Below are 126600 nucleotides of genomic sequence, written 5' to 3'. Positions count from 1 at the left end.
CCACCCTGTCTATACTACCTGCCTATCAAGCAGATCCACCCTGTCTATACTACCTGCCCATCCAGCAGGTCCACCCTGTCTACACTACCTCCCTGCCCAGTAGATCCAACTTGTCTACACTACCTGCCTGGACAGTAGATCCACGCTATCTACACTACCTGCCCTGCCAGCAGATCCACCCTCTCCACACTACCTGCTTGTCCAGCAGGTCCACCCTGTATACACTACATGCCTGCCCAGCAGATCCACCCTGTCTACACTACCTGCATGGCCAGTAGTTCCACGCTATATCCACTACCTGCCTGTCCAGCAAACCCGTCCTGTCTACACTACTTGCATATCCAGCAGATCCACCCTGTGTACACTACCTGCCTGCCCAGCAGATCCGCCCTGTCTACACTACCTGCTTGTACAGCAGATCCACCCTGTCTACACTACCTGCCTGCCCAGCAGATCCACCCTGTCTATACTACCTGCCAGGCCAATAGATCCACGCTATCTCCACTACCTGCCTGTCCAGCAGACCCGCCCTCTCTATACTACTTACCTGTCGAGCAGATCCACTCTGTCTACACTACCTGCCTGTCCAGCAGATCCGCCCTGTCTATACTACCTGCCTGTCCAGCAGATCTGTCCTCTCTACACTACCTGCCTGGCCAGTAGATCCACCCTATCTACACTACATGCCTGGCCAGCAGGTCCACCATATCTACACTACCTGCCCGTCCAGCAAATCTACCCTGTCTACACTACCTGCCTGCCCCACAGATCCACCCTGTCTATTCTACCTGCCTGGCCAGTAGATCCACGCTATCTACACTACGTGCTGGCCAGCAGATCCACCTTGTCTACACTACCTGCTTGTCCAGCAGGTCCACCCTCTATACACTACATGCCTATCCAGCAGATCCGCCATGTTTATACTACCTCCCTGGCCAGCAGATCCGCCCTGTCCATACTACCTGCCTGTCCTGCAGATCCACCCTGTCTACACCACCTGCCTGCCCAGCAGATCCAACCTTTCTACACTACCTGCCTGCCTAGCAGATGCACCATGTCTACACTACTTGCTTGGCCATTAGCTCCACGCTATCTACACTAACTGCCTGGCCAGCAGATACACCCTGTCTATACTACCTGCCTGTCCAGCAGATCCACCCTGTCTATACTGCCTCACTGGCCAGCAGATCCAACCTGTCTATCCTACCTGCCTGGCCAGCAGATCCACCGTGTCTATGCTACATGCCTGTCCAGCAGACCACCCTGTCTACACTACCTGCCTACCCAGCACATCCGCCCTGTCTATACTACCTGCCTACACAGCAGATCCGCCCTGTCTACACAACCTGCTTATCCAGCAGATCCACCCTGTCTACACTACCTGCCTGCTCAGCAGATCCACCTTGTCTCTACTACCTGCCTGGCCAGTAGATCCACGCAATCTGCATTACCTGCTGGGCCAGCAGATCCGCACTCTCTACCCTACTTGCTTGTCCACCAGGTCCACCCTGTCTACACTACCTGCCTGCCCAGCAGATCCACCCTCTCTACACTACCTGCTTGTCCAGCTGCTCCACCATATATACGCTACCTGCCTTCCCAGCAGATCCACCCTCTCTAAACTACCAGCCTGGGCAGTAGTTCCACGCTATCTCCCCTACCTGCCTGTCGAGCAGACCCGCCCTGTCTATACTACTTGCCCCTCCAGCAGATCCACTCTGTCTACACTACGTGCCTGCAAAGCAGATCCACCCTGTCTACACTACCTGGCTGGCCAGTAGACCCACGCTATCTACACTACCTTCCTGTCCAGCAGATCCAACCTGTCTATACTACCTCCCTGTCGAGCAGATCCACCCTGTCTATACTACCTGCCTGTCCCGCAGGTTCACCCTGTCTACACTACATGCTTGTCCGGCACGTCCACCCTGTCTACACTACCTGCCTGTCCAGCAGGTGCACCCTAACTACACTACCTGCCTGTCCAGCAGATGCACCCTGTCTACACTACCTGCCTGCCCAGCAGATCCAACCTGTCTTCACTACCTACCTGGCGAGCAGATCCACTATGTCCACTGTACCTGCTTGTCCAGCAGGTCCACCCTCTCTACACTACCTGCCTGTCCAGCAGATCCACCCTGTCTATACTACCTGCCGATCCAGCAGGTATACCCTGTCTACACTACCTGCCTGCCCAGTAGATCCACCCTGTCTACACTACCTGCTTGGCCAGTAGATCCACGCTATCTACACTACCTGCCTGGCCAGCAGATCCACCCTGTCTACACTACCTGCTTGTCCAGCAGGTCCACCCTGTATACACTACATGCCTGCCCAGCAGATCCACCCTGTCTACACTACCTGCATGGCCAGTAGTTCCATGCTATCTCCACTACCTGCCTGTCCAGCAGACCCGCCCTGTCTACACTACTTGCCTGTCCAGCAGATCCACCCTGTCTACACTACCTGGCTGGCCAGCAGATCCGCCCTGTCTACACTACCTGCTTGTACAGCAGATCCACCCTGTCTACACTACCTACCTGCCCAGCAGATCCACCCTGTCTATACTACCTGCAAGTCCAATAGATCCACACTATCTCCACTACCTGCCTGTCCAGCAGACCCGCCCTCTCTATACTACTTACCTGTCCAGCAGATTCACTCTGTCTACACTACCTGCCTGTCCAGCAGATCCGCCCTGTCTATACTACCTGCCTCTCCAGCACATCCACCGTGTCTATACTACCTGCCTCTCCAGCAGATCCGTCCTGTCTACTCTACCTGCCTGGGCAGTAGATCCACCCTATCAACACTACATGCCTGGTCAGCAGATCCGCCCTGTCTACACTACCTACCTGACTAGCAGATCCGCCCTGTCTACACTACCTGCCTGGCCAATAGATCCACCCTGTCTACACTACCTGCCTGTGCAGCAGATCCACCCTGTCTACACTACCTGCCTATCCAGCAGATCCATCCTGTCTACACTACCTGCTTGTCCAGCAGGTCCACCCTGTCTATACTACCTGCCTGGCCAGTAGATCCACGCTATCTACACTGCCTGCCTGGCCAGCAGATCCACCCTGTCTACACTACCTGCTTGTCCAGCAGCTCCAACCTGTTTACACTACCCGCCTGCAAAGCAGATCCATTCTGTCTATACTACATGGCTGGCCAGTAGACCCACGCTATCTACACTACCTTCCTGTCCAGCAGATCCAACCTGTCTATACTACCTGCCTGTCGAGCAGATCCACCCTGTCTACACTACCTGCCTCTCCAGCAGGTCCACCCTGTATACACTACCTGCCTGCCCAGCAGGTCCGCCCAGTCTACACTACCTGCTTGTCCAGCAGATCCGCCCTGTCTACACTACCTGCCTGCCCGGCAGATATGCCCTGTCTATACTCCCTACCTGGCCAGTAGATCCACGCTATCTACACAACCTGCCAGTCCAGCAGATCCACACTGTCTACACTACTTACTTGTCCTGCAGGTCCACCCTGTCTACACTACCTGCCTGCCCAGCAGATCCACCCTGTCTATACTACCTGCCTGGCCAGTAGATTCACGCTATCTACATTCCCTTCCTGTCCAGCAGAGTCACCCTATCTATACTACCTGCCTTTCGAGCCGATCCACCCAGTCTATACTACCAGCCTATCCAGCATTCCACCCTATCTACACTACCTGCATGCCCAGAAGATCCACGCTGCCTACACTACCTGCCTAGCCAGTAGATCCACGGTATCCACACTACCTCCCTGGCCAGCAGATCCACCCAGTCTACACTACCTGCTTGTCCAGCAGGTCCACCCTGTCTACACTACGTGCCTGCCAGCAGATCCAAGCTGTCTACACTACCTGCTTGTCCAGCAGGTCCACCCTATCTACACTACCTGCCTGTCCAGCAGGTGCACCCTAACTACACTATCTGCCTGTCCAGCAGATCCACCCTGTCTACACTACCTGCCTGTCCAGCAGATCCACCCTCTCTTTAGTACCTTCCGGTCCAGCAGATTGACCCTCTCTACACTACCTGCCTGACTAGCAGATCCACGCTATCTACACTACCTGCCTTACCAGAAGAACCACCCTGTCTACACTACATGCTTGTCCAGCACGTCCACCCTGTCTACACTACCTGCCTGTCCAGCAGGTGCATCCTACCTACACTATCTGCCTGTCCAGCAGATTCACCCTGTCTACACTACCTGCCTGTCCAGCAGATCCACCCTGTCTATACTACCTTCCTATCCAGCATATCCACCCTGTCTACACTACCTGCCTGCTCAGCAAATCCACCCTGTCTTCACTACCTACCTGGCGAGCAGATCCACCCTGTCTACTCTACCTGCCTGTCCAGCAGGTCCACCCTGTCTACACTACCTGCCTGTCCAGCAGATCCACTCTGTCTACACTACCTGGCAGGCCAGCAGATCCACGCTATCTACACTACCTGCCTGTCCAGCAGATCCACCCTGTCTATACTACCTGCCTGTCGAGCAGATCCACCCTGTCTATATTACCTGCCCATCCAGCAGGTCCACCCTGTCTACACTACCTGCCTGGCCAGTAGATCCACGCTATCTACACTACCTGCCTGGCCAGCAGATCCACCCTGTCTACACTACCTGCCTGCCCAGCAGATCCACCTTTTCTACACTACCTGCCTGCCCAGTAGATCCACGCTATCTCCCCTACCTGCCTGTCCAGCAGAACTGCCCTGTCTATACTACTTGCCTGTCCAGCAGATCCACTCTGTCTAAACTACCTGCCTGGCCAGCAGATCCACCCTGTCTACACTACCTGCCTGGCCAGCAGATCCACCCTGTCTACACTACCTTCCTTGCCAGTAGATGCATGCTATCTACACTACCTGCCTGGCTAGCAGATCCACGCTGTCTATACTACCTCCCTGTCCAGTAGAACCACCTTGTCTATATTTCCTCCTTGGCCAGCAGATCCACCCTGTCTACACTACCTGCCTGCCCAGAAGATCTGCCATGTCTACACTACCTGTTTGTCCAGCAGATCCACCCTGTCTATACTAGCTGCCTCTCCAGCATGTCCACCCTATCTACACTACCTGCCTGTCCAGCAGATCCACCCTGTCTCTAATACCTGCATGTCCAGCTGATCCACCCTGTCTATACTACCTGCCTATCCAGCAGATCTACCCTGTCTACACTACCTGCCTGCTGAGCAGTTCCACCCTGTCTATACTACCTGCCTGGCCAGCAGATCCACGCAATCTACACTACCTGCCTGGCCAGCAGATCCACCCTCTCTACACTACCTTCTTGTCCAGGAGGTCCACCCTGTCTACACTACCTACCTGCCCAGGAGATCCACCGTGTCTACACTACCTGCCTGGCCAGTAGATCCACGCTATCTACACTAACTGCGTGGACAGCAGATCCACCCTGTCTACACTACCTGCTTGTTCAGCAGTTTCACCCTGTCTAAACTACCTGCCTGCCCAGAAGATCCACCCTGTCTACACTACCTACCTGGCCAGTAGATCCATGCTATCTACACTACCTGCCTGTCCAGCAGATCCACCCTGTCTGTACTACCTGCCTGTCCAGCATATCCACCCTGTCTACAGTATCTGCCTGCCCAGCAGAACCAACCTCTCTACACTACCTGCCTGGCCAGCAGATCCACCCTGTCTACACTACCTTCCTTGCCAGTAGATGCACGCTATCTACACTACCTGCCTGGCTAGCAGATCCACGCTGTCTATACTACCTCCCTGTCCAGTAGACCGACCCTGTCGATACTACCTCCCTGGCCAGCAGATCCACCCTCTCTATACTACCTGCCTGCCCAGAAGATCCGCCATGTCTATACTACCTGCTTGTCCAGCAGATCCACCCTGTCTACACTAGCTGCCTGTCCAGCATGTCCACCCTATCTACACTGCCTGCCTGTCCAGCAGATCCACCCTGTCTCTAATACCTGCCTGTCCAGCAGATCCACCCTGTCTATATTACCTGCCTATCCAGCAGATCTACCCTGTCTACACTACCTTCCCTGCTCAGCAGGTCCACCGTATCTACACTACCTGCCTGCCCAGTAGATCCGCCCTGTCTGTACAACCTGCCTGGCCAGCAGATCCACCCTGTCTACACTACCTGCCTGCCCAGCAGATGCACCCTGTCTACACTACCTGCCTGGCCAGCAGATCCGCCCTGTCTACACTACCTGCCTGGCCAGCACATCCGCCCTGTCTATACTACCGGCCTATCCAGCAGATCCACTCTGTCTATACTACCTGCCTGGCCAGCAGATCCACCCTGTCTACACTACCTGCTTGTCCAGCAGGTCCACCCTGTATACACTACCTACCTGCCCAGCAGATCCACCCTCTCTACACTACCTCCCTGGCCAGTAGATCCACGCTATCTACACTACCTGCCTGTCCAGCAGATCCACCCTGTCTACACTACCTGCTTGTCCAGCAGGTCCACCCTGTATACACTACCTACCTGCCCAGCAGATCCACCCTGTCTACACTACCTCCCTGGCCAGTAGATCCACGCTGTCTACACTACCTGCCTGTCCAGCAGATCCACCCTGTCTACAGTACCTGCCTGCCCAGCAGATCCACCCTCTCTACACTACCTGCCTGGCCAGCAGATCCACCCTGTCTTCACTACCTGCTTGTCCAGCAGGTCCACCCTGTATACACTACCTACCTGCCCAGCAGATCCACCCCGTCTATGCTACCTGCCTCTCCAGCACATCCACCCTGTCTATACTACCTCCCTGGCCAGCAGATCCACCCTGTCTGTACTACCTGCCTGGCCAGCAGATCCACCCTGTCTACACTACCTCCCTGCCCAGAAGATCCGCCCTGTCTACACTACCTGCTTGTCCAGCAGATCCACCCTGCCTACACTACCTGCCTGTCCAGCAGGTCCACCCTATCTACGCTACCTGCCTGTCCAGCAGATCCATCCTGTCTACACTACCTGCCTGGCCAGTAGATCCACGCTATCTACACTACCTGCCTGTCCAGCGGATCCACCCTGTCTATACTACCTGCCTGGTCAGCAGATCCACCCTGTCTATACTACCTGCCTGTCGAGCAGATCCACCCTGTCTATACTACCTGCCTGTCCAGCAGGTCCACCCTGTCTACACTACCTGCCTGGCCAGCAGATCCACCCTGTCTACACTACCTGCCTGGCCAGTAGATCCACCCTGTCTGCACTACCTGCCTGTCCAGCAGATCCACCCTGTCTACATTACCTGCCTTTCCAGCAGGTCCACCCTGTCTACACTACCTGCCTGTCCAGCAGGTCCACCCTGTCTACACTACCTGCCTGTCCAGCAGATCCGCCCTGTCTACACTACCTGCCTGGCCAGCAGGTCCGCCCTTTCTATACTACCTCCCTGGCCAGCACATCCGCCCTGTCTATACTACTGGCCTGTCCAGCAGATCCATCCTGTCTACACTACCTGCCTACCCAGCAGATCCACCCTGTCTACACTACCTGCCTGGCCAGTAGATCCACGCTATCTACACTATCTGCCTGGCTGGCAGATCCACCCTGTCTACACTGCCTGCTTGTCCAGCAGGTCCACCCTGTCTACGCTACCTGTCTGGCCAGTAGATCCACGCTATCTACACTACCTGCCTGGCCGGCAGATCCACCCTGTCTACACTGCCTGCTTGTCCAGCAGGTCCACCCTGTCTACACTACCTGCCTGCCCAGCAGATCCACCCTGTCTACAGTACCTGCCTCCCCAGAAGATCCACCCTGTCTATACTACCTGCCTGGCCAGTAGATCCATGCTATCTACACTACCTACCTGGCCAGCAGATCCACGGTGTCTATACTACCTGCCTGTCCAGCAGATCCACCCTGTCTCTAATACCTGCCTGTCCAGCAACATTAGTCCTTAAAAAAAGCAAACACACAAAATCCGTGTCTATTTACAACAGCCAAATATTATGACTACGATTTGAAATAAATTTGTAGACCCATGTAAATAAATTTTAAAACTTAATGAGGATATAAAAATGACATGAATAAAGCCTGAAAATCATATTATTAGAACGGAGGACATAGTGACATAAAACCTCCGTGACTGTAGACTCAGGGCAACCTAGACTTAAAAGTCCCATGTGGTCTTTTACATGTAAAAAATGAGAATTAGTCTAAAAGTCAATTTTGTCTAAATTTTGATTTTTGGTGAGTATACAGTCAAAATAGTTGTGAAAAGAAAAAAATAAAGTTGTCAAATTTCATGTAACCTATGTTATTTGGAAATTTAAAATAAGTTATATAAATATTTATAACAATATTAAACAATTTCATAAGTGGACTGAATAAAACATAATATTTTATCATATACAATAGCTCCTGCCTTCCTGAGGAAAACATAAAATCAAAGGGCGTGAAGGAAGGATTTTGGTTTCACTGCAGAAACATAATAAGACACCGAAGTGTGTGTTTGTGTGTGCGTACATATAATTAAACTACAGAATATAAAATAGCATCTAATATACATCAAAAATGAGTTTCATAGAAAAATTCATTTTACATATATGTCTATAAAATAATAAAATTTATTCAGCCTCACAATTACTTTGTGAACTGGAAATAACAATGAGTTGTCATTTTATCCAAATCTAAAAAAAAACATACATACAGTATCAAGTTCTGGTTAAAGTAGTAGATGAACTTTACGTGGTACATAAGAGTATCTATACAGTTTGTGGGCTGCATCTTGCTAGAATATATTACATTATAAAATGCACCATTTATTTACTCTGCGATCAAACCCCCAACTTGCCCCAAGTGGAGGAACCCTCAGACATTTGCAGAGGAGTCAGTGTGCTAGTAAGCAGCATTCTTTACAAATCTATGAACATCAAGGCCTCCTTGGAACAGATGCTCTGTGAACAATTTATAAAACTCCCTCCTGTTAGACACTTAGGTTGATTCCATTTTTAAATCAATTACTGAATAAAACACACTCCATCGTGTGGATGAAATGCTACCTTAATTTGTCAAAGCTATCATTTTCTAAACTTTTCTTTTTAATTCAAATCATTAATATTTTGTGACCAGATCAATACTGATTCATTGTTTTAAGCTTCAAATGCATTATACAGTTGGGCAGAACACATTTCCTCTCATCAATCTTCTTTTCCAGGATTTGTCAGGTATTCCTGACATTAATTCACTACTAATATGCACAGTTTCTCTAATCATGGTCAACAAAGATCTGACAGTGCATTGTCCCTAAACGATCCATACTTGCCTCACTGACACCATGTGGCCCACTTCCCATCTATAATCTATGTCTGGGTGTGAAGCCCTTCCCATATGACCCCCCGAATGGAACTTCGCAAGTTCGAATTCACTGGGTCACAGTGTGATAGTGTGAAGATGGGAGGACGTTAAGGGAAGGCTATGGGTGAGTTGGGAAATGTGTTAGGCAGGGTCAGAGATGACCACATCCTAAAAACAACACTTAAGGAGGGAGATGACAAAACAATCAATGAATAACATGACTTTTTCCAGTGAAAGTGCCATATCTAATCCTTTTCCATGTTTGTTCTCTGAGCTTCTTTCTTAGGGAAGATCCTTCTTGAGAAGCCCCTGCTGAGTATTAGGAAAATGCATTTCAGGACCTCTCATCAACACACCCTCTTTCTTTACCACAACCACATATATGGGGGCATAACTCAACATGTGTAAAAGACAATCTTCTGCTTTTCACTGAACCTCCAGGAATTCAGGACAATAAACGTCTACATGGAGACCAACAGGTGAGTTTTTCTGCCCCTTCTTTCATAACACCGTTCTTCCCTAGTGAAGTCCACACACATCCTTACATGGCAGCTGTGGGTATATCAACTGGTCTGACCCTTTTTAGTCACAGAGCCTGAAGTCTCTGCTAGTACCTGCTGAGCACAGCGTCATGGGTGAGAATGGGCAAGTCTTTTTCTTTCTCTGGTTCCTGAACTTCCCAGGCTCTCTCACTTCTGGATCCTGAATACCCAAATCCCAAGCTTCCTTCCCAGAACCAACACCTCCTCCTCATTAGAAAGATACCTTTGTTCTGCGCTTACTTTATCAAGTCTTGCTCTTTCCCTATCCACTGCCTTGTGTCACTATGTGTGTGTCTTGGGGCCGGTGGAAAGGTGAACAGAAGCCAGTAGAGAGTAACCAGCACCAGCTTCACAGGAGTGGCATGACCTTGATACGATAGCGGCAGTTTTCCCTTAACATCCCTGCCGCCTAAAGATTTCAGATCATATGTCACACTCTTAAGTAACAGCGATTTGTCTTTCACGGTTTTAATCATATTGATTAAAAGCATTTGTCTTCTCCAGAACATCACATTAAGTCATCAAAAAATATAAACCTTAAAAAGATGTAATTATTGGAACTGAAAAACATAAAAGGTGAGCTTTGGAAATATCTTTGAGCAATTTATTCATTATGAACACATGTAATCTGTTGGAACAAAGTTCTAGGACAATCCAGGTCATCCTTCAATATTTGCAGAAAACAGCACAAAGAAAACTTGATACTTATACTTAGTTGGAAACTTTATGCCACAGCCATTAAATACAGAGATCATATAAAGGAATAGAGGAAGCTGTTGAATACTAAACTAACTCAAATCATCAATATCCTTACGAAGTGCACGCTGAATTAATGTAAAAAGTATTTAGTAAACAAAAAGTATTTTCAGTATACAATTAAGACTGAAAAGTATTGAGGCCTCATAAGCTGAACCTGACACAATAAATTTAAAAGGGAAACTAATTTGGAAATCAGAAAACCATCTAAGGAATTTGGGAATTAGGCTTCTGCTGCCCTCTCTGCTACTGACGCTCAAGGCCTCCTCATTGTATTCTGTCCTCCATATCTCTGCTGATTCCCATTTTGTCTATTTCCATTTACCCCACTACTACTTGCTCAGGTCACTCTCCTTCATTGTCAGTGTTTGTTCAAATTCCTCAGACCCATCCACTTCCCATCTAAACTTCCCTCCCCTTTTCCCGCTCGTTGGCTCTACCTCCCTCCTCTCTGTTTTCTCCTCACTCTCCTGCCCCACCTCGACATCCACAGCGAGGCAATGAAGAAGCCCCCGCCAAGGAAGAGCCCGCTTCTCAGTGGGACACCGGGAAGGTAAACACCCAACACTCACCGCTAGTGGGAGGCGATTGTGCAGAAGCACGAGGGTTGTTACAGGATCGGGCAGGTCCCCTACCCCAGTCTCGGACTCAGGGTCCTGTCTGAGGCGGCCACCCCGAAGCGTGGGGTTTGCGGAGACGTAGGGCCTGGCGGAGGGAAGGATGGGGAAGCATCTCAGGGAGGACTGGCGTCTGCCGAATCCCAGGGCTGCCCTGAGGGGCCAAGAGGGGCGAGGGTGGGGACGACGGAAGACAAGCCACATGCCGAATGGGGACCTGACGCGGCGCGCGACACGATGGGCGGACGGTGAAGAGACCTAGGGAGGAAGGGCCGGACAGGGGCGACCTCAGTGACGGAACCGGACACAGACGCAGATCTGGCAGCTGAGCGACAGGCTCCGGAGCATTTCCGGGCGTCGCGGGACTCCCCGCCGACAGGAGGGCGGTTGCCGAGCCTGTGACATCCGCGGAGACCAGCAGGCCCCGGGTGTGGAGGATGCCGCAGGAAGGGGACTGCGTGGCTGGGTTTGGCCACAAAAAGCGGAGGGCACTCACCCGAGCGGACCTTGGCTCCGGAGAACCCGTTTCCCGGTCAACAAAACACGTCGCGCGAGGGGCGGGGCCCGTACGTGCAGGGAGGGGAGGCAGAGAAAAAGGCGGGGCCGGGGCGGGGTCTCGGGCAGGGGCGGGGTCTCGGGCAGGGGCGGGGTCGGGCCGGGGCGGGGCCGGGCCGGGGCGGGGCGCTTACCGACCTCCCGCCCCAGCTGCGCGCGTTTCTGGCCCTGCCGGTGTCTCCGCCGGTTGAAAGCGCGTGTCTGCGTCGGGTTCTGTTGGAGTGCGTTCGGTGCGCCGTGGGTCCGCGCTGCTTCCACCCAACTTCCTGTTAGGTAAGAGGCGCGTGAGGCTCCTGTGCCGGAGGCGGTGCTGCTCCCGAGTCGGCGCGCGGCGGGGACGCGAGTCCGTTGGTGCTGGCGGGAGCGAGAGTGGGGCGGGGACCCTCGCGAGCCCGCACTCCGCCTCTGGGTAGCAGCCTCTTCGGCCCCACACGGCGTGACGCGCGCTCGGGCTCCGCGTTCGCGTCGAGGCAGAGGCGTAGTAGGGGTCGGGCCCAGGGCTGGAGGGGCCGGGACCGGGCGGGGTGCTGCCCTGGACACCGCGCCGGCAGCTGTTCCGCGCGGGTTCATGTCATCCCTATTTTCAACCTGTCCTGCTCCGCACCTGAGATGATTTATAAATTCGGTACCTTTGGGACAGGCGTGGATGACATCCCATAATTTACTTCGTTATTAATTTCTAAATGTAATACATACCACTCTCTAAAAGTATTTTTAATTTGAAATATATTTGTATATATGTACCTATATATTTATTTATTTCTGAATTTTGTCTCCAGTACATATAATGAGGCTTGTAAAGTGGATAGTGTTCAGGACATAGGTGGATTTTGCTTTTAAGTAGTAAAGACTTAATTGGTGACTTACTGGGGCTATTTGAGAAGGATTTTTTTTTTTTTAATGAACATTAAAAACAGTGAAATTGTATTTCCGGATTTCATTAGCTTCATTTATATCTTAATTGGTGAAAACTGTAAGTTAATAACTCATTTTTATTTCCTTTGGAGATTCTTAAGTTTGTGCTACCAATGATTATTTCCAAAAAAGGCACACTTCTGGTTTTCCCAGAACTAATGCTAGCTTCTCAATCTTTTGAGTTTACTTGATATTAATGTTTGACCTCAAATCATGTCACATTTTTGAAGAAAACTTTCTCCTAGCCAGTGGAACATAAACCACCCTGGAGTTCATATAGAGGAGGGGTTCAAATGCCTCTGATAGTGTCGTGTTAAAACTCATGGCCAAACCCAAGGTCACATAGCTTTCTTTCCATGTTTTCCTCTAGAATTTGTATAGTTTTGTCATTATAAAATGGGTCTTGTCCTAGACCCCAAGAACAGGTTTTTGGATTTCACATGGGAAATACCTTTTGGCAAGTCACAGAGTATAGTGAAGTTAAGATAGTTTATTAGCGACTACTCAGCTACATAGCAGGGCGTCCTCAGAAAGCAAGAGGAGGAATGCACCTGTTGTAAACATATAATTTTTTTTTGAGACAGAGTTTCTCTCCTGTCACAATGGCATGATCTCGGCTCACTGCGACCTCTGCTTCCTGGGTTCAAGGATTCTCCTGCCTCAGCCTCCCAAGTAGCTGGGATTACAGGTGCGTGCCAATATACCCGGCTAATTTTTTGTATTTTTGGTAGAGACTGGGCTTCACCATGTTGGTCAGGCTGGTCTGGAACTCCTGGCCTCAAGTGATCTGCCTGCCTCGGCTTCCCAAAGTGCTGGGATAACAGGCATGAGCCACCCGGCGCCCGGGCTTAATGTTTGTTTATATAGGTTATTAAGAATCAGTTTGTGGCAGGCTATTAGTATTGTTACTTCTCTTTGTTACTGTCGATTTTAACAACAATTTATGTGTGTACTATTACCTTTAAAGTAAAACTTATTTTTAAACTAAGAATGCTGAGTGGTGTGCTGTGTGGGTGTACTGTGCTGGTGTTCTATGCAGGTGTATTATGCATGTGTGCTGTGAAAGTGTATTGTGGGGGTATATTATGTAGGTGTGCCATGCAGGTGTATTGTACAGGTGTGCTGTATAGGGGTGGTATGCAGGTATATTGTGCAGGTGTGCTGTGTAGGTGTATTAGATGGGCATGCAGTACAGGTGTGCAGCATCTGAGCTCCGTCTTCACCTTAATCCTGAACACTCTTTTCACCTCTCACCTGCACTGTAGTGCTGTTTCCTGGATCACACTTTTTTGTTTGTTTGTTTAATTCCTCCAGGAGAATGAGTGTATAGGAAATAAGGATTTCTCTTCACATTTTACTTGACTAACAGTTTCTCTGGTTATAGAATATATTTTGGATTTAAAGCTCTCTCTGAATTTTGAAAACACTGTTTCATTTTCCGCTTGCCTCCTATGTTGTTCTAGAGAAGCTCAATCGCAATCTTGTCCCCCATCCTCAAGCGATACACTTCTTTTTTCTTTATTATCTTGAAGCATTGAGGGTCTTTTCTTCATTTTTGGCTTTCTGAAATTGCAGGACAATATGATGTAGGTTCATTTTTATCTCTGTGCTAGCTCTTTTCATTTGGAAACCCGTGTTGCGTTCTGAATGCTATGGTCTGAAAGTGTACCTTCAAATTCATATGTTCACACTTAATGGCCAAGGTGATAGTATTGAGAGGTGGGGCCTGAAGGACGTGGTTAAGTCACAAGGGCAGAGCCTTCACAGTGGGATCAGTGCCCCTAAGGAAGGGCTGAGGGCCTGGGTTTGCCTTTTTACCTTTTCACCTCCTGCCGCATGAGGGCCCAGCCACAAGCTACCATCTGGGAAGCAGAGTCCCAACCCTTGCCAGACACTGAGCCCACTGGTGCTTTATCTTGGACTCCCAGCCTCCAGAACTGTGAGAGATAAATTTCTGTTTTTTGTAAAGTACTCAGTCTCCTGTATTTTGTTGGAGCAGTACAAATGGAGTAAAACACTAAGACATTTTCTGGAATTCTTTGATTGATAATTTTTTCTTCTCAGTCTTTTATCTTGTCTCTTCCTTGAACACATTATTTCTGGTGTTGAACGTTCCAGACCACTTCTCCAATTTTCTTATACTTTTTTCTCCTATTTTTCACCTTTTAGATCTCTTTTTGTTGTTGATTTACTTTCTGTGAGGTTTACCAACTTTATCTAGTACAAGTTTTATGGAATTTAAAAATTGTTTCAGAGTTTAAGTTCCCAGATCCTCTTTTTTTAACTGTTCATTTTTCATGACTTCCAGTTCTTTAGTGGTGACGTATCTTTTCTCTCTGAAGACAGTATTTACAGTTACTGGAATTCCTTCCTGCTCTCCACCTGTCTTTGGTCTGTTTTCCTTTTCCCGTTTTGATCTCTGTCCTTCATGGTGCATCCTCCTGTTGACTCCTGACCATCTGTTCACATGGGGCTGCTGTGGGGTGACCGGGCCGCGCAGTCTCCCTTGGCAGCTGTCAGCTCTCTGTATCCGTCAGCATTTTCTCTTGGTCTGGTCAGGTTTTCCCAAAGGGGACAGTCCGTTCTCCAGCCTGGGACAGAGGTCAGGGACACATGTGCTCCCTCCCTGGGTTGGCTCTTTATATGGTGAGTGGCAACTGGTTTTGGACCTCTCTCTTGCAGGCTGGGTCTGTGCGATGTAATTAGAAAGCAACTTTATTTCTATTCACTTACATTTATTCATTGGAGGAGGAGTTTCTCTTTCCTAGGGTACACGTGGACATGCCTATGACTTTTCTGCTTTGTCTTATGTTTAAAAATGTCCTTCAGTCATTGCAGGTCACAAGCAGGCTATCAGCTCAGTAATTAAAATAATTCGGTTCTTCATAGTGAATGTAATTCTAAATTAGATTTTAAGTTGTAACTCCCTGCTTCAGCAATGGTGATGGGGCCTAGAAACCAGAGCACCTGAGCTCCATCCTACAGGGGGCCATACCGGGATCTTTCCATTTTCAGAGGCTTCTCTCTGACAGTGAAGTGTGATGACAGACTTGGGGGCAGGGCAATGGCTAGCTTCTAAAAGCCGCTGGCACTTTAGTGATAAATTTAAATTAAGTGATGGGTAGTGAGGTGTTTGTCAAGGAAAGTGCCGTCCAAATGCTAAATACTGATTATTTCTGCAGCAGTGACTGCAATACCTCAATCTCTGTCTTTCTTGAAGAAGTCATAAATAAACACGATGAATCTATGTAGAAGCGGTAAGTCAGAAAAATCTGTGTGTTTCATTACATAAACAGCGGTTTATCATTAATTGACAGGCTTGGATTGGGAGTCGTTACTGAAACTGATGAGATGTTGGGCAGATGAGCTCCCTCCTATTTCGAAGAGCTTATCTAGGGCTGAGTCATGGGACCTGATAGCGTCTTGTGGTGCTGTCTTCTTGTAGATATATCTGTGTTTTAGAGGATTTCGTTTTTTAAAATTTCTCTTAGAATGTGAATTTTACAAAAAAGGACTTCCCAAATGGATGATTATTTGAAAAATGAATTGTCAGACAAAACTGACACATCAGTTATGGAGAAAACCCTTCAAGAACTGGCTTTAAATGTGTTTTAGTGGGAGCCACAGTGTGGAGAGAAACAGAAGAGGGAGGAGAGGGCGCCCCTTGTTTCTTCTCTCCACAGCCAGGCCTTCGCCACCTTTCTCAGTGTCTTCAAGAATAAAATGCCTCCGTTGGTTTTAGCTGCTTTTCTCCCTCGGGGTAGGTAAAGTGGTTCAAAACGACAAGCATCCTGTAAAGTCGGAAGGGCTGTGTCCACATTAAGCTGCGTGACTTTGGCTATGAGGGAAAAAAGGCTGGTGAGTGCAGAGAAGACAGAGCTGCGGCAGGGCTCCTCCCGCCAAGTCGCCGTGGAGAGGGGCTGTGAGGTGTCCTTAAACGGCCTGGTCTCCAGGGTGACTCAGGAAGGGCTGAGAATGGTCAGCTCCCTCACCTGCTAAACCCGCGCCGCCCCCCTCAGCACACTCCCTCCACTCTCCAACCTTGCCCAAGTGCTGGTCCGTCACGGCACCAGGACAGGGCATGGAGACTTGGGCTGATTCTTTTCTCTCCCTTCCTCCCTCATTTTTTTCTTCTCTCACTCCTCCTTTTCCTTTCCTGCTGTTTCCTGCTCTCCTGTTTCTGTCCTGCAGTGTCTGGGGCTCCGGAGAGGCTGGCCCTGGGGTGGGGTCCACATGGACATGGGCGTAAGCAGGTTTGATGGTCATGGGCATAGGCAGGTTCGATGGCCAGAGTTCTTTCAGCTCACAGTAAGTTTTGTTTTGTTTAGTTTTGTTTTGTTTTAGATGGAGTCTTGCTTTGTCGCCCAGGCTGTAGTGCAGTGGCGTGATCTCGGCTCACTGCAACCTCCACCTTAGAGCAATCCTCTTGCCTCATCCCCCCGGGTAGTTGGGACTACGTGTGCACGCCACATGCCTGGCTAATTTTTGTATTTTTAGTAGAGACACGGTTTCACCATGTTGGCCAGGCTGGTCTCCAACTCCTGACCTCAGGTGATCCATCCGCCTCAGCCTCCCAAAGTGCCGGGATTACAGGTATGAGCCACTGCACCTGGCCTCAGCTGACAGTAGGTTTTAGAGCCAGATATTTACACACTAACTTGCCAGAAACATATATGACTTTATTATTCTAATTGATTTTAAGAGATATTATGAACTCAAATCCAAAGTTAGGTCCCACCTATCATGACAATTTCATTAAGGAAAAAGTCAAACCATTTTGGAAACGATTCAAGTGAGCAACTTGGAAAAATTTTCTACATTCCTAACTTACTTTCCGGGGGATTGTTCCTGACTTAACATCTATCAGGTGTCTTAGCTTAGCTCTCTTTTTACTTCAGGTTTTTCTTGCCTCCTCAGTGTGCTGGGAGTCCCACGCCACTCAAATGCCCTCAGGTCTAATAATTAACTTCATTGCAGGCTCCTGGCAGGCCTGGGTGGGCGGCAGCTGCATTGTGCTCCTGAAGAAGATTTAAGTTGGGTTTGGTGAACTGGTAGAATTTGCATTTTGCTGTTTCTTTCCCTCTCCCAGAATTTGTACCTTTAAATAGGTTTTTTAGTGTCATTAAGTATATCAAAAGGAAACCCAGTGGGGCAAATTGGCCAGGCCCCATAGAGGTGGCCTTGTCTAAGCCTTTCATCTTATCGATAAGGAAAGACAGGACCAGAGAAGTCACCGACTGTCCCTGGTCCCACTGCTTGGTTTGGGGCAATTTCCTGAAAATAATATCCAAGATGCAAAGCATATGGCTCTGGTGAGACATGTGTGAGGAGCTGAGAATGAGACGGCTGAGTGTCGGGGGCAGATCACGAAGGGCTGCGCTCACCATCAGGAGGTCTGGACTTTGCTGTGAAAGACACAGGCCCTCATGTACGTCCAGGATGCGGTGACAGCGAGGCTTGCAGGAGACAGGTCCCTGCTGTGTGGGGGTGAAGCTGGAGGCAAGATGATGCCTGGAGCTAAGAGATGGTCACAGGAAATCCGGCAAGAATTAACGAGGACTGGACAGTGACAGGCACGCCAAAGAGTGAGAGGAACTTCACTGGCAAGAGCCAACAGGGCTTGTTGATTTAGGAGAGGAGACAAAGGACTGAGGGGTTTCTGGGCTGGGGGGCTGGGGCCTGGGAGGGTGGAGAAGCCACTGTCTGCATTATGGGATGCAGGAGGAGAAGCATTCAGTTCTCCACACAATGAGTTCCCTGAGAGGTGTCTCAGTGGGATCGTGGTGCAGTTGGAAATGTTCATGAGAAAGATGAGAAGCGGCACCAGCAGCAAACATCCAGGAACCCAGAAACCATCAGCACAGGTGCCTGCTGAGTCCCATAGACCCACCAGGGCCCACCAGGACCAACCAGGAAGCAAGTGTGGAGCTGGGAGTGAGGGAGCTGGGTGTGGAGATCAGGGGGAAGACTGTCATCTAAAGGGCGAGAGTGGGAAGGATGGAGTCATCTGTAGCTAAAGGGAACCACCATTAGTCAGTCCTTGTGATGAAGGTGCAGGATGTTCCTGCTTCCGTGCACGTCGCTCCTGGGCTGTGGGCAAGTTTGGAACTGCTCTTGTTCCCCAGCATAGTCTCAAGCGAGTGGAATGACGGTTTCCTATAGAAGCACAGTTCCTACAGGAAAGAAGGCGTGGTTAAGAGCATGAGGGCCAAGGAAAAGGAGGGGATTAGAGATAGCCAGCAGTGAGGGAGACGGTTCCAGATACAAGCCGAGTGGGCAAAGCAGGGAATTCAAGAGAGAGAGGAACATATATTACGCAAATTTTAAATTTTTTGGTAGCAAGCAACCTAGCAAAACTAGCTGAATCCAAAGGGGATTTATTGGCTCACATCATAAAAATCTAGTGAAAGATTCTAGCTGAAGTCATAACTAGATATACAAGTTTAAATAATTTTGTCAGAAACTGTTTCTTTGCTGCTCATCCACCTATCCATCCACCCACCTATCTATCCAACCCTCCCTCCCTCCCTCCATCCACCCATCCACCCACCTACCCACTCACCCATGTCTTTATCCATTGATCCATGTGCACATCCATCCTTTCATCTCTACTTTCCTCCATCCCTCTCCCTTGCCTCCCTCCCCATCCATCTGCCCATCCCTCCATCCACCTCTTCATCTCTCCTTTCCTCCCTCCCCCATCCCTCCACCCCCTGTTCACCCACCCATTCATCCATCCCTGCATCTTTCCGTCCACTTCTCTGTCTTCTTGTCTCTGCTTCTCTTTGTATTTTGTTCTCACTATTCTCTATTTCATAAGGCTTCCTGAAAGCGGCATCCATTTATTCCTTGTAGAAAGATCCCTAGAGAAAGACTCATAATTTATCTCTCAGTGTTCATAAACTCGCAGGGCAAATTTTATTTGGCCTGACTTGGATCACCTGCCAATATCTGAACGGATTGCATACCCAGGTAATGGAGTATTTTAATCACTGCAGACCCCCCACCCTCACCTGACCAGTGCCCCACAGCAGGACCACGAGCAGGGCCAAGGTGTCTCCAAGGTGCTGAGGAGCTGAGCGCTCAGCCAGCCCACGGCCACGATGGTGTGCCGCCGAAGCCACGCGGCTGACTTCACAGCCAGGATCCGGGATCAGGCTATGTCCCATGCAGCCTGATGAAGGGTAAAAAAGAGCCCAATGCAGAGTGCTGGGGAAGCATAGAGAGAGCCGGGGCACCTGACCCAGCCTGGGACGGTCAAGGGTGACTGCCGTGCAGGAGGTGGCATCTGAGCTGTTCCTTAATTAGAAAGCCCGGCACAGAATGAAGAATGCATTCCTCAGACTGAGTCGGGGTGCAGGGATCCACATGACCGTGCTCCTCTTAGGAAGGGACAAGACACTTCCATCCTTCTGCCGTGCAGGAGGTGGCATCTGAGCTGTTCCTTAATTAGGAAGCCTGGCACAGAATGAAGAATGCATTCCTCAGACTGAGGCAGGGTGCAGGGATCCACATGACCGTGCTCCTCTTATCCTTAGGAAGGGACAAGAGACTCCATCCTTTGGCCTGCAGCTGCTGAAATGACCCTTGCAAGTACTGAATCATCTTTAATGAAAAAATACACTGATATGCTGCAAATGTGGAGCTTATCCTTTCAGCCCAATCCATGGGGAAGGTGTGAATTAAAGACCCTGTGCGTGTGCTGGAGGCATCGTGGACTTTTGTTCACGATTTCCTTTCCTTTTGATGCTTCAGTTATGGTGGTTGCAGCTCTGTAAGCTGTGTGATACGGGCAATTCCTCACCTTTTGACCACTATTTTTCTTACTAATGAAATGAATACATACAAGAATACTTGGAGTTTAAATAATGAAACATCTGATACTCACAGGCACTACAGTATTGGCTGAATTCTTAAGTGACTATAGGACACCTTTAAGCATGTTCTAGGGCAGGATAACCAAGGACACCGTCTCACGTGCCAGGAAATGAGGGGCCTGTGTCCAATAAGTCCCTGACTCCACGTGGCTCTGCTGTTGCCCACTTCTCTTGGACCCTGGTTGTGGTCTTCCCTTGCCACGGGGCCTTTGCTGGTGATACTCCCTCTGCCTGGAGTACCTCCATAATGTCCACTGCTGGGGCCTTGCCCATATTCTCTACACGTGGCACTGCAGTGCCCCCCCAGCCAGCTCCCAGGGGCCAGTGCCCCCAGTTCCTTGTCCAAGGTCTTTGTCCCGCAGCTAAAACCCAATCTGCTGCCACCGGCTCCATCCACAGGCAAAAGTTCCGGGGAATAAATGCGTCAGGGCACAGCCCTCAGGAGACCTTGGTTACGGACATCTATCCGTCTCCTCGCCCTCTGGGGTGAATACATCTCAGGTGCACTCTTTTGGGTGTTTGTTTTTGCTTTTGTTGTTTGCATTGGCTCCCAGAGTCTGACAGTGGCAGAAGGCTCCAGCTGCCCACAGTGGTGACTGGTTTTAAGCGTACCCTTTGTTGGCCATCTTCCTCGCTCTTGGAAATAAACAGCCTGCACTCCAATCCTTGTCACAGGGTCAGCTCCTGAGGGATCTTCTTGGCCTTGCTAATGCTGGCTTATCCTTCAGAATTTAGCTTCCATTTTCACTTCTTCATGGGAGTCTTCTTGAGTATAGTCTCCTCGTCATGTCTGCCGCGTCTTCCTGAGTCAGGGAATATCTCTTAGGCCATATCTATTATAGTCGTGGTCTGACTTATATTTGTGGTCAATTTTTTTTTTCTTAATTTTTCGTAGAGACGGGGTCTCACTATGTTGCCCAGGCTGGTCTCAAACTCTAAGTGATCCTCCTGCCTCAGCCTCCCAAACTGCTGGGATTACAGGCTTGAGCCACCAAGCCTGGCCTATGTTTGTGGTCTCTTTGACTAAAAATGATCTTTTCTTCTAACCTGAAATCTCCTGAGGGATGGAACTTTGTGTCTCTTTGGTTTATCCCAGCATATAAATAGTTACACATTTTTGAATTAACAAATAAGCACAAATTTGTATCAAATTATTATCTAGGACAAGCAGTGGAAAAAAATTCTGTAAAGGGCCGGATAACTGTTTTAAGCTTTATGGGCCATGCAGTTTCTGTTGCAATTACCAACTCTGCTGTTGAAGGGTGAAGACGTGGGTAGGTAATATATAAAGGAATGAGCATGTCTGGATGTTCCAATAAAATTTTATTTTCAAAAATAAGCAGCAGAGGAGAGCTTCTGGAATGGTGGTGTGAGGAGCTTGGCAGGCTCTCTATCCAAGGAAATAACCATTTAACCGCCGAACATTCATTTTTTTAAAACTAGAAATTATCCTAAAGGCATACAGCAGGTGGATAAATATTTACTCAAATAAATAATCAAATCTCAGTAAGAACGGTAAGGATCAGTGGTATCAGAGCCACAATCCACCGCTCCCCACCCTCAAAGCGCATTGTGATGAAAGCTCTGCTCCAGGAAGGTCCAGCTAACAAGATGCTGTGGTCTGTCTTCCCGGCTCCTGGTCTAGGGCTGTGGTTTCACCCCAGGAAGGCAGGCCACCAGCATCTCTCATCCCTCTCAGTTTGCACTGCAGAAGCACCATTCCAGGAAGTTGCAACTGAGAGGACTAGGGCTCCCCTGCTTCAGCCTGTGCTTGTCCTCAGAGGGTGGGAGCCCCATCCCAGGTGTGGCAGACTGAGCACATCTGCCTGGATTGCCCCACACCAAGTCACTCACAGTGTGGAGGTTCCATGTCTGGAGGGGCAAGCTAGGAAGACAAGAGGCTACCATGCCCACCCAGCTACTAGCTCATGCAGCAAGGGTGTCGCTCTGGTGGAACAGGATCACGGTCCCCAGGAGCAGAGGAGACCTAAGAGCAGAGCATGTCCCTGAGGTGACAGACTTTACTTGGAGAACAGCATGCGGAAGTTCAAGCCCAAGGAAGTTGGCAAAAATAGTGGAGATTTTGTTGATGAACAATTAAGAGTGGGTGAAATGGTAGACTAGATAGAACTTAAACAGAGGGAACAAGGAAGAGAGATTGTTGAGAAGAGCTCCAGGAGTCTGAGCAGACTTGAAAAGCTGGCAACACTCTGCCCCTGCAAAAGGGCCTGATGTTCACTGGATGAGTCTATGGAGCAATTTGTGCCCCAGGCATCATAAAAAATGATAGAGCACTTGCATTTAGTGGATGTTAACAGCTGTGTGTGACACCAAAGAGAGACAGACCAGCAGAAGCTTAACAGAGAGCCCAGAAAAAAACATAGATACCACAGGTGGTCGGAGAGACTGTGTGCTAGTCCAAGGCTGTGCCCTCTGAGGAGCAATATCAGAGCTACGTCCCTAATCAAATAAGCAAGCAATCAAACAGAAATAGCAGCCCCTGGGGGTCGGGGTCAGAATCCAGATTTGCTATGATATATTACCTAAAATGCCAGTTTCCACAAAAATGCAAGAAAACAGGAAAGTGCGACCCATGCTCAGGAAAACAGAAGGCAACAGAAACTATGACAAATTCCAGACATCGGATTAACAGACAAAGACAGCCAGTGTCAAAACAGCCACAGAAACATATTCAAGTTACTAAAGGAGACCATGTTAAAAGAATTAAAAGAAATTATGATGACAATGTCCCATCTAATAAGGAATATCAATAAAGAAATAAAAATTATTTTTAAAAAAAAATTGTGGAGTTGAAAAGAACAATAACTGAAATGAAAAGTTCACTCAGGGGCCCAGCAGTAAATTGGAGCAGTCAGAAGAAAGAACCAGCAGACTTGAAGTTATGTCAATAGAGATTATACAACCTGAAAAACAGAGAGGGAAAAATAATTAAGAAAAATGAATAGAAGCTTGGGACACCCTTAATGAGAGTACCAGAGGAGATGTGAGAGAGAAAGAAGCAGAAAAAAAGTTCCAAGCAGAAAAAATGTCCAAGAAATAATAGCTGAAAAGCTCCCAAATTTGCTGAAAAATGTTAACCTACACATTCAAGAAGCCCAAAAAACTCTACACAAAGAGACACACCTAGACACACACACCTGGACACAAACACCTAGACACACACACCTGGACACACACACCTGGACACACACACCTAGACACACACACCTGGATGCACACACCTAGACACACACACCTAGACACACACTCCTGGACACACACACCTAGACACACACACGTGGACACACACACCTAGACACACACACCTAGACACACACACCTGGACACACACACCTAGACACACACACCTGGACACACACTCCTGGACACACACACCTAGACACACACACCTGGACACACACACCTAGACACACACACCTGGACACACACACCTGGACACACACACCTGGACGCACACACCTGGACACACATACCTAGACGCACCAGAATCAAAATGTTCAAGACAAAGACAAGGAGAAACCTTGAAAGGAACAGAATAAAATGACTCACCACAAAGGAGGGAACCCAGTAGGATTAATACTAGATCTCTCTGTAAAATGATGGAGGCCAGAAGGCAGTGGGATAACATATTCAAAGTGCTCAGAGGAAGAAACTATTAATCCACAATCCTATATCCAGCAAGGCCATCTGTCAGACATGAAGGTGAAATAAAGAAATTTCAAGATAAGCAAAAACGGAGAGAATTTCTTGCTAGCTGAACTGCTTTATGAGATATGAAAGGAATTCTTCAGGCTGAAAACAAGTGAACTCATATGATTTTCAAATCCACACACACAAAAAAGGGCAGTAGTAAAGGTAATTATGTACTTTTTAAAAAAAGTATAAATGCATATATTTTCTCCTGTTTTCAAAAGCAACTGCATAGAACAATAAGTATGGAATTGTATTATTGGACGCATAACATACAGAAATGTAATATACTTGACAATAACAGTACAAAGGAGGCAAATGGGAAAAACTGTACTGGATTAAGGAAATGACCACATATTGTATAATCCCATTTATATGAAATGTCCAGAATAGGCAAATCCGTAGAAGTAGAAAGTAGATTCATGGTTGCCTGGGCTTGCGATGTGGGTGCAAGAAAGAAGGAAATGAGTACTAATGAGCATGTTTCCCTTAGGGAATGACAAAAATGTGATGATTTCACAGCTCTATGAACGTACTAAAAACCATCGTAGTATTAAAAAAAAAAGAACAAAAGAAAAGAAGAGTAGAATTTTGGGTACATAATTGTAAAATCAATCTTTAGTGGAAAGCTCTGTTATCCAGAAACTCAAAATTAGCTACATAACTTCCCCAGAAATATTCAACCGCAGCAAATATTCATCAGAGACAGAATCCAAACCCAGGTCTGTGTGAATCTAAAGTTTATTTTCCTCCACCTGCCTTAACAACAAATTATTGAATAACTCAAGGATGCAATACCTCGAAAGACTCTGAAACATTTCTGTGATGAATTTACTTATGAATCCCAATACTCTTGATTCTAGATGATGTGTTTTGTTCAGCATCTGTTTCAGTCATATCAAGTAAAACCACTTCCCCCAGGTAATATAGTTTTCCTTTTTACTTTTTCCCTTGGCCTCAGCATTTACAGCCCCGTGAAGACTGTTTTAACAAACGCGTTGGTGAGGTGTGGTAGAATCACAGGCAAAGGCATGCTTTGCTGTGCTGTGTAGGTACATATCAAACGCTCACCAAGAAATTATAAAATATTATTCATAGCAGTTTTTTTCTTCAGTATTTTATGGGCTAAGTGCAATCTGGCTTTTGATAACAACGGCTGAATAATATTTGAGTTTGCCAGCTGAAATGTCCTAAATATCTTATTGATTCATTTATTGCCTCTTCAAATAACAAGGCAACAAGACAGTGTCAGAATGCTCAGTGTTTTTACTTTTTTGTCTATCATGGGATGGTGTCAGTTTCAGGAAAAAGGATGCCTCTTGTTTTGGTCCACATTATAGGAATCTCACCAGTGACACGCATTTGTGAAAAGCTGTGAATATTCAGTGCCACAGGGTTAAACCTCGGTACAGAAGCGAGATCCTGCTGGGCAGAGAAAGGGTAACCTGGAAGGTGTGTGAGGGCCCCGCCCATGGGCCCCTGTGATGGTCATGGCCTCAAGAATCACAGTCCAGGTGAGGCCCTGAATCTCCACAGCCAGGACCAGTTCCCTCTGCTCTTGGGTGCCGAGGCCAGCGTCAGCCAGGAGAGGCCTGCAGAATCAGCCTGTGCACCTCTCTGACGATAAGCAGAGATGCTGGTTTAGAGACGTGCTACTCACGGGGCAGTCCTCGGGCCTCCTGTACTCACATTACCTGGAACTTCTTGGAAATTCAGAATCTCAAGCCCCAACCCAGACGGACTGAATCAAAATCTTCATTGTGGTAAGACCCTCGGTGACACACAGGCCTGGGAAGCACAGGTTAGCGTGTCACCTTGGGCAAAGCTCTCAGCATTGTGAGCCTCTGTTTTCTACTCTGTAAAGGAGGCATCAATATCTACATCATCAGTTTGCCATGAGTATTGAAAAATAATGTCTTAGAAGCACAGGGCAGAGCCTGGCATGTAGTTTGTGCTCAGTGCACAGCAGACAAGAAGCCACATGCACCAGACCCGGGCAGCCGTCGGCAGCCCACGCTGAGCAACCATGGGTGGCCCTCTTGTCTCTCGGGACAAGAAATGCTTCTTTAGAAATGCTTCTTTCCTTTCTAAAATGAAAGTTTTGGACAGTATTTCCTTTCACTTAAAAATTTCATCTGTGTATTTGATGGCCTCTGTCGTTTCTTTCCTGAAACTCCTGCTAACATACTGGGAGCTGAAGAAGGGCTCCGTGAAGGCGAGTAGGGGTGCCTGTCCCTCCCAGGGAGGAGCTTCCCTCCTCTCACCTGCTGCACGAGCCCTAGTGCTTCACCATCTCCAGCCTCAGTGCCCTGACACTGGGGGAGGGAAAGGAAGCGCACGCACCAGCCGTTCCACCCACTGAAGTTGTTTGGTCCCAATCTGCAAAATCAGTTAAACGTCTTCCTGCCTGGCAGCAGATCAAAGGGTGAGGGGTCTGGGACAGACAGAGATGGCTAGAGAATGGATGGTGAAGTGCTCAGAGGCCCTGTGGGCTATCCCACACTCGGCGGAAGACAGCAACACCATCAAATCTCCACCCTTTGTTATCCATGACTTAAAGAAAAGTGAACAGGGAGGTGGACAACTGTGCAAAGACTGGCTGGAGTCAAATCCTGGGCATAGGTGAAGCATGGAGAATGCTTGTCACACGTTTGAATGTGCAGGGGGACTCTGACTGGAAGCTCCTAGCAGAGGCTGAAGACACTGGTTAGGTCCTGGTGCGTGCCTTGGGATGCATCCCAGACAACGGGCCCAGGAGCTTGAGCTCATGTGCACCTGGCTCACCAGGGAGTCCTGCACCATTCTTCAAACCTAACTGGAAGAGACACTGATCCTTCCTCCCACCTAAGGGCTCCCAGAGCCACAGGTCTCCGCCTCTCCTGCAACACCTCCTGCTGCCTGTTCCCACCGCCCATGATTCGCTCAGTCACCATCCTCAGCAGCACCCGACAGCCTCTGTGTGTCTGTGTCACTCACCATTACCAGCCCCCTGGGTGCCCAATGCATGTATGTTAGACAGAACAAATGCACGGCGGCCTTCAGCAGCACCGACCGCGTCGACCCCTCTCTGTGCTCACACCAGGAGTGATCAGCGCACACACCCTCCCACAGGATGGGAGAAGGTGATAACACAGCTGAGCTGGGTGTCCAAAAGCCAGCCCCACCCCACAGCCACTACTGAGAGGTTATGAGATCATGGCCTTATCCCGAGTAATGCTGCTGCAGTGAACTGGGACTTTTTTCCTCTGAATTCAAAGGTGGGGCAGTCTAGGCACCTGGATGCACCATCTGCTCTGTCCTGGCCCGGTGGCTGCTCACTGTGGGATGCTGTGTGATTAGACAGTTACTATCTTTCCCTGGTTGACGGATTAGAGTTTCCCTTTTCTGAGTATCTTGTTTTGAAGTGATCCGAAGTGTTTAGGGTTAAAGAGCGTGATTTTCCCAAACTGTCCAAAGAAATAGAAGCAGGTCTGCAAGAGGGGGGTGCCCAGAGCCTTGAGATGGAAGCGAGATGGGGTGATACCTGGGGAGCTCTCCAGGCCGCCGGGAAGCTGCACGTCATCCTCTGGACCTCTTTGCTGACTGTGTGCTGTCACCACAGCAGCCGCCTTCTCTCATCTGTAAACAGGATTTTACATAATTTTCCATACACTTGGTTGTTGACAATTAAGTAGATTGTTTTTAAAGATACTTGAAATGATATCAGAATTTCCTAAATATATCATTAAAACAGGAAACTTAGTTACCTATGCACTCGAATCACTAGAGAATACCAAATAGGAATAGGAAAATAACACACTGGTAAGAAAAATGTCCAAGGCCAATCACAGGAGTCAAAGCTCGTGATCAAATCAGCTCTGCCTGGGGAGGCTGTGCTCATGGCACCATTTAGTGACAAGTGGGTGACTCTGGGGCGAGTTCCAGGGGTGTCACCCCCAAGGCAGCAGCTCAGGTGCAGCCACCATGGAGGCAGTTTCACTGAGGGGCCCTCTGAGGCCCCTACTCTGAGATTCTAAGACAGGGTTTGAAGAATGTTCCAGCATTTGAACAAATGAACCCTATGATGTCCTGCTGTGAGAGAGAACAATGTCCCAGTTTTGCCCAGGTGATTTGAACATCTCGGTATGGATCTGTTATGGGTTGAATTTTCTCCTGCCCAAATTCTTATGTTGAAGTCCTTACCCCTGATGGGACTAGATTTGGAGACAGGGCCTTTAGGGAGGTGATTAGTGTAAAGTGAGGTCACCAGGTGGGCCCTGATGCAATCTGGCATCCTCCTAAGAGGACATGAGGACACAGACACATACAGAGGGACGATCATGTGAGGACACAGGGAGAGGATGGCATCTGCACGCCAAGGAGAGAGGCCTCAGGAGGAACCAGCCCTGCCCACACCTTGATCTGGGACTTCCAGCCTCCAGGGTTGTGAGAGAGAAATGTCTGTTGTTTAAGCCATGCAGTCTATGGTGCTTTGTTATGGCAGCTCCAGCAAGCTAACCTGGGATCTAAAATGATACTTAAACTGGTTCAGTCTGAGTCTAGGATCCTTCCACCAAGAAAGTACCCTAAAAACTGTCCTAACATCCAGGAGTTGAAATCCCACTGGCGGTTGGTCCAGCCCTACATAGATAAATATGTCACAAAGTGTTAACTTCTCTGCTTTTCAGCCTCTGGTTGTTTATCTACTTACAGTCTATGTATATTTATGGTTGTATAAATATAGGATGCAGCACCTATGTTTATATTTTCAGATATTGTCTGCATGTGATATATAGCGTATACCTTATGCATTAAGTTTATAATCTGCTCTCTATCTACAATGGTTACTGTGTCCTTGTATCTCCCTCCCATCACAGCGTAGGTGGGCTTCCCTGGGGCCTGTTCCTGGGGAATGCCACCTTCTCTGTCCCCATGGCCCTGTGGCCCCATTGCCTAGATGCTTTGTCTCACCTCCTGCCTTTGTCCTAAGCACCTGCCCCTCTCCTGGCCTCCCTCATCTCCTTTGCCTTCAAAGTTTCCCGTTTTTCAGACCGGCTGCATGTGACCTCCAGAGATCCCACCTGTCCAGCCCTCCTGTCACCTGTGGTGGCTGGTGTGTGAAGCCTGAGGACAGGGACAGCTCAGCGTCCACCTGCAGCCACAGCCCCAGGGTGTCTAGTGCTGGAGGTGTGTGTGCAGATGAGTGCACCACGGCCCCTCTGCAAACTCCAAGTGTTTCTTTAACTGTAGATGGAAACCTGGGGCCTCCCAGCAGGTGAACCCTAAAACACTTTTCCTCTCTCAGCAGTTCAGGGCTCCCTCAGTGTCTGTACCAGTGGATTTAGGCCAGGCTCCCTCACTCTGAGCAGATGTTGGTCCCTTTGCAGCCCTGCTGTGTGTGATGATTGCTAACCAGGTTATGACAGTGATCTTTAAGTAATTGGGAATCTTGTGAGTTTTGAGGTTTTTTTTTTTTTTAATGGAATCTACATGGGATGTTTCAAAGAGAAATAGCAGCCTCTGTATACATTTGTCAAGCAGGAAGCTGGGACTGTGGGGAGTAGGGTGGGGATGGTTCTCCCACACTCTTGCCCCTTTCAGGCCCTTGCCTTGCATGGGCTGCGGTGGTTCTGCCAGTGTGGATTCGAACTGATGTGTTTCGCTGTACCTTGATCAGCATCCTGCTGCCGAGAAAGCCAAAAAGGCCTGGAGCAACCCTCCCGTGTGCCATGTGAGCCTGTTTCCTTTCTGCAGTCACCAGTTCACGCAGCAAGTGTCAGAGCATTCCCGTAAGGCCAGGTGGGACCGGCAGGCCAGCATGAGTTCCTGAACACTTGGTTCTCAATACTGGCCACAGCCACACTGTAAGGGGAAACAAGAGGGCACTGTATGCAAACATCTCTTGAACTCTGGAGTCTGCTCACCTTCCTGCCTCAAGCCCCTCTCCCACGTGGTCCAGTCACCATTCTCCACAGAGACTACCCTAAAACCCAGCGACTCTCGTGTGCCTGCAGAATGGCACAGCCCTTTCTCATAGCAGCACTCCTGTTTAATCAGAGGGATGTTAACGACCAAGTCATATTTGCTCGATTTGTGTTCAATATGTTTCATTTCTACCGATAAAACTTAAAAATATCCCCACACATGCATTGCCTATTAAAGAGTATCTTCCAGGTACACCTCCCTTACACATCAGTTAACTTGATAATTTCTTCCCATTCTTGTGCAATAAATTTCCTTCCTGATCAGCTCTGTCCAGCAGCAACAATAATCCACGTAGAGACATGCAAACTAAAAGTCCGTTAGTGGAGGCACGAAGCTGATGAGGCTTGGAAAAAAATGACCGATTTGATTAAAATTAGGACCCACGGGAGTGGAGCTCTGCCTATTTTAGAGGCAAAGTAAATGCCTGGGAGTCCAAAGACCGACATTCTGTTTGAGATTTCTAATCACAAGGAAGATGGAGAAAATGCAGAACAAGTGGTCAAGAACAGGGAGATAATAAATAGAATATTTATGGGCTGAGGAAAACAATTACCAGGGGAAAGCCCAAGAAGCAAAGATGAACAGAGAACATGCTGACTGCGCTCGTTTGGAAGAGCCTAATGACCAAAGGAGGAGAGGCATTATGAGGAGCAGTGACCCAGTGGGCAGGACCCACGGGGATCAGGAAAGGTGCACGGGGGTAAATGAGAGGCCTGAGCAGCTTCCCAGCGAAGGTTTTTGAAGCACGGTTTGATTTTCTCTCTCCCCCTCACCATCCCCAAATTTTAGTTGTGACTATCTCCAGGTACATGGCTTGCGACAGGCAGTGTATAAAAACTAATGTGAGTTTAATTTTAAAACCTTAGCCATTTTCTGGAACTTAAATATCAAAGAGAAAATGTCCACATATGATGTTAATTGAGGTTTGTCTCACTGGTGATTTGTGCTAATTCAATTCCTTTTCCTTTTTTTTTTTTTTTTTCTTAAGGGGTCAGTTTTAGAATTGGGAGATAGGTGTATAACATGACTATACGGCGCAGGTTGATTTTTTAACATATAGAAATATCTGCCTTTAAATGAGAACTGAAAACGGAGCTTCTTGGAGGCCACCTACTGGTGGCAGTGATCTGACCGCTGTTTAAGCTTTCTTTGAACTCCTTTTTTTAAAACAGCCTCCATAATCAATGGTGTACGATCTACTCTCTCGTGGTAAAACTTACTCAGTGAAGAGTGTGTTTTATTTTCTGAGGAGCTGAACTGTTCCAATCTGAGTATTCTGAATGAGGACAGTGGTCGAGCATGAGTGATGTCATCTGGGCTTAAAAATAAGTGGGCCTAAAATCTGATTGTTTTCATACATTGTTCAGATATTGACTTAAATAGCAATTTATTTTTTAAAAAATGATTGGTATCCGGAACTTGCAACAGCTGTGTGTGGCTTGAAGGGAGAAGAAGTGGTGAAGGCCTGGTTTCCACCGAAGCGCTCACAGCCCAGCCTTTCACTGTGTGGCCGGGGGAAGGGTGCTCCGGGTGGGGGACGGGAATGGTGGGACTGGGGATGCCACGCGACAAGGCTGCTGGCCTGGAAGGTGGTCACGTGGAGAACCGCAGGAGATGAGATTGGAAAGTAGTAATAAGTCATGTGGATAAGAACAGAGGAGTGAGTTTTAAGGGGGACGTCCTGAAATGCCGCTCATGTCGTTTCAGTTCCATAGACCACAGGAAACGCAGGCGAGAGGGCAGCCCGGCGGGAAGGAAGGAAGAGGGTGGTGTTGAGCCAGGTGAGTGTGGAGCCGCCCAGGGCACCGTGCTGTGCTATAGCTCAGGCATCGGGTGCTTCTGCCAAACCCTTCAGCACCTGGTTTGGGGCCAAACGTCCTTCCTGTGTGAGAGAAGGCAGAGCCTAGGCAGCATTCCAAACCCCATCCAGATGGGTGGCTGAGTGCAGAGCAAACGGAGCCCAGCACTCCAGAGCCGTGTCCCTTCACTGCCATGATCACGTCACAAACAGCGAGGCTTGGAGAGGACTTGAGAGCTCCTTCAATGCCATCTTCCATCCACTGCGTGAGCCAGAATAGAAAAAAAGGAATAAGAAGAGGTCGGTTAAGCTCTCTATTAAGTTGAGAAAATGGGAACTTCAGGTGATCATGTGAGATATTCAAGTTAAAAAAATTATTTAAAAAGCACATTCTTATTATTAAATTTTAGAAAGTACAGAGAAGGAAATTTTAATAACCTACACCTAGAACACTAAGATACTGGTAACGCAGAAAAATGTGTAGTTAATGCCTTGATGGATTCTTTTCTATTTTTTTCTCTAGCAATATTTATGTCTATCCACAGAAAGCATACACTCATGTATTTGCATGGCTAATATATTTTATGTAAAGTTCTATATATTTCTCAACATTTCACTTAATATTTCTTTATAAACATTTTTCTAGTGGGTAAAAATTTTTCAAAACAGTAATTTTAATGACTATATAACATTTCATTGCATTTATATATCATTTGTTATTTAACTACTTCATCATTTTGGATTCACATATTTTCAATAATTTCCATTATAATAATACTGTCATGATATCTTTGTACAAGAATATTTATATTTCTAATTATTTCCTTAGTCTAGTATCCTAAAAACTAAAATTCCTACATCGAAAGGTCAATGTGTATCACGGCTCTTGATTGACATATTGATTTCCATGAAGCTTTCATCAATTAACCCATGAATAGTGTCTGCAAGTGCCCCTTGCCCCGTACCTTCCACAATGTGGACTCTTATGGGAAGTATCTAAATTTCACTTCAGAATTGCAGCCCTAAGTTATTAAACACACTTCTGCCAGTGCCCCTTACCCCGTACCTTCAACAATGTGGACTCTCATGGGAAGTATCTAAATCTCACTTCATAATTGCAGCCCTGAGTTATTAAACACACCTCTGCCAGTGCCCCTCGCCCCGTACCTTCCACAATGTGGACTCTCATGGGAAGTATCTAAATCTCACTTCAGAACTGCAGCCCTGAGTTATTAAACACACCTCTGCCAGTGCCCCTCGCCCCGTACCTTCAACAATGTGGACTCTTATGGGAAGTATCTAAATCTCACTTCAGAATTGCAGCCCTGAGTTATTAAACACACCTCTGCCAGTGCCCCTCGCCCCATACCTTCCACAGTGTGGACTCTTATGGGAAGTATCTAAATCTCACTTCAGAATTGCAGCCCTGAGTTATTAAACACACCTCTGCAAGTGCCCCTCGCCCCATACCTTCCACAGTGTGGACTCTTATGGGAAGTATCTAAATCTCACTTCAGAACTGCAGCCCTGAGTTATTAAACACACCTCTGCAAGTGCCCCTCGCCCCGTACCTTCCACAATGTGGACTCTCATGGGAAGTATCTAAATCTCACTTCAGAATTGCAGCCCTGAGTTATTAAACACACCTCTACTACACCTATGAAATTGTCTACAAATTGTCTTAGTTTCTTTTCAGCTTTGATTTCTAGAATTGCATGACATTGAAGACAAATGATATAATACCCATAAAGAAGGTTTTATGACCTCTTTCATTATCTCCAGCAATCAGAAAGGCAAATTCACAGTAGAGGGCTGAGAAATCTTGTCTGAAAATTAACTAAAATGCTGCTTTTGTCAACAGAATAACTTGGGCTTCATTTCATTCCACAATTTCCTGTGTACTGTTTATTACAAGAAGAAAAAATTTCCTGCCATACAAAATGCTCCATGCAGGTAGAACCAGGAAGCTAAAGAAACCTGAGGAAGGTGCTAGAATCATCACTACCATCTTTTTTTTTTTTTTTTTTTTTTTTTTTTATGGAGACAGGGTCTTGCTCTTCGCCCAGGCTGCAGTGCAGTGGTACAATCTTGGCTCACTACAACCTCCACCTCCAGCGGCTCAAGCGATCCTCCCACCTCAGCTTCCTGAGTAGCTGGGACCACAGGCAAACGCCACTGTGCCCAGCTAATTTTTAAACTTTTTTGTAGCAAAAAGGTCTCACTACGTTGCCCAGGCTGGTCTTGGACTCCTGGGCTCAAACAATCCTCCCGCCTTGGCCTCCCAAAATGCTGGCATTCCAGGCAGGAGCCACTGTACCTGGCCCCACCTTCTTTTTGCTGTAGGCTGAGCACAGGAGAAGTTCAATTTATCAGGGAACCTAAAGACATGCCCTTCTTTGAAGGCAGAAGTCCTGTCCACGTCAAATGCCCTCCCTCCATCCCTCCCAGCTCCCCAGTCATCCTTCCTATTCTAGGCTCCAGGAGCGAGACCTCCTCCCTGTGCCTGCTAACGTCAGTGCCACGGGCCCTCTTTGGTTCTCCTGCCCATCTTCTCTGACTCTGCCCAACACCCACGGGCCAGAGGCCCTTTTCCTTCTTGGCACTTCTCGATGGTGTAGCAGGATGAGCCATGGACAAAACCCCTCAGACGCCGGGTTAAGGAATGATTTGGTTTTATTCGGCCAGGACCTTCCGCGGACTCAAGTCTCAAGAACCGAACTCTCTGAAGACAGAGTTCCTGGCCCTTTTAAGGGTTTACAACTCTAAAGGGTTCCACGTGAAAGGGTCGTGATAGATTGAGAGCACATGCGTTTAGAGTGGGGTGGGGGGATTAATCTTTTCACCTCAGGCCAGATCATCAGTGGCACCAGCTAGTCTTGTAGATTGAGAGCACATGCGTTTAGAGTGGGGTGGGGGGGTTAATCTTTTCACCTCAGGCCTGATCATCGGTGGCACCAGCTGGTCTTGTAGATTGAGAGCACATGTGTTTAGAGTGGGGTGCGGGGGTTAATCTTTTAACCCCAGGCGTGATCATCGGTGGCACCAGCTGGTCTTGTAGATTGAGAGCACATGCGTTTAGAGTGGGATGGGGGGATTAATCTTTTCACCTCAGGCCTGATCATCGGTGGCACCAGCTGGTCTTGTAGATTGAGAGCACATGTGTTTAGAGTGGGGTGCGGGGGTTAATCTTTTAACCCCAGGCGTGATCATCGGTGGCACCAGCTGGTCTTGTAGATTGAGAGCACATGCGTTTAGAGTGGGGTGGGGGGTTAATCTTTTCACCTCAGGCCTGATCATCGGTGGCACCAGCTGGTCTTGTAGATTGAGAGCACATGCGTTTAGAGTGGGGTGGGGGTTAATCTTTTCACCTCAGGCCTGATCATCAGTGGCACCAGCTGGTCTTCTAGATTGAGAGCACATGTGTTTAGAATGGGGTGGGGGGTTAATCTTTTCACCTCAGGCCTGATCATCAGTGGCACCAGCTGGTCTTGTAGATTGAGAGCACATGCGTTTAGAGTGGGGTGGGGGGTTAATCTTTTCACCTCAGGCCTGATCATCGGTGGCACCAGCTGGTCTTGTAGATTGAGAGCACATGCGTTTAGAGTGGGGTGGGGGGTTAATCTTTTCACCTCAGGCCTGATCATCAGTGGCACCAGCTGGTCTTGTACATTGAGAGCACATGTGTTTAGAGTGGGGCGGGGGGGTTAATCTTTTCACCTCAGGCCGGGTCATCAGTGGCACCAGCTGGTCTTGTAGATTGAGAGCACATGCGTTTAGAGTGGGGTGGGGGGTTAATCTTTTTACTTCAGGCCTGATCATCGGTGGCACCAGGTGGTCTTGTAGATTGAGAGCACATGCGTTTAGAGTGGGGTGCGGGGGTTAATCTTTTAACCCCAGGCCTGATCATCGGTGGCACCAGCTGGTCTTGTAGATTGAGAGCACATGCGTTTAGAGTGGGGTGGGGGGTTAATCTTTTCACCTCAGGCCTGATCATCGGTGGCACCAGCTGGTCTTGTAGATTGAGAGCACATGCGTTTAGAGTGGGGTGGGGGTTAATCTTTTCACCTCAGGCCTGATCATCAGTGGCACCAGCTGGTCTTGTAGATTGAGAGCACATGTGTTTAGAGTGGGGTGGGGGGGTTAATCTTTTCACCTCAGGCCTGATCATCGGTGGCACCAGCTGGTCTTGTAGATTGAGAGCACATGTGTTTAGAGTGGGGTGGGGGGGTTAATCTTTTCACCTCGGGCCCGATCATCGGTGGCACCAGCTGGTCTTGTAGATTGAGAGCACATGCGTTTAGAGAGGGGTGGGGGTTAATCTTTTCACCTCAGGCCTGATCATCGGTGGCACCAGCTGGTCTTGTAGATTGAGAGCACATGTGTTTAGAGTGGGGTGGGGTTAATCTTTTCACCTTAGGCCTGATCATCAGTGGCACCAGCTGGTCTTGTACATTGAGAGCACATGTGTTTAGAGTGGGGCGGAGGGGTTAATTTTTTCACCTCAGGCCTGATCATCGGTGGCACCAGCTGGTCTTGTAGATTGAGAGCACATGCGTTTAGAGTGGGGTGGGGGGTTAATCTTTTCACCTCAGGCCTGATCATCAGTGGCACCAGCTGGTCTTGTAGATTGAGAGCACATGCGTTTAGAGTGGGGTGCAGGGGTTAATCTTTTCACCTCAGGCCGGGTCATCAGTGGCACCAGCTGGTCTTGTAGATTGAGAGCACATGCGTTTAGAGTGGGGTGGGGGGTTAATCTTTTTACCTCAGGCCTGATCATCGGTGGCACCAGCTGGTCTTGTAGATTGAGAGCACATGCGTTTAGAGTGGGGTGCGGGGGTTAATCTTTTAACCCGAGGCCTGATCATCGGTGGCACCAGGTGGTCTTGTAGATTGAGAGCACATGCGTTTAGAGTGGTGTGGGGGGTTAATCTTTTCACCTCAGGCCTGATCATCGGTGGCACCAGCTGGTCTTGTAGATTGAGAGCACATGCGTTTAGAGTGGGGTTGGGGTTAATCTTTTCACCTCAGGCCTGATCATCAGTGGCACCAGCTGGTCTTGTAGATTGAGAGCACATGCGTTTAGAGTGTGGTGGGGGGATTAATATTTTCACCTCGGGCCTGATCATCGGTGGCACCAGCTGGTCTTGTAGATTGAGAGCACATGCGTTTAGAGTCGGGTGGGGGTTAATCTTTTCACCTCAGGCCTGATCATCGGTGGCACCAGCTGGTCTTGTAGATTGAGAGCACATGCGTTTAGAGTGGGGTGGGGGTTAATCTTTTCACCTCAGGCCTGATCATCGGTGGCACCAGCTGGTCTTGTAGATTGAGAGCACATGCGTTTAGAGTGGGGTGGGGAGTTAATCTTTTCACCTCAGGCCTGATCATCGGTGGCACCAGCTGACCTTGTAGATTGAGAGCACATGCGTTTAGAATGGGGTGGGGGGTTAATCTTTTCACCTCAGGCCTGATCATCGGTGGCACCAGCTGATCTTGTAGATTGAGAGCACATGTGTTTAGAATGGGGTGGGGGGTTAATCTTTTCACCTCAGGCCTGATCATCAGTGGCACCAGCTAGTCTTGTAGATTGAGAGCACATGCGTTTAGAGTGGGGTGGGGGGTTAATCTTTTGACCTCAGGCCTGATCATCGGTGGCAGCAGCTGGTCTTGTAGATTGAGAGCACATGCGTTTAGAGTGGGGTGGGGGTGTTAATCTTTACACCTCAGGCCTGATCATCAGTGACACCAGCTAGTCTTGTAGATTGAGAGCACATGTGTTTAGAGTGGGGTGGGGGGTTAATCTTTTCACCTCAGGCCTGATCATCGGTGGCACCAGCTGGTCTTGTAGATTGAGAGCACATGCGTTTAGAGTGGGGTGGGGGGTTAATCTTTTCACCTCAGTCCTGATCATCGGTGGCACCAGCTGGTCTTGTAGATTGAGAGCACATGTGTTTAGAGTGGGGTGGGGGTTAATCTTTTCACCTCAGGCCTGATCATCGGTGGCACCAGCTGGTCTTGTAGATTGAGAGCACATGCGTTTAGAGTGGGGTGGGGGGTTAATCTTTTCACCTTAGGCCTGATCATCGGTGGCACCAGCTGGTCTTGTAGATTGAGAGCACATGCGTTTAGAGTGGGGTGGGGGGTTAGTCTTTTCACCTCAGGCCCGATCATCGGTGGCACCAGCTGGTCTTGTAGATTGAGAGCACATGTGTTTAGAGTGGGGTGGGGGGTTAATCTTTTCACCTCAGGCCCGATCATCGGTGGCACCAGCTGGTCTTGTAGATTGAGAGCACATGCGTTTAGAGTGGGGTGGGGGGTTAATCTTTTCACCTCAGGCCTGATCCTCGGTGGCACCAGCTGGTCTTGTAGATTGAGAGCACATGCGTTTAGAGTGGGGTGGGGGTTAATCTTTTCACCTCAGGCCTGATCATCAGTGGCACCAGCTGGTCTTGTAGATTGAGAGCACATGCGTTTAGAGTGGGGTGGGGGGTTAATCTTTTTACCTCAGGCCTGATCATCGGTGGCACCAGCTGGTCTTGTAGATTGAGAGCACATGCGTTTAGAGTGGGGTGCGGGGGTTAATCTTTTAACCCGAGGCCTGATCATCGGTGGCACCAGGTGGTCTTGTAGATTGAGAGCACATGCGTTTAGAGTGGTGTGGGGGGTTAATCTTTTCACCTCGGGCCTGATCATCGGTGGCACCAGCTGGTCTTGTAGATTGAGAGCACATGCGTTTAGAGTGGGGTTGGGGTTAATCTTTTCACCTCAGGCCTGATCATCAGTGGCACCAGCTGGTCTTGTAGATTGAGAGCACATGCGTTTAGAGTGTGGTGGGGGGATTAATCTTTTCACCTCGGGCCTGATCATCGGTGGCACCAGCTGGTCTTCTAGATTGAGAGCACATGCGTTTAGAGTGGGGTGGGGGTTAATCTTTTCACCTCAGGCCTGATCATCGGTGGGACCAGCTGGTCTTGTAGATTGAGAGCACATGCGTTTAGAGTGGGGTGGGGGTTAATCTTTTCACCTCAGGCCTGATCATCGGTGGCACCAGCTGGTCTTGTAGATTGAGAGCACATGCGTTTAGAGTGGGGTGGGGAGTTAATCTTTTCACCTCAGGCCTGATCATCGGTGGCACCAGCTGACCTTGTAGATTGAGAGCACATGCGTTTAGAGTGGGGTGGGGGGTTAATCTTTTCACCTCAGGCCTGATCATCGGTGGCACCAGCTGATCTTGTATATTGAGAGCACATGTGTTTAGAATGGGGTGGGGGGTTAATCTTTTCACCTCAGGCCTGATCATCAGTGGCACCAGCTGGTTTTGTAGATTGAGAGCACATGCGTTTAGAGTCGCGTGGGGGGTTAATCTTTTGACCTCAGACCTGATCATCGGTGGCACCAGCTGGTCTTGTAGATTGAGAGCACATGCGTTTAGAGTGGGGTGGGGGTGTTAATCTTTACAACTCAGGCCTGATCATCAGTGACACCAGCTAGTCTTGTAGATTGAGAGCACATGTGTTTAGAGTGGGGTGGAGGGTTAATCTTTTCACCTCAGGCCTGATCATCGGTGGCACCAGCTGGTCTTGTAGATTGAGAGCACATGCGTTTAGAGTGGGGTGGGGGGTTAATGTTTTCACCTCAGGCCTGATCATCGGTGGCACCAGCTGGTCTTGTAGATTGAGAGCACATGTGTTTAGAGTGGGGTGGGGGTTAATCTTTTCACCTCAGGCCTGATCATCGGTGGCACCAGCTGGTCTTGTAGATTGAGACCACATGCGTTTAGAGTGGGGTGGGGGGTTAATCTTTTCACCTCAGGCCTGATCATCGGTGGCACCAGCTGGTCTTGTAGATTGAGAGCACATGTGTTTACAGTGGGGTGGGGGGTTAATCTTTTCACCTCAGGCCTCATCATCGGTGGCACCAGCTGGTCTTGTAGATTGAGAGCACATGCGTTTAGAGTGGGGTGGGGTGTTAATCTTTTCACCTCAGGCCTGATCATCAGTGGCACCAGCTGGTCTTGTAGATTGGGAGCACATGTGTTTAGAGTGGGGTGCGCGGGTTAATCTTTTAACCCCAGGCCTGATCATCGGTGGCACCAGCTGGTCTTGTAGATTAAGAGCACATGCGTTTAGAGTGGGGTGGGGGGTTAATCTTTTTACCTCAGGCCTGATCATCGGTGGCACCAGCTGGTCTTGTAGATTGAGAGCACATGTGTTTAGAGTGGGGTGGGGGGTTAATCTTTTCACCTCAGGCCTGATCATCGGTGGCACCAGCTGGTCTTGTAGATTGAGAGCACATGCGTTTAGAGTGGGGTGGGGGGTTAATCTTTTCACCTCGGGCCTGATCATCGGTGGCACCAGCTGGTCTTGTAGATTGAGAGCACATGCGTTTAGAGTGGGGTGGGGGTTAATCTTTTCACCTCAGGCCCGATCATCGGTGCCACCAGCTGGTCTTGTAGATTGAGAGCACATGTGTTTAGAGTGGGGTGGGGGGGGTTAATCTTTTCACCTCGGGCCCGATCATCGGTGGCACCAGCTGGTCTTGTAGATTGAGAGCGCATGTGTTTAGAGTGGGGTGGGGGGGTTAATCTTTTCACCTCGGGCGCGATCATCGGTGGCACCAGCTGGTCTTGTAGATTGAGAGCACATGCGTTTAGAGTGGGGTGGGGGTTAATCTTTTCACCTCAGGCCTGATCATCGGTGGCACCAGCTGGTCTTGTAGATTGAGAGCACATGTGTTTAGAGTGGGGTGGGTGTTAATCTTTTCACCTCAGGCCTGATCATCGGTGGCACCAGCTGGTCTTGTAGATTGAAAGCACATGCGTTTAGATTGGGGTGGAGGTTAATCTTTTCACCTCAGGCCTGATCATCGGTGGCACCAGCTGGTCTTGTAGATTGAGAGCACATGCGTTTAGAGTGGGGTGGAGGTTAATCTTTTCACCTCAGGCCTGATCATCGGTGGCACCAGCTGGTCTTGTAGATTGAGAGCACATGCGTTTAGAGTGGGGTGGAGATTAATCTTTTCACCTCAGGCCTGATCATCAGTGGCACCAGCTGGTCTTGTAGATTGAGAGCACATGCGTTTAGAGTGGGGTTGGGGGGTTAATCTGTTCACCTCGGGCCCGATCATCGGTGGCACCAGCTGGTCTTGTAGATTGAGAGCACATGCGTTTAGAGTGTGGTGGGGGTTAATCTTTTCACCTCAGGCCTGATCATCGGTGGCACCAGCTGGTCTTGTAGATTGAGAGCACATGCGTTTAGAGTGGGGTGGGGGTTAATCTTTTCACCTCAGGCCTGATCATCGGTGGCACCAGCTGGTCTTGTAGATTGAGAGCACATGCGTTTAGAGTAGGGTGGGGGGTTAATCTTTTCACCTCAGGCCTGATCATCGGTGGCACCAGCTGGTCTTGTAGATTGAGAGCACATGCGTTTAGAGTGGGGTGGGGGGGTTAATCTTTTCACCTCAGGCCTGATCATCAGTGGCACCAGCTGGTCTTGTAGATTGAGAGCACATGCGTTTAGAGTGGGGTGGGGGGTTAATCTTTTCACCTCAGGCCTGATCATCGGTGGCACCAGCTGATCTTGTAGATTGAGAGCACATGTGTTTAGAGTGGGGTGGGGGGGTTAATCTTTTCACCTCAGGCCTGATCATCGGTGGCACCAGCTGGTCTTGTAGATTGAGAGCACATGCGTTTGGAGTGGGGTGGGGGGTTAATCTTTTCACCTCAGGCCTCATCATCGGTGGCACCAGCTGGTCTTGTAGATTGAGAGCACATGCGTTTAGAGTGGGGTGGGGGGTTAATCTTTTCACCTCAGGCCTGATCATCGGTGGCACCAGCTGATCTTGTAGATTGAGAGCACATGTGTTTAGAGTGGGGTGGGGGGGTTAATCTTTTCACCTCAGGCCTGATCATCGGTGGCACCAGCTGGTCTTGTAGATTGAGAGCACATGCGTTTGGAGTGGGGTGGGGGGTTAATCTTTTCACCTCAGGCCTCATCATCGGTGGCACCAGCTGGTCTTGCCACTGACTTCATTCCTGTCGTTTTTCAACGTTTACTTCCTCCTCCTCTTCAGACAGGAGACAGTAAGAGAAATGGCCTCTCTCCTCAGCGGCACAATGGACTTTAGACATCGCGCCTGTTTTGTACTCTCCAAGCCGGACTTCTCTACTCGCCGTCCTGGCACTGATGCCCAGAGGCCCCCTGTGCTTGTTGTCGTGGCCTTAGACAGTTCCCTGCCCTTTGTAAGTACTAACTTAACTCTTGAATGTGGACGTTTTACGCTGACTTTTCTTCTTAGCCCTCTGTAAGAGTTTCTAATCTCCCTATAGCAATCAATGTGATTATTTTCACCCAGGGTGTTGGTCCTGGCTGCTTCTATTTTAAAGTAATCTCTCATTTTGCTGAGGAGAATTTATTAAAGTAAATGACTGTTTTCTCCTGTCAAGTCACATTAAAATGTGGAGAGAACTGGTTGTAGGGGCAGTCAAACTGGCTGTGAGACTCTTCGAGCAGCCATACATCTCCTGGACAGCTCGAACACTGATCAGGGAGGAGATACTGAAAATAAGAAATACGAATTGCCTTTATATGTGTGTATGAGTATAGACACATACATCATGTACATATATGTGTGTATGTGCATATGTGTGCATGTGAAGATGGATAGATGATAGATACATAGGTGATTTATGTATAGGTAGATGACAGATATTGGTAATTAATTGATAGTAGATAGGCTGATAGTATATAGGTGATTGATAAATGGATGATAGATCATTGATAGATGATAGGTAGATAGTAGATAGATTATAGGTAGATAAATGGATGATGGATGGATGATAGATACTTGATTGATAGATGATAGGTAGATAGTAGATAGATGATAGATAATGATAGATGATAGGTAGATAGTAGATAAATATGATAGGTAGATGGTAGATAGAGATGATGATAGATGGATGGATGGATGATAGGTGATTGATAGATGGTAGATAGGTGGATGGTAGATAGAGATGGTAGATAAATAGATGGATGATGGATGGATGATAGATAGCTGATAGTAGATAAGGTAGATAGTAGATAGATGATAGATGGATGGATGATAGATGATTGATAGAGAGATAGAGAAGGATGATAGACTGAGCATCATAACTTCACTGAATGCTACCAGTTGGATTCAAAAGTCAGCAAACTGAAACGTCGAATTTCAGCCAGCTATCAGAAATATTGTAATCTGACAACAAAAGATAAACAAGGGGACATGGAAGTGGCAGCTATTCCAGAAGCTGCACCTCTCAGCATGGGCACAGAGCCGCAGAAGTGGAGCCAGAGTTCTCTCCACGTCTCCTCTGGGTCGGCGTTATCATTGTCACAATGGGTGGAGGCTGGACCTTGTGAAGGCAAAGGCATACGATGCTTTCTTGCTTCTGCTGTTTGGTGACTCCCTTACTCATTCCCTCTGCGTTGGCTGAGGGGCTGATGATCAGTTCCTCTGCCCAGAATGCCCTGACCATGCTGGGTGTCTGTCCTCCCTAGACCTGCGTCTGCAGGATGACAAGGACCCTGCAGCAGAAACTCCTCTGTCTCTTCCCTGAGCACCGTCTTCCATGCTGCCTGACTATGGTGCTGGTTCCCCTCTGATACGGAGATTGGTGGAGAATGACCAGGATATTTTATGTGGCAATGGGGGTTGAAGCCCACTTCAAAATGGCTTAGGATAAGTGACCAAAAGTCCCAGTGTGAGCATCGGGCATGGCTGGATCCAGGTGCTCAGCACCATCTGGAAATTTGTCTCCATCTTTGACTCTGCTGTCTCTGTGTGGGCTTCATTTCTAAGATGGTTTTCTCTGCACAGCTGTAACAAAGCTCAGGGCTTGCATGATGCTTTGCAGCCAGTACATCAGAGAGGACTTTCCCTCAAGACTTCTGGCAAAATTTGGGGTAACATGCTGTTCTTGCTGGGGTCAGGAGCCGTCTTGCACCAATCTCTGAGGCCAGGGGATGGAGAACTCTCCTAGGATAGTCCCAGGTTCTGTGCCTCCCCTGAAAACACAAGGTCGGAGCCTCCCCATCCAAATTAATGCTCAGACTGTCAGGGAGGAATGACTTCCAAAGAAAAACCAAGGGCCCTTATGAAGAAAAGGAAGGGGTGCACCTACAGTTGCCAGTTCTGTTTGGAAGTGAGGGAGGGGAGGGCAGATTCCCTTGGCTTGTTCCCTAGGACAGCTGTACTTAGGTTTTACTACACAGTCCACTGAAAATGCTTCTCTCATTAGTGTTGTGCCTCTCTCATGCCTCTTTCCTTGGATAAAGAGCAAGCACATTACGAGCCACACTTGGTGCTGGTGCTGTGGCATGCAGCACTACCTAATGCGAGAGAAAGATGTGAGCAAATATCCGGAATATACAAATATAATACAAAAATACAAATATAATCAGTTATACAGCAAACAGCTGTGGAACAGCAGCTCTGCTTGCAGGGTTGGGTAGTGGAAGGTTTCAGAGTTGATAGCATTTGGATTGGGCTTTGAAGTATGACTAGGAGCTTACCAGATAGAGAAGTGGTGTTTGGACATTGTATGAGAAGGAAACACAATCTGAGAAGGTGTACCATCCTAAGTGAATCTGTCACAGAAGCGAGAAGATGCTGTGTAAACCGGAATAATGCTTGTGTGCGTGGATCTTGATCCCTTCCTGAGCAATAAATGATTTTGTGAATAAATTGAAAAATGCTAAATTAGATCATAGGGTGTGTTTGCAGGGGTGGGGAGAGGAGAGCGTTGAAACTGGGGAAGTGGGGAACCAGAGATGGCAAAGCCTGGGACTTCCAGCTTCACCCACAGGATGCGAGGAGCCACATCAGTATCACCCGCACACGCAAGCTCCCATGAAGGCAGCGGTGTCCAGGCTCTGTCGCGTCCTTTCTTTGCAGCCTGGGCCTTGGTTTCTTGCAGGTGCTGTGCCCAAAGGTTAGATTGACAGATGTGGCCGTGTCTATCAGGGAACATGGACTAAGGCTGGTGCTTTCAACCACACTCACTTTTCACTGTGTTCAGAGGGGGTGGGAAACCTCCCCTAAGGAGGAGATACGACGTGTGCAGATTGAGAGCTGGGACCACACGGATTCCTCCAGGGGCAAGGGCTGGTGACCTTGCAGTAACTTCCACAGGCCTCAGCACCCTCCTCTGCACAATGGTGGTGGGCTAGCCAGGGCACCACAGAAACGGCCAGCAAGGCACACCCTCGTCTATTGCCCAGGCACACATGGGCATCCATGACAGCCATGCACGTGTTAGAGCCCGACCAGAGCTGCAGCCTCCTTTGGCTGAGGTTGGAAAAGCGGAGATGTGTTCACAGTTGGAGACTTGGTATGCCTTACCCAAGTGACATCCCTGTCCTTGGAAACTTATTCTGGGGTCACAGAATTAATTCCCCAGGATTGGGTGTCACGAGAAGCTAGTTCCTGTGGCTGAAAACCACCGACACCTCCTTTCCTGGAACATTTCCCTCCTGGCATAGGGCAGTTCTCATGCCAGAACATCTTGGGCCACAAAGAACCTTTAGGACTGAGCATGTCCTTCTGTTTGCTTTAAGCTTTTAAGAAAAAGAATATGCAGAGGCTGATTGAGGCAAAAATGCAGGCTATTTCTGACGTTCATTCAGAATGCCACCTAACTAGGCCAGTTTTTGGATTGTATGCCAGCCTCTTTCTGCGGGATGTAATCTCAATGCCTTTAAGTTCAGTCAGTCCTATAAATTGCTATCCCTATTCATGCAGTGTGTTTTCCCCTGCATGAGGCATTTGTGAGTTCCATTAGCACTGATAGGACTTTTAAATGCAGAAGCAGCAGTGAAGGGAATGGCATTTCCCAGCTGTAGGGCTTTTAAATGCAGAAGCAGCAGTGAAGGGAATGGCATTTCCCAGCTGTAGGGCACGGGCCTTCTTTGAGATAAAAACCCACCCTGGCATCGATGACATGGGAACTATTCTGTGTCTTTTCACCCGAGAGCTCTTCAATCAACTGATGATCGCACCTGCATAACTGCTACGAGACCTGCTAAGGGGGAGCCTGGCCCAGCCATCTCTTCTTTGTGGTCACAAGCATGAACAGCCCTGGGACATCCTCTTTCCTCGCTGTCCCCTCACAGCATTTCCTGACCACTGTGGCCTTGGTCCCACTACCCACCTGTGCGGCTCATCTGGCCATGCACCTCTCCAGCTCACAACTCTGTTTTCTCCCTGTTGTTTCTATGAAACCAGGTTCCAGCCCCGCCACACAGTCTGCACGGCCTCCACCGCAGCTCTGGTGAGCCTCTTGGCCAGCTCCTGGTGACAGCGTGCACCTCCCTGCTCTGAGAAGGTCTCCCTCTCCTCTCTGCCCACCCTGTACAGAGACATCTTTCAAGCCCATCCCAGAGGAGAGTGGCCTCTCTCCTCCACCCCAAGAGGATGGCCTCTCATGTGGCTGTCACCCATCTGACCCCTACCACAGACCTGAGGGCAAGTGGTGCTCATGGGCCCACATCTGCCAGCCTGCACCTGGTTGGAGACGCCTCCCTCTCATTTGTCCGTGCTTGCTGCGTGACTTTGGCAAGTGCTTGCCTCCTTGAGACCCTCAGTTTTCACACCTGAGAAACAGAAAGGCGGTGCCTGCCCCAGCTGCCCTGCAGAAGAGTTTAGGTGGCATGTGAGAAAATGCCTTATGAACTACGATGTGAGCAACTGCAGCATGCTGTGAACACCGCTTTCATGAGCTCCTCGGGGGCAGGGTAACACCCAAGCATTCTTACACCTCCCACCAGGCTTGTCACGACCGTATACAAATGAAGGCCATCAAGCGTGTTTGGTCAGTGATGTATTTCTTTATTTTTAGTTTTAGGATATGACAACTCTATTTTTAGCAGCTATAGCGGCCAAAACTTTGTTACCACTCAGCAGTTGTGTGTTCTTCAAGAGTAGGTTTTGTGCTTTAAAAATATCTGAATCCTCTACCATTTACAGGTGTTCTGTGCATACTTGGTGTATGAGTTGCTCAGGAAGGAAGAAAAATGTGCCCTTTTTATCTTTTAAAAAGATGGCTTGTCTTGGTGCTCCCTTGCCTGCATTCCTTCTCTGTATTTAGAAACGAACCCACACAAGTGAAGGCAAAGGAAGCCTCTTGAAAGATAAGGCAGGAAAAATGAGGATAGAAAACAAAACCCTTCTAGAGAGTTTACGTGGAGGCTACCACGGGCATCGCTGCTCTGCAGTCTGTCAACCAGAGGCCCCTGGTGCTGCAGCACGGCCTTGGCAGCTTCACCAACAGGAATGTGTTCTCCTAGGGTACTGGAGGGTGGCAGTCCCAGAGCAAGGTGTGGCAGGGCTGCTCCTCCTGAGGCCTCTCCCTGGCTTGCAGACGACATCTTCTCCCATGTTCTCATGTGGTCCTCCCTCTGCACACGCATATCTGACATCCTCCCATGTCCTGACACGTTCCTCTCTCTGCACTCGAATGCCGGACATCCTCCTATGTCCTCACATGGTCCTCCCCCTGCACTCACATCCCTGACATCCTCCCGAGCCCTCACGTGGTCCTCCCTCTGCACTCACATCCCTGACGCCCTCCCGTGCCCTCACGTGGTCCTCCCTCTGCACTCACATCCCTGACGTCCTCCCGAGCCCTCACATGGTCCTCCCTCTGCACTCACATCCCTGACGTCCTCCCGAGCCCTCACATGGTCCTCCCTCTGCACTCACATCCCTGACGTCCTCCCGTGCCCTCACGTGGTCCTCCCTCTGCACTCACATCTCTGACGCCCTCCCGTGCCCTCACGTGATCCTCCCTCTGCACTCACATCTCTGACGTCCTCCCGTGCCCTCACATGGTCCTCCCCCTGCACTCACATCCCTGACGTCCTCCCGTGCCCTCACGTGGTCCTCCCCCTGCACTCACATCCCTGACGTCCTCCCGAGCCCTCACGTGGTCCTCCCCCTGCACTCACATCCCTGACGTCCTCCCGTGCCCTCACGTGGTCCTCCCTCTGCACTCACATCTCTGACATCCTCCCGAGCCCTCACGTGGTCCTCCCCCTACACTCACATCCCTGACGTCCTCCCGAGCCCTCACGTGGTCCTCCCCCTGCACTCACATCCCTGACGTCCTCCCGAGCCCTCACGTGGTCCTCCCTCTGCACTCACATCCCTGACATCCTCCCATGCCCTCACGTGGTCCTCCCCCTGCACTCACATCCCTGACGTCCTCCCGTGCCCTCACGTGGTCCTCTCTCTGCACTCACATCCCTGACGTCCTCCCGTGTCCTCACGTGGTCCTCCCTCTGCACTCACATCCCTGATGTCCTCCCGAGCCCTCACGTGGTCCTCCCTCTGCACTCACATCCCTGACGTCCTCCCGTGCCCTCACATGGTCCTCCCTCTGCACTCACATCCCTGATGCCCTCCCGTGCCCTCACGTGGTCCTCCCTCTGCACTCACATCTCTGACGCCCTCCCGTGCCCTCACGTGATCCTCCCTCTGCACTCACATCTCTGACGTCCTCCCGTGCCCTCACATGGTCCTCCCCCTGCACTCACATCCCTGACGTCCTCCCGTGCCCTCACGTGGTCCTCCCCCTGCACTCACATCCCTGACATCCTCCCGTGCCCTCACGTGGTCCTCCCCCTGCACTCACATCCCTGACGTCCTCCCGAGCCCTCACGTGGTCCTCCCCCTGCACTCACATCCCTGACGTCCTCCCGAGCCCTCACGTGGTCCTCCCCCTGCACTCACATCCCTGACGTCCTCCCGTGCCCTCACGTGGTCCTCCCCCTGCACTCACATCCCTGACGTCCTCCCGAGCCCTCACGTGGTCCTCCCCCTGCACTCACATCCCTGACGTCCTCCCGTGCCCTCACGTGGTCCTCCCCCTGCACTCACATCTCTGACATCCTCCCGAGCCCTCACATGGTCCTCCCCCTGCACTCACATCCCTGACATCCTCCCGTGCCCTCACGTGGTCCTCCCTCTGCACTCACATCTCTGACATCCTCCCGAGCCCTCACATGGTCCTCCCCCTACACTCACATCCCTGACGTCCTCCCGAGCCCTCACGTGGTCCTCCCTCTGCACTCACATCCCTGACATCCTCCCATGCCCTCACGTGGTCCTCCCTCTGCACTCACATCCCTGACGTCCTCCCGTGCCCTCACGTGGTCCTCCCTCTGCACTCACATCCCTGACGTCCTCCCGTGCCCTCACTTGGTCCTCTCTCTGCACTCACATCCCTGATGTCCTCCCGAGCCCTCACGTGGTCCTCCCTCTGCACTCACATCCCTGACGTCCTCCCGTGCCCTCACGTGGTCCTCCCTCTGCACTCACATCCCTGATGCCCTCCCGTGCCCTCACGTGGTCCTCCCTCTGCACTCACATCCCTGACGCCCTCCCGTGCCCTCACGTGATCCGCACTCACATCCCTGACATCCTCCTATGCCCTCACATGGTCCTCCCTCTACACTCACATCCCTGACATCCTCCCGAGCCCTCACATGGTCCTCCCTCTGCACTCACATCCCTGACATCCTCCTATGTCCTCACGTGGTCCTCCCCCTGCACTCACATCCCTGATGTCCTCCCGAGCCTTCACGTGGTCCTCCCCCTGCACTCACATCCCTGACGTCCTCCCGTGTCCTCACATGGTCCTCCCCCTGCACTCACATCCCTGACGTCCTCCCGAGTCCTCACGTGGTCCTCCCTCTACACTCACATCCCTGATGTCCTCCCGTGTCCTCACATGGTCCTCCCCCTGCACTCACATCCCTGACGTCCTCCCGAGTCCTCACGTGGTCCTCCCTCTACACTCACATCCCTGACGTCCTCCCGTGTCCTCACATGGTCCTCCCCCTGCACTCACATCCCTGGCGTCCTCCCGAGTCCTCACGTGGTCCTCCCTCTACACTCACATCCCTGATATCCTCCCGAGCCCTCACGTGGTCCTCCCCCTGCACTCACATCCCTGACGTCCTCCCGTGCCCTCACATGGTCCTCCCTCTGCACTCACATCCCTGACATCCTCCCGAGCCCTCACGTGGTCCTCCCTCTACACTCACATCCCTGATGTCCTCCCGTGCTCTCACGTAGTCCTCCCTCTACACTCACATCCCTGACGTCCTCCTGAGCCCTCACGTGGTCCTCTCTCTGCACTCACATCCCTGATGTCCTCCCGAGCCCTCACGTGGTCCTCCCCCTGCACTTGTATCCCTGATGTCCTCCCATGCTCTCACGTGGTCCTCCCTCTACACTCACATCCCTGACGTCCTCCCGTGCTCTCACATGGTCTTCCCTCTACACGCGCATCCCTGATGTCCTCCCGTGCCCTCACATAGTCCTCCCTCTGCACACGCATCCCTGACATCCCTTCGCCTTCTCCTGGGGACATCACTCCCATTGGATCAGGACCCTGCCTTGTGGTCTCACCTAACCTTCATCACCTGTTTGAAGACCCCACTTCCAAAGACAGCCACATTAAGGGTTAGGGCTTCAACGTAGGACTTTGGCAGGACACAATTCAGCTGATTGCAGAGTCCAAATATCTCAGGCTTCTAAACGTGAGTATGGCATTGTGGACCTCTATCAGCACAGACACTTTCGAGAGAATCTGGCTGAACTGTGGTGTCCACATGTCGATATTCTATTAGGTTCACAACAGGGAGTCCTCCATTTCAGAAGGATACGAGCCTTTCTGATGTTGACGTGTGGCTGGCTATCTGCTCTGGGGTTGGCAAGGCCGCTCTGCATGGGTGCCCATCCTCTTGTGGATGTCCTAGGAGTGCTTGTGTGCACCTTTGTGTGTGTGTGCACGTGTGCGTGTGCACACATGAGTGGGATGGGGACCCTGGGGACAAGAGTCAGGAAAGGAAGAGGGAAGAAGGAGGGATTAGTATTAGCCCTCGTTATCATTACCATGGATACACCCTAATTACAGCAACTTCTGATTCAGAGCCGTGCACCTTGAATGCCAATCTCTAGAGGAAAATAATGGAGACTCCGAAAGAGGGAGGAGAAATGAGGACAGAACTTCAGAGGGGACAAGATGTATAATACGCAGATGTTAACGCCCATTTGGTCGATTCATGTAATTATAGAAATGAACTCATTTTCATTCTTGTGTCATTATCTTAGGTATCCTGAAAACAATGTGCTTTCATTTTCTCATTTAAATTTGCACTTGTCTTTCTCAGGTTTTTGTGTCTGTTTCTGCTGTAAAACTTAAAATATATCCTAAATTACCTGGTCCTCCTCTTATTTTCCATTTTTCCTGCTATTTTATTGGCTTCAAAGTTTCTCTTGCACTGAACTATATTCTCCTTTGTTTAGCACTAGATGAAAAAGCATACTATTAAGGCTTTGGCCTTGCATTCTCTTTTTAATATCTCTGGCTCTAACGTTAGGGCTTTAGTGCTCCAACCTCTGTTGTACGCACTTGAGGGAAATATGTCTCCATGTCTGCACATCATGTGGTGGTTTCTCCTCCTGAGAAGAGGACGCTGTCGGGTGCCACATGCAGGAGCCTCAAGTGTTTGAGGACAGGAGATGAGACTCATGTGTGGTGCCTTTTAGACTTCCAAGTCGGTACTTACTCTCAGACATGAAGCTGCCCTCCTTTTGGTCTTCTAGGTACCATCAACTGGGGATAAAACACAAATACACAGACTAGAAATTCCTTGGAAGTTGAGCTTTAATTTCTCTCTAGAGTTCTTTTTTCACAAGCCACCCTTTCAGAACTTGGAGCCAAATGGCTGTGATTGCAGTGTAGTTTGAGGCCAAGAATGTGTCCAGCTACAGAAATCTGAACTCCGCCACTGGGGTTCCTGTTCACAGGGAGGTACAACAGCTGCCTGTGCCACTCCTCCTCCTGCCCCCCCTCAGGACAGAGGGAGTTGAAGACAGAGCACCTGCCCCATCAGATTGGGTCTGCATGCCCCAAGAGCAAACAACACTTTCCTCCAGATGACTCTTGGATGCAGTTTCGCAGCTGACTTGAATTCAAGCTTTGAGCTAGCACAGTGCGAGGCATTGCAGGGTGGGCAGTGGACAAGGCACAGAATTTGCCATCCAGGAGTTTGTACCAAACCCAAGAAGCAAAGGCCCATGTGAGAAATAGTGTAGAATAACATAGTGTTTGATAAAACCAGAAGTGTAGCTCATACAACAGTGCTCTAACTCAAACTAGAATAAGCCAGAACATGTGAAGAGAGGCTTAGAAAAAGGTGACAGTGATGAAAACAACAGCCAGCATTTACTCAATGTCACGTATGACTAGGTATTCCATATTCATTAATGAGATCTTTTCATAACTCAGAGTTATCAACCCATCAATATGCAAATATGCTACTCTCCATCCAAAACCAGAGCAAACAAAAATCAGCCAACCAAACAAAAAGCAACAGAAAATCTGACTTTCCTCTCTGGTGCTCATGCACCCACCTCCAGATACCACCTCCGGATACCAGCCCGTTCTTCTCCTCTGTTACCATAAACCCCCGAGAGAGCTGCCCGTCCTCCTTTCTCCATTTAGCCACTTCTCACTCTCTGTGTTGCCTCCAACTCTAGGGTTCAAGAGGAACTGCTCTTAACAAAGTTTCCATTAATGTCCATTTTGCAAAATCCAATCAAAAACCTCACTCTTCACCTTCTTTGTCCTCTCAACAGTGTTTGGACATTTTTTTTTTTTTTTTTTTTTTTGAGACAGGGTCTTGCTCTAACACCGAGGCTGCAGTTCAGTGGTGTGATCATAGCTCACTGCAGCCTCAACCTCCCCAGCTCAAGCGATCCTCCCGTCTCAGCCTTCTGAGTAGTTGGGACTACAGGCATGCACCCCATTGCCTGGCTTTTTTTTTTTTTTTTTTTTTGTAGAGACGAAGTGTCACTTGGACACTTTTGCTAACCTTTTAGAAACCAACATTTGAAATATTTTTCTGTGAACAGTTTTTTCACTTGGCTTCCAAGGCACCACCTTTCTGACTTTCCCTCTGTCTCCTTGCCACACAGCTGGACCCTTCTCTCCCAGACTGTACATTTTGGAAAGCTCCAGCGTACGGAGCTGCCTTTCCTCTATCCCTCCCTAGGCCATGTCACGCCATCTCAGGAGTCATGATGCCAGTGGATTCACAGATTTATATACTGAGCCCTGTTCTCTGGGCTCACATACCCAACTTCTTGTAGGACATCTCCACTTGGAAGTCTGGTTCAAATCAGAACTTTTGACTTCTCTCCCTGCTCTGTCCCTCACTGTAGAAAGTGACACCACATTTATCGGGCTGCTCACGGCCCAGACTTAGGAACTTTCTTTAAACCTACACCTCCTGACATCTGGTGAGCCTTGATGCCTCTACACTCAACACACATTCCAAACTGGACAGGTTGTCGGTCGCCTCATTGCTACACTGGGCCCAAGCATCATTGTCCCTTCCATAGGAGCTTGGCAGCCCCATGCCACCAGGCCTCCTGCTGTCTCCCCTCCTCCACTCTCCACACTGCAGCCTGAGCCTGAGAAAGGTAAATACCGTCATAGCATTCCCTTGCTCAAAACCCAGCAATGAAATCTTGTCACCCTCAGAATCAAGCCCCTGCCCCTAACAGTGGCCCACAGCCCTGCATGGCCTGGCCTCCTGGGTGAGCTCTGCCTTCCTCTCTGCCATCCCTAGCAGCTGAGACCATGTCCAGCATGGAGCAGGCACCAGGGGCATGTCGTCTCTTATATTATGTCCACTCCACTGGCGGGGCAGGTTGAAGCTTGAAGAGCTGAAGTAATGTAAGTGCTTCCACAGTTCTCGTGAGTGGCTGAATTTGAGCCCAGGTCATCTGATTCGAAGGCAGCGTAGATGCGCCACCTGCCTCACGCAGGGCCCCTTTGCAGTGGCTGGGAAACCTGGGCATCTCTTAACTGTTGGAGAAAAAGAGGCTGGCATTCACGTGCAGGGAACTATCAACAGATGTGAAGAGGAAAGAGACAAAAATGCTCAGTGGAATTAAGAGAAGATGAGCTTTACAGAAGCAGAGCTGGAACACAGTGTGCCGAGCACAGAGCCTGAGGAGCAGAAGGCATCTGTTGGGGGCTACATGACCCGGACACACCCCAGAGCCCTGGGAAGCTGTGGAAGGCCTGCGGCCAGGGAGCGGCGAGGTGCTCCAAGCTCACCGTTTATTCCGTCAACAGGCACACCAGGGGTTTCCACAGAAATAACGGATCTGCTCTATAAAGTCTGTGGAAAAAGAAAAAAGCTACATGTTTTTGTGTCTATTGGCAAGGAAATATACTTCATCTCACATTTTAAATTGAAATGTGTGGCACTTAACTTCTTTCTCTTAAAAAACATTCTGTTTTCAAATCAGTAAGCATCCTATAACAAGCAATAAGAAATTCTTACTGACTTAACGTTCAATCTGTTTGGATCATTAGGCTTCAGATTACACGACATCCCAAATCCTTCCAACCCAGCATCTGACATGAGAATTGAAGCACAGTACGGAACCAGTTTGAATGAATTTGGAACCGTATTTTCTTTGCTCTGTGTGTGTGTGTGTATTATATATATATGATATATATGTTTTATATATTTCTACTTCTTGAGCAATAATATTTTAACAAAGGGGCACATTTTACTCTAGACTCCAATTTCTTTACGAAGAGACTGGAGAATGCCCCCTTTTCCCTGTGGTTTTCATAACCATATTCTGCCTTTAACCTAAAGGAGCCTCTCACAATTGGCCAAAGCTAGAATACTTGGAGCTCGCTGTGCTGTGTCCTCCGTGGAAACTTCTCCTTGAGAATTATCAATATTTTAGAGGTGACATCACTTTCCATATGAATAGATATGTGTTACATCTTCAATTTACCAGAAAAGTTTAGCTGAAAATCTTCTTTTTTCCTTTAAGAATGTTGGAAACTGAATTGACATTCATAAAGATGACAAATAAGCATATGAAAAAGATGCTCCACATGATATGTTACCAGGGCAATGCAAATTAAAATGTCAGCCAGACACCACCACGCCCCTATTAGAGGGGCCAGAATCCAGACCCTGACAGCACCAAACCTGGCGAGGATGTGGAGCAGCAGGAACTCTCATCCATTCCAGAGTGGGAATGCAAAACAGCGCAGCCACTTTGGAAGACAGTTTGGCAGTTTCTTATAAAACTAAACATTTTACCACAAAATCCAGCAATCATGCTCCCTGGTATTTACCCAAATAAACTGAAAACACATGTCCATGCAAAAACCTGCACACAGATGTTTACAGCAGCTTTATTCATAACTGCCAAAACTTGGAAACAACCAAGATGCCCTTCAGTAGGAGAACGGATAAACTGTGGTACATCAGACAATGGAATATTATTCACGGCTAAACAGAAATGAGCTGTCAAGCCATGAAAAGACAGGAAGGAAGCTTAAATGCATGTTCTTAAGTGAAAGAAGTCAACCTGAAAAGGGTACATACTTGTATGATTCCAACAATACGACATTCTGGAACAGGCAAAATTATGGTAACGGTAAAAGCACCAGTGGTTGTCAGGGGTTAGCTGGGAGGGAGGGATGAACAGTTGGAACACGGAGGATTTTTAGGGCAGTGAAACCACCCTGCATGGTGCTGTAATAGTGGATATACATCATTAGACTTGTTCAAACCTATAGAAATAACAACACCCAGAGTGAACCCTAATGTAAACTGTGGACTCTTGGTGACAAGGATGTTCACTCAGCCTCATTGACTATCACAAATGCAACGCTCTGTGGGGGACGTTGACTGTGGGGAGGCCGTGTGAGGGGAGGGGATAATGGGAACATTCTGTACCTTCCACTTAATGTTACTGTTCTAAAAACTAAAGTCTATTTAAAAGAAAAAAATCCATTAAAAAAGTTATTGATTTATGACAACTCTGCTTTCTTGATCGCTACCAGATATTTCTCCTAAAAGGCAACTGAAAAATACGTTAAAGCTGGAAAATCTCTCCAGGACAGCACTTCAGTGAACCATTTAGTGAACAAAATGCCCCTGGACACAGACAGCTCTGCAGAGGATTCCATGTGCCCCACAGAAGCCTGTTGGCTATTCCCTGCAGGGCTGGATGTGTCTGCCCTGTATCTGAGGCCCTGCTGTGTCGGCCCGTGGGGAACAGCACAGGTCCCAGCCAGCACCGGGCGTCTTCACCTCTGGGGTTCTCTCCGGGTTTGTCTAAAGTCCTGGTGGCTCTTCTCCATCTGAGGCAGCACTTGGTCTGTGCCTCGCCAGCATAAGCTGTTCTTGAGTGCAGCTTTGGGACTTCATCCAGCATGCACTGTGGCCTCGGCCCCTGGCACAGAGTTTAGGGGTAAAATTCAGATCCCAAGAAAGGACTAGAAGAAGCAGCCCAGACAGAAGGATGAGGGGTGCAGCTACCGGCCAGCATCACTGAAGGTGTCGCTATGGGAGTGTTACAAGTTGAGTTCTGAGTGCGACATTATTTGAAAGTTTCCAACACCAAGGGAAAGAAAGACAGGAGATGACCTCACAGCTGATGACACGGGAGCTCTGAGACATCAAAGGTCACACTCAGCTGGTGTCAGAGGCAGACCCTGGAGGGGCTGGGGAGAACAAGAAGGAGATGGCAGGTCCAGACCGACCCCTGGGCCTGGGTGGCCTGGAGGGACCTGGGTGCTCTTCAGGGACCCCCCTCTTTTCATGAGACTGGTGTGTTAGGGGTGTCCTGTGTTAACAAACTGTGAGGGCACTGGGAACTCTGGGATTAGGGCCAGCTTCCCACAGTCATTACCTAGCGGGGCAGCTGCGGGGTCTTCCCTAGCTCCTCCCACTGAGGGTTGGTCTGAGCCCATCCACCACGGCTGCTGCTGCTGCCTGGAATTCACCTTGGGGGTGCGTTCTTTTTTTCTTTTCTTTCTTTTTTTGCTTTCTTTCTTTATTTTTGTCATAAGCTTCAGCCTTTTTTAAGACCACTTTATTGGGACATGATTGGCATATAAAAATTTGTACTGGTTAGTCCTGTTGCTACTTCTCAAAGCCACTGTCTTCTCACATGGAAAAGTTTTACAAAATCAGCTGCCTCACTGTATAAATGCATGCCCCAACCCCATGCCACCTGTATAAAGAACGCTGGGACCGCACTGCCTTTCAATTGCTGCTGCAGATCCAGCTTTCAGCACTTTCCTGCTCTGTGGTTCTGCAGCAGACATGATCGAGGTCCCTGATGGCAGAGAGTTGGCCAGAACAGAGGAACGCAGGAGGCAGATGAGTCCTGGGAGAAAGTGGTCAGTTGCCAAACTGATTAGAAATTTGCTCTTAACGTTAAGTTTGACCCAAGAACGGAGATTCACAGGGCAATCTCTGCAGACCACTTTCCACTGTGAAGTCTGAGATGAAATGAAGATTACTGGACAAAGAAAATTGGAAAATGCCTGATACGCAGCCCGTGTGGAAGGTGCAGAGTTCGGAGATCCCTAGAAACTGGACGATGAGAAGCATGGCTCCTCAGGCAAGGCGCTTCCCCTGCAGCCGCAGTGGCCCTGGCTGCCTGTTTGCTCAGGAGACTGCAGTGACCTCACACCCCACCTCAACACCAGTGTGACCCCACCCAGACCCCCACAGCCTCAGACTTAGAGTGGGGGTTGCAGGGAGGTGTTGGGGCAACAAGGGAAGAGGACACATAGCCTGCGCTTGAACGTGGAGTGTGGACTCTGTAATGTGGAGTGTGGACTCTAACATGGAGTGTGGACTCTGTAACGTGGAGTGTGGACTCTAACGTGGAGTGTGGACTCTGTAACGTGGAGTGTGGACTCTAACGTGGAGTGTGGACTCTGTAACGTGGAGTGTGGACTCTGTAATGTGGAGTGTGGACTCTAACATGGAGTGTGGACTCTGTAACGTGGAGTGTGGACTCTAACGTGGAGTGTGGACTCTGTCACGTGGAGCATCTCCGATAAGGCCCTTTCCATCACAAACAGCAAGGCTGGGACAGCTTGTTCTTGTGCCTAACAGAGAACCTTCTGTCTGAAGACTGGAGAAAGAGCTCCGGTGAGATTTCCTGTGAGGTGTTGGTTCACGTGATCATGAAAGCTGCAATGTCCCACAGCCTGTCATCTGCAAGGCAGAGATCCGGGAAAGCCGGTGGCAGTCAGGAGCAGAGGGGGGACCTTGCCTGGTCCAAGATGAAGACCTTTCCCTCCCGCCTCCTGGAGAGCCTTGAATCCCCTCTCTCTCAGTCTTCATCCAACCCTCCACACCCCCCAGCCTCCTCATCACCCTCCCCACCTGGTTCCTCTCAGGACATGGATGTGTGCTGGTGTCTGCGATCAATTTATTTATTTATTTAGAGACAGACTCTCGCTCTGTCACCCAGGCTGGAGTGCAACGGCACAATCTCAGCTCACTGCAACCTCCACCTCCAGGGTTCAAGCAATTCTCATGCCTCAGCCTCCCGTGTAGTGGGGATTATAGGCGCACGTCACCACGACTGGCTAATTTTTGTATTTTTAGTAGAGATGGGGTTTCACCATGTTGGCCAGGCTGATCTCGAACTCATGACTTCAGGTGATCCACCCGCCTCAGCCTCCCAAAGTGCTGGGATTACAGCCATCAGCCACCATGCCCGCTATGAATAGCTTTTCATTTTATATTTTCTAAAGCTATTTCTTGTTGTAATAGAGAATTCCGGCCCTTGTGCTTGCGATCGTTAACACAAAAGCAAATCCCTTCAACCCCAGGATTCCATCCATCTGTGACCACATTGCTGCCTTACCTTCAAATCCAAACCTCCTCTGCGCTTTCTGCAGCTGCCCACGGACTCCCACCCCACCGCTGGGGGTGCAGCTCCGTCCAGCACCAGGTCACCGCCCTGCTGGGCACCTGGACCAGCCCTGACAGTGAAGTGTTCCTCAGCCTCAAGGGCACCCTCCCCTGCCTCCCACCCAGCCCCACACTCACATCATGGCTCCATGCCCACGTACGCAGGTCTCCGGGGCTCCCTCTCACCTCCAGCCTCTCCTGCTGTTCCTCCTAGCTAGACCCCCCTCTCTACACCTCCCTGCCCCTGACCCAGCAGCCCTTCCACATGGCTTCACACCCCAGTGTCCCCACCTGGGTGCAGCATCTCCGTGGGACCCCATGCTCAACCTCACTGCCAGATGCAGCCAACCCTCCCACCTCCTTCCCAGGACCTCAGCCCTGCTCCAGGGCACGTGGATGCAGCAGCCCCCGCAGGACCCCTCACGACTCTGTTGATCAGGGTCATTGGGACCAGACACTGGGCCGTGTCCCTCATTTTGTCCAGGGCCTGACCCAGCCCTGAACCCTGGGTTCCGAGAAGTGGGGCTAGGGTCTGGGGGCCCTGAGGTCACAGGGATCCGGCCATGTGGAGTCACCTCCCTCCTGCCCCAGCATGTCCCACCCACTCTGGGCTGAGTGAGACCCAGGCAGACGGCAGGTCACTACAGGGACCCTCATGCTCCGGGGCCTGGGCATCAACAGAGCTGCTGCCTCCAGAAAGTTCCATGGATGAAGAGAGGAGAAACCTACCAATGGGGACTCCCCAGAGACTGAGAAGAAGGGGCCCGAGTCCCAGGGTCCAGAGAGCTGCCTTCATGGTCCCACAGCCCTCTGGGCTTCAGCAAGCTCTCGCTGCTTAGCTGAGGCAATGGCATAGGTCACAGCCCAGAGTCACATATACAGAAGTGGGAGCTGCCAAGGACCTCCTGGGGCCAATGGGGACAGCCACAGCCTTTCCAGAGTGAATCAGCAGCTCTGCCTCTCATCCGTGAGCAGAGCAGCCAATGCCTTGCTGGCCTGAGCATCACCAGACATGGGGAGGGTGCAGGCAGTGGGTTTCTTCCCACACTGATAGCTGGGATGGGAGTAGACCCAAACATCAGGCAGGTGGTCCAAGCTGCCGACAGCACAGCATCAGTGAAGCCCTGCGTCTCTGCCCTCCACCTGGGCCTGTCGGCTTCAGCCGTGCCACCACCACAGAAGGCAGTGGCCCCAGACAGCCAGGGAGGCATCCTCTGTGCTGGCAGATGGCACTAGCAGAGTTAAGGGTAGGGGTAGGGGTAAGATTAGGGTTTGAGTGGGAGTCCCAGCAGCACCAGAAGAATGACACAGAAGAGCTTTGCAAGAACTCTGAGAACTGAACTGTCGTTGGAACCAAAACCCTTGAGAGAAGATATAGTTAAGAATCACTCATCATATGAAGACCCAGGGACACGACCATTTCAGTAACAGATAATCATCTGAGGCCAGCACCAGGAAGATTTTGGTGTCAGAATTATCTGACAAGGATTTTGAAATAGGCATCATAAAAATATTTCCAGAACAAATTGCAAATCCTCTTGAAATAAATGGAAAAATAGAATAGAAATCTCAGCAAAGAAATAGAAGTTATAAAAATGAAACAGGCTAGGCGTGGTGGCTCACGCCTGTAATCCTAGCACTTTGGGGAGCTGAGGCAGGCAGATCATCTAAGGTCAGGAGTTCGAGAGCACCCTGGCCAATATGGTGAAACCGCATCTCTACTAAAAATACAAAAATTAGCCGGGCATGATGTCACTCACCTGTAGTCCCAACTACTCAGGAGGCTGAGACAGGAGAATTGCTTGAACCCAGGAGGTGGAGGTTGCAGTGGGCTGAGATTGCACCACTGCACTCTAGCCTGGGTGACAGAGCAAGACTTTGTCTTAAAAACAAAATGAAACAGTGGTAAGGATGTGGAGAAATGGGAACTCTCAGATTTTGCTGGTAGATTGGAAAATGTTGGAACTGTTTTGAGAAAGTTTGGCAGTTTGTCAAAATGTTAGAGATATTCCTGGAAGATACCACTTGAGCCCAGGAGGGGCAGTTCCACTCTTGGGTACATATCTAAGAGGAATGTAAACTTATGTCCACACAAAAATCTCTACATGAATGTCCATGCAGCATTATTCATAATAAAGATGAAAACAGCTCACGTGTGCATCAACTGATAAATGGATAAACAAAATGCGGTATGTCCACATTATGGAATGTCACTCAGCCATAGAAAGGGAACAAGGCACCCACACAGGCTGGATGTGCGTCAACCTTGAAAACATGTTCAGTGAGAGAAGCCAGACGTAAAAGACCACATACTGGGTAGGATTCCATTCATATGAGATTTCCAGAATAGGCAAATCAATAGAAAAGGAAATTAGATTCATGGTTTCCAGGGGCTAGAGGAGGAGGAAAGAGAAAATGACTGAAAATAGTATAGTGTTTTTCTTATTTTTATTTTATTTATATATTTATTTATTTATTGGGGGACAGAGTCTCTTTCCCGTCCAGGTTGGAGTGCAGTGGCATGATCGTAGCTCACTGCAGCCTCAACTTCCTGGCCTCAAGTGATCTTCCTACCTTAGCCTCCTGAGTAACTGGGACTATAGGTGCATGCCACCATGTCTGGCTAATTTTTAAAATTTTTTGTAGAGATGGAAAGCCTTGCTATGTACCCAGGCTGGTCTCAAACTCCTGGCCTCATCGGACCCTCCCACCTTGGCCTCCCAAAGTGCTGAGATTACAGGTGTGAGCCACCACAGCCAGCTACAGGATTTCTTTTTCAGGTGATGAAAATATTCTGAAATTAGCTAGTGGTGATGGTTGCATAATCCTGAATATACTAAAATCCTCTGCATCACACACTTTAAAAGAGTGCATTTATGATATATGAACCTCAATTAAGTTGTTTTTAAAATAAATGAATATTATAGAACTGAAAATATAATAACTGAAATGTTAAAAACTCAATGAACGGACTAATAGAATGGAAATGACAGAGGATGGCACCAGTGAACTTGATGATACATCAATAGAATTTACACAATGCAAACAACAGAGAAAATAGAAAAATTCATAGAGCCTCGGGGATCTGTGGGACAATGATAATCTTTGTATCATGAGAAATTCGGGAAAGACAAGAGCGTGTGGGGCTGAAAATGTATTTAAAGTAACAATTACTGAAAATTCTCCAAATATGGAGAAAGGCACAAAACTACAGATTCAAGAAGCTGAGCAAATCCCAAATAAGATGAATTCAAAGACATTCACACCAAGACACATCATAATTAAAGTTTTGGAAACTAAAGGAAAAAAATCCTAAAAACAGCCAGACAGAAAGGATGCATTGACTATACAAAATAGTAATGTGAATTACAGCTAATTTCTTGTCTGAAATGGAAGCAAGCAGGAAGTGGCTTATTTTTAATTGACATGTAAGAATTGTACATATTTATGGGATAGTGATATTTTGATACATGTGTGCAATGCATAATGATCAAATCAGGGTAACTAGCAAACCCATCACCTCAAACATTTATCATTTATCTGTTGGGAACATTCAAGATCCTCTCTTCTAGTTATTTGAAAATACAAAACAAGTTATTGTGAATTATAGTCACACTACAGAGCTATAGAAAACTGGAACTTATTCCTCTGTAACTTTGTATTCATTAAACAACCTCTCCCTATCTGCTTCTCCCCTAACCCTTACCAGTCTCTAGTAACTCTAATTCTACTCTACTAACATGAGGTCAATTTCTTAGTCCCGACATATGAGTGAGAACTAGCATTATTGCAGTATTGATGTTTTTGTACCTGATTTATTTCACTTAATATAATGTCACACACACACACACGCTGCCACTAATGGATTTTTTTTGTTTTTTGAGATGGAGTTTCATTCTTGTTGCCCAGGCTGGAGTGCAATGGCACAGTCTCAGCTCACTGCAACTTCCGCCTCCCGGGTTCAAGCTATACTTCTGTCTCAGCCTCCAGAGTAGCTGGGATTACAGATGCATGGCACCACACCCAGCTAATTTTTGTATTTTTAGTAGAGATGGAGTTTCACCATGTTGGCCAGGCTGGTCTTGAACTCCTGACCTCAGGTGATCCATCTGCCTTGGCCTCCCAATGTGCTGGGATTACAGTTTATTTATTTCATTATTTTTTTCTTGAGACACCCCCAGGGTCTCATTCTGTTGCCCAGGCTGGAGTGGACAATCTTGGCTCACTGCAACCTCTGCCTCCTGGACTCAAGCAATACCCCCACCTCAGCCTCCTGAGTAGCTGGGACCACAGGTGCATGCCACCACCCCCAGCTAATTTGTTTGTATTTTTTGTAGAAATGGGGTTTCACCATGTTGCCCAGGCTGGTCTCAAACTCCAGGACTCAAGTGATCCACTGGTCTTGGCCTCCCAAAGTGCTGGGATTACAAGTGTTAGCCATCATGCCCAGCCTATTTCATTCTTTTTTGCGGCTTAATAGTATTCCATTGTGTATATATATTACATTTCCTTTATATAGTTATCTATTCATCAATACTTAGGTTGATTCCATGTCTTGTCTATTGTGAATAGTGCTGCAGTGTACATGGGGGTGCAGATATCTCTTCAATTCACTGATTTTCCTTCCTTTGGTTGAATACCCAGTAGTGGGATTGCTGGATCATATGGTCGTTCTATGTTTATTTTTTTTGAGGAAACCCCATACTGTTTTCCATAATGGCTGTACTAATTTACATTCCCACCAACAGTGTGTCAGTCTTATTGTTTCTCTACATTCTCACCAGCATTTGTTACTATTTGTCTTTTAGATAAAAGCCTTTCAAACTTGGGTGAGATGATATCTTATTGTGGTTTCAATTTGCATTTCTCTGGTAATTAGTGATGCTGAGCTTTTTTCCATATATTTTGGCTCTTTAAATGTTTTCTATTGAGAAATGCCTATTCAGAAACTTTCATCCATTTTTTAATCGATTTGATTTTTTTTTGCTATTGAATTATTTGAATTTCTTATATATTCTGATTATTCACTCCTGGTCAGATGCGTAATTTGCAAATATTTTCTCCCATTCTGTAGGTTGTCACCTTGTTTGTTTCCTGTGCTGTGCAGAGGGACTTTAGTTTGATATGTGCCCATTTGTCCATTTTTGCTTTCATTACCAGTGCTTCTGAAGTTTTATTCATAAAATCTTTGCCCAGACCAATGTCCTGACACATTTCCCCTATATTTTCTTCTGGTGGTATTATAGTTTGGATCTTACATTTAAGTCTTTAATCCATTTTGAGTTGATCTTTATATGGTGAAAGACAGAGGCCTAGTTTTATTTTCTGCATATGAATATCCAGTTTTCCCAGCACCATTTATTGTAGAGGGTGTACTTTCCCCAAGTGTGTTCTTGGCACCTTTGTCAAAAGTCAGTTAGGTCTGTAACTATGTGGATTTGTTTATGGGTTCTGCATTTTGTTCCATTGCCCAGTGTTGTCTGTTTTCATACCAGTATCCTGCTGTTTTGGTTAGTATAGCTTTGTAGTATGTTTTGAAGTTAGGTAGTGTGATTCCTCTAACTGCTCTTTTTGGTCAGGATTGCTTTAGCTATTCAGGATCTTTGCGGTTTAATATGAATTTTAGGATATGTTTTCTATTTCAGTGAAGAATGTAATTTATATTTTGATAGGAATTGCATTGAATCTACAGATTGTGTGGATAATATGGTTATTTGGACAATATTAATTCTTCTAATTCATGAACATAGGATATCTTTTCTTTCTTTCGTGTCATGCTCAATTTCTTACACCTGTGTTTTGTAGTTTTCGTTGTAGAGATCTTTCACCTCCTTGGTTAAATTTATTACTGGGGGTGGGGGTTTGCAGCTACTGTAAATGGGAATGCTTTCTTAACTTCTTTTTTAGGTAGTGTGTTATTGTTGTATAGAAATGCTATTGATTTCTGTGTCGATTTTGTATTCTGCAACTTTACTGAATGTATTTATCAGTACTAAGAGTTTTGGGTGGAGTCTTAAGGTTTTTCTATATGTAAAATCATGTCATCTGCAAACAGGTACAATTTGACTTCCTCATTTCCAATTTGGATGCCTTTTATTTCTTTTGTTTAATTGCTCTGGCTAGAACCTTCAGTACTATATTGAACAAGAGTGTTGAAAGTAGACATCCTTGTCTTGTTCCAGTTCTTAAAGAAAATCTTTCTACTTTCCCCCCATTCAGTATGATGTTGGCTGTGGGTTTGTCATATATGGCCTTTTTTGTATTAAGGTACATTCCTTCTATATCTAATTTCTTAATATTTATCATGAAGGGATAATTTGATTAAATGCTTTTTCTGCCTCTCTTAAAATGATCATATGGTTTTTGTCCATTCTGCTTTTGTGACATACCACATTTATTGATTTTCATATATTGAACTATCCTTGCATTCCTGAAATAAATCCCACTTGATCGTGGTGTATAATCTTTTTGATATGCTGTTGGATTTGGTTTGTTAGTATTTTGTTGAGAATTTTTACACCTATTTTCACCAGGGATATTGGCCTATAGTTTTCTTTTTTGGTTATGTCCTTGTCTGGTTTTGGTGTCAGAGTAATGCTGGCCTCATAGAATGAGTTTGAACAAATTTCCGCCCTTTGAGTTTCTGGAATAGTTTGAGAAGAGTATTTTTTTCTTTTTAAAAGATTGATAGAATTCTGCTGTGAAGCCACGCAGTCCTGGTCTTTTCTTTGTTGGGGGACTTTTTATTACTGATTCAAATCTCATTACTCATTAACAGCCTGTTCAGGTTTTGTATTTCTTCTTGGTTGGATCTTGGTAAGTTATATGTATCCAGGAGTTTATCCATTTTCTCTAGGTTTTCCAACTTGTTGGCATATAGTTGTCCTTAATGATGTCTGATGTTTCTTTGTATTTCTGTGGTATGAGTTATACTGTCTCCTTTTTTATTTCTAATTTTATTTGTTGGAGTCATCTTTATTTTTCTTAGTCTAGCTAGTGATGTGTTAATTTTGATAATCTTTTCAAAAACCTGACTTTACTGTGTTGATCTTTTGCATTCTTTTTTAGTCTCTATTTCATTTAGTTCTGCTCTCAATTTTATTATTTATTTCTTGCTACTAATCTTCGGTTTGTTTTGCTCTTGCTTTCCTATGTCCCTTGAGGTGCAACGTTAGATTGCTTATTTGAAGTTTTCTCTTTCTTGTTGTAGATGTTTATTGTCATAAACTTCCTTCTGAGTACAGCTTTTGCTGTATCCTATAGGTTTTGGTATGTTGTGTTTCTATTTTTATTTGTTTCAAGAAATTTTTTATTGTCTTCTTAATTTCTTCATTGACTCCATGGTCATTCAGGAGCATGTTGTTTAATTTCTGGGTATTTGTATAGTTTCCAAAGTTATTCTTGGTGTTGATTTCTAGTTTCACTGTAGTCTGAGAAGATACTTGATATGATTTTTATTTTTAAAAAGCTGTTAAGACTTGTTTTGTGACATAACATATGGCCTATCCTGGAGAATGTTTTATGCACTGATGAGAAGAATGTGTGTTCTGCAGCTGTTGGGTAAAATGTTCTATAAATGTTTGTTAGGTCCATTTGGTCTATAGTACAGTTTAAGTCCAATGTTTATTTATTGATTTTCTGTCTACACTATCTGTCCAATGCTGAGAATGGGGTACTGAAATCCCAAACAATTATTATATTGGGATCTAGCTCTCCTGTTAGCTCAAACAATATTAGCTTTATATATCTGGGTTCTCTGGTGTTGGGAGCACCTATATTTACAACTGCTATATCCTCTTGCTGAGTTGAGCCCTTTGCCATTATTTAATCACCTTGTCTCTTTTTATTTTTTTGTCTTAAATTCTGCTTTATCTGTTGTAAATATAGCTTCTTCTGTTCATTTTTTTTCATTTGCATGTAATGTATTTTTTCATTCCTTTACTTTCCATCCACATGTGTCTTCACAGGTACAGTGAGTTTCTTATAGTCAGCATATAGTTGAGTCTTATTTTTTAATCCATTCAGCCATTCTAGATCTTTTAATCAGGGAATTTAAACTGTTCACATTCAAGGTTGTTATTGATAGATGTGAACTTACTCAAGTGATTTTGTTAATTGTTTGGTTGTCATTTTCTATATCCTTTTTTCCTTTCTTCCTCTCTTATGGTTTATCTTTGCAGTTTGGTGGGTTTTTGTAGTGATAAGATTTGATTTCTTTCTCATTCTCATTTGTGTATCTGATTTCCTAATGATTTTTATTCTTTTGTGAGATTTTATCATGGTGGTTAAGATCCTTTCACTTCTAGATGTAGGACTCCCTTAAGCATTTCTTGTAGGGCTGAGCTAGTATGATGATCAAGGTTTGCTTGTCTAGAAAAGACTATTTCTCCTTCATTTCTGAAGGACAGATTTGCTGGCTATAATATTCTTGCTGGCCAGGTTTTTTTCCTTCAGCACTTTGAACATATCATGCCATTCTCTCCTGGACTGCAAAGTTTCTGATGAAAAATCTACTGTTAGTCTTATTGACATTCCTTTATATATTACTCAATACTTTTGCTGTTTCTAGAAGTTTCTATTTCTCTTTGACTTCTGACAATGTGACTATAATGTACCTTGGAGAGGACCTTTTTGTATTGAATCTATTTGGAGATATTTGAACTTCTTGTATCTGGATGTTCATATCTCTCCCTAGACATGAGAAGTTTTCAGTTATTATTTCCATAAATGGGTTTTCTATCCCTTTTTTCCATGTCTTCATCTTCTTGACCTTCCATAAAGTGAATATTTATTAGCCTAATCTTGTCCCATAAGTCCCATAGGCTTTTTTCATTTTTAAAACTCATTTTTTTGTCTGAGAAGGTTATTTCAAAAGATCTGTCTTCTTCAAAGTCAGGAATTATTTCTCATGCTTAGTCTAGTCTATTGTTGAAGTTCTTGATTGTATGTCTATTTCATTAATTGAATTCTTCAGTTATGAGACTTTTGTTCACTTTATGACATCTATCTCTTTGTTGAATTTCTCCATATTAGGAATTGTTTTTCTGGTTTTATTGAATTGCCTCTTTATATTGCATTGTTTCTTGCTGAGTTTCTGTGAGATCATTATTTTGAATTACTTTTCATGCATTTTGTAGATTTTCTTTTCTTAGGGGTCTGCTACTAGAGAGAGAATTGTGTTCCCTTTAAGGTGTCATGTTTCCTTACTTTTTCGTGTATCTTTTCATGTTTCTACATTGGTGTCTGCATATTTCATGGAATGGTTGCTTTCTTATTTTATGGAGTAGCTTTCATAGAGAAAGCATTTTTCCTGCAGATGTATCCTATAATGTTGATTGGATAGGGTGTTTTGGCTTTGGTTCTGAGTGGGCACAGTAGTGTAGTCTCTGTAAGACTTCTTCTACTGTGTTCAATGTCAGCAGTGTCTGCAAATGCCTGAGTGGCCTAGATTGTAGGTGTTTTGGGGGGATATGGCATGTCTTTTCTTGGGGCAGAGGCTGCTGGGTGGGCAAGTCCTTGAGCACAAGGGGGAAGGGGGCAAGAAGGCACATGGTGGCTCTGCCACTGGAATGGGTGGGGTCACCAGCATTATCAGGCCCAGGTGGAGGGGGCATGTGGATGCTGGACAGCTCTGCTGCAGGAGTGAATGAGGAACAACAGTTTTTACTGCTGAAAGAAAAGATCTGTCAATGCTAAATCCTATATCTGGTGAAGCCATCTGCTGGGGTGATTGAAGGGGTGGCCTGCCCCTCCACACCTGTGGGTATTTCTCATTGGGTAGGACGAGAGACTGAGAAAAGAAATAAGACAGAGACAAAGTATAGAGAAACAACAGTGGGCCCAGGGGACCGGCACTCAGCACACCAAGGACCTGCACCAGCACCGGTCTCTGAGTTGCCTCAGTTTTTATTGATTATTATTTTCATTATTTCAGCAAAAAGGAATGTAGTAGGAGAGCAGGGTGATAATAAGGAGAAGGTCAGCAAAAAACATGTGAGCAAAAGAATCTATGTCATAATTAAGTTCAAGGGAAGGTACTATGCCTGGATGTGCACGTAGGCCAGATTTATGTTTCTCTCCACCCAAACATCTCAGCGGAGTAAAGAATAACAAGGCAGCATTGCTGCAAACATGTCTCACCTCCCACCATAGGACAGTTTTTCTCCTATCTCAGAATTGAACAAATGTACAATCGGGTTTTATACCAAGACATTCAGTTCCCAGGGGCAGGCAGGAGACAGTGGCCTTCCTCTATCTCAACTGCAAGAGGCTTTCCTCTTTTACTAATCCACCTCGGCACAGACCCTTTATGGGAGTCAGGCTGGGGGACAGTCAGGTCTTTCTCATCCCATGAGGCCATATTTCAGACTATCACATAGGGAGAAACTTTGGACAATACCCAACTTTCAAGGGCAGAGGTCCCTGTGGCTTTCCGCAGTGTATTGTGCCCCTGGTTTATTGAGACTAGAGAATAGCAATGACTTTTACCAAGTATACTGCTAGTAAACACTTTGTTAATAAGGCACGTCCTGCACAACCCTAGATCCCTTGAACCTTGATTTCATACAACACATGTTTTTGTGAGCTCCAGATTGGATCAAAGTGGTTGGGTCAAAGTGGCTGGGGCAAAGTGGCTGGGACAAAACTACAAATTAACAACATCTCAGCAAAGCAACTGTTTAAAGTACAGCTCTTTTTCAAAATGGAGTCTCTTATGGCTTTCCTTTCTACATAGACACAGTGACAATCTGATCTCTTTTTCTTTTCCCTACAGGTGATCAGACCCAACACCAGGCCATGGTGGCTACAAAGTCTGGCAGAGTCAAAGGAATGAGAAAAGGCTAAGAGTGCATAAGGTTGGTCCAGGGGGCCAATGCTAGTATGGAGGCAGTGAAGGCCCTGAGCTCTGGGAGCCCACACTATTTATTGGTGATCAAACAAAGAAGCAGGTGGTGAGGACGTGCGGATGTGGGGGTAGAAAGGTAGTGGTGCATCAAGCGTAGCTGTGACAGTTTAGCATTTTCTTTGAAGCACATGGAACATGCTCTGCTACGTGAGATAATGGAGAACATGTTCTTCCAACTAAAGATACAATCAATTTACGATCCTGGGAGAGCAAGAAGCAAGGAGCCAGCAAGTCGGTGCACATTCAAAAGGCCACGAGGGGTTTTATGGTCTGAGCCCTGGATTCCATCAAAGCCACAAGGGGTTTTATGCCCTGAGCTTAGATTGTGGTGCCACAGGGCAGCCTTCCACCCTTTGGCACAGAGCTTGGTGTTCCAAAGGCCATGAGGGGGTTTAGACCCTGGACCCAGGACATGTTCCAAGACTCTTTTACATTATGACAGACAAGCTAGTCCTGCCTCAGCTCTTCTACCAACATGTCTCCCTTTTATTTTTGCAAAACTGCCACAGCTATCATTGCTTGTTCTCTAGAGGGGCTTCCTGTCCAGAGGCAGCTTCCACATCTGCAGACTAAAAGGAGACAGCACAACCACACAGTTACTAGAACAAAGTTTACAAGTGTGGAGTTTCCAATGGTCTTAATCCATTTAAGAGGATAGATTGCAGACAACTCATCAGCTGCCTTGTTTAAAATATCAGTGCCAGGGAGCAGGGCCAAGTGAGCCTGAGAGACTTCAAAAACCTGCTCTTTCAGTTTTACAATATTGAAGGTGAGATTTTCCTCTCTGACCTCTAGATGGCGTTTAATTCTTTCCCATTGGTGTTCTGTCTCGTAACTATGAGGAGTAATGCAAAAATCGGATATATTCCAACCACAATGCATTTGAATTCTAGTTTCTAAACTTAGGATGTGATCCCCCATCCAAATTACTGTCTGACAGAGATCACTGATTTGACTATCTTTTGATCTATTTGGGCTTGAGAGTTCCATAATTTCGTAGAATTCTTTTGCCATTTATCAACAAATTCAACAGTCTGCACAGATGAGTGTAAAGCCACACCAGCTACTGCAGCAGTAGTGGTAACAGCAATGAGGCCAATTATAGCAAATACAAGAGCAACTATGAATCTTTTTGAATGGGATAACAGGTTTTTAAGAATCTCAGTTACAATATGAATGGATGGTGATGCATCCCGTGGTCTATTTAGAGACACAGGGATCCAAACTCCTTCTCTGGCTCTAATTAACAAGAAAGTTTGATTTTTATCAAGGGTTGAGTTAATGCAACTAAACAAGTGACATTCGGGGCATGTGATAGAATGGGTATTTATGTCAAGAGTAACATTTCCTATTGCTAACATAAAAGGTGGCTGGACACAACTTTGAATCCAAAAGGTCTGCCACAGACAGTACTGCCAGCATGGCCACCTTTAACTTACTAGTTGTTTTTGGTTTGTTCTGTGCTCTGAGGTTGGCCTCTGCCATCTGTGCCAGTTTGACTTGGCCCCATGTTGGAAGATCCACCTGGCGAGTATTCGCAGTCTTTTTCTTTGTCTCTGAGATGTTCATTCATGCCATCACTTGTATAGGGAGCTCTGGCTTGTCCCAGGGTCCTCTCTTCCTGGTGTGGCTCATGATGGATCTTCAGATGTTTGGTGGGCACCCACACAGACAACTGATTGTCACCTGGAGAGACACAAGCGAATCCTCTTCCCCATGTAATTATTTTTCCTTTTTCCCACCTTTTTGTATGTGCATCCCTCCACCATATATCTTGTCCAGCCTTTTATTTTCCTTTTGTCCTGTCAGATGTTGTTCAGCTGCAGTCATGGGTTGATCTTTTTGTAAATTTAAAATAAAGCTAAGTGTAATTGCATATGTGGGGATTTATATGTCTGATTTCCCCCTTTTTGTTTTTGTATTTGAGTTTTTAAGGTATGATTAGCTCTTTCAACTATTGCTTGTCCTTGTGAGTTTCATGGAATTCCTGTAGTATAAGTAATATTCCACTGTTGAAAAAATGCAGTCGTGGCTTTACTGCAATACCCTGGGCCATTATCAGTTTTTATTTTTTTTGGAATTCCCATAACTGCAAAGCAAGATAAAAGATGTCTTTTAACATGAGCTGTAGCTTCCCTGTTTGACATGTGGCCCAGATAAAATGTGAATAAGTATCTACTGAAACATGAACAAAAGACAATTTTCCAAAGGTGGGAACATGTGTTACATCCATCTGCCAGATGGAATTTGGAGATAAACCTTTAGGGTTAACTCCTGCTCCTTGATGTGGTAGATGTAAAACTTGACAGGCAGAGCAGTTTCCTTAGCCTGTTTCCATGATAAATTATATATTTTTCTCAGACCTGTGGCATTAAGATGGGCTAAAGAATGGAATGTCTGTGCATCATCAAAAGCTGCAGAAACCAGTGCATCTGCCCTTTGATTAAGTTTAGTCAAAGGGCCTGGGAGGTTAACGTGTGCTCTTATGTGAGTGATATAGAAAGGGGAGTGTCTTTGTTGTACTGCTTGCTATAAAGAATGAAATAAAAGATTAAGTTGTTCATCAGTCACATTGCAAATTAAAGCACATTCAATATTTTGTGTGGCTTGTATCACATAAGCTGAATCAGAAACAATATTAACTGGCTGTTTAAAGGTTTTTAACACCATAATTACAGCCATAAGTTCAGCCCATTGAGCAGATGTGAAGCCAGTTTGAAAAACTTGTTGTTGAGGTCCTACAAATGAGTCTTTTCCATTACCAAACCCATCAGTAAAAACAGTAATGGCCCCTTCAATAGGGGCTTTTTGAGTAATGGAAGGCAATATCCATGATGTTAACTTAAGAAACTGGAATATTTTGAATTTAGGATAATGTCTATCAAGAACACCAATAAAACCAGCCAAATTAACTTGCCATTCCTGGGAATTAATATAAGCTTGCTGAATTTGTTGTTTGTTTAATGAAACTATAATCCGATTTGGATTATATCCCATTAACTCTGTTGTGTGCAGCCTTGCTTGTCCTACTAGTAAAGCAATTTGATCTAAGTACAGGGTGAGCGTTTTAGTTGCATTGTGAAGTAGAAAAAGCCACTCAACCAGATCATTCTGTTGAACAATAACTCCTGTAGGTGAACGTTTAGTGGGAAAAACTAAAAACTGTAATGGCTGTGTAGGGTCAATTCGTTTCACCTGTGCTTTTTCTTCAATTAATTGAAGTTCTTCTAATGCTTCTTTGGATACAGAGCATTTACTATTAAGCTCAGAATCACTTTGTAAGGTAGCAAAGAGGTGAGACATACCATAAGTAGAAATGCCTAATGTGGGACGAATCCAATTAATATCTCCTAAAAATTTTTGAAAACCATTTAGAGTTTTTAAATTATCTCTTTGAATTTGAACCTTTTGAGGCTTAATATAACTTTATTCTACCTTCACTACTAAATATTGAAAGGGGGTAGAAGTTTGGATTTTATCAGGGGCTATGATTAACCCTATTGCCATTACAGCCTTTTCTAATTGTTTGTAGCATAACATTAATTCCTCCCTAGTTTCAGCTGCACATAAAATATCCATGTAATGGATACTATCACATTTTAAAAATTGTTCTCTAACTGGCTTAATAGCTTGTCTCACATAAGTTTGACAAAGAGTTGGGCTACTTAACATGCTTTCTGGTAATACCTTCCAATGGTATCTGTCCACTAGTTCTTTGTTATTTACAGCAGGAACAGTAAAAGCAAATTTTTCATAATCTTGGGTAGCTAAAGGAACAGTAAAGAAGCAATCTTTTAAATCTATCACTATGAGAGGCCAGTATCTAGGAATCATAGTTGGGGAAGGCAGCCCTGGTTGCAGGATGCCCGTGGGTTGAATTACAGCATTAATAGCCCTTAAAGCTGTTAACATTTTCCATTTACCTGATTTTTTCTTAATAACAAGCACAAGAGAATTACAAGGAGAGAAAGTAGGCTCTATGTGTCCCTTTTGCAATTGTTCCTGCACCAATTCTTTTAAAGCCTCCAGTTTTTCCTGTTTCAGCAGCCACTGCTCTACCCAAACTGGTTTGGCAGCTAACCAAACAAGAGGAATGGGAGCCAGAGGCTCAGCAATGGCCTCTCCTAAAAATGATACCGTAATCCAGTTCGATCTGTGTGCCCTTTTAATTCTAAAGGTTCTGGTTGGCCATTTTCATTTTTTCCTAGTACTTTCCCCAGGAGATATCCCATTTTTCTCATCATTTCTTTACTGTTATTACTATACCGATCCACAGGAATAGATATTTCAGCAACCCATTGTTGTAATAAGTCTCTACCCTATAGATTGACAGGAATAGGTGTAAATGGGTTGAATTGTCCCTTCTTGGCCATCCAACCCTTGGCATGGCAAAATTAAAGAACTGTGAAAAACTTCTGAGGCAGTCTCTATGCCAACAATACCCACTGAAGCCTTTTCTTTGGGCCATTTTGGGGCCATTGATTTAAAGCAATAATAGAGACATCGGCTCCAATGTCTACTAATCATTCAAAGTCTTTACCTTGAATGGTTATTGTACAAATAGGTCTTTTGTCAGACACTTGATTAACCCAATAGACAGCCTTTCCTGCTGGATCTGTACTACCAAAGCCTCCTGTTCTTTTTACTGTACTACTTCCTAGCTTGGTGTAAGGTAATAGTAATAACTGAGCAATTCCTTCTCCTGAGGAAGCAGACACGGAGTTGACGAACTAATAACTAATTGAATTTCTCTGGTATAATCAGAATCAATTATTCCTGTATGTACAGTGACACCTCTTAAATTTAAACTAGACCTTCCAAGCAATAGACCAACTGTTCCCGAGGGTAAAGGGCCCCTAACTCCTGTGGGGACCTTCTTTGGTGGCTCCCCAGGATGTAAGGAAATGGGAACTGTGCTGCAAAGATCTGCAGCAGCACAGCCTGCTGTGGCAGGGGACAATTATTGTACGTTTGTAACGGCACTGACTGTGCCAGATTCACCTCGGTTTGTTGAGGGACCTGAGGCGGGCCCCTCTTCCCATTTCCCAAAAAAGGTTGCCCATCTTTGCTAAATTTAGAATGACCCTGATTTCCCCAGTGATTGCCCTTCTTGCATCAGGGGAAGATACCAGGACTTCTTTGTTGCTTACTGGTAGTATCCCTTGCCTGTTGATTTCCTTTTTATATTACTTTTTTTTGTGTGTCCAAATTGCCCACAATTAAAACAAGAGCCTGAGAAACAGGGCATATATTTTCCCACCTTTAGTCCAGTCATAGCTTGAGCTAGAAGAGTAGCCTTATGTAAGTTACCCCCAATGCATCACAGCCTTAATATATTCAGCCAAATGACCTTCCGTCTCATAGGTTTAATAGCAGCTTGACACTCTATATTGGCATTATCATATGCAAGGAGATGTATTACAACATCTTGAGCTGTTCTGTCAGTTACAGCTTTATGCACAGTCTCTTGGAGCCGAGCAATAAAATCAGTATATGGTTCTTTAGGTCCTTGTTGGACAGAACTGAAAGAAGGATATTTTTCTCCTGTAACATTTATTCTAGCTTCTTTCAGTCGTCCTCAGGTGTCCTCTGATGATGGGTCCTCCACCTCCACACGCTCTAGCGTTCCTTCACCAGGGTATTCATAGCACCATGTTGGGAGCTAGGAATACTGGCATGATCAGACCCAATACCAGGCTGTGGGGGCTACGAAGTCCAGCAGAGTCAAAGGAATGAGAAAAGACAGGTTAAGAGTGCATAAGATGGGTCCAGGGGGCCAATGCTGGTATGGAGGCTGCAAAGGCCCTGAGCTCTGGGAGCCCACACTATTTATTGGTGATCAAACAAAGAAGCAGGTGGTGAGGATGTGCAGATGTGGGGGTAGAAAGGTAGCGCTGCATCAAGCATAGCTGTGACGGTTTAGCATTTCCTTTGAAGCACATGGAACATGCTCTGCTACTTGAGATAATAGAGAACATGTTCTTCCAACTCAAGATACAATCAATTTATGATCCTGGGAGAGCAAGAAGCAAGGAGCCAGCAAGTCTGGACACATTCCTGAGGCTATGAGGGTTTTGACGCCCTGAGCCCTGGATTCCATTCAAGCCATGAGGGGTTTTATGCCCTGGGCTTAGACTGTGGTGCCACAGGGCAGCCTTCCACCCTTTGGCACAGAGCTTGGTGTTCCAAAGGCCACAAGGGGGTTTAGATCCTGGACCCAGGACATGTTCCAAGACTTTTTTACATTATGACAGACAAGCTAGTCCTGGCTCGGCTCTTCTACCAACACCATGCTGCTGGAGTGAAGGGAAAAATAAAGATATTCTCAGATGAAAGAGAACTAAGAGAATTTGTTGCTAGCAGACTTACCCTTCAAGATTGGCTAAAGAAATCCCTCCAAACAGAAATAAAATGAAAACAGAAAGAACATGAAAACAGCAAGACAGAATTTTCATAAAGGAAAATAATGAAATTGGTAAAAGGAGGAGTATACATGATAGAATATTCTTCACTTTATGTGTTTCTTTAATCATGTTTTATGTTTGAAGCAAAAGTTATAATACTACCTCATGTGGTATTCAATGTATACAGAGGAAATACCCAGGACAATTATACTTTTTTAAGTGGGAAGGTAAAGGAAGCTGTATTAGTCAGTGTTCTCCACAGGGATAGAACTGATAGGATCTATGTATATATGAAAGGCAGTTTATTAGGGAAAATTGGCTCACATGATCAAAAGGCCAAGTCCCATGATAGGCCCTCTGCAAGCTAAGGAAATAAGAAGCCAGCAGTCGCTCAGTTCGAGTCCAAAAGCCTCAAAAGCAGGGAAGCTGACAGTGCAGCCTTCAGTCTGTGCCCAAAGGCCCAAGAGGCTCCTGCAAACCACTGGTGTTTAAGTCCAAGAGTCCAAATTCCAAAGAACCTAGAGTCTGATGTCCAAGGGCAGGAGGAATAGAAGGAAGAATCCAGCATGAGAGAAAGATGAAAGCAAGAAGACTCAGCAAGCCAGCTTATCCTACCTTCTACTTCCTACTTTGTTCTAGCCACACTAGCAGCCGATTGGAAGGTACCCACCCAAATGGAGGGTGGGTCTTCCTCTTCCAGTCCACTGACTGCAATGTCAACCTCCTCTGGCAAAGCCCTCACAGACACACCCAAAAACAATATTATACCAGCTATCTAGGCATCCTTCAACCCAATCAAATTCACACCTCATTTTAACCATCACAGAACCTAAATGTGATTAATGTTTCTATACTTAATTCAAACTGGTAAAACATCAATAGCTGTAAGCTGTGAAAGTTATATTTGTATATAGTAATACTTAGAGTAAGCAATAAGAAAATTTTGCAAATAGTATCCTCAAATATGTCAAAAATGCATCAAAATGGAACTCTATGTCCACATAACCCACAGGCTGATAAGAGAAAAAAGAAAAAGAGGCATAAAAAATGGTGCAAACAGATAGAAAACAAAAAGTAAAATGGCAGTCTTAAGCCCTAACATATCAATGATTACTTTTTTTTGAGACAGGTTCTCACTCTGTTGCCCATTCTGGAGTACAGTGGCACAATCATGGCTCACTGCAGCTTGGAACTCCTGGGCTCAAGCAATCCTCCCACATCAGCATCTCAAGTAGCTCGGTCAACAGGCTCATGCCACCCTGCCTGGCTAATTTTTTCATTTTTTGTAGAGACAGGGTCTTGCTATGTCTCTACAAAAGGGTGGTAGTTTGAGACTGGTCTCAAACTCTTGGCCTCAAGCAATCCTCCTGCCTCAGCCTCCTAAAGTGCTGAGATTACAAGCATTAGCCACTATGTCTGGCCTCAATAATTGCTTTAAATATAAGTGGTCTAAATATACAAATTAAAAGGCAGATATTGGCAGCATGAATTTTTAAAACAGCAAAATATGTGTTGTTTACAAGAAACTCTCTGCCAACATGACATACGTAGGTTGAAAGTAAAAGGATGCAAAAAAAAAAGTAAATATTAACCCAAAAAGCACAAGTGGGTATATTAATGTCAAAGAAAAGATTTCAGACAGAAGAAAAGCAGTAGAGAGAAAAAACAGACATTACACAATGATAAAAGTTGCAATCCACCAAAAATGTAGAGCAATCCTAAAGGTATATGCACCAAACCACAGAGCATTAACGTAAATGAAGCAAAAACTGAGAGAACTAAAGGGAGAAATAGACATATACGCAATTTTAGTTGGAGATTTCAACATCCCACTCACAGTAATTGATAGACCTACTAGACAAAAAGTCAGCAAGGATTTAGAAGGATTAAACACACCATCTTCAGCCAGTAAGACCTAACTGAGGTTTATAAAACTCTCCATACAACAAAAGCATAATACACATTCATTTCATGTACACACGGAACATTCATCAAAATGACTCTCTATATCCTAGGTCATAAAACACATTTAGAAGAAGAGAAGTCATACAGAGTGTGTTTTCTGATTATAAGGGAATGAAACAAGAAATCAATAACAGAAACACAAAAGAAAAATCTCCAAACACTTGGAAATTAAACACACTTCTAAATAATCTGTAGGTCAAAGGAAATAATCCATGGTCTCAAATGAAACTTTAAAAATCACAGAACAGAATGAAAATGAAAATACAGCACATCAAAATTTGTGCTGAGAAAAACACTGAGAGAAAAACTCTCAAACACTGAGAGAAAAATTTATAGCACTAGAAGTTTACCTAAGAGGAAAGACCTCAAATCAGTCATCCAAATTCCTATCTCAAAAAGCACTAAAAAATAAATATCTACAAAAAGTCAGAGTATGCATAAGGAAGGAAAAATTAAGATTAAGTTATAAATCAATGAAATTGAAAACAGAAAAACAAAAAATTAAACAAAAAGCCAATACTTTGAAAAAAATAAAAAATAATAATAAAGCTCAATCAAGACTGACAAACATTAAAAAAAAGCACACACGGAATACCAATATCAAGAACAAAAAAGTGACATCATAACAAACCCTTAAGCCATTAAAATGATAATAAGACAATACTATTAACAATTTTAAACTCATAAATTCAACAACTTCGAAGAAATGGACCAATTCCTTGAAAGCCACAAACTACCAAAGCTCAGCCAAAGTGAAACGGATAACCTGAATAGCCAGTAAGAGAATGAAATTTGGTAATTAAAATGCTTCTGAGTCCAGGGTCTCACTGTTGGGGTGAGCATTTATAGATAACGAACAGGAGGAGGTTAGTATGATCCAAGTGCTAATGGATTCAAGTTGGAGAATCAGTATGAACTCATGTTTAGCTTAATACAGGTGAAGGGGGCCTCCCCCTCCACACCTGTGGGTATTTCTCATCAGGTGGAGATGAGAGACAGAAAAATAAGACACAGAGACAAAGTACAGAGAAAGAACAGTGGGCCCAGGGGACCGGCACACTCAGCATGCGAGGACCTGCACCAGAGCTGGTCTCTGAGTTCTCTCAGTATTTATTGATTACTCTTTTCACTATCTCAACAAGGGGAGTGCAGCAGGAGAACAGGGTGATGGCGGGGAGAAGGTCAGCAGAAAAACATGTGAGCAAAGGAATCTGCGTCATAAATAAGTTCAAGGAAAGCTACTGTGCCCGGATGTGCACATGGGCTAGATTTATGTTTCTCTTTATCCAAATATCTCAGTGTAGCAAAGAGTAACAGAGCAGTATCACCGCTGGCATATCTCACCTCCAGCCACAGGGTGGTTTTCTCCTATTTCAGAATAGAATGAATGTTTGGCTTTACACTGAGACATTCCATTCCCAGGGACAGGCAGGAAACAGAGGCCTTCCTCTTTTACTAATCCTCCTCAGCACAGACCCTTTACGGGTGTTGGGCTGGGGGACGGTAAGGTCTTTCCCTTCACATGAGGCCATATCTCAGGCTCGCTTGTACCTGGGAGGCAGAGATTGCAGTGAGCCAAGATCGCGCCATTGCACCCCAGCCTGGGCAACAAGAGCGAAACTCCATCTCAAAAAAAAAAAAAAAGTGATGGGGATATGTCAAAGGTAATTGAAAGATTTCCAAGTGGCAAAAAATTGAATTAATTTGAGCAACAAAATAATAAAATAGTACTGGATTATAACCAAAAATATGAAATAAATATTTGTGAGCCATGTAATCTAAGTAAATGATTGAATGAACAAATAAATATAAATAAATGGGGAGAAAAGACAAATCTTTTGAATTCCAAATAATTTGTGTTCTCTGCTCTCAGGAGGCGGAGACTGCAGTGAGCCAAGATCGTGCCATTGCACTCCAGCTTAAGCAACAAGAATGAAATTCCGTCTCAAAAAAAAAAAAAAAGAAAACCGTCTAAGAGAGAGGGTTAGGGTTTGCCACCTGAGATCTCGCCCGGTAGTCTGTAACAGTGTGTCCATGTTGCTTCCAACATTCTCTTCATGATGATATGGTTATTCTCTGAGATGGTAGAGGCTTTCTCTATAGCTCTTGTCTTTTATTCATGAGCCCTCACCAGAATTGCCTTTAATGTCCATGTACCTACCTATAGTCCCTTCATGGAAATCTAGGCTTTTTCCACCATGTATCTCAAAACTCATCCAGCCTCTGCTCACTGCCCAGTTCCAAAGCTGGTCCCTATCATTAGGTATGTTTCACAGCAGAACTCCAGTGTCAGTACCAAAATCTGCATTAGTCAGGGTTCTCCAGAGAAACAGAACCAATAGGGGTGTGTGTGTGTGTGTGTGTGTGTGTGTGTAAACATTTATTATAAGGAATTGGCTCATGCACTTATGGAGACTGACAAGCTGAAGACCCAAGAGAGCTGATGGTGTGGTTTGATCCACAGGCCTGAAAATCAGGTGAGCTAATGGTGGGGTTTCTACATGAAGGTCAGCAGGCCCAAGACCCAGGAGGAGCTGATATTTCTGTTCAAGTCTCAATGCAGGAAAACAACAATGTCCCAGCTCAAAGGCAGGCAGGAGGAATTCCCTCCGATTTGGGAGAGGGTCCATTTTTGTTCTATTTAGACACTTGTCTGATTGGACAAGGCCCACCTTCAGTGGGGAGGGCAATCTGCTTCGCTCAGTCTATCAATTTAGATGTTAAGCTCATCCAAAAACACCCTCGCAGAAACACTCGGAATAGTGTTTCACCAAGTATCTGGTACCCCATGGGCTGGTGAAATTGACACATGAAATTAACCATCGCAGCAGAACTGTCAGAAAGACGTTTTAAAAATAGTGATAACATCAAATGCTCACAAGGAGGTTGAGAATCACTAAGTCATTCATTCATTGCTGGTGGGAATGCAAAATGGTACAGCCATATTCACTCCGGAAAATAGTTCGGCTGTTCTTTTTAAAGCTAAAACTTGACTCACCCTATGACCCAGCTATTGCACAATTGAGCTTTCATTCCAATTAAATGAAAACTTGTTTTCATACAAAAACTCTACATAGCAGATTTATGCACAGTGCCCAGAAACTGGAAACTCCTTAAATGTCCTTCAGTGGGCATAGGGGTAAATAAACTGTGGTACATCCTCATCATGGAATATTACTCAGCAATAAAAGGGAATAAACTGTTAATACATGTGACAATTTGAATGAACCTAAGGAAACTATGTTGAATGGGTGGGAAAGCCAATTTTAAAAGGATGCATACTTCATGAATCCATTTATATAACATTTTTAAATAACACAATTACAGAGATGGATAACATATTAGTGGCTTCCTTGGATTAGGTATGCAGCAGTGATGGAGGTGTGACTGTAAAGAGGTAGCATGAGGAGAGGTCTGATGATGATGATATAGTTAAATAACTTTATTGTCATGCTGATTATATGAAGCTATACATGTTAAAAATCACAAGTTATACCCACATATAGAATGCATGCATAAATAGCGAAACCTGAATAAGCTCCATGGATTGTATCAATGTTGATTTCCTGGTTTTCCATTGCACTGTAGTTATACAAGACGCTAAGATTGGAGAAGGATAGGTAAAATGTACCTGGGTATTCCCTGTATATTTCATTGCAACTTCCAATGACTCTACAATCTTCCAAAATACATTTTTTTAAAAAAACAGAGGACCCAACTATATGCTGTCTAAAGACACCCACTTTAAGTATAATGACATACATCGAAATGTAAGAATAAAAAAAGATAAACCATGAGATACTAATAAAAAATGTGGGCTAGCTGTATTAAGTCAAATAAAGCAGAACTTAGAAAATATTAAAAGAGATAAAAAATATTACAAGAGATCAAAGAGGGCATTACATATAATAAAAAAATCAATTTACCAAGAAGATATCAGAACGCTTAAATGCATAGGCACCTATCATTAACAGAGTTTAAAAATACATGAAAAAAAAATCTGGCTGGGCGCAGTGGCTCACGCCTGTAATCCTAGAACTTTGGGAGGCCAAGGTGGGCAGATCATTTGATGTTAGAAGTTCAATATCAGCCTGGCCAACAGGGTGAAACCCTGTCTCTACTAAAAATATAAAAATTAGCTGGGCATGGTGGTGCATGCCTGTAATCCCAGCTACTCAGGAGGCTGAGGCAGGAGAATCACTTGAACCCAGGAGGTGGAGGTTTCAGTGAGCCAAGATGGGTCCATTGCACTCCAGCCTGGGCCACACAGCGAGACTCTGTCTCAAAAAACAAAACAAAACAAAAAAACCCCAATAACTCAAAGGAGAAATATTCAAATCCACAATTATATTTGGAGAATTTAACAGTCCTGCCTCAGTAACCAATAGAACAAGCATATAGAGAAACAGCTAGAATATGGGAGACCTGACCAACACAATCACTCAATTGGACTTATTTGGTCAAATCATTCATTAAGAACATCAGACTATGCTTGCTTTCAAGTGTATATGAAACATTCACCAGTATAGAACATACTCTAGGTCACAAAACAAATCTTAACGGAAGTTCAAAAACAAATTTTTAGAAATAGAAATTGTATAAAGTGTATTCTCTGATCCTATCAGAATTAAACTTAATAACAGAAAGATGTCCGATGAATCCCTCAAATATTTGAAAATTAAACCACTCACCTCTAAATAATCCATGGGTCAAAAGTGAAACGTAAGGGGAAATCAGAAAACCTTTTGAAGTAAGTAAAAATGAAAATACAGCATATCAAAATGTGTGGGATACAGATAAAGCAGGATTAGAAAATTCATAGCATAAAATAATTATATTCAAAAACAAGAAAATTCTCAAATCAATCATTTAAGTTCTTCCTTTAAACAACTAGAAAAACAGAAGGAAGTAGATAATAAACATAAGAGGAGAGATCTGCAAAACTCAAAACAGTAGAATACAGAAAATTGATGAAACTGATAATCAGTTCTTAAGGAAGATCAATAAACTGGATAAACCTTTAGCCAGAATGTTGAACAGAAAAAAAAAAGAGAGAGAAAACACAAGTTACCAACATCAGGAATTAAGGAGATGAAATCATTTCAGAGTCTATAGACACTTAAAGATAATAAGGAAATACTAGGAACAACTGTACGCCCATAAATTTGACAACTTGGAGGAAATAGACCAATTTCTTAAAAGACACAAACTACCAAAAGTCACAAAAGAAAAAACATATTTCCTGAATAGTCCTATAGCTATCACAAAATTTGAATTCTTAGCTAAAATCCCTCCAAAAATAAAAACTCCCAGCCCACATTGTTTCACTGGTTAATTCTAATCACATATTTAAGAAAGAAATACCAATTTTACACAATCTCGTCCAGAAAATATGAAAAGATACAATAATTCTTACCTCATTTTATGAGCCATCATTACTCTAATACTAAAACCAGACAAAAATATTACAAGAAAAAAATTACAAAAATTATCCCTGATGAACAAAGATGTAAGAATCTTTGACAAAATATTAGCAAATCAAGTCCAGTAGTATCTTAAGAAATAACACAAGAATGATGGCAACATTCTAAAACTGGATTGAGACAATAGATGCATAACTCAATAAATTTACTTTAAAAATCATTGAATTGGACACTTAAAATGGATGAGTTTCATGGTATGTAACTTATATTGCAGTAAGTCTGTTTTTTAATAAATAAACAAGATGATACAATACTACCAAGTGGGAATTATCCCAGGAATGAAAGGCCATGCAACAATTGAAACTGAATCAATATAATTCACCACACTATCGCTCTAAAAAAGAAAAGCCATGTGACCATCTCAAGAGATGTGGGGAAAGCATTTGACAAAGTTCACCAATTGACTTATGATAAAAAACTATCAGCAACCTAGGAACAGAAGGGAACTAACTTAATCTGACAAAGAGCACTACAAAAATCTACAGCCAACATCCCACCTGATGGTGGAATATTGAATGCTTCCCACCTAAAATAAGGAACAAAGCAAGGATAGCCACTCTCATCTCTCGTTTTCAAAATTTTAATGGAAGTCCTAAACAGTACCAAAGAGAGAGAAAAAAATTAAAACTTACAGATTGGAAAGGAAGGAATAAAACATTTTATTCCCAGACCAAATAATTAAATAGGAAATCTCAAGGAATCTACAGAAAAACTCTTGGAATTAATAAGTGAGTTCAGCAAGCTCACAGAATACAAGATCAAAACACAAAAAGCCATTTTATTTCTATATACTAGCAATGAACAATTGCTTTAAGTGCCACTTACAATAGCACTTAAAAATGAACTACTAAGGGATAACTCTAACAAGATATGTGCAAGATCTGTATGTGGAAATCTATAAAGCCCTGATAAAATAAATTTTAAAAATCCAAATAAATAAGATACACCAGGTTCATTGATTGGACAACTATGGAAGACACAGATAGTTAAGATGCTTATTGTCCCCAAACTTATCTGCAGACATAATGTAATCCCAACCAAAATTCTAGTAGGGTTTTTCATAGATACCAATGAGCTGATTCTAAAATTTCTATGGAATGGCAAAGGAACTAGGATATTCTAAATAAATTTGAATAAGAATAGCAAAGTTAAAGAGCTCGCACTGCCTGAATTCAAGATTTACCATAAAACTGCAGCACTGAGACCTATCTATTGGTAAATGAATGAACATGTAAGTGAATGAAACATACAGAGTCCAGAAATAGACCCACACAACTATAGTATATTGATTTTCTTTAAGATGCGAAGGTGGTTCACTGGAAAAATGAGTCTTTCAACAAATGGTGTTGGACTTAATGCAAATAAATAAATAAAACTTGATTCATAAATCACATTTTATGCAAAAATTAACACACAAAAAAAATGATTGAACTTTTAGAAGAAAATACTAGAGAAATATCTGTGACCATGGATTAGGCAAACACTTGTTAGGTAAGACACCAAAACATAATCCATAAGAAAAAATTGACAAATTGTAGTATGTAATTTATATTGTAATAAATCTATTTTAAAATAAATAAATAAATGATATGTTATGACCAAGTGGGATTTATCCCAAGAATAAAAGGCTGTGCAACAATTAAAAATGAATCAAAAAAATCAGCCAGGCACAGTGGCTCACACTTGTAATCCCAGCACTTTGGGAGGCTGGGGCGGGCAGATCCCTTGAGACCAGGAGTTCGAGACCAGCCTGGCCAACATGGCAAAATCCCATCTCTACTAAAAATACAAAATTGGCTGGGTGTGGTGGCACATGCCTGTAATCCCAGCTACTCGGAGGCTGAGGCAGGAGAATAACTTGAACCAGGGAGGCATAGTTTGCAGTGAGTGGAGATCGCACCATTGCATTCCAGCCTGGGTGACCAAGTGAGACTCTGTCTCAAAAAAACAAAAAAAAAAAAGGAAAGAAAAGAAAATGAATCCAAATTTACTTTATCAAAATCTAAAACTTTTGTTCTACAAAGGAAACTCTCAATGTAAATAAAAAGACAAACCGGCCAGGCACAGTAGCTCATGCCTGTAATCCCAGCACTTTGGGAGGCCGAGGCAGGCAGATCACGAAGTCAGGAGTTCAAGACCAGCCTGACCAACATGGTGAAACCCCATCTCTACTAAAAATACAAAAAAATTAGCCAGGCACGGTGGCACACGCCTGTAATCCCAGCTATTCAGGAGGCTGAGACAGGAGAATCACCTGAACTCTGGAGGCAGAGGTTGCAGTCAGCCAAGGTCACGCCACTGCACTCCAGCCTGGGCAACAGAGTGAGACTCCATCTCAAAAAAAAAAAAAAAAAAGCAAACCACAGAGAGAAACATCTGGAAATTACAAATCTGACAAAAGACTGCCTAAAGAACCCTCAACACTTAATGAGAAAACAAACCCAAAAGAAAAATGGGCAAAAAATTTAAACAGACACTTCACTGAAGAAGACACACAGACAGCAAATAAACACATGAAAAGATGTCCAACATTGTTAGCCTTTGGGGAAGTGCCAATTAAAACAACTACACATCTATTCAAATGCAAAACAAAAAAAAACCTGATGATATCAAGTGGTAACGTGCACACGGAACAACCAGAACACTCATATATTAATGGTGGGAATGAAAAACTTGTCCAGCCACTGTGGAAAACAGCTTGGCAGTGTCTTCGAACATTAAAAGTCCACCACCATATGTCCCAAGAATCCCATACCTCAAGAGAAATGAAAACTTTACATTCACAGAGAAACTTGTATGCAAATGTTTATAACAGCTTTATCCATAATCACCAAAAACTGAAAACACTCCAAATGTCCTTCACTGGTGAGTCAGTAAACAAAGGGCATGCATTTAATGGCGATTTTTCCATAATACATAAAAGGAGCCAGTCTCAAAAGGCTATGTGCAGAACAAGTCCATGTATGTGACTTCTGGCAAAGGCAAACTGCCAGGATGGAGAACAGAGCTGAGGCTGCCAGCGTGGCGGTGGGGGGCAGGCAGTGAGGTTGGTCTACATCTTGATTATGGGAATATTACACGACTCTGCAAGTGTCAAAAGTCCTACAACTGGACACCAAAAAGAGTGAATTTTACTGACTCTAAATTTTAAAAATATTTTTTAAATACTCAAAAAAGTTATTAACACAACTTTGTTAATGTTGGTTTTTAGCTTCACTTTAGACAAGTGGCACGGCTTCATGCTGTTCTTGGCTCTCTTTTCTGATCATGGACCAGTGTTTCTGTGGGTGGGAGCAGCTGGGTCCTTCTCTCACTCTGCTAAGGTGTCATGGGCGCGGGTGGGAGTGAGTGGGTCCTTCTCTCCCTCTGCTCAGATGTCATGAGCACACATCCCCTGCCTCTGGCACCTGTACCACCTATAACCAAGCTTTTCCTGGCATCCTCTTTTTATTTGGCTTTCGTTGTGACATTTTTTCATCACTGAACATCTTTAGAGTTTTCCTCAAAGGTGTTGACATTTTTGTGGCTTTCAAAATTCTGAAATTAAGAAAATTATCATCCTCCACATAAGTTTATATTTTCTACTTACTTTTCTAATATTTTCTTTTCATATTTAGACATTTGATTCACGAGAGCCTTTTTTGCAGTAAGGTATAGGGTCGGAGTAGATTCTTCCAAATGTAAACCTACTAACAACAGTGTTTATCAACCTCCAGGCCTCTCCATCGGGCTTACGTTGTCATGGCAGAAATAACTGCTCACATTTCTAGTCTCTGTGCTCTGGGCTAATACTGTGCCAGGAACATGGAGAAGGCCACCAAGAAACTGGCTGGCTCACTCAGCCCAGCGTGGCAGCAGCAACTCCAGCATTTAATGCAGAACTGAGAGGCAAATAACTGCATCCAGGCAGGAAAGGTGCCTTTGCCAATTCTGGGTCGAGCTAGTTCTGGACTGACGTCTTGCACACTCACATACTCACACACACACACACACAGCAGGCAGGTATGTATCAGGCCTGGAGTCACCACCACTCCAGGGATGGTTTCCCTTGAGCCCTTGAGACCAGAGCCCTCTCAGAGCCACTGTTCCCTTCGCTGAGGTCTGCATCGCTGGGTCAGTAATCACCAGGAGAACCCCTAAACCCACTTTCCCTGGAGCTGTGGAGGTGCTGCAGAAAGATGTTACCAAAATGCCAAGGGTTTGGTCTAGGACCTGTTGCTCACTGCACAGAAAGCCAGTCGGTGAGACAACGGGGACTGCCAGGAAAGAAGGGTTTAATCAGATGCTGCAGCCGAGGGGATGGGAGATCAGTGTCAAATCCATCTCCTCGACCAACTGAAATGAGGGGCTTATATAGCAGGGAAGAAATGTAATGATGTGTAAGAAAACAGGAATTAACGGAGGGGTGAGGAAGAGGAGTCAGTCAGCAGGCAGCCAGTGGTCAGTTAGACAATCATGAGGGGCGAGGGGCCCAGAGTCTCACTGTCCAAGTGCAGTGATCTGGGGAATTTCAGCTTCTTGATGCTATCCAGGGGCCTGATGGTCGGTTTCTGAGAAAGGAACTCAGATGAGACAAATGTAAGTTTCTCAAGTTTAAGACTAGCAGGGTCAGTTTCTATGTGTATTCAAAAGAAACCATAAACATCAATTCTATGGGACAACGAGGCCAGTTTCAAAGAGACTCCACGCTGGCCCCAACAATGTGCTGTCTTGTGTTGCTGAGAGACACCCAGGACACTCCCAGAAAACGAGTGCTGCCTAAGCCTCCAGGGCCTCTGAGGTAGCCAAGCCACTGCCTTCCCCCGGCTGTCCCTGCACCCTTGTGGGCAGGTGGGCTTTGGGCCACCTCTGTCATTGACGGTCCCGACTCAGCATGCCCCTTCCCCTCGCATCTCGCAGAGGCTGTTTCTCCCGTGGCCGGGAATGTTTTAAGTGAGCACTGACTCCTGCAGCCTCTACAAGGGTGAGATTTCTTTCTGTCGGGGTGAGTGGAGACAAACGGGGTGGCAGGTGGCCAGGAGTCACCCAAGCATCCCCCTTTGCCGTACATGGCACAATGGCTGGGTGGGGGTGTCCTCCTGCAGCTGGGGTGTGAGCCCCTTGGCCCCTGTGAGGGGCCAGCAGCGTCCAGCCCCTGTGGAGCAGGGAGCAGCCCTGCAGCAGCTCCAGCCCCGTGGAGCAGAAGATGCAGGAAGGGTCCTTGTCAGTCTAGTCCCATGCAGTGGGGAAGAGGCTCCAAACCCGGAGGAAACCAGTTCCTGGGCCTCTGGACACTTCCATCAAAGCCAGGCCAGACCAGGGCCCACATGGTCCCAGCTCCAGGATGCCACAGACACGCTTGCCTGGCGGCTTCCGTGCACTCTAGAGGTGCAGTTATCACACAGCAGGGCTGGGTGGGATTGGAATAAACCTACAGTGTCCAAGGACAGCCCTGGTGCCCTCTGGGCAGCCCACAGTGCAACCCGCCAGGCAGGGGCGGCCACCGGGAGCATGTGGGGTGCCGTCCACCCCAGAGGCAACCACTGAGGCCCTGCCCAGGAGAGGGCCAGGCCTTGGGGCTGGAATCAGAAGGCTCAGGGAGATGCCCTGGGGCTGCTTCTTGCCTGTGAAAGTGGGAACAGGTCCCCCAGCAGGCTCACGGAGGACATGGGCCCTTTGGGTGACCAGGAGGCAGGGCCCTTGCCTAGTACCTACTGTGAACATTCTGCAGTCTATCTCACCCTCAGGATTTCAGGGTGCTGCATTTTAGAACAGCGTTCCCTTTTCCTGCAGTAGATGAGTAAGCAAATCACAGTGAACAAGGGCCATCTAGAACAATAATACTTATGTATTTCGGAGTTTGAAATATTTAGAGCATGAAAATGTGTGATTTAAAAATATGTTATAAAATAGCTAGAGAAGAACTGTAATGTTCCCAACACAGAGAAAAGATAAACGGTTGAGGGGATGGATACCCCATTGCCCTGATTTGATGATAATACACTGTATACATGGACCAAAATCTCACATGTGGCCTCCCAGTGTATACAACTGTGATATATCAATAAACATAAACACATTTAAAAATTTTTAACCGTGGTAACAGTGGAATGTAAGTCGGGGCCGAGTAATGGAGTGAATGGTGTAGGCGAAACACAGAGAAGGCGGTTAAGATGAAGCCTCACTCAGCACAGTTGCAACTTCATTAACATTGGACTAGCTAGATGCTCTAATTAGATAGAACTTGGGTAGCTGTTAATTTGTATAGATACTAATATCATGCAAAGTAATTTAAAAGCATTACTAGGGATAAAATAATTATTTTACAATAATTAAAAAGGTTCAATTCTCCAAGAGATGATAATTGTTACAAGCACATAAGGGAATGACCTAAAAATGTGTCTGTGTGCTTGTGTGTTTGTGTGTGTGTTTGTAGGTGTGTTTATGTTTGTGTGTGTGTTCGTGTGTGTTTGTGTGTGTGTTAAAAACTGACAGAAACACAAAGAGGTGGTCATAGTGGGAGATTTTAACACATCTATCAGCAAGCTACACAGCAAGCACAGAAAAAATCAGTAGCTATTCAAAAGATTTGAATGAAGCAATTAAGAAAGAGTAATGTTTGTGGACACTGGATCCAGCACCTGCAGATACACATTCATTTCAAACTCATGCAGACGTTAATAAAAGCACCATAGCAATGTGTCATCAGGCCAGAGTCTCAAACTGTCAGGCTTTGAAATCATACAGAATATAGCCTCTGACTACAATGCAATTAAATGAGAAATCAACAACAGATAACCAGAAAATTCCCATGTGCTTGGAAATACAGAAACATAAATACCTCAAAAAGCGTTTCTTTTTTTTTTTTTTTTTTTTTTTTTTTTTGAGACGGAGTCTCGCTCTGTCGCCCAGGCTGGAGTGCAGTGGCGCGATCTCGGCTCACTGCAAGCTCCGCCTCCCGGGTTCACGCCATTCTCCTGCCTCAGCCTCCCGAGTAGCTGGGACTACAGGCGCCCGCTACCACGCCCGGCTAATTTTTTGTATTTTTAGTAGAGACGGGTTTCACCGTGTTAGCCAGGATGGTCTCGATCTCCTGACCTCGTGATCCGCCCGCCTCAGCCTCCCAAAGTGCTGGGATTACAGGCGTGAGCCACTGCGCCCGGCCAAAAAGCGTTTCTTAAATTGAGGTATAATTTATCTTAAACCCAATGCACAGTAAGTATACAATTTGTCAACTGCTTTCCTTTTCATCTTTTCTTTAAGAAAACTTTGCCTTCCTGAGGTTGTGAAGGTATTCTCCCACATTTTCTGCCAGATACTCTTTAGTTTCAGCCTTTCCGTTAAGGTCTAGGATCCATCTCAGAGCATTTTTGTGCATGGTGTGAGGTGGATGTCAGGGTTTTTGCTTTTCCCAAGTGGATATCTAACACAGTGTGTCTGAGTCTTTCCTTTCCCCTGTTCTCTAGCTGAAGTTCAGCTGGGTCTTTCCTTTCCCCTGCTAAGATGCCTTTGCTCTCTGGCTGAAGATCAGCTGGGTGTCCTGCATGAGTTTATTGACGGACCTCTGTTTGTTCCATTCGTCTACTTGTCCATCTTTACACAAATACCACATTGTCATTGCTTGTGTAGCTGTATGATAAAAGTTAAAATTAACTATTCTAAGTCTTGATATTTTGTTCTTTTTCAAGATTTTTCTGTGGCCATTCTAGGTTCTTTGTATGTCCATGTAAATCTTAGATTCAGCGTGAATAAGTATTGAATTTTGTCACATGGATTTCCTGCATCGATTGTGATGATCTTGAATTCTTTCCTGGGCAACACCAAGAACCCTCCTGGGCTAAGCCCCAGTTTTGGGGCTTGCCTGTCCTGCATCAATACCACAAAAAATATGAAATGCTTAGAGATACATCCAACAAAACACATGAAAGATCTATCTATACACCAAAAGCTACAGATACCTGCTGAGACTAATTAGAGACCTAAATAAATGGAGAGATACACTATGTTCATGGACCAGAAGAATTGATACTGTTAATGGGTCAATTCTCATAAGACTGATCTACAGATTAAATTCAATGACAGTCAAAACCCCAGAAGTTTTTTTGTGGAAATTGACAAACTTATTCTAAAATTCATATGGAAATACAAAAGATCTAAAATAGCCAAAACAACCTTGAAAAAGAATAGCAAATTTGGAGGATTGATACCATAAGATTTAAAGACATATAAAGCCAGAGTTATCAAGAAAATGTGGCACTGGTGTTAAGATAAACAAATAAAATAATGGAACTAAATAGAGAGACCAGAAATCAACTCAGAAAAATATGGACAATATTTGTGAAAGGGACAAAGACAACTCAGTACAGAAAAAAGAACTTTGAGCTATACCTCATACCATAAGCAAAAATGAACTCAAAATACATCAAGGACCTAAATAAAAACTCTTAAAATTATACAACTTCTAGAAGAAAATATGGGAAAAAATCTTGGTGATCTTGGATTATGCAAAGATTTCTTGACTATAACTTGAATATAAAATACAAACTATAAAAGAATCAATAGATGGATTGTACTTCATCAAAATGAAAACCTCCTCCTAAAACAGATTAAGAAAACAAAAAGATAAGCCATAGACTAGGAAAAAAATTGCACATTATGTATCTAATAAAGGATTTATATTCAGAAAATACAATGAATGCTTATACTCAAGAATAAGGAAACAAATAACCCAATAAAATAATAGGCAAAATATTTGAGCTTCACCAGAGACAACACATGAATGGCAACTAGGCAAGCGTCATTAGTCTTTAGGGAAATGCAAATTAAAACCATTGCACTTCTAGTACAGTGGCTAAAATTAAAACATGGACCACACCAGTTGTTGGAGAGGATGTCGAGAATCTGGAACTCAAAATAGTAAATCCACTTTGGAAAATGGTTTGGAGGTTTCCTAAGTAGGTAAACGTACACCTACCATATGATCTAGCCATTGTACTCCTAGGTATTCACCCAAGGAAATTAAGACATCTGCGTGTAAAAAGACTTGTATGTGAATGTTCACAGCGGCATTACTGACAATAGCCCCAAACTGAAACAACCCAAATGTCCACCAACAGGTGAATGGATTAAACACATTGTGGGGCATCCATACAATGGAATGCAACTCGGGAATGGCAAGGACCGAACAAGCAATACAACAGTAACATGGATGAATCTAAAAATATTGTGTCATGAAAGCCGGAAGAAAGAGGGTGCAGGCGATGATTCTGTGACTATAAATTCCAGACAGCGCAGACTGACCTGTGGTGACAGAGGCACATCAGTGGTCGTGGGAGACGGGGTGTGGGGAGGGGCACAAAGGAGGGTAAAAGTGGGACAGGAAGTGGAAGCTGTGATGATGAGATGTTCACTGCCTTGATTGTGGTGATGGCTTCACTGGCATGTGCACATCGGAACTCATCAGATGGTCCACTTCATATACACCAGTTTATTGTACATTGATTATACCTCAATAAAGCTCTTTTTATTTTTTTTAATTTTATTATTATTATACCTCTAAGTTTTAGGGTACATGTGCACAACGTGCAGGTTTGTTACACATGTATACATGTGCCATGTTGGTGTGCTGCACCCATTAACTCGTCATTTAGCATTAGGTATATCTCCTAATGCTATCCCTCCCCCCTCCCCCCACCCCACAACATTCCCCGGTGTGTGATGTTCCCCTTCCTGTGTCCATGTGTTCTCATTGTTCAATTCCCACCTATAAGTGAGAACATGCAGTGTTTGGTTTTTTGTCCTTGTGATAGTTTGCTGAGAATGATGGTTTCCAGTTTCATCCATGTCCCTAAAAAGGACATGAACTCATCATTTTTATGGCTGCATAGTATTCCGTGGTGTATATGTGCCACATTTTCTTAATCCAGTCTATCATTGTTGGACATTTAGGTTGGTTCCAAGTCTTTGCTATTGTGAATAGTGCCACTATAAACATACGTGTGCATGTGTCTTTATAGCAGCATGATTTATAATCCTTTGGGTATATACCCAGTAATGGGATGGCTGGGTCAAATGGTATTTCTAGTTCTAGATCCCTGAGGAATCGCCACACTGACTTCCACAATGGTTGAACTAGTTTACAGTCCCACCAACAGTGTAAAAGTGTTCCTATTTCTCCACATCCTCTCCAGCACCTGTTGTTTCCTGACTTTTTAATGATCGCCATTCTAACTGGTGTGAGATGGTATCTCATTGTGGTTTTGATTTGCATTTCTCTGATGGCCAGTGATGATGAGCATTTTTTCATGTGTTTTTTGGCTGCATAAATGTCTTCTTTTGAGAAGTCTGTTCATATCCTTTGCCCACTTTTTGATGGGGTTGTTTTTTTCTTGTAAATTTGTTTGAGTTCATTGTAGATTCTGGATATTAGCCCTTTGTCAGATGAGTAGGTTGCGAAAATTTTCTCCCATTCTATAGGTTGCCTGTTCACTCTGATGGTAGTTTCTTTTGCTCTGCAGAAGCTCTTTAGTTTAATTAGATCCCATTTGTCAATTTTGGCTTTTGCTGCCATTGCTTTTGGTGTTTTAGACACGAAGTCCTTGCCTATGCCTATGGCCTGAATGGTATTGCCTAGGTTTTCTTCTAGGGTTTTTATGGTTTTAGGTCTAACATTTAAGTCTTTAATCCATCTTGAATGAATTTTTGTATAAGGTGTAAGGAAGGGATCCAGTTTCAGCTTTCCACATATGGCTAGCCAGTTTTCCCAGCACCATTTATTAAATAGGGAATCCTTTCCACATTGCTTGTTATTGTCAGGCTTGTCAAAGATCAGATAGTTGTAGATATGTGGCATTATTTCTGAGTGCTCTGTTCTGTTCCATTGATCTATATCTCTGTTTTGGTACCAGTACCATGCTGTTTTGGTTACTGTAGCCTTGTAGTATAGTTTGAAGTCAGGTAGCGTGATGCCTCCAGCTTTGTTCTTTTGGCTTAGGATTGACTTAGCAATACAGGCTCTTTTTTGGTTCCATATGAACTTTAGTTTTTTCCAATTCTGTCAAGAAAGTCATTGGTAGCTTGATGGGGATGGCATTGAATCTATAAATTACCTTGGGCAGTATGGCCATTTTCACGATATTGATTCTTCCTACCCATGAGCAAGGAATGTTCTTCCATTTGTTTGTATCCTCTTTTATTTCATTGAGCAGTGGTTTGTAGTTCTCCTTGAAGGGGTCCTTCACATCCCTTGTAAGTTGAATTCCTAGGTATTTTATTCTCTTTGAAGCAATTGTGAATGGGAGTTCACTCATGATTTGGCTCTCTGTTTGTCTGTTATTGGTGTATAAGAATGCTTGTGATTTTTGTGCATTGATTTTGTATCCTGAGACTTTGCCGAAGTTGCTTATCAGCTTGAGGAGATTTTGGGCTGAGATGATGGGGTTTTCTAGATATACAATCATGTCATCTGCAAACAGGGATAATTTGATTTCCTCTTTTCCTAATTGAATACCCTTTATTTCCTTCTCCTGCCTGATTGCTTTGGCCACAACTTCCAACACTATGTTGAATAGGAGTGGTGAGAGAGGGCATCCCTGTCTTGTGCCCGTTTTCAAAGGGAATGCTTCCAGTTTTTGCCCATTGAGTATGATATTGGCTGTGGGTTTGTCATAGATAGCTCTTATTATTCTGAGATACATCCCATCAATACCTAATTTATTGAGAGTTTTTAGCGTGAAGGGTTGTTGAATTTTGTCAAAGGCCTTTTCTGCATCTATTGAGATAATCATGTGGTTTTTGTCTTTGGTTCTGTTTATATGCTGAATTACATTTGTTGATTTGCGTATGTTGAACTAGCCTTGCATCCCAGGGATGGAGCCCACTTGATCATGGTGGATAAGCTTTTTGATGTGCTGCTGGATTCAGTTTGCCAGTATTTTATTGAGGATTTTTGCATCGATGTTCATCAAGGATATTGGTCTAAAATTCTCTTTTTTCGTTGTGTCTCTGCCAGGCTTTGGTTATCAGGATGATGCTGGCCTCATAAAATGAGTTAGGGAGGATTCCCTCTTTTTCTATTGATTGGAATAGTTTCAGAAGCAATGGTACCAGCTCCTCTTTGTACCTCTGGTACAATTTGGCTGTGAATCCATCTGGTCCTGGACTTTTTTTGGTTGGTAAGCTATTGATTGCCTCAATTTCAGAGCCTGTTATTGGTCTATTCAGAGATTCAACTTCCTCCTGGTTTAGTCTTGGGAGGATGTATGTGTCGAGGAATTTATCCATTTCTTCTAGATTTTCTAGTTTATTTGTGTAGAGGTGTTTATAGTATTCTCTGATGGTAGTCTCTATTTCTGTGGGATTGGTGGTGATATCCCCTTTATCAATTTTTATTGCGTCTATTTGATTCTTCTCTCTTTTCTTCTTTATTAGTCTTGCTAGTGGTCTATCAATTTTATTGATCTCTTCAAAAAACCAGCCCCTGGATTCATTAAGTTTTTGAAGGGCTTTTTGTGTCTCTATTTCCTTCAGTTCTGCTCTGATCTTAGTTATTTCTTGCCTTCTGTTAGCTTTTAAATGTGTTTGCTCTTGCTTTTCTAGTTCTTTTAACTGTGACATTAGGGTGTCAATTTTAGATCTTTCCTGCTTTCTCTTGTGGGCATTTAGTGCTATAAATTTCCCTCTACACACTGCTTTGAATGTGTCCCAGAGATTCTGGTATGTTGTGTCTTTGTTCTCATCGGTTTCAAAGAACATCTTTATTTCTGCCTTCATTTCATTATGTACCCAGTAGTCATTCAGGAGCAGGTTGTTCAGTTTCCATGTAGTTGAGTGGTTTTGAGTGAGTTTCTTAAGCCTGAGTTCTAGTTTGATTGCACTGTGGTCTGAGAGAATTTGTTATAATTTCTGCTCTTTTACATTTGCTGAGGAGTGCTTTTCTTCCAACTCTGTGGTCAATTTTGGAGTAGGTGTGGTGTGGTGCTGAAAAGAATGTATATTCTGTTGATTTCGGGTGGAGAGTTCTGTAGATGTCTATTAGGTCCGCTTGGTGCAGAGCTGAGTTCAATTCCTGGGTATCCTTGTTAACTTTCTGTCTCGTTGATCTGTCTAATGTTGACAGTGGAGTGTTAAAGTCTCCCATTATTATTGTGTGGGACTCTAAGTCTCTTTGTAGGTCACTCAGGACTTGCTTTATGAATCTGGGTGCTCCTGTATTGGGTGCATATATATTTAGGATAGTTAGCTCCTCTTGTTGAATTGATCCCTTTACCATTATGTAATGGCCTTGTCTCTTTTGATCTTTGTTCGTTTAAAGTCTGTTTTATCAGAGACTAAGATTGCAAGCCCTGCCTTTTTTTGTTTTCCATTTGCTTGGTAGATCTTCCTCCATCCCTTTATTTTGACCCTATGTGTGTCTCTGCATGTGAGATGGGTTTCCTGAGTACAGCACACTGATGGGTCTTGACTCTATCCAATTTGCCAGTCTCTGTCTTTTAATTGGAGCATTTAGCCCATTTACATTTAAGGTTAATATTGTTATGTGTGAATTTGATCCTGTCATTATGATGTTAGCTGGTTATTTTGCTCAATAGTCAATGCAGTTTCTTCCTAGCCTTGATGATTTTTACAGTTGGGCATGTTTTTGCATTGGCTGGTACTGGTTATTCCTTTCCATGTTTGGTGATTCCTTCAGGAGCTCTTTTAGGGCAGGGCTGGTGGTGACAAAATCTCTCAGCATTTGCTTGTCTGTAAAGTATTTTATTTCTCCTTCCCTTATGAAGCTTAGTTTGGCTGGATATGAGATTCTGGGTTGAAAATTCTTTTCTTTAAGAATGTTGAATATTGGTCCCCACTCTCTTCTGGCTTGTAGAGTTTCTGCTGAGAGATCAGCTGTTAGTCTGATGGGCTTCCCTTTGTGGGTAACCCGACCTTTCTCTCTGGCTGCCCTTAATATTTTTTCCTTCATTTCAACTTTGGTGAATCTGACAATTATGTGTCTTGGAGTTGCTCTTCTCGAGGAGTATCTTTGTGGCGTTCTCTGTATTTCCTGAATTTGAATGTTGGCCTGCCTTGCTAGATTGGGGAAGTTCTCCTGGATAATATCCTGCAGAGTGTTTTCCAACTTGGTTCTATTCTCCCTGTCACTTTCAGGTACACCAATCACACGTAGATTTGGTCTTTTCACATAGTCCCATATTTCTTGGAGGCTTTGTTTGTTTCTTTTTATTCTTTTTTCTCTAAACCTCTCTTCTCACTTCATTTCATTCATTTCGTCTTCCATCACTGATACCTTTTCTTCCAGTTGATCGCATCAGCTACTGAAGCTTCTGCATTCATCACATAGCTCTCGTGCCTTGGTTTTCAGCTCCATCAGGTCCTTTAAGGACTTCTCTGTGTTGTTTATTCTAGTTATCCATTCATCTAATTTTTTTTCAAAGCTTTTAACTTCTTTGCCATTGGTTCGAATTTCCTCCTGTAGCTCAGAGTAGTTTGATCATCTGAAGCCTTCTCTCAACTCGTCATTCTCTGTCCAGCTTTGTTCCGTTGCTGGTGAGGAGCTGCGTTCCTTTGGAGGAGGAGAGGTGCTCTGATTTTTAGAGTTTCCAGTTTTTCTGCTCTGTTTTTTTCCCATCTTTGTGGTTTTATCTACCTTTGGTCTTTGATGATGGTGACGTACAGATGGGTTTTTGGTGTGGATGTCCTTTCTGTTTGTTAGTTTTCCTTCTAACAGACAGGACCCTCAGCTGCAGGTCTGTTGGAGTTTGCTAGAGGTCCACTCCAGACCCTGTCTGCCTGGGTACCACCAGTGGTGGCTGCAGAACAGCGGATATTGGTGAACTGCAAATGCTGCTGCCTGATTGTTCCTCTGGAAGTTTTGTCTCAGAGGAGTACCCGGCCGTGTGAGGTGTCAGTCTGCCCCTACTGTGGGATGCCTCCCAGTTAGGCTACTCGGGGGTCAGGGACCCACTTGATGAGGCAGTCTGCCCGTTCTCAGATCTCAAGCTGCATGCTGGGAGAACGACTACTCTCTTCAAAGCTGTCAGAGAGGGACATTTAAGTCTGCAAAGGTTACTGCTGTCTTTTTGTTTGTCTGTGCCCTGCCCCCAGAGGTGGAGCCTACAGAGGCAGGCAGGCCTCCTTGAGCTGTGGTGGGCTCCACTGAGTTCGAGCTTCCCGGCCGCTTTGTTTACCTAATCAAACAACGAACTCGGCAATGGTGGGCGCCCACCCCCCACCCAGCCTCGCTGCCACCTTGCAGTTTGATCTCGGACTGCTGTGCTAGCAATAAGTGAGGCTCTGTGGTCTTAGGACCTCCGAGCCAAGTGTGGGATATAATCTCCTGGTGTGCTGTTTTTTAAGCCAGTTGGAAAAGCACAGTATTAGGGTGGGAATGACCCGATTTTCCAGGTGCCCTCTGTCACCCCTTTCTTTGACTAGGAAAGGGAATTCCCTGACCCCTTGTGCTTCCCGGGTGAGGTGATGCCTCGCCCTACTTCAGCTCGCGCACGGTGCACTGCACCCACTGTCCTGCACCTACTATCTGGCACTCCCCAGTGAGATGAACCCGGTACCTCAGTTGGAAATGCAGAAATCATCCATCTTCTGTGCCGCTTACGCTGGGAGCTGTAGACCAGAGCTGTTCCTATTTGGCCATCTTGGCTCCTCTCCTTTTTTTTTTTTTTTTTTTTTTTTGAGATGGAGACTCGCCCTGTCACCAACGCTGGAGTGCGGTGGCGAGATCTCGGCTCACTGCAACCTCTGCTTCCTGGGTTCAAGATATTCTCCTGCCTCAGCCTCCCCAGTAGCTGGAATTACAGGCACACACCACGATGCCTGGCTAATTGTTTGTATTTTTAGTAGAGACGGGGTTTTGCCATGTTGTCCAGGCTGGTCTAGAATTCCTGACCTCAGATGATCCACCCACGTCATCCTCCCAAAGTGCTGGGATTACTGGCATGAGCTACCATGCCCAGCCAAAAATATCTTTCAAAAACAAAAGTTCAATAAAGAATTGTTCATACATACAAAAGATGAAGGAATATATCACAAGCAGACCGGCACTACAAAAAATATTTAGAGAAATCCTCCAGGTAAAAGGCAAATGATACCAAGTGGAAATATGGATCTATAAAAAGAAATAAAGAGCACAGTGAATGCCAATATGAATAAATATACAACACTTTTCCTTATTATTTAAAAGATAAGTATCTGTATAAACAAAACCAATAACAATTTATTGTGGAATTTATAACACATGAACACAAAATGCATGATCACAGTAGCACAAAGGCCAGTAGGAGAGAAACGGAAGTACACTATTGTACAGCTTGTATAATATACGTGAAGAAATAACATATCACGTGAAGGTAGAGGATGACAAGTTAAAGGAATACACTAACCCTAAAACAACCACTAAAGTAACAAAAGAAGGAGTTACAGGTCATAGTCAGCAAAGGAGATAAAATGTAATCATAAAAAGGGAAGAAAAAGATGACAACGGGAACAAAAATCAGACAGGATAAATAGCAAACAAATAATAATGTGGTAGATGTAAGTGTAATCATAATAATGACATTAAATGTAAATGGTTAAATACCACAAATAAAAGACAGAGATTATCAGATTGAATAAAAACGCAAGACCCAACTATATGTGGCCTACAAGAAGCACAATTCAAAAAGAAAGACACAAGTAGGTTTAAAGTAAAATAATGGTAAAAGGTATATCATGCACTATTTAAAGAAAGCTGGAGCTAATATCAGACAAAATAGATTTTAGAACAACAACTTTCCCTTTATCCCTTTACCAGGGATAAAGGAAATCATTTCATAATATTAAGGGGTTAATTCTTTAGAGGGACAAAATCATCCTAAATAGGTATGCACCTAATAACAACCTAAAAATACATGAAGCAAAAACAATATAACATCAAGGAAAAATAGACAAATCCACAATTAGAACCACAGATTTCAATAAAGATTGAATATCACTATTAACCAGCTTACCTGATTGACATCTCTAAGATGTGCCATCCAGTAACACAAAATGCACATTCTTTTGGGAGAACACAGATCAATTACCAATATAGACCCATATTCCAGGCCATAAAATAAATCTCAAATTTAAAACAAAGTATGTTCTCTAATCTCAAGGGAATTAAAATAGAACTGAACAACAGTGAAATGTCTCCAGAAAATCTCTGAACATTTGGAAACTAAATAACACATTTCCAGATCATCTGGAAACTATCTAATAATGGAATAAACAAACTCTGGATATGCCTCAAAAACATTGTGCTGAGCAGAAACTGGAGACAAAAGAGAGGACGTTGTGTGTTCCACTTATATTACATTCTAGAATGAACAAAACCTATGAAGGAAAGAATCTCAGCAGTGGTTGCCTCAAGGTTGACAGTCAGGGATAAACTGGGAAAGGGTATGCAGGATGTCTGTGGGGTGACGGAAGTTGGCATCCTGATGCTTCTGGGTTCCAGGCACACACACATTTATCAAAACCCATCACCTCAACACTAAGCACATTACTGTGTAAACTGTGCCTCCACAAAGAAATTTAGAAAGGGCTAAAGAATTCCTACAAATCAATAACTAAAAGATGACCCCATTGGGAGAAATGTACAAAAGACACACAGAAGCAGAAACACACATTGATACCAAACCTGTGGGACAAGCAGGAAAATACGAGTCACCAACACAATGAGACGCTGCTTCTCACCCATTAAAGTGGCCAAGACTGAGAATTCCACGAGACCACCTGCTGGAGAGGGTGGGAGAGCCATAGGAGCTGTGGAGCAGTACAGCCACATTGGGAAAAGAATCTGGTATTTTCTTAGGAGGTTTTGAGTAAAGTTTGACCTCAGCATTCCCATTCTTACGGGTGGATTACAAGACAAATATTCACACAAATGACGACCAAGAACCAGGCACAGGAATGTCACCCAGTGCCATTCGCAATAACAGAGGACTGGGGATCGTTCCAAGTGTCCGTGAACAAAGAATGTGTTATGACTTGCGGTGTAGTCACACCACGGAATATTACACAGGTGTCCAACTGAGTGGAGGGCAGCTGCTGAGAAGAGGGAGAGTCTTGACATGAAAGAGCAAGACCTAGAGGACAGCGCACAGCCCGGGGCTCTGGGTTATGAAGCTTGAATCCAACAAAGCCCCACCTGTGTTTCGGGTCATCAACGTGCTTTCAAGAAAGCAACCACAGAATCCCAACGAATGGTCTCTGAGGGTGGGAGAGGGGAGGAGACACGCTCAGGGGTTAGTAACTGTCTATGTCCTGTGCTGAGGGGAGGTTCATGTGCTCTTTGTATTATTTTATAAATAGATGAATAAATGCCATGCATCGAAAAATAAATGAAATGGGTGTTCCAAAGGCAGCCTACTGGGTAGCATTCAGCAGCCCCCACCCTCAAGGGAAGGGCCTCGAGTCTGCGACCCGTCCCAGGTTGGCATCCCCGGGGTGAGGGCACCGGGAGGGAAGTTTGCATGGAAAGCTCTATTTGCGGCTGAGCAGAGCGTGGGGAGGCCTCCCAGCTCAGCGGGTCCCTCCATGGGCCTGCAGAGCACCTTACAAATCGCTCTGGCAGTCCCATCGGAGGGAAAATTTGCAATGAGAGACTTCCAGGATGGGGAGCAGACAGGGGGTGGGGAGGGCAAGGTCACAAAGGAACCGAATAAGAACCACCAGCGGAGGCAGGTAGAGGCGGGGCTGGGGGAGACGCACCTGCGAGGGAGGCAGGGCCCGCCGTGACCTTGGTCTCCACGCAAAGACCTCGGGGAGGCTGCGCGGATGCACCCAGGGCCCCAGCCCTGAGCCCCAAGGTGCCTCGCTGGCTGGTCCACGTCGCTCGGGGCGCTGGGGGGCTGGGGGGGGTGGACGGGGGCGCTGCAGAGGGTCCTCAGTGCTGAGCCTTCGTCGGCCCAGCCCCTCCCCGCAGCCGCCCACGCTGCACCCAGGGCAGGGCCCATTCGTCTCCTGAGGCTGCCCAGTGGCGCCCCCCCAGCGCTCCGTCCTCGCCCCCGCCATGGGTGGGGGTCTCTGAAGTCGCCTCACCAGGTGGGCCTGGAGCAGCCGCCAGCTCCGACCCCCGAGCGCCGGTGAGGAAGGGGTGGTAGAAGGCTGGGTCAAGGGTCACCCGGGAATTCCACTTGTCCACGGGGACCCGGCCACTGCCCAGGCGCAGACAGACCCAGAGGCAGAGTGCGAGGTAGGGGTCTGGGGCTTACATCCCCTGAGAGGGGCGGGGACCTCCCAGAGGAGCTGCTGCACAGGCCTGCAGAGCTCCTTCTCCCACCACTGTCCGAGCTCACCCTCCAACCCCCATCCTGCCCTCAGACACCCAACTGCAGGGAAGTCCAGGAACCAAAACCCCACGCCACACAGACCCATTGGAGGCTCTGAGTGGACAGCTCCCGCCCTTCCCTCGTCCGCCCATTTGCTGGCTCAGAAAGTACAAGATAAAGATGTCAGGACCTAAAAGGTGGGGAGGAGCCTCCCTCCCCTGTGCAAAAGCCCTGGAAGCTTTGTTCACCCCTACAGGGTGCCCCTGGCCCCTGGGGGCCAGCAGGGTTGAGGTCCAGGAAGGGCCCCAAGGCACACAGCCCCGAGAAGGCACGCCAGGCAGAATGGGTCTTCCCTTGCACTGTGTGTGTACATCTGGGGGTGTTCACTTGGGTGCATGTGTGTACACCAGGGTGTGTGTGCACCTGGGGAGGGACGTGCACTGAGTGTATATGTGTGCACCTGGCCATGTACCTGTGTGTTGGGGCAGGGAAGATTATGCACCTCAGGGTGTATAGGTGTAAGAGGGGGTATACCTGATCATATGAGTGTGTACAGGTCCCAAGGCCCCTTGGCCAGGCGTTAGCTCTGGGTAAGTGGGCATGTTGGGCTGAGAGGTGGGGATGACAGATAAGTATTGCAGCAGGTCCCAAAGGTGCATGGTGGGACAGTCTGTGAGCCTGAGCCCCTGCCCTAAGATCCCAGGAGGGCTTACAGTGCTCTTACCTAGCTCTCACCAGTGGAGCAGGCCTGTTGACCCCATCACACACCACAGCCTAGTCTCCCCACTGTTCTGGAGTGCTCAGAAGTGACTTGCCTGACCAGGAGGGCCATGTACAATTCCAGTAATACTGTGGTGACAGAGTTTGTTTTTCTGGGCTTCCCAGAGCTGCGCCATCTTCAAGGGCTGCTATTTGGTCACTCCTCGTCATCTATGTGGTGGCCATCCTAGAGGACCTGGCTGTCATGGGGACCATCAGAGCCAGCCACCACCTGCACATATCCACACACCTCTTCCGGGCCAAACTCTCGGTGCTGGAGACCCTGTACACCTCGGTCACCGTCCCGAAGCTGTTGGCTGGACTACTAGCACGAGCGAGGACCATCTATCTCCTTCTCGGGGCACCTCACCTGGCTGCTCCTCTTCCTCTCACTCAGCTCCTCTGAGTGCGTCCTCCTGGCCAACATGGACTGTGTCTGGCACCCGGTCATCTGCCACCTGCTGCACTACCCAGCCCATCATGGACTCCATGCACCTGGCTCTGCCTGCACCTGGCCATCAGCGCCCAGCTCAGCAGCTTCCCAGCCTCCTTTGTGTCCATGGCTCTCAACTCCAGCCTGAGGCTCCGCAGCCCCGATGTCCTCAACCACTTCCGTGATATCCCACCCCCACTATGGCTCTCTTGCTCCAGCACCACTACCATAGAAATGCGGACTCAGGCAGCCCAGGTGATCCTTGCGGCTTCCCTGCAGGCAACCACGGTCTCCTACACCCACATCCTGGCCAGATTGCTGAGGATTCCAGAAAGGCCCAGCAGCTAAAGGCCTTCCCCACCTGTGTCTCCCACCTGGGGTGGCGGCTCCTCTAACCTCATCAAGCTGGTGTCAGGGGTCTACTTGGTTGGGATCCCTCTGCTCAAACCCATCATCTACTGCCTGGGGAACTGCAACATCAGGGAGGCCCTGGCCAAACTCCTCCAGGCCCTTCGCCTTTAGAGCTGCAGGAGGGAGAGCTGCCCAATCCCTCTTCCTCCTTCCCTGTGCTCACAGACACTGGTGACCACCCAAGGCAGCCACAGCCCTCTCCCACCAGGGCAGTCAGCAAGTCCTGCCCTCGCCCATATCACCCAGAGTTGCCAAGAGCACAGAGTGGCCACAGGCAAGCATCTCCTTGAGCAGTGGAGGGGCAGAGATGCCAGACCTGGGCCTCAGCACTGCCAGGACAGCTCCTCGCCACGGCAGCTGGGAGCCTCCAGCCCAGGAGAAGCTGGGCCTGGAGCTCACAAGAAGCCCCCTCTCACGGCCTCTCCCCTGACCCTCTCGAATGAACAGCTGCTATGGACGCCAGCCACTCTGCCCAGTCCTCCAGGCCCAGAGGGATGGTCTCCTTGCCATGAGGTCCCAGCTCCTCAGAGCAGAGCCTGAGGCCAGGTGAGCAAAGGGCTCTGGCACATCCAGGCAGCACCACCAAACACACAGGTGCCCCCTTTACTCAGAAACAGGAATGTCATTTTGTGTCCTTTTATTGAAAACTCGATGGGTCTAATGAATAGACAACGTGCCCTTACTTGGTTTCTCTGCCTTTTCTCTCTGGTGCTTGAGGGCAGAAACTAAGTTGACCGAGCACGTCTCTTCCTATTGGGCTGTGGCACCTGGTTGTGGGGAGGTATCTCTCACTTGATTTCACGGTTTTTCCATGCCCCAATCCCACCTTCCTCATCACAGCCACCCAGTGTGATGCATTCAGCATGTGTCCTTGGAGAGAGAGGTACTCAACAGATGCGTGGTGTTGTGTGTGAGTTTTAAATTTATGTCAATGAGTTTTCACTCTAAATCTCCTTTCTTACTATTTTTGTTTTGTATATTTTGAGGTTATGTCATGAAGTGCATACAGATTTAGAAATGTTTTATCATCTTGGTAAATTTAACCTTTCATCACTAAGAGGCATTATTCTTTGTCCCTAGTAGTGCTTTTATCTCAACCTTTAGGTCACAAAGTCTACTTTGTCTGGCATTAATACAGCTACACTGGCTTCTTTTTAGTATTTGCATGGTAACTTTTTTATCTATGCCAATTATTAATCTGCTGCCTCTTAGCTTCTAACCACCCTTCACAGTCAGCTCTGTGACACTGGGACAGGGACTTGACAAACTGCATTTCTGCTTTGTCACCCACTGCCTCTTTCTGTTGAGAAGCCAGCTGCCAGTCTTACTTTTACTCTTTTGCAGGTAATTTGAGTTTCCCCTACTTCTGGAGTTTGTTTGGTTTAAAGCTGTCTTACCTAGGTAGGCTTTTTTTTGTATTTATTGCACTTGGAGTTTGTAATGCCTCTAGAATTCATGATTTAATTTCTTTCATCAGTTTTTGGAACTGATTGGTGATTATTTCCTTAAATATTACACCTACCTCATTCTCTTCTTCCATTGCTTCTATTACATGGCATTGCAGGCCTTTTTACAGTTTACCCTCTGCCTCCCTTTTTTTTTCTGGATATTTTGATCTTCCAGGTTACTAATTCTCTCTCTAGCCATGTCTAATCTTCTGTGTTTTAAAATGTATTTTTTGATTCTAGACTTTCCTTTTTGTCCTTTTAGTTTCCCATTCTCTTCCAAAATTCTCAATCTTCTTTTATTCCTGTAGACATGGACAGGTTCCTACATGAGTTTCTTAATGGTATCCTTGTTCTCGTGTTGGTCTCTGTCTAATCCTTGCAAAGACTTGGTTGTTTTATTATTATGGCTTTCTACAACGTCTTAATATGACATGGTGAGTTACTCTTCTTTGATCTTTTTCAAAATTATTTTGTTAATAGTTATTTTAGGCATTTATTTTTCCATATAGACTTTAGAAACTTTTTGGTTCTGTGCTATTTTGTTACTATCATAACAAAGTGCCACAGACAGGGTGGCTTAAACAACAAAAATTTGTTTTCTCACAGTTTGGCAGGGTTGGTTTCTTCTGCAGCCTCTCTTCTTGGCTTGTAGACACCATCTTCTCCCTACGTCTTCAAAGGGCCATCCCACAGTGGGTGTCTGGGTCCTAAGTTCCTCTTGTTAACGACATCAAGCTCACCTCACCTCATTTAACCTTAGTCACCTCTTTAAGGTCCTATTTCCAAATGCACCCACCCCCTCAGTATTAGGGGTTGGGACTTCAATGCATGAATTTGAGGGAGACACGGTTCAGTTCATAACAGTCTTTTAAAAATTACGCAAAAATTTTTATTGTAATTTCATTAAATTTATGGATCAATTTGTGGTGAACTGTCACCTTCACAATATCCTGTGCATCCTCCATTTATGCAGATTTTCTTTTATATTCTTTAATAACTTTTTGATGTTCTTCATAGAGGTCTTTTACATTGTGGACTGTGGTGAATGGCTTTTTTTTTTTTTTTTTTTTTGGAGGAGTCTTGCTCTGTCACCCAGGCTGGAGTGCAGTGGCGCAATCTCAGCTCACTGCAACCTCCACCTCCTGGGTTAAAGTGATTCTCGTGCCTCAGCCTCCCGTGTAGCTGGGATTACAGGCACGTACCACCATGACTAGCTAATTTTTGTAATTTTAGTAGAGATGGGGTTTCACCATTTTGACCAGTCTGGTCCTGAACTCCTGGCCTCAGGTGATCTGCCCGACTTGGCCTCCCAAAGTGCTAGGATTACAGGCATGAGCCATCATGCCAGACTATGAATGGCTTTTTATCTTATATTTTTTAAAGCTATTTTTTGTTCTGGTAGAGAAATTCTACCATCTTTTAAATCAAAGGTATACATCTGGCTGCAAGTCTAGGGAGTACCTGCTTAATACAGGGATGAGATGTGAGACACCCAGCAGTGCAGAGTGGCAGAGCAGCACCGCCGTGTGCCGGGGACAACCCCACCCTCCACCCGCCTAGCCGCTGACCCAGCATCCTGGGGTCTTCCGACGGCAGGAGCCACCCTCGGCACCAAGTCCCACTCCCAGCAGGAAAAAGGGGGAAAGGACAATAGCACACAGGTTCTGCGCAGCCCCTCTCCTTAGGGGGGACAGAGGCTCTCCCAGGAGCCCCCGACACCCCAGTTGCAGGTTTCACCAGCTATGCCTATGTCCTGTGGCCTCTGCCAGCTGCAGCACTTGTGGTGGAATCAGGTCTCAGGGCTACAGCTGCAGGAGCCACCCCACCTTCCATGGTACAATCAGGTCTCAGGGCTGCAGCTTCAGGAGCCACCGTGCCTTCAACGTGCTGTGTTCTTCTTGGTGGCAGCTCTGCCAATGCTGTGTTAAACAGAAGTGGTGAAAGTAGGCAATCTTTTCATTGGTTCGTATTTTTAAAAATACATTTAAAAGCTCTCCACTACGTATGTCTTCTGAGATTAGCCTTCATCAAAGAAAACATTTCATTTCTATGATGAGTTTTCTCAACATGTTTCACCACAAACGAATGTTGATTGAAATCAAATGCTTTGTCTTTCTCTGCAGAAAACCGTATTTTTCGCCTTTGGTCCACTAATAGGTAAAGCACACTGACATATGTTATGATATAAAACCACCCTGAACCTGACCTGATCGTGGTGATTTGCTTTCTGATGCACCGCTGGACTCATTTTGCTCCTGCTTTATTTAAAACTTTCATGTCTCTACTCAAACATAAAACAGCCTAAATGTTTCTCTTGCACTTCTCTTCTACACCCTAAGATACATCCTATACATCTTAAGATAGAAGGCTTCTGGAATCATAAAATCAGCTGGAGCACCGCCTCCCCCTTGCTTTTCCCATTCTGTGTTCTCGGCCTTGGAACAACTGTTAGATGTTAGAGCCCAAAATGGATCCCCTGGGTCTATCCCCTTTTCTTTCATATTTGCTGCCTTTTTGCCAGAAACATTTCCTTAAATATACAATTCCATCCTTCTGTTGTTTTTTTTTTTTTTGCAGTAACTTTTTAATCTCAAAACTGTCTTTTTTGTCTTATTTCATCTTCACAGTTTCCTGTTCTTATTATATATCTCCCTAATCTGAGTCCATGGATTGGAGTTTTGTTTTGTTTTAATTTTCCTCTGAGTCATTCAAATTTCTCAATCCATTTATTTTCTGTTTCTTTGCCTGGTCTTTCTTTTATGTGATTCAGCTCTCCTTGAATGTCTGATACATTTTCATCCTTTACAATGAAGCCGATGGGTGACAGGAAGACATGCTTCCATGAAAGGCAGTGTTTCACTCCGGAACCTCAGCTCCCGCACACTGGATCCAGATCCACAGCATCCCCAGGACCTCTTCTCCCCTCTGGGTCCTGCCCCCATCTCACTGGCTCCCATCTCAGATTCCCTGTGAGGCTCCACGCTTGGCTTCACACGCAGAGTCTAGGGGTGAGGGGCCCCTCCCAGCCTCTCAGCTGGCAGTCCTGGGCCTGTGCTGGGAAACATGCCCTCCCCGCCCGCAGCCGGAGAAGCTGCATGGCTGTCTTGAGTGGAGGTCACACATCCCCTCCCAGGGCCAGGGGAGGGAACGGTCACAGATGTTCCTCATGAGCCAAAAATAAGCAAGGTCTGGCTGTGGTGCTGTCCACTGCCGGCTCCAGCACCAGGGGTTGCCCAAGAACCCCCTTGACTCCTTGGGGTAAGCAGCTCACTGCTGGCTGTTCTGTGTGTGACCGGGAAGGGGGACTCAACCAGAGTGTGCAGACCTATGATGACCCCCACTTCCACCTCCACGTCCCATGGCCACGGCCCCTCCCTTCCAAGCTCCTTCTGCCTGATGGGCAGCACCCCCTCCCGTCTGGAGTCTGCCGGGGCCCTTCCTGCTCTCCTTGTTAATTTATTTTCTGTCTTGGAGGGAAGCTGGGTGGACCTGCTCAGGTGGCCCCCTAGGGCCAGAAGACCTGTCAGTCACTTTCAAATACATGTTCTTTCCAGCTCTTCCTTGCCAAAGGTTCTAAAAACACTGTTGTCCGTCTCACCCAAAAAGCTAAGCTTCTGTCCAATCCTTAACGGTAGCTATAAATGAGAAGCATAAGCTTGGTTTCCTTCTAACATCCGGCAAGTTAGAAGATAGAACGTATTTCTTCACTTATTCATCACATATTTGCAGGGCACCCCTACGCGGGACAGCAGAGGTCCCAGGCCGGTGCTGCACCTGGAGCCAGGCTCGGAGCTGGCCGCGCGCCCACAGCTGAAACTCACCGGAGGCGCGGCCGCCCTGGGCTGGGAAGACGCCGTCGGCCCAGGTGGCATCAGAACCCACAGGAGGAAGACAGCCAGCCCAGGAGGAGCCATGGGGGGCCTCTGGGGATCGCAAGGGTCGACCCCATCCTCCCTGAAACAAGGCCGGAGGTTGAGGAGGTCTCCGCCCGGCCCCGCAGCTGACAACCGGTGGAGAAACCGCACCTGCCACAGGAGGGGCCACAGGGTGGGCTCGAGCCACCATGGGGCTGGTACAAGCACCCTCTCCGCTCAGGACCTCGGCCCTCATCCCAGGGCACCAGGGCTCACAGGGGGACGGGCCCGGGTGGGGACGAGGGTGTGGAGGGGCAGGAAGCACGGCGGGTGGAGCGGGGCCGGGTGCGGGGGTCATGGGGGACCGCGGGGACGGGGCCTTGTGATGCAGGAGACGGAGGGGGCTGGTGACGGAGGACGGGAGGCCGCAAGGATGGGGGACGCGACGTCCTTTTCCCCTCCCACCGGCTCACCGGGGATGCGCCTCCGCGACTGCCCGCCCCAATCCCAGGGCAGAGGCCTCGCGCAAAACCCAGCCACCGCGGCTCCGCGCTCCGGCTGAGTGTCCGTGCCGCCGCCCGCCCGCTCCTTCCCGCTCGGCCGCGGCCTCAGGGAGGGATACTCCAGCGCGCGGTTCCAACCGAGGCCCGTGGCGGGTAAGGCCAGGAGGCTGGGGCGGGTACGGGGCCGGGAGCGAGGGGCGGCGCGGGGAGGGGATGCAGCCGTCGCCCGCACAGCCGTGTCTGGACGCGGCCCCACAACTCCACCCCGTCCCGCCCCCAGCCAGCTGCTGAACTAGGCAGCCGGGGACGGCATGGAGCACGAGGCACGCGCAAAAGGGACTGTCCCTGGGGTACGGGTCTGCTGGGGCGGAGTCCGCACGGTGTCAGCAGCCGCTTGTCCTCCGTAGCATCCGCAAGGCCCGCACCCAGGCTTTGGCCCCAAAGGTGGGCAGCAGGCCCAGGCACGGCCCGTCCCCGCTCCAGACCCCGATCTGAGCCAGCTCTTGGTCCCCGCTACGGCATCCTCCAAACACAATGCCCCTCCCCCCATGCCGCCTCCCCCCGCCCCCCACATCCCAGCAACGCGTGCAGAGCTCCCTTCCCCAGGCCGGCACCCCCAGCCCAGGGCCTGGACGCCCCCCCAGGCCTGGACGCTCCCAACGCGGCGCTCCTGCCCCGCTTCTACGCCCCCAATCCAGGTGCACAACCTTCAGGTGCAGAACCCTCCTGCCCCACCCGCCACTTCCCAGCGCCTCCCCTAGGCCTAAGTCCCTGATGCTAGAGGTTAAACCACGCCCCCCAGGCCTCAGTGGGCCTCCAAGATGCTGGGGGCACCCTGATCCCACAAAAGACGAGGGTCCCTCTGCTCTCCAGCCCTGAGCCCTCCGCCCCTGGGCACCCGATCTCCATGGAAACTAAGGGCCCTTTCCCTCTCTTCCCGCAGGTTTAGCCCCATGAAGATGAACTGGGCACCCGCGAATGGCTGGGCTCTGCTACGGGCAGCCGCCTTCCTCTGCGTGCGGCCGCGGAGGGCTCCGCGGGGGCTCGAGAGGGGCCTCGAGGGTGTGTGTGAGGCCGGCGCTGTGCTATGGTGCCCCGGGCTCCTCCCTGCGCATGGCTGCGGCCGGGGCGGCGGGCTCAGGCTGGAGAAGGGCCGTGGGACCCGGGGAATGCAGCCTGGAGGACGAGGAGGACTGGGTTCCCGGAGGCAACAGGACTGGCTCGGCATCTACAGCTACTGTATGCGGACTTCAGGCGCTGGACCCATGCGTGGCCTGTGCCTCTGTGTCGGGCTGGGTGGCGCCCTCGGTGCCCTGGGGCTGCTGCGGCCCTAGGTCTGGCTGGGCTCGGGGACCACATCTGGCCCCCAGGCCGCACCGTCCCCCAGGATCCTCCGGCCTGGGCTCCCCCTTCCTCCCTTGCCCACAGTCTTGGAGTCCCAGTGGGTGCAGGAGCTGGTGGCTGTCCCTGTGGACCCGCCATCCACCGTCCTGCCCATGCCGCCTCGCCATCCACCTGCCTGCCCACGCTGCCTCAGCCTCCCACCTCCCACCTAGAGGAGACCATGGGCCCTGCCCCACCCGCTCCAGGATGTTAGGGTCCCCTCAGCCAAAAAGGCAGTGGCCTGTGGCTCCTGTACCAACAGCCCAGCCACGCTCCAGCGCCGCCCAAAGGGAGGTGCCAAGGCCAGGAACCCAAGCCACCCGAGCTCCCCTCGCCTGCCCAGGTAACCCATGGGCAGGGAGGTGACCGCAGGCTGGTTCTGCCACTGAGGCCCTGAGGAATCAGGCCCTCCCCAAAAGAAGTAATGAAATGGACCAAAGGACTTAAGAATTTGGGGGGAAGTGAGGGGAAAACGTTAGGTGCTAACCACCTGCCCAGAAGAGTGGATCTCACAGCCCAGGAACATTCCCAAGCAGGAAAACCGTCCATCGAGGAACACTAACCCTAAAACTAAGCACAACCCCTACCCCTAACCCCTGACCCTAACGCTGACCCTTAACCATAACCCTTAACCCTAACCACTAACGCAAAACACTAACCCTTAACCCTAACCCCTAACCCTAAACCCTAACACCTACCCCTACCTCAAGCACTAAACCCTAGGCCTAAACCTTAACCCTAACCACTAACACTAACCCATAACCCTAAGCCCTAGCCCCAACCCTAAACTTGACCCTGAACCCAAGCCTCCAACCCAACCCCAACACAAACCCCTAACCCTAACCCCTAATTCTAGCCCTAACCCCTAAATCCAACCCCAACCCTTGACTGGACCCCTGACCCCTAACCCTAACCTCAACTCATAACCTCAACCCCTACTCCTACACCTAACCCCTAACCCTAATGCTAGCCATAAACCTAGCCCCCGAACCCAAACTCGAACCTACCCCAACCCCTAAAACCCTAACCCGAACCGTAACCACAAACCGTAACCCGCAACGCTACCCCTACACCTACCACTACCCCACCCCTAACCCCTGACACCGAACCCTGAAGCTAACCCTAACCATAACAACACTAAGCCTAAGCCCTAACCCTTAACCCAACTATAACTCCTAATGCTAACCCTAACCCTTAACTCTAACCCCTTACCCTAAACTGTAACCCCTAACCCTAATCCCAACCCCAACATGTAACCCTAACCCCTATCCCCTACCCTAAAACCCTAACCCCTAACCCTTACAAACCTTAGCCAAATCCCAAACCCTAACCGCTACCCCTGACCCTAATCCCCTAGCCCCCAAACCCTAATCCCAAACCCTAACCCTAATACCCTAACCCCAACACTAAAACCCTGACCCTAACCGTAAAACCCTACCCCTACCCCGACCCTAGCCCAACCCTAATCCTACCCCAATCCTTCCCCTACCCCTAACACTAACCCCAAACCCTAATTCTAACCCCACTCCTAACCCCAAAACTAACTTCTAGCCCCTAAACCCTAATCCCAACCCTAACACAAACCCCAACCCCAACCCTAACTCTAACCTTAATCCCTAGCTCTAATCTGTAGCCCTAACCCTAAACCCTAAGGTAACCTTTTACAGGTTAGGATTCGAGGCTTCGTGTTTAGGACAGGCAGGTGTTCTGAGGTCTCCCACTCACCTGCATGGTAAAGTTCTTCCCCTGGCTCTTCACAACCAGTCGCGATGCATCGCGTCCTCCCCTGGCCGGTGAAGGGCTGGGTTCTCCAGAAAGCCTCGGCTCCTCCTCCCTCCTCCCAGGGCCCTCTGGGCCTCCACGGTGTCCCCAGCGCGGCAGGGACCGTGCAGAAGGGACCGTGGGCTTGTGGCCGGCCTCGGCCACTGTGGGCATGGAGCTCACGGGAACGCGGCCTAGGGGCAGGCTACGCTCCTCTGCGCGCGCAGGAACAGCGGGCCCGGCGGGGGCTGCCGGAGATTTCACTCGCTGGGGCCCGTGCACTCCCGCGGCGGTGTGGTCCCGCAGAGCCGCAACCTCATGAGGCTACCGGGGCCACAGCGCCTTGTGGAGTCATCCGTCAGACACGCACACTTCACAGGAAGCTTCGGCGCTACACATGCGTACTGCTCGTTGGTGGGGAGGGCCTCCAGAACCAGGGCCTGTCCCCCTCGGAAGCCAGCGCACATGCGCGGGGGCACCCGGCAGCGGGCCAATCGCAAGCCTGGACGGCCGCACATGGCCCTGGCGGGCTTACCGCCGCGTTTGTTGCCCTCGCGCCTTTACGCATGCGCACTAGCTGCCAGGCAGGCCTGCGGGAGAATTACCTCACATCTCCAGGCGCGCGCAGGAGTGCATTGCGCAGGCGCGCTGCCTGGAGTCCTGCCCCCAGCAGCGGTTGCTCCAATCACCACTGGAGGCTCCCTCCCGGGGCACCCTCGCTGGCGAGCTGAGAGGAAATGGCGGGGAGGTCCCTGACATCGAAGGCCGAGGCCACCGCAGGAGCCATGGACAGGGCTGAGAAGGCCGGAGGTAGTGGTGGGAGGCAGGGAACTGTGTGTGAGGGTCTGACCTCGCCGAGGCGGGGCAGGGTTGGGGCGGGGGTGGCGGCTGCTTCTTCCTGTCAGTCCTGATGCTGCTGATTGAGACTTAGCGGGTTTCTTCAGAAAAATTTCGGCCAAGATGAGGGAGTGCTTGCCCGCACACCCCCCACTTTGTCTTAAAGCATTGAACTGTTATTATAGTTGCTCCAATTTTGGTTTAGGTAATTAGTCAAAAGACATCCCTTCCCGTTGTCCCACAGACTTTACATACACACCTCTTAAAACAAAAAGGACATTTTCCTGACGCTCCCAATCCCAAGGGAATTCCTAATTCCACATTCCTCTCCCTAGAACCAGCAAGTGACCAGATTTCCCAGTCGCACTAAACTGGTTCTTGACAGTGGGACCCCCCACCCAGCATCCCGACGCCCCGGGGAGCCGGGGGAGGCCGACTCCACGCAGATCCCCCGTTTGTTTCTCCCTGACCCCGACCTGCCATAGTGGCTCCTACCTCACCCTGGGAAGGGAGGGACAGGCAGCTGGTCAGAGTTGTACAGAAGTCCAGAAATTGCAGCTCAACAAAGAGAAAGGATACTGTCCTGGCCGTTTCCACTTCAGGACACTGTGTGCCTCTGGGTGTTTTGTGAGGATTTTCAAACTTACAGAAAAGTGGAGAGAATTGTACGGTGACGTCCCTCCTGCTGTCACTCAGCTTGTCACTCTGTCCTGAGATCATCTGTCCCCCTTGAGTTAAAACGCTGCAATTAACAAACGTCAGTGGCTGCCTCCAGCCCTACCTGCGTGAATGCCATGGCAGGTGCTCTGTCGTGTTCTTACAAAATGAAGGTTTGAATACTGAAACAAGCTTAGCACAGAAAGCATCCCTACAGTGAGATGTGGCACAGTGAAAGCCCCAGCGAAGGACAAGGCAAGTGAACAGGACAGACGCAAACGTATCCCTTTCATTAAGCACCTGCTGGCCCGCCAGTGTGCTAGCCTTTCAGTATCATGGCTCCATGTTCCTCACATAACCTAGTATATTTAGATAAGTTTTAACCAATGTCACTTGTGCCTTAGTTCAAACTGCTACAACAGAAATGCCATTATTTCTCACAGTTTTCGAGGCTAGAAGTTCAAGATCAAGGTGCAATTCAGCGTCTGGTGGGGGCCTGCTTCCTGGCTATAGACTTCTGTCTTCTCATTGTGTCCTCATGTTGGGGAAGTTGCTGCAGACCTCTCTGGTCTTATAAGGGCACTAATCCCATTGCTGAGGGCCCTACTCTCATGACCTAATCACCTCCCAAAGGCCCCACCTCCTAATGCAGTCACACTAGGGGGTTAGGATTTCAACATACGGACTATGGATGGGGGCACAAACATTCAGTCTATAGTGACCAGCTACAGAAGAAATTTAAAGGACAAGATTCCAGTTTTAGTCTATCTGTTTTAAAAAGGAAGTAGGGATGTTATCTAGGGTCAGTGACACTAGATACATTTTAGTAAAAGGTCTATTAGTCTTCACCTAACTGGCTGCAGTTATTACTAGAAAGGGGAATGACTGGGGAAAGGGAATGTTGGTGTTTCAATTTTTTCTTCATGCTTTTTCACACATGCCAATTACTTGAATAATTTAAAACTTAATGCAAAAATTTATGAGCAGTAATTTTTGTAAGATTTCAGGTAAGACCAAAATGAGGGGACTCCATAAACTCAAAAATAAGCATTTCACAAAATTTTATGCTTGATTTTTTTTTTGAGACGAGATTGTGCTTTGTTGCCCAGGCTGGAGTGCAGTGGTACAATCACTGCTCACTGCAGCCTTGACCTCCTGGCCTCAAGAGATTCTCCCACCTCAGCCTCTTGAGTAGCTGGAATCACAGGTGCATGTCGCCATGCCCAGATAATTTTTTAAAATTTTTTATTTGTAGAGATAGGGTCTTGCTGCATTGCTCAGGCTGCTCTTGAACTCCTATGCTCGAGCAGTCCTCCTGCCTCAGCCTCCCAAAAGTGCTGGTATTATGGATGTGAACCACTGAGCCTGGCCTTATGCATGTATGCATGATTTTTAATGGCTGTAAATGATTTCATCCTGTGTATGTGCTATAATTTATTTAACAAATCCCCTAAGGCATATTTAGGCTTCTTCCAGTTTTTCACTATTATAAACAATATAGTGATGAACACCTTGCCCATTAGCCATATCCAGAATTACTTAGGACATAGTCTTAGAAAATAAGATGCACCCAAACTTTTGATATTTACTATCAGAAAGTTTGTAAGGAGACACCTTAATTTTGCATATCTGGTTGACAAAGATAAACACATTTGGAAACATAGGTGATTGGTAAAAATGAAAAACTGGGCATCTTGTATACATCAGTGGAAGGTAATTTGGTATTGTCAATAAAAACTGTTACAAACTTTGGTCAGGTGCCTCTGAGCCTTCTCAACCATGCCTCGGCCTTGGCCTGTGATAGGGTTTGGATCTGTGTCCTCACCCAAATATGTTGAATTGTAATCCCCAATGTTGGAGTTGGGGCCTGGTGGGAGGTGGTTGGATCACAGGAGACCAATTTTATTTAGATAGTGACTACCTATCTTTTAACTGGATCTCTGAGCTCTGGGAAGAGGCCACACTGAATCCTGGGTCTCCAAAAAGGGAGAATTATTATGAGGCTCGACCACATGGATGCTTTTACAGTGTACTTAAAAAACATTAAAAAAATATTTCTAAGTGTCTAAAATATACTCTTCCTTAAAAATGCAGGAGTAGCTTCTGTTGCAATAATTAGTAAACAAAAAAATCAGGTAACACAATACAAAAGCAAGCAGTTTGAGAGCTGACATGTGTGTTTACACTCTTGGGGATACATAAGGAAAAACAATTTTCTCCACAAAAGGGAGTCTGGTGCCTTCTCCATTTTCTTTAAGGAACCTCAGACTATTATAAACTATTTTAGGTCCCTCATGCAGCAGAGCGTGCAAGGGAAAGGAGAGACAGCAGAACTAAATGAAGAAAATAGCATTCAGTCAACTGAAAAGAAAAAAAAACTTTTGCCCAAAAAACACAAGGTCCTAGGAGAGAGAAAAAAGAAAAATGAAGCCCTTTTAAATACACACACACACACACACACACACACACATATCTTGGATGTTAGCTTTTAATTAAGATGACTTTTAACCATTTGAGTTTCTTTTTAAAAAATTTTTAAAATCTCATCAACATATTTCAGCTAGGACAAATAGCTGCTATTTCAGAAGTACCAAGTATCAAACCAGAAAGGTCTTGATTTAGGAACCAAACCCAGGCTGTCATGGAAAAAACAAGACAGAACCTTAGCTATGGAACTGCAGTTGGGGTGACAGTCCTTTCTCTTTCAGTTTGGCCTGGCTAGCAAAAAGGTGGCCTTGTTATGTAAATAAATCCCCTTAAGTAGTCAAAATCAAAAATCTTCCCCCCCTTTTTTCCTTTTGCTGGCTGTTTTTTCTTCCCCCACCACCCCTTTTCTGGTGGGAATTTAGCCACTTCAGAGGCCTTGTTCCACATAATTTGGAACTTTCCTTTGGATTTGATCAAGTCAGAATTGGCCAAACCCAATAGGAAAAGGACCAAAACAACAAAAACAGAAAGAAACAACAACAACAAAAATACCAGTTAAGCAAAACAAACAAATGATCACACAACTTGTATGGTTACTGGACACTCTAATGGTAAGGAAAAATTAAGACCAGCTGGTTAATTTTACCTTTAGCCAAGACAAACCCCAATTCAGTTACTTACATAGGGATGGGTCTTAGGCTGAAGACTGCTCTCTATCATCTTAGAAGCAGGAAAAAAACCCTCAAACTTGTCTTCCTTGTTGGGAGCGAGTTCAAACTCCAGAAAGGAACTTTCATGGAAGCAGGAAAACTTGCCTTCCTTGTTGGAAGCAAGTAAAACTCCAAAAAAAGAGTAGAGTTGATTAGAAAAATAAACTTTGGATCTGGAGCGAATTTTGGGAAATGAGGGATTCCCTGGACGGGGGACTTCCAGAACTCAGCAACTTGTCATATTAGTTTGAGCCATAAAGATAGCTCAAGCTGCTAGCAAGCACTGATAGGATATTTGTCAAAGGTCAGGGGCACCTCTACTCAGAATCCCTTTGTGGTTGCCAAAATGTGAAACCCAAAAATCTGAGACAGGTCTCAGCCAATTTAGGAAGTTTATTTTACCAAAGTTAGGGATGCATGCCTCTGACACGGCCTCAGGAGGTCCTGATGACCTGTGCCCAGGGTGGCAGGGTGGTCAGAGCACAGGTTGGTTTTATGCTTTTTAGGGAGACATGAGACACGAATCAACATATGTAAGATGAACATTGGTTCGATCTGGAAAGGTAGGACAACTCAAAGCAATGATGAGACAACTTGAAGCAGGGGGGTTGGCTTCAAGGTCATAAGTAGATAAAAAGACAAATGGTTGTATTCTTTTGAGTTTCTGATTAGCCTTTCCAAAGGAGGCAATCAGATATGCATTTATCTGAGTAAGAAGAAGGATGACTGAATTATTTTCAGATATTTATTTTACAAAATCGGATATGCATTTATCTCAGTGAGCAGAGGGATGACTTTGAATTGATTTATTTTCGAAGATTTATTTATAAAAAGATTTATTTTCCTTTCACAATGTTAATGCCATAAATAGTAATTTCTTAGATCTACTAATTTTAATGTTAAAAATAGGTTCCAATAGTGATTATAAAAAATTAACATGAAATATTTTATGGGGAAATTTCAGGGTTAGTATTGGTTGTATGTAGGAAAGCTTGTTTGTATTTATGTATGTTTTTAACCTAACATCTTAATGCATTTTGTTACTAATCCTTATGGTTTTGTAGAAAACTCTCTAAGAACTTCCTAGATTATGTCATCTGCCAGTTACAGTGATTTTTGACTCCTTGCTCCAGTTTTTTATACCCTCATTTTTTTTCTTGAATTATATCAGGAGCTTTGACCTTACTTTGAACAGCCTCAGCAGTGAGAGTTCACCCCTGCCCTCACCCAGAGTTTTACAAAGAGGATATCTGGTATAATTTTACCTTATAGGGAAAAGCTGACCATGGAGGAGCCCGATTCATCTAGTGTACTGTCCACCTCAGGACAAGGAGAAGGGGCACCACTCTGGCTGGAGACCTGCCCTCAGCCTACCTCAGTCTCAGCCCAGGGGTGGCCTCTCGCCCTGCTTGATTCTGAAATGTTTGGTTTTGTCTCCACAGGGCAGGACACGTCCTCACAGAAAATTGAAGACTTGATGGAAATGGTGCAAAAGCTGCAGAAAGGTCATGTGTCTCCTTTGTGTGAGGCACAGCCTGAGGTTTGGGGCCAGGCAGATGTGGGTTTAATTTCAGGCCCCACAATGTACGAATTTGGGAAATAATCCTCTTCACCTTCTCTTTCTTTTAAAACTTAATTACTTAAACTAAATATAGGGCCCCATGATTCAAAATTAAAGAAGCAAAAGGGTATAGAAGGCAAAATGTGTTCCCAAAACCCTGTCCCAAACCTCTCGCTGGTCACCCATCTGGCTCCACTGCAGTCCATTAGATCCAGAAGTTGCCACCTTCACTTCCCTTCCTTCCCCCTCACCCGCTACTCCCTCTTTGCTCGCTAGGCTCCTGCCAGCCATGTTCCCACCTCATGATGGGTCTTTGCACTGACTACCTCCCAACCCCACCCAAACTGCTGCAGGGCCTGCCCCCCCACCACTTGATTTGGGGCCCTCATGATACCTTCCCATATCTCAGGAGCACTTCCCACTCCTTTGCTCTTTAGCCCCCCTTGCCCTACTTTATTTCTCTTGAACACGGTTACCACAGCCCCATTCAGTATCTTATTGTGTCTGTTCCCAGTCTTGCCCACCCAGAATGTGAGCCCCGTGAGGGCCCCACAGAGCACCTGCTTGCAGGAGGTACTCAATAGATCTGTGTTGCGTGAAAGCAGCAGAGACACAAGGCTGGCAACCGCCCCACCTCTGCCTGCCCTGTCAACTCAACCTCCTTTCCTCCCTGCAGTGGGAAGCCTAGAGCCCCGAGTTGAGGTCCTGATTAACCGGATTAATGAGGTCCAGCAAGGTGAGTTCAGGGGCCTTGGCTGCCAGCTAGGACCAGCTACATGGTTTGCGGGGCTCAGTGCCAAGTGAGAATGCAGCGTCCCTTGTTCCAAAGTTACTGGTTATTCACAACAGCAACAGCAGAGCCTTAAATTAAGTACAGGGCATTTCAGCATGCGACTGCCATAGTTACATGCCCATGATCCTGGCCCTGCTATCAGCAGAGCCTGGCAAGGAGAGCTGGAAGCCTCGTTTCCTACTCTATAAAATCTAGGCCACTATAGATTTACCTGAAGGCAAATGAGAAATGTCACTGTTGGCAAGAGAATAGAGGCTGCACTCACACAATGTTTTTCTGCTCTTTGGTGAAGCAAAAAAGAAAGCCAATAAAGACCTAGGAGAGGCCTGGACCATCTGTGAGGCCCTGCAGAAGGAACTGGACTCGTGTAAGAGAGCCGGGGGTCACCCAGATGTCCCCACAGTGTCTTAAGCCTCCCCTAACCCTGTATTCCAGATGATCAGCATCCTTGCCATGGCCAAGGGTCCTGTACCCTCTCTAGCCTCATGTCCTGCCAATCTCCCCCTCTCCTCTTTGCTTGTGGGAGTGTTCAGGAAACACCCTCCAACCTCATTCCCACCTCAGGGCTTTTGCCAGACGCTGTCTGTGCTTCCTCAGATAATACAGGTTCCTCTTTCCTCACATCATCAGCTCTAAGTTAGAATGTCCCCAGACAGGATGACTGGCATTCCCCAATCATCCCATTTAAAGATGGCACCCTGCCTCCATCTGGTCACATGCCCCATCCTATTTGATGTGTTTCTTTATAGCCCTTATCCCACTTCATGGGTGTTGGTATTTTTTCTCTCCTCCCCATGTAAAAGCATGGGCATCCTCCAGGGCCCTCACAGCCACCCTCTGTAAATGTGAAGGCCCTTTGGTGCTTACAGGGAATGTGGGCACCAGAGGGTAGGGAGGGGCTCACCTCAAGTGGTTTACATTTGGGTTGGGGCCAAGGCTGTGCCCAACTTCCCATGTGACCGTGAGCAAGCCCCATCCCTGAGGGTGCAGTGCATAGTCCCTGATGCCAAAATGTGTCACTGTTTTCTAGTGCATGGAGAGAAAGTACACCTGAAGGAGATCTTGAGCAAAAAACAAGGTATTTGCCGCTCCCCTGTCTCCAGGCTTGTGCCTTTGCCAACCCACAGAAGCCCACTCTCCCTATGGCAGCTGAAGCCTTTTGAAACCTGTCCCAGCTTGCCTCTCTCCTGTGGCTTCCACCAGACATGTAGTAAATGTTAAAGCTCAATCAGGTGTCCACAGACCTGACATGATCTGGCTGTGTTCCCCCTGCCAAAACCCGATACGTTGACAGGTTCTCATAGGGCCCTGTTGCTCTCCCTACAGAGACCCTGAGGATCCTCCGGCTGCATTGCCAGGAAAAGGAAAGTGAGGCACACAGGTAAGAGCTTCCAGCTGAGCCTAACTGTGCACTACCTCTTTATTCTGGTAGGGCAGAAAGAGGCAGGAAGATGAATCTGAGACCCACAGCTCTCATTGTTTCCCTCTAAACAATGGAGAGTCCAAAGAATGTCTTTCCCCTTTGGCTCCAACAGCTGGCAGTAGTGTTAAGGGTAACTCTCTCAATGGCAAGACATTCATTTGCTAAATTATCAATTAAATTTCTTCAGCTGGTTTTTATTTTTTGCCTTTTACTCTTCGTCATACTCCTTGGATGTCTATTCACTCATCTGTCTGTTCATTTAGGCATTGAGCCAACCATTTGTCCATTCTCTCTCCATTCATCCATTATCTTTTCATCCACCCATCGATTTGTCCATCCATTTCTCCACCTCCTGATTTAGCTCATTTGTTACCAGAGGCCCCAGGCCCTGGCACACTGAGATTTCAGCTCTTTGGGAAAACGAGATGCTACTAAGATGTGTGTGCATTTGCTCACCTGACCATGTCCACATTAATCTCTCTTAACCTGACAACAATACTTCCAGGGGGCAAATGGTCATGTCACTCCCTACCTACCACATGTTACAGAGAAGGACCTTAATGTAGAGGGAAAAAATAGCCTCAATAGAGGGAGGCAGAAGCCCCAGCCCAGTGCCCTCCTGGGGCTTAAGAGAACATGGCTGAGGGCTGCCTCGCCTCTCCCAGGAAGCACACCATGTTGCAGGAGTGCAAGGAGAGAATTTCTGCCCTGAACTTGCAGATTGAAGAAGAGAAGAACAAACAGAGACAGCTGAGGTAAACCTTAGCATCTAAGGCAGGGGGTTTGGATGGCCAGTAGTTGGGATATAATGTCAAAGATGGGGGTTAGAAAAGCTGGCTACACTGAGCCATGGAGGTTCAAGGTGGTGAAGATGTTCCCAGTGGAGCAGAGACCATGGGCAAAGCACCCCAAAGTCTGTGCCTGAAGAACCACAGACTTGAACAGGCTGTGAAGGTGATGATTTCAGCCCATATCCCCTCATGCCTGTGGTTGGCCCCCAGGTTGGCATTCGAGGAACAGCTGGAAGATCTGATGGGCCAGCACAAGGACCTCTGGGACTTCCACGTGAGTCTCGCAAAGCCACTCCTCCCCCTTCCACATCTTCCCTAGCAGCACCAGGCCCAAACGGTCACTTCTTCCTCTCACCTGCCACAACCAGTCGCCAAGCAAGCCCTGGTGGTGCTAAGATCGACATTGCCTGAATCCAGTCCCTTGTCACCTCCTTGTGACCCTGCTGCTCAGTGGTCAGGGGGATCTCTGATGAGACCAAGGTCAAGTCTTCCATCACTGTCCGTGGATGTGTCTGGGACCATCACGGGCACAAAGGAGACAACGAGGATAAGCAGTCCGTGTTTGTCCCCCAGGAGGATCCTAGGCACTGAACAAGAAAATAGACAGTGAGTGTTAGGAAGGAAGGGCTCAGTGAGGAGGTCACACCAGGACAGAGGGGAGTGGGGAGGAGCTGCAGAGCTAAACCGGTACCTGATCCTCCAGAAAACAGCCAAGACTCACAGTGCTTGCAGGTTTATCTGTTGTAAATAACAATCCATGAGCATCCCCACTGCAGTACCGCAGAGATGTGGGATGACAGAAGTGCACAGGGAGGGAATGGCCAGTGCCATGGCCCTGAGGCTGTACTGTAGCTGGTGTGCACAGAGGGGCAGAGTTGTTGGAAGTGAGGCATAGTGAGTAAGTACGAAACAAGATCCAGATAGCCTTCTTTGAGGCATGGGGGAAAGCCAAGAGGAGTGGACAGGCCTCTTTTCTGCCCCCTCAGAGGCCAGAGCGGCTGGCAAGGGAGATTTGTGCCCTGGACAGCAGCAAGGAGCAACTGCTCAAGGAAGGTGAGACCAGGGAAGGTGGATGGCCCATATCTGACCTCATGTGCCCTCATGTGCTCACCTGCCCCTTTGTGCTGCAGAGAAGCTGGTCAAGGCGACACTGGAAGACATGAAGCATCAGCTGTGTTCCCTGTGTGGGGCTGAGGGCCCCTCCACCCTTGATGAGGGACTCTTTCTCCGCAGCCAGGAGGCTGCAGCCACAGTGTAAGATGTGGAGGGGAAGAGGGTGGGAGGAGGGAGTGGCCGGTGCTGACCACCCCCTACTGGGCCCCCCCAGGCAGCTGTTTCAGGAAGAGCACAGGAAGGCTGAGGAGCTCCTAGCAGCTGCTGCCCAGCGCCACCAGCAGCTGCAGCAGAAGTGCCAACAACAGCAGCAGAAGCGGCAGAGGTGCGTGTGGAGGCCCTGTCCCCGCAACCCCCACCAGGAAGGTGACCGATATTGTATCTCCTCTCTCCACCTTCTGTCTCTCTGACTCTTGAAAACCTCTTGTCCCTCCTCCACCCTTTCCTCCTCTTCCTTCCCCCATCCTACCTCTTCCTGTCCAGGCTGAAGGAAGAGCTGGAAAAGCATGGAATGCAAGTCCCTGCCCAAGCCCAGAGCACACAAGAGGAAGAGGCTGGCCCAGGAGATGTGGTAAGCCCCAGAAGTGGGCGTCAGGGAACAGAGAGAGCTACTGAAGGGACCGCGGAAGGGGCGGGAGGACAAGGGAGGGGGACCTGGGACTCCTCAGAGGATGGTCTATGGGGAGGGGCTTTCCCATAGTGGGTCCACCCAAGGTGGTAATGGGGCAGGAGGGGACCATGTGGCCATGGGGATGGGTGTAAAGTCCCACCCTGGACACTAACCTCCTGCAGGCCAGTCCCAAGCCCCTAAAAGGAGAAAGACCTGGAGCTGCACTCCAAGCAGGGCCTGATGTCCTCATAGGCCAGGAGGACACGCTCCACCCCGACCTTAGCCCAAGGGGCTTTCAGGAAATAAAGGAGCTATTTTGATACGGCCCGTCTCAGCTAAGTCTACTGGTGAGGAGTAGGGGTCGGGCCCAAGACCCCCCAGTCTCCTGTGACTGATTGAAGCCTTGGCTTGACTCTGCCTCTTGGTCTGGGCCAGAGGTACATCACAGGTTTTCAATAAATGCTTCCTTAACCTCCTGGTCTCTGGATTGCTCATCTCTGGGACCTGCCAGCTTCTTCTGGGTCCGCAGGCAGAGGGATGCAGGCCCGAGACTCTCTCACAGTGGGCCCAGGAGGTCTGGAACCCACATGCATACACACATACGCATACCTTGTGATTATTTCTTCAATTCCTTCATTACAGGTCTGGACTACACAGACTCCCTGAAATTAAAAAAATAAAATAAAAATGAGGATCAGTGAGCTGGGGTTCAAAATCAGTCGGTTCCATATGGTAGTCCCCACTGGTTAGCTGTGTAGTTTGTGCTCTCAAGAACACAAAATGTATAACTCAGGCACTTTTGGACAGGAAGAGGATAGAAATCCTCAGCTTGCAGGGAGTCAATCAACTAGGATGTAAGTCATGTGCATCTGATACATGTTTCAAATTCACTGAAATGCGTTGACCCAATCAAGACCAATGGTGGAAGTCAAAGTCTGCATCTCCTGAGTCAGAATGCACTGAAGTAATGACAAAGCGATCCCTTTTCTTGACAGGCTCCCAGACCAGGTAGACCAGTGACATGGTGGAGTTGAAGAGAGAGGCTCACTGCAGAGCACTGTTTCCATGGAAAAATGGAACATGGCAAAGTGCAGAAATTCTTCAGTCAGTCCAGGACAGATGAGTTCTCTAAGATGCAGTTAATCGTACCTGTCTAAAACAAACTGGCAATACACTATCAAACATGACTTTTAAATCAAGTGGAAGTTAGAAAATATATTGAACTGAGTGGCAATGAAGACCACATTTTAAAACTGTAATTCAGTTAAGCCCACAATTAGAAGGAACTTTAGCTTTTATTGGTTCACCACAATTTTTTTAAAAATCAACCAATGATTGTTCAGTTAATGAATAAAAGGCCTTTGACACAGTTCACCTATTCATGTGAAAAAAAAGACTAATAAATAGTCAGCTTCCCTTAGATTTATTGGTGAGATGTTTGAAGAATTTCATGTTGGGAATAACTCAAGGATGTCTGCAATATTCAAATACTGTTCATTATACTGGAAATCCTATACAGTGAAATAGTTAAGACAGATTTATGATCATATGCTTTGTGAATCAATCTACAGATAAATTTCAGAATGTCTAAATGAGTATAAAAGTTTGCTAAATACAGGTCAATATTTTAAAATCACCTTTATGTCTCAATGCTAGGGCACAGGACCCACAAAACACATCACTTAAGAATCTACGGTTGGTTGATAGAAAAGGATACAATAAACCAGTAACAAAATGATATGCATCAGATAAGGATAAGCATCTCAGCCAAAGGCTGCCTCAGTGAAGGGTCAGGAGAGGCTGGCACAAGCTCTATTTTTTCTCTCTGCAGGATTCTGCCAGGATGTTCTTCCTCAGATAAGAAACCAGCTGTGTGTGTAGAATACCTCAGAACGGGAGAACTGTTCTAGTTCTCTACACTCTATTTGGAGCGTAGTGTAGGAGTATAGTGTAAGCTGGGCTTCTTATATACCCTGCTGATCATGTAGACATATTCTCACGGTTAACCAGCTCCCAACAGAAGATCCCCTCCTATGTTTTCACCAAGACCAGGTGGGAACTATTTAAGCATCAGTTTTACTACTACCAATAGCAATGATGATGAGATGGGACCAACCACACCCAAACTCAGCTTGGATTCACTTATTAATCTGTATTTTTGACACCTCAGTTAGGGGTCACTGCCATGCAGGTACATCTCATTCCAGCAAAAGAGCTCAGCCCATT

At 46.7% G+C, this 126600-nt stretch overlaps 1 protein-coding gene, 1 long non-coding RNA gene and 1 pseudogene across 17 annotated transcripts; all 3 read left to right on the top strand.

The window, feature by feature from the left end:
* The first annotated feature begins 11938 nt into the window (after positions 1-11938).
* Positions 11939-109779, top strand: LOC107976215 (uncharacterized). 4 transcript variants are annotated; one of them, XR_008537521.2, is made up of 7 exons: positions 11939-12057; positions 13284-13387; positions 31959-32032; positions 42118-42286; positions 69631-69712; positions 103786-105049; positions 109681-109779. It is a non-coding gene; the product is annotated as an uncharacterized LOC107976215 (long non-coding RNA). The 4 variants fall into 4 exon arrangements; XR_008537523.2 differs by lacking the exons at positions 103786-105049; positions 109681-109779 and having other exon boundaries at positions 42122-42286; positions 69631-71638; XR_008537519.2 differs by lacking the exons at positions 103786-105049; positions 109681-109779 and having other exon boundaries at positions 69631-71638.
* A 1088-nt stretch (positions 109780-110867) lies between these two features.
* On the top strand, positions 110868-111733 carry LOC107966890 (shadow of prion protein-like; annotated as a pseudogene).
* A 2320-nt stretch (positions 111734-114053) lies between these two features.
* On the top strand, positions 114054-125744 carry SYCE1 (synaptonemal complex central element protein 1). Of its 13 annotated transcripts, none has more exons than XM_063780392.1 (14): positions 114092-114265; positions 119526-119588; positions 120321-120380; positions 120730-120804; positions 121468-121515; positions 121764-121818; positions 122526-122615; positions 122862-122925; positions 123638-123704; positions 123782-123905; positions 123979-124089; positions 124248-124335; positions 124557-124721; positions 125370-125744. In XM_063780392.1, exons 1-13 carry the CDS (start codon positions 114190-114192, stop codon positions 124692-124694), a joined length of 1059 nt encoding a protein of 352 aa, XP_063636462.1. In that variant the 5' UTR covers positions 114092-114189; the 3' UTR covers positions 124695-124721; positions 125370-125744.
* Positions 125745-126600: the final 856 nt, after the last annotated feature.

This window comes from Pan troglodytes, chromosome 8 (genome assembly GCF_028858775.2).
Source record: "Pan troglodytes isolate AG18354 chromosome 8, NHGRI_mPanTro3-v2.0_pri, whole genome shotgun sequence".
NCBI classification, from domain to species: Eukaryota; Metazoa; Chordata; class Mammalia; order Primates; family Hominidae; genus Pan; species Pan troglodytes.
This window is presented reverse-complemented; position numbering and strand designations above follow the sequence as displayed.

Coding starts and splice junctions, on each gene's coding strand:
- SYCE1 (XM_063780392.1), top strand. CDS start 114,190: ATGGCGGGGAGGTCCCTGACATCGAAGGCCGAGGCCACCGCAGGAGCC. Junction 121,516..121,763: donor GATCTTGAGCAAAAAACAAG/GTATTTGCCGCT, acceptor CTCTCCCTACAG/AGACCCTGAGGATCCTCCGG. Junction 122,616..122,861: donor AACAAACAGAGACAGCTGAG/GTAAACCTTAGC, acceptor GTTGGCCCCCAG/GTTGGCATTCGAGGAACAGC.